Raw genomic sequence first — 144179 nt, 5'->3', positions numbered from 1 at the left:
CCAGAGCCAGAGATTGAACTCGCCGTTTCCTGCATCTCCTGCACTGGCAGGTGGATTCTTTAGCACTGAGCCACTTGGAAAGCCCCTTTTATATTGCTGTGTGCTGTGCTTAGTGGCTGAGTCGTATTCAACTCTTGGCAACCTCATGGACTGTAGCCCACCAGGCTCCTCTGTCCATGGGGGTTCTCTGGGCAAGAGTACTGGAGTGGGTTGCCATGCCCTCCTCCAGGAGATCTTCCCAACCCAGGGATCAAACCCAGGTGTTCCACTCAGCCATACATATACATGTATCTATTCTCCCCGCTCTCTATCCCCCCTCCCCCGCCATCCAGGCTGCCACATAACATTGAGCAGTATACCTGTGTTCTACAGTAGGTCCATTTTAAACACAGCAGTGTGTACATGTCCATCCCAAACTCTCTTGGGAGGGATTTCGTATAGATGAACAGCTGACCTGCTGGCCATAAGGACCACCTCACTGGGGGAAGCACAGAAGCTGGCACAGGCTGCAGAGCAGCTGTCAGAACTCTCACCTGTGGAGCTCTGGGCCTGTGTACCATGCAAAGAAAGCAGGGCTGATGCAGCATAGCAGACATCTGGAGGCATGATGGGATCAATAGATGCTCGGGGGAAAGACAATAAACTCTTGAGAGTGATTGTGATTGATCACCAATCACAATTAATTGATCACCAATTAAAGTGTAATTGTGCAAGTTGGGGGCCTCCTTAAGCTATATTCAGACTCTCATCTTTCACAACCAGAAGGCAAGAAAAATTTAGGATCCAATCCAGAACTTAATTTAAGAGTAGGAAAGCCCCGGGAGAGGCTGTATTCTCAACATGTAGCCATTCAGTACTCCAAAGTCAGGGCTCTGACTGATTCTGATGGACTGGGAATGTAAGATAGGGGGTGGTGATATCTAAGTTAAAACATTAAAAATCTTAAATTCTAAGACTTCCCCAAGACATCTGGGCCTGCATAAGTGGTTCACTCCTCCTTGTTAAAGGCTAGTGTCAATGCAAATAGTTACTAAACAATCTATGATAAGGAATAGAAGAAAGTTTTATTTGAGCCAAGGACTTTAGCCCAGGAGACAGAGATTCAAGAAGCACTTAAATTGTGTTCCACTGGACTACAAAATGGAAGAGACTTACACAGGCAAAAACTGCAAAATCTCATAAACTGTTTGTCAAGAGCTGGCTAGGAGTAAGGATGCTTGTTAAACTAGCATTGGTCACACAGTAATGAGGGGAGACCTCAAGACAGACCATAAGGTTGCAGCTGGTAGCAGATAATTGTTTTGAGAATGGCTGCTGGTGTCCTTGAATTTGAAACAGTTCAGAAAATTCAAGTTCTCATTGATGCAGAAATAAGTCTGAAACCATATCCATAATGGCCATATCTATCCATGGCTCTATTTTGGATGCCTGAGCCACAGTTTATCCATTTGATTTTTAAATGATTTTAAATACATCATCAGTAGTAACAGACCTCCTTTTCTCCCTTTCCACACACACACACATACACACACACACACACACACAGCATTCCTGATCTATTCCAACTTCCTGCCCACCAGACAAGGACTAAGGACTAATTAGGACCAAATCAAAATAAAATCCTAATAAGTATAGGATCTTCTAACAAGCAAAGAGATAAAACCTTAATATTGCCACAAGACCCCATGATGTACCAGTGGAAACTGGAGGAGTACAATGGAATTCTGGGTACCACATCAATAGGAGCAGGACATACACCTGGACAAAGAGTTTCTATGATGGCAGGAGCCTTCTGTGACAGAGCACTTCACCCCTGCCAAGACCTGCAGAGACAATACTAATCCATAGCTAGGCTGGCCTTGGGAAGAAAGTGACAGCCCTCACTGAATGAACAGAAACATTGCAGCTACCATGGTTAATAGTAAAGAAGAGTCAAAAGACTCAGAGACATGAGCAAGCTAGAGTGGAATAAATAGATGGTAAAAGTGAATGAGTAAATGATAAATCTCTTCCCTTTCCTTGGAAAGATACATTTACATATGGATGCCAGAATTTTCTTTCTAAAACTCAAATCTGATCACATGACTCCTCCTTCTCACATACCAAATAAAATGCAATCTCATTGTTTCAAATGTATTATTATTTTTTAATTACATGTGCCTGGCAGGTATTTGCCATATCAAAAAACATTTGTGACATAAATGAATGGACATAGTAGGCTCACAAGGCTCAGTTCCTCCCACTACCTTCCCTTCTAAATACCTCTCATTTGAAAGGACACAATGACTTCCTTGCCATTCCCCAAATATGACAGCCATTCACAGTCTGTGCCTTTGAATAAACTGATTACTCTGCCTCAAATGCTATCTCAACCTTCTTTCATCCATTCACTCAACAAATATTTATTGAGTGCTACACACAACACTCCCTGCCAACTCCAATTCACTCTTTACGGCATCTTCTCTAAGAAGGGGTTCCAGTCTTCCCCAAGATAAGTGGGGCCCTTTGGGCATGGCACCTTGAACCTTTCCCTCTAGACACCTCCTCTTTGAACTGCTATTTGTTGGTTTACATGTCTTTCCAGTTCACTGAGTACAATCAGAGCAGAAAGACGACCCTGTAGATCAGACCCCAGTAAACAGGAAGCTGTGTTGCAGATACTATTTCTTTTGTTTGCCTAGTCTCACCTTCAACATTCTTGCAGCAACACTCCTGCTTCTTCAGGGAATGACTGCACAGGCTGTGAATGGCTGTCATATTTGGGGGATGGTGAGAAAGCCATCGTGTCTGTCCTTTCACATGAGAGGTATTTAAAAGGGAACATAGTGGGAGGAACTGTCTTGTGAGCTTAATCGGTCCATTCATTTATGTAACAAATATTTTTTGATATGGCAAATACCTGCCAGGCATATATAGTAAAAAAATAAATAAATCTATAAAAACATAAATAAATTCTCTCCCTGCTCCCCACTCTGTGTGGCTCCAGCTGCTAATCACAGTTCATTAGTCACAGATATCACATACACCTTGAGTCACAGAAGTGGGCATGTAACCCAGCTCTTGCCAGCGATGAGGCTCCTTGGACATCATGCTTTGTCCAAGAATGGACACGTGACCCAACCCAGGCCAATAAGAGTTCTTCTCTGGGATACTGTATATGGCCGCTGGCATAGGGAGGTGCTCCCTCTTCCCATGGGGGTCACGAACCTAAGACAGCCTGTGGCCATGACCTCCTGCTGTCACCAAACAAAGGAAGCACATCTGTAAGAGGGAGAATGCGGCCAATGAACAGAGACAAGCAGAGCAACAAGAGCAGACCCAACATCCTTTTAGTCTCTGAAGTCCTGGAGGCCAGACACAGCCCTAGTCATTCAGGTAAATCATCCCCCAAAACTGTTTCTTTTTTTTGAAATGAAGTTTTTATTTTTTTTTACTTTATTTTGCTTTAACAATCTGTATTGGTTTTGCCATACATTGACATGAATCAGCCATGGGTGTACATGAGTTCCCAATCATGAACCTTTTTTTATTTTTTTACTTCACAATACTGTATTGGTTTTGCCATACATTGACATGAATCCACCACAAGTGTACATGAGTTCCCAACCCTGAACCCCCCTCCCACCACCCTCCCCATATCATCTCTCTGGGTCATCCCAGTGCACCAGCCCCAAGCATCCTGTATCCTTAGAAAGATGGTAATGATAACCCTGTATGCGAGACAGCAAAAGAGACACAGATGTAAAGAACAGACTTTTGGACTCTGTGGGAGAGGGAGAGGGTGGGATGATTTGGGAGAATGGCATTGAAACACGTATACTATCGTGTAAGAAACGAATTGCTAATCTAGGTTCGATACAGGATACAGGATGCTTGGGGCTGGTGCACTGGGATGACCCCCCAAAACCGTTGAATGAACACAAATGGAATTTTAAGAACTCCTTTCAAAACAGTATTCATTATCAAAACTCCATTCAAACATATTAAGTCATTCCATAAATTACTATTCAGCCTCTCCTATGGGCTGGATGTTCTTTTAGATGTTAGGTTGTCACAGAAAACACTTTGAAAGTGAAAGTTGCTCAGTCATGTCCAACTCTTTGTGACTCCATGGACCATACAGTCCATGGAATTTTCCAGGCCAGAATACTGGAGTGGATAGCCTTTTTCCCTTCTCCAGGGGCTCTTCCCAACCCAGGGATTGAACCCAGGTCTCCCACATTGCAGGTGGATTCTTTACCAGCTGAGCCACCATTATACTGCCATTTGAAATTAGCGCTTATCTCAAAAAAAAAAATAAATAAACAAGCCCTTAGAATTTTATTAAATGTTTGTATTTTAGAGTGATAAGCCCAATCTTTTATTGCATTTATACTCATGTTTATTGGGATAATTTATACTCTAATGTGAAAACAGATAATATTCCTTCAAAATGGTATAGATATTGGATCAGTCATGCAAAAGTCAGCTAAAGATAATATATCAAATGAGGTCAGGAATAAAAACGTATACTATATATGTGTGCTCAGTCGTGTCTGACTCTTTGCGATCCCATGGACTGCAGCCCACCAGGCTCATCTGTTCAGCAGATTTTCCAGACAAGTATACTGGGGTGGGTAGCCATTCCCTCCTCCGGGGGATCTTACCAACCCACAGATTGAATCCGAGTCTCCTGCATTTCCTGAATTGCCAGGCAGATTCTTTATGTTCCCCACATTGGCAGGCAGACTCAACCACTGAAGAACCAGGGAAGTCCCAGAACCATAGCTTTTTAAAACTACAGCTCTTTGGGTACTTACCTACCTGTCAGATTCTGAATCAACAGACCTAAAGTTTGAGACTCAGTATCTTTTTTTTCTCAGTTCCCAAGATCAGAGCCATGCAAAGCCAGATTTGAGATCTAGAAAACAGACCAGCACTCCTATCTGAATCAATCTTTCTTTTTCTCTACCAGTCATCACACACACTCAACTTTTGTTATGTTTATTAAATGAAATATAAAATTGCAGCTAATATTGATGAGATGGTAGCTTATATCATAAAGCTACACTTTAGGAAACATGATGTATTTCCATATTCAAGAATTGGGGAAATCATGAAGATCTTAGAACAACACCCTCCTGGGGACATGTGTATACCTGGGACTGATTCATGTTGATGTATGGCAGAAACCAGCACAATATTATAAAGCAATTATCCTCCAATTAAAAAATAAGAAAGTCGACTACATCACTGGTTCACTTGTACAGCAGAACCTAACACACCATTGTAAAGCAATTATACACCAAAAATTTTAAAAAGAGCACCATATCTTATAAATTTTAAGACTGTAGTGGGAGCCACATGATATTTAAAATCTTGAAGTTTAGAACTCACATAGACTTGGGAATGCATTCAGTTTAACTCCTTCACTTTGTAGAAGAGAAATCAGAACTAATGATTTCATTCAGATGGCAAATGAACTCTGAAATGTAATGTTTTAGTGTAAAATTTTCAAATCCTGCTTTGGCCAGCACAAACAGCAATCTCCCAAATCACAAAAGCTCTTCCAAAATACTGAAACCAATCCCTGGAGTTCATTGTGTTCTTGGGTCAGTAAATTGGGAGCTGATTCCAGTCGGCAACTGTGGCTTCCTTCCACCTGTTAAAATTGTCAGTTGACCTGATCATTCATGTCCCTAATTTGAAAAACAAGGAAGATTCAAGAGCTCAAACTGAAAAAAAAAAAAAAGTTGACAGATTATGGTGCTGTGTTCTAAGATGGAGCATATTCTAAAAGAGGGTGGATCATAACATAGGTTGGATCAAACATAGGTGATTCAGATTTACTTTCAGGAAACACTCAAGGTTTCTTGAGTGTGTTTAGTGCATCTAGGCAGAACATGTAACTTTCTAATTGTAACAAACATGACATTCAAAAAGAATTCTACTTGCTGGTTTTCAAGAGAATTCTACCTCAAGTGAAACTGCTATAACATTCTTTGTAGACATGCACAAATTGGTTCATGTTCATATACAGCGCCAATTTTTATAACATTGAGAATAAATACACTGCAAAGTTCTTAAAAGTTATCCTTAAATGTTTAATGCCTAACTGAAGACACTTGTGGCTTTAGGTGACTTACAGTATGTCTCCATTTTACATAGAAACATTCTAAAGAGATCTGTTTAGACTAAATTTGTACAAGGCAAGACTCAGTATAAAACCTATCTCCAATCACTTTAGACATTTTTAGCATACATATGAAGCTGATCAGAGACAGAATACCCACACCAGATCTACCACAAGTCTGTAGGGTTGTAGTTTGATTATAAAACCTGAAAGTCACATTCAGGTAGCTTAAGTCGTTGGTCAACTATGCTTCAGACTATAAGGGAAATATTCCTGAGAATATTATAATCAGGTGAAATTATAATTTGTAATGAACAAAAATGTAAGACCAAGCCTGGAGACTTCCCTAGAAGTCCAGTGATTGAGGCTCCCTGCTTCCGTTGCAGGAGGCATAGGTCCAATCCCTGGTCATGGAAATAAGAGCCCACATACCACACAGCACAGCCAAAAAAAAAAAAAAAAAAAAAACCAGATGATATCTACATTTTTTAAAAAAAGAAGAACCAGGCCTGAAAGTCAGAGTTTTTAAGATTTTAAGATTATTTCTTTTGTTCATTAATTCCTTTAGGCAATAATCCCAAATTAAGCATATTCATTAAAAATATAAACCAGCAACTTAGATCTGGAGTTTTCCATCAATAAATTAATTGGTTATATAGTATAACCTTGTCATTTTGAGATTTACTGAACTGGAGAAAGAAAGTTTACTAGCTCAGTCTGAAAACTTGGAGAAAGAAAAATATATATTCTCAGCTAGTTATTCATACTGTAGAAATTATTCAAACTATTATTTAGAAACTATAGCAAGACTGTGCCCTGAGATTTTCTAAATAAGGAAAATAAATTCTCACTTGAGTGAGACCACTTGAGTAAAACCAGTAAGTTTAAGTGCAAAGTCAACAAGTAATGCCATCCCATCTATGAAGATGTCTTTAAATGTGACATAATACAATGTGCATACTTCCTAGTACTTATTTAGTAATTTCATCTTAACACGTTTGAAATTTTAAGAAATAGTAATATTTTCCCATGTCATCAAGTTTACTGGTTATTAATCCATGAATAATATGAGAGGTAATAAACACTACATTTAGGAAAAACAATATCACATGCTATACCAGGAGTTTTTAAAAGAAAAGAATGGTTTGGAAAAAATAGAATCCAATGTTACATTAAAGAAATTTTTATTCTAAATACATTAGAGGAAATATTTGGAGCAAATGTGCTAATTTCTAGTTCAGAACTTCCTATCAACTCTTTTTACTCAGTTAACAACTTTCTCATACTTCAAACACCTCCAACCTCTCCAAGGCTGTATAATTTTTCTAAAAGCACTCAGTTATCAAAATGCCCTAGTTGAGAAAAAAAGGGCCAGAGGCAAAGAAAAACTTAATCTTTATTTGAATTTCTCTTTTTTCCTATCTAAGAATGAGAAATATTTCAAAGTAAAAGGTTAGTGACATGTAGAAAAATCTATGTGCCATATTGCATAATATGGAAAATACTTAGGACATTTGCAATACCATATTGTGTTACTTTAAAATATTTTAAAGTCCTTCATCTCTCTCAAAAATAAAAAAAAAAAGCTTGAAAGAACAACAGTAAAAGACATCTTCACAATGATTAAGAAATGAAATTATGAAATAAAAACTAATTATTGAGGAAGATGCAAATATTCCAAAACTATAACTGAGAGTGAAATTCATCTGTGACATCCTGAGAGGTAGGGCTAAAACAGGAAACACAATCACCTACGTCAATTCTTTGAACACAGAAGTGGGAGCACATCAGTGGCTTGACTAAACTAATAAACATTAATAATATCACCTAGTATTGTTATATACATATTTGTATATAAAGCTCTTGACAACAGTTTTTCAACAAATACAGAAGTCCTCTTTAATGACTCTTTGCTTATATAATCTTTGCTTTCCAGAGAACACATCCTGGAGATAAAAATAGGATCATGAGAATTCTCCAATTCTATGCCACTTGAGAAAGTGCAACCCATTTTATTTTTTTATTTTGGGGGGCTGACTAGTCATGTATGGATGTGAGAGTTGGACTATGAAGAAGGCTGAGCATCGAAGAATTGATGCTTTTGAACTCTGGTGTTGGAGAAGACTCTTGAGAGTCCCTTGGACTGCAAGGAGATCCAACCAGTCCATTCTGAAGGAGATCAGCCCTGGGATTTCTTTGGAAGGAATGATGCTAAAGCTGAAGCTCCAGTACTTTGGCCACCTCATGCGAAGAGTTGACTCATTGGGAAAGACTCTGATACTGGGAGGGATTGGGGGCAGGAGGAGAAGGAGACGACCGAGGATGAGATGGCTGGATGGCATCACGGACTCGATGAACGCAAGTCTGAGTGAACTCCGGGAGTTGGTGATGAACAGGGAGGCCTGGCGTGCTGCGATTCATGGGGTCGCAGAGAGTCGGACACGACTGAGCGACTGAACTGAACTGAACAGAACTGAGCTGAGTCTTCATTGCACCTCACGGGCTTCTCTACTTAGGACGCACAGGCTTAGTTGATTCCTGGCACGTGGAAACTTAGTTCCCCCAATCAGGGTTTTGATTCTGTGTCCCCTGAATTGAAAGGTGGATTCTTAACCACTGGACCACCAGGAAAGTCTCAGCACAACCCATTTTAAATTCCTCAGCAAAAGAAAAGTCCCAAGAATGGCTACAATTTGGCATCCACCACTTTCTTGCTCTCCTGTTCTGCTGTGACAGCTCCTGTCACTGCTGAGGCCAAAATGGCAGCTCCGCACCCCGAGTTCACAGAAGCGGCCATCAGCAGCAGGTTAGTAAGGATGCTGATGCTGCTGCTGAGCGCTGATGTCTGTCCTGAGACCACCATCTTCCATCGAATGCACCAAACTCAACTTTACCTTAGCACCTGGCCTGAGCTATTCCTCTGCCTAGGGAGGCTTTTCCTCGAGTCTTTACATGGACAACTCCCTCTGAAATCCATTTCTCTCCTCAGATGGCCTACATTCCCCCGAACACACTACCTATCCTCATCCTCTAGTCTCTCTCCATCCCATAAACCTGCTTTATTTTGGACTTGGACCAAATCACCAAAACCACCAATCACTCCTTTCTTATTCTTCCTAAAATGACCGAAATATAAAACCAATCAAGTCAAAATAAACAAACAACAAAAACACTTAGGCAGGTTAATGGGCAGATAGCAGAACGAAAGCTACAAAGCCACGAAGCATCAAGTAAATGAAGAGCAGACAGTGCTCTCCTATCTGGTCATGAAGTTCATGTTTACTTCTGATAGATTCTGACTGGACCTGTTGCAGCAATAAAGCAAAATATTAAAATGTGGCAAATACATTTCAGGATATTTTCCCCAAATTAAATATCTGCACAAATTAATGAGGTTAAGGTATTACTAACCTCAAACTTTCCATTTGTCCCCAAAGTACAATCAATTAAACATATTTTTTAAAAAAGAGAAAAAATACTGATTCCTAAAATAGAGATGTTGGCATATATGATGCAAAAAAGAATAATTTGAACTGAAACAAGTACATCTCTAAGAAACAGCACTCTAAATCTTAGAGCAGTCAGAAATCAAGAAAATTCAGTTAGCTATGGAGGGAAGTTCTTTACTTCATGGCAAGTCAGAGCATGCAAAGATGGCAGAACTCTTTCACAAGATTGCACAGTGGCTCCTTACAAACTGAAAGGACTATTTAGCCATAATCTAAGTACTTTCCAAAACAATGACACTGTGATTACAGCATATGCTCCACGCTGATAAGAATATTTTTATTACTCACCAAGTTGACTTTGAAAACATTCAGGCTTCATTTGCAGAATTTAACACAGGATTTATACAAGCAAATAAGTATTTATTTATGTTGTCCTTTTGGAATGTTGGCACGGGGTGAGGCTGGTTACAAAATGTTAATATGCCAACTGCAATGGTGTTCCCAGGTGGCACGAGTGGGAAAGAACCCACCTGCCCGTACAAGAGACCTAAGAGACACAGGTTCAATTCCTGGGTCAGGAAGATCCCCTGGAGAAAGGAATGGCAACCTATTCCAGTATTCTTGCCTGGAGAAGCCCATGGACAGAGAAACCTGGCAGGCTACAGTCGATAGGGTCACAAAGAGTGGAACATGACTGAAGTGACTTAGCACAGCACAGCACAATAGTGTTAGCTGAACTGGATGACCTGGCATTGCTATTGAAGTCTCAAGGCCGAAACAAGATATATTAAACTTTGGGAATTACAGCCACAGGACTCACTAGCAGAACTTGCAAAATACCGCTGTGAGATCGCAAGGACTGTTTAGTTAGAATTCAGAGTTTATGTTTCCCAGCCAAGTGTCTTAAGACAAAAAACAAACTTGGCATTGCTAAAACTCTTCTACCTGGTCAGATTTTCAGGACCAAGTATTCACAGGACTTAATGACAGTAAAATTTATGACAGACTTCATGCCTGTTAGAATGGATATTATCAAAAGACAATAAATAAGGTGTTGGTGAAGATGTGGAGAAAAAGGAACACTTTTACGCTTTCGATGTGAAAGTAAGTTGATGCAATCACTGTGGAAAAGAGTGTGGAGTTTCCTTAAAAAATTCTACTTCTGGGTATTTATCTGAAGAAATTGAAAACACTAAAGCATATTAAAAAGATATATGCATCCTTATGTTTATTGCAGCATTATTTACAATAGCCACGATAAAGAGCCTAAGTGTCTATCCAAGCTGCTGCTGCTGCTGCTGCTAAGTCGCTTCAGTCGTGTCTGACTCTGTGCGACCCCATAGACGGCAGCCCACCAGGCTCCCTAGTCCCCGGGATCCTCCAGGCAAGAACACTGGAGTGGGTTGCCATTTCCTTCTCCAATGCATGAAAGTAAAAAGTGAAAGTGAAGTCGTTCAGTCACGTCCAACTCTTCAAGACCCCATGGACTGCAGCCCACCAGGCTCCTCCACCCATGGGATTTTCCAGGCAAGAGTACTGGGGTGGGGTGCCATCGCCTTCTCCAGTCTATCCATGGATAATTGTATAAATAAAATCTGAGATATAGATATACATCACACACACACACACACACACACACACACACACACAGTAGAATATTATTCAATCATACAAAATAAGGAAATCTTGCCATTTACAACAACATAGATAAACCTGAAGGGCATTATACTAAGTGAAATAAGTCCATCAGAAAATAGAAATACCAGATGTCTTATATGTATAATCTAAAAAACAAAACAAATAAAAAATATAGAAAAAAAAAACAAACAAACACATAGATGCGAAGAATACATTGATGGTGGCCAGAGCAGGAACAGGGGATGGGGAATGGGAGAAATGGGGGAAGGAAGGGGTCATTAAGCAAAAGAAAAAAAAAAATGTAGCATTCTTGGAATAAGCTGCATACTCAGAAGTAGAGAGATAAAAACATTAGGTAAACTTATTCATCATGTGATGTGATGTAAAATGGTTTATGGAAAATGTTTTTGAGACATCATACCTATGGTGGTAAGGAACTAATTGTGGATCTGGGCTTGTGCTGTGTGCTTAGTCGCTCAGTCGTGTCTGACTCTTTGTGATCCAGTGGACTGTAGCCCACCAGGCTCCTCTATCTATGGGGATTCTCCAGGCAAGAATACTGGAATGAGTTGCCACGCCCTCCTCCAGGGGATGTTCCCAATCCAGGGACTGAACCCAGGTCTCCCACATTGCAGGTGGATTCTTTACTATCTGAGCAACCAGGGAAACCCATCTTTAAAAAAAGACTATAATCCAAGTTAGAGCTATAATAAATAAATAACTTTAAATCAAAAAAATTTTAAACTGAGTATGAAACTTCACCTTACAGAAAAGATAACTAGAGATTTTATGGACGTGGATGGTTAAACATATATGTAGGCCACTGAATATTTAGTTGATATAAAAAAACTTGCAGAAAGTATTTCCTTATATGTATTTGTCCATAGTAGAGAAAGCTTTTAACCTGCAATCTGTCTAGTAATCAGAGAGATAATATTTAAGGAGAAAAATAAGAAAAGTAAGATGCCCAAAACAAACTGAGAATAAAATTTATAATTCATGTGAAAAAAAGTATAATTTCTCTAATACAAGGAGCTTCTAAATATCTGTATAAAGACCAACAAAATGTAAGCAAAGTTTAGAAACAGTAAGTCACTGAAGAGTAAATACAAATATCTCCTAAAAATATGGAAAAATCTTCAATAAAGAATAATTTTAACATGCTAGTTAAGCTATACTGAAATTCTATTTTTCACCCACCAGATTAGCAAAGTTTAAAAAGTTTTATGATGTATAGTGATTCAAGTGTACAGTGAATCAGGAATTAAGTTGTTCCTGGTGGTGTGTAAATGAATCCAAATTTCATGGAAAGCAATGGCAATATCTATCGAAATGTACATGCACATACTTATGGAAACTCCACCTCCAGGAATTCATCCAATGGAAAGAACTATGTGTGTGCAAAAAGAGATCTACATAAAGACCATCAGGGCAACAACAACAAATTAGCAAAAGTTTGGAAATTGCAATCAGTTAAGACATCGCTTAAATAAGTGACAAGTTATCTCAACAATGGCAGCATTCTTGTTTACCTATCCAGTGATTACTGCCCAACATCTATTCTGGTATGTGTGTGTACGCGTGCTCAACTGTGTCCAACTCTTTCGCGACCCCATGGACTGTAGCCCACCAGGCTCCTCTGTCCATGAGATTTTCCAAGCAAGAATACTGGAGTGGGTTGCCATTTCCTACTCCAGGGGATCTTCCCAACATAGAGGTGGAAGCCGTGTCTCTTGCGTCTCCTACATTGGCAGGTGGATTCTTCATTACTGGCACCACTTACTGTGCTAACAGTCCATATTTCGCTAATTCTCTCCCCAGCACTAGGATATATTAGTCTTGAAGAGTGTAACTCAATCACGGTCATTCCATTCTCCCTGTTGGAATACAATAAAATCTCCAGACCACTATTTCTGGAGGAAACCAGTGGTTGAGGAATGGGGACTGAAAAGAGATTTACTTTTCTCTAAAAGCATCTTTGAACTCTAAATTTTTCAATAAGAACAAGCATGTATAGAAAAAAAGCTATATAAAATTTGTAAATAACATCATCCTCCATTTTTTATTAAGAAACTGAAGCCTAAAAATTAAAATTTTAAAGGTTTTGAAAGCAGTAGCAGAAATGAAGCTTCAGTCTATGTTATCTAGCTATGAAGTGAGTCCCAGCAAGGTCCAGCTTACCTGGATACAAGGTTTGCTGTTATTTGCTTTAATATCATCTCTTCTCTCCCCTGATGAATATGCAGCATGGTTTGAAAACTAATAACCATAAAGTCAGGCAGAAAGTTCAAATTCTGTCTCTGCCACTCCTTGAGAGCTCTGTGAATTTAAGCAGGTAATGTATTTTCGAACCTCAGCTTATTCATTATCAAACAAAATAATAATGAAACATCAGGGTTGTGAGAATTCAATTTCAATTGACCCTTGAACAACACAGGTTTGAACTGCAAGAGTCCATTCATATTCAGATTTTTTTTTCAGTAAATACAGTACCACTCTCCCCTCCCTTGGATGAATCTGTGGGTGCAGAATCCTGGATGCAGAGGGCCCACCTTGGAACTTGAGTATAGAGTATCGATGGCTTTTCATATCCACCTCGGGTCCTGGAATCAATACCCCATGGTAACAAGGGAGCACGGTAGTTTAAATTAGATACATTAGAAAAAGCCGTTAGTCTTATGCTGGGCCTTAATGAGTGTTCTAATAGATGCTGGCTTCCCTGGTGGCTCAGACAGTAAAGACTTTGCCTGCAGTGCAGGAGACCAGGGTTCAATCCCTAAATTGGGAAGATCCGCTGGAGAAGAAAATGGCAACCCATTCGAATGTTTTTGCCTGCTGAAGAATTCCATGGACAGATGATCCTGGTGGGCTACAGTCCATGGGGTCAAAAAGAGTCAGACATGACTGAGCACATTAGTGGATGAGTTGTTCTAGATTTTAGATAGCTGCACTTCTAATCCCTGTTAGTAGTCATGTCCTAATACAGCTAAAAGACTGTGTGCCTGCAGTGCAGGAGAACACAGTGGGTTGCCCCAGGGACTGCATCCCAAAATGGGGAATGGAAAATGTGACAGTGTGTCCGAACCCCATGGACTTTTCTGTCCTGCTGCAAGAATGGCCATGGATGCCAGATGGCTGGATCCTGGGGCACTGGTGCCTGAATACTAGGGAGTAACCAGGAGTTTTCTAAACTCTTGATGCCTGAGTCCCACCTTCAGCAACTCTGAACATATGGCATAGATTCTTCATAAATCATCTGTTCTTAATTAACTTAGACCTATTCTAATCATGTCGGTAGAGGTTTTGAAAGCTTGTATATTTCCTTTAAAGATTAGCAGCTTCTTTGGGACCAGAATTATCTCTTTATTTCTAATTGTTTTTTAACCTCTGCCTTCTAGCTTTCCTTTCATCTCATTAAGGGCCCAGTTGAATCTCTATCTTCTGTTGACTGATTGGCTCTTAAAGACTGAAAACTCTGACAGCAGCTGGAAGCCTCTCTCTTTTAGCGTTTTCTGCCTCAGGTGATAACCTGCTAGGTGAGAACCAGCTCTAGGAGGTGGGGTACACAGCTGTACTGCCACGGCTCCTTCAACAGGCAAATGTTGCAGAAATGGATTCCATTCCCAGCCAAAGCAGTATTTTACCACTTGTTTTTCCTTTCCTCCCATTTGTTTCAACTTTTGCTGAATTAAATCATGATGCGGGCTTCCCTGATGGCTCAGTGGTAAATAATCACCCTGCCAATTCAGGGGACACAGGTTTGATTCCTGGTCCAGGAAGAGCCCATATCCCGCTGAGGAACCCAGCCCATGCACTGTTGCTCACTAAGCCCAGCTTACTGAGCTGTGCTCTAGAGCCCAGAAACTACAACTGCAGAGCCCACGTGCCACAGCTGCTGAAGCCCACTTGCCCCAGAGCCTGTGCTGCACAAGAGGAGCCACTGCAAGGAAAAGCCCATGCACCACAACTAGAGAATAGCCCTGCTTGTCGCAGCTAGAGAAAAGACCTCCCAGCAACGAAGACCCAGCACAGTTCAGTTCAGTCGCTCAGTCGTGTCTGACTCTGAGACCCCATGAACTGCAGCATGCCAGGCCTCCCTGTCCATCACCAACTCCTGAGTTCACTCAGACTCATATCCATCGAGTCAGTGATGCCATCCAGCCATCTCATCCTCGGTCGTCCCCTTCTCCTCCTGTCCTCCCAGCATCAGAGTCTTTTCCAGTGAGTCAACTCTTCGCATGAGGTGGCCAAAGTACTGGAGTTTCAGCTTTAGCATCATTCCTTCCAAAGAAATCACAGGGTTGATCTCCTTCAGAATGGACTGGTTGGATCTCCTTGCAGTCCAAGGGACTCTCAGGAGTCTTGTCCAACACCACAGTTCAAAACCATCAATTCTTCGGTGCTCAGCCTTCTTCATAGTCCAACTCTCACATCCATACATGACCGCAGGAAAAACCATAGCCTTGACTAGACGGACCTTAGTCAGCAAAGTAATGTCTCTGCTTTTGAATATGCTATCTAGGTTGGTCATAACTTTTCTTCCAAGGAGTAAGCGTCTTTTAATTTCATGGCTGCAGTCACCATCTGCAGTGATTTTGGAGACAAAAAAAATAAAGTCTGACCCTGTTTCTACTGTTTCCCATCTATTTCCCATGAAGTGATAGGACCAGATGCCATGATCTTCGTTTTCTGAATGTTGAGCTTTAAGCCAACTTTTTCGCTCCCCTCTTTCACTTTCATCAAGAGGCTTTTTAGCTCCTCTTCAAATTATTTTAAAAATACAATAATGATGCATGTGAAACCATTCTCAGAAGTAACCAACTACTTTGATTTTCATTTCAGATGTTTAGGGAAGAAGAACAGATAGCAGAAGAACTCCGGATCTGAAGGCAGGATGTGGGTGTAAGCCCTGGTCTACCGCCTATGCTGGACAGTCACTTTGCTTCATTGCCTGCTAAGTCCTTTCAGAGTCCTTTCCGTCACTCTGCAATGCTATGGACTGTAGCCTGCCAGGATCCTCTGTCCATGGGGTTCTCCAGGCAAGAGTACTGGAGTGGGTTGCCATGTCCTTCTCCAGGAAATCTTCCCAACCCAGGGATCGAACCCATCTCTCTTTGTGAGGCCTCAATTTCCTAATGCAGGAGCTGAGTAATAATGATATAGGGTTGTTAGGATAATGGGATTAGGGGTCTGAAAAGCACTTTATAAAATATAAAGCATGTTTGAAATATTAATTATTATGATTGTGAAAGGAATAAGTAAAAACCTAAAGCAAATGATTAAATCGATTTTATATAACAATCATTTAGCATCCCTCTTTTAGATTAGAAATAATTTCCCTTAAGCCTTTCCTTGTTTGCCAGAATCGATCAGATCTCACATCTCTGTCTAAAATTTAATTTGGTTACCATTATTCTGTATAGTCAAAGCTATGGTTTTCCCAGTAGTCATGTATGGATATGAGAGTTGGACCATAAAGAAAGCTGAGTGCTGAAAAACTGATGCATTCAAATTGTGGTGCTGGAGAAGACTCTTGAGAGTTCCTTGGACTGCAAGAAGTTAAAAACAATCAATCCTAAGGGAAATCAACCCTGAATATTCATTTGAAGGACTGATGCTGAAGCTCCAATATTTGGCCACCAGATGTGGAAAGCCAACTCTCATTGGAAAAGATCCTGATGCTGGGAAAGATTGGGGAATGGAGAAGGGAGCAATAGAGGATGAGATGGTTGGATGGCATCATTGAGTCAATGGACCTGAGTTTGAGCAAACTCCAGGATATAGTGAAGGACAGGGAAGCCTGACATGCTGCAGTCCATGGGGTCACAGTCAGACACAACTGAGCAACTGAACAATAACAAACCATTATTCCAAACATGGTAACATTTGTCATCTAAACACAAAGCAGGTATGCCATTGTGGAGACATTCCTTTCCCCAGTGAACTCTTGAAGGAAGATATGATGTAAAAAGCAAAAGGAAGGAAGCTATTAGGTATTAGCTCATTCATTCATTCTCCAGGTATGTACTAAGAATCTGCCAGCTTCTTGCGAGCCTGCTGGGTGGCAAGGGCCATATGAGGAACTGTGGTTGGAGTACCGACCAGGACCAGCAGGGAAATGTGATAAATGTTACAACTGAGAAAGATGGTGATCAGTGGCAGGAGATCTCGCAGAGTCAAAATTTATAGAAGCAAAGCTTGAATTGGCCGCTCAAGGTGGGCTGGGCAGGATCGGTGCCTGGGCATGGAGAGCAGGAAGGTCTGGGTGAGAGAGCACGGTTCATTAGAATAACTGAAAGAAGTTCAGTGTACCTGGAGCATGTGAGAGAGAAGGTGGTGAGAGAAGAAGCTGGAAAGGCAAACAGGAACTCTAAACCTTGGAACACCTGTCAAAGGATTTGGATTATATCCTGGGGGCATTGGGAAATCATTAAAAGATTTGAAACGAGAGTGATAGCATCGGATTTCTAGGGCTTGTGCTTGTCAGTTTTTCTCTGTTTGTTTGGTTACAGTGTGTAGCAAGCTTTTTGAGAGGAGAAAGACTAGATGTGATACTCCATGGGAGAAATGCTTGGGATCTAGTCTTGTGACAGAAGGAATCAGAGAAAGGAAGGGAGCATTCTTTGTAAAACTCCAATCTGATGATGTCATTCTCACACTTGAGACTCTTCAAACATTTCCCATTATTCTCAGGATAAAATTTCCAAAACTTTTAACATGGCTTATTAAAGGACCCTTCATGTTCTGGATGCCTCTTTCTGCCCTCTTATGCACTGACCCTCTCTGTTCCTTGTACCGTTTGAAATATTTGAAAGAGTTTACCCATCTACTTCTCTAATTCTTTGGACATTGAGGTCAAACACACATAACCTGCCTAGAAACTTCATACAAGTCATAACTGTTTCACTGAGGAATAAATGAATGACCTGAATGATTTGTATGTATCAATAAGACACGCAGTTCATCAAACTTGGAGGGGAAAAGAATCCTAAGGATGAAACAAATGTTTCTGGCTTGAGTCACTGGTTGGTTTACAGAAACTTTGGAAAGGAAGCAGAGAAGATGGTTCAATCTGACTTACACGAGTTTGAGGTAGTTGCAATTTATCTAAGAGGAGATGCTAAATAGGCAATTGGATCTAAGTATAAACATATGCCAGATTCTGTGCCAGGCACTTTCACACATATTATGTCACATAATTAACTAAAGCCAAATGTAGATTTAAAAAATTAACTATATGATTTAATTTTAAAGTAGGCACTACACTAATTGTGTTAATCCAGGCTATGAGTAGGCCACATATATTCATCTGGGGAAATGAGCAATTTATCCCTGGAGGAGTTAAGTCTAGCGATTTCAATCGTTTCATTTCCAGAGTACTTGCATGGCACCATTATGGGAAGACTTAAAAACAAAAACAAGTATAGATGGGTGAATGAATAATGTTATTCCCATGAAGGAGTTTTAGCCTGTCCCAGTCTCTGGCATGAGTAATCATGGGGCCCAGCTCATTTTAAATAAGCCCAAGAGAGAAAAAAAGGAAAATGCCCGACCACAGTCAGCTCAACCAATACTTGGCAACCTGTTTATCCTTGACGCCTATCCCTGTAAGGGTTCTCCTTTCCTACTTTTGACATTGTATTAAAAGCCAGACCTGTGAAATATTTCCTCCACCTAATTCACATATTTTATGCATCTCTGTTGCATCTCTAGCTATATTAGCATTCCAGAAAACATTTCCATTGCATCCTTCAAACCTTCAGACTGTAAGTTTCCCAGCAATAGAAGTAAGCTATTTTACATACGGTAGTGAATATATATGTCAATCCAATCTCCCCAATTCACCCCACCCCTCTCTTCCCCTCCCCCACGTCCACATGGTCATTCTCTACATCTGTGTCTGTATTTCTGCCCTGAAAATAGGTTCACCTGTACCATCTTTCTAGATTGCACATATATGCATTAATATATGATTTTCTCTTTTATCACATCTCTTTGTGATATTTGTTTTTCTCTTTCTGAATTATTTTACTCTATGGGAACCTGCTGTAAAGCCCAGAGAGCTCAGCTCAGTGCTGTGATGACCTAGATGGGTGGATGAGGGAGAGTGGGGGAAAGAAGTCCAAAAGGGAGAGGGTATACGTGTACATACGGCTGATTCACTTCGCTGTACCACAGAAACTAATACAACATTGTAAGGCAATTCTACATCAGTAAAATTAAAACAATTAAAAAAAGAAGAACTAAGCCCTTTGCTCCATAAGGTTTTAAAATAAGGTTTCTCAAAGTATGATCTGAGGCCAGCAAACTGGAATCAACAGGGCTGCTTGCTTAAAATACGGACTTGGGTCCTTATCTCCAGGTCTACTAAGTCAGCGTTTCTCAAGATGGGATCCAGGAATCTACATTTGGAAAAGGTTGCCCAGGTGCTATCTGTCACACTAAAGTTGGAGGATTTGGATCCTTTTTCTTAAGTAAGGGAGACAATTCTCACTATACATCTTGCTGTCAGAAATAGCTATGCTATGCCTTCTCGTGGAGAAGTAACGGATCAGAACAATAGACACATCCAATAAATTTTTGAATTCACAAGTAAAAACAAGAGGCTGAACACTGAATTGGGTTCCTTGAAAAAAGATTTTAAAAGATTTTACCCACCTACTGTTGCCACTAGAGTAATTGCTGGAGAACAAATATTTTACACAGAACTACTAAACACCAGGTAAGTGTTCACTGATTACAAAAAAGTAAGCTAATTAAAGGGAGTGCTTTATAATTAAGGTATCTTATTGACAGCAGCGAAGATCCATGTTACAGAGTAACTCCTAGGTTATGAGAATTTTGTTTTTAGATTTTGCTTTCATTTTGTTCATATTTGTTTGTTTTTTTTATTAGGACTTTTCAAAGAAGTTTTCTAAAGTGGCAGAATTGACTCACTGAATTAAACTCTTAGTTATTGCCCACAAACCTTCATTCAACATCTGTATAATTCTCAGAGAAAGATTGTATGTGTGTGTTATATATATATATATTTAATATTCAACCTAAATATGGATATTTCAGTGTGTTTAAAACTCTTTTGTTTTCCGAAACAAATAGACTGTTATTTGAGAGATGCTGGACAAATAAAGATATGTGAGACCTGATCTCTGCTTTTCTCTGCATTTCTTAAGTTTGAAAAAGAGAAGGAAAAATCTTTTTTTTTTGCAAACATTTTCATTCACAAAGCTTAGTCTTTTTTTTAAATTATTCAGACACTGAAAAGTTAATTTTTAAGTACTTTTCTTTGGCAAAGTAAATATAAAATTCTATTACCCATCAATTAAACATAGGTAAGAAGTAACAGAGTTTGAACAGAGGAGGGGTGCATATTATGCAAGCAAGGAAAATTAAAACTTGAGATCTTATAGCGGGATGCGTGTCCTTTGATGTACGAAAGAACCACTGCTGTGTGGGACAAAACCTCCCCAGTATAGAAAGAGATAAAAAGGAGGGAGTTTCCAGCTGATCAAGGTCAACTGAGATCTATGAATAACATAAATGCTATTAACCTAGTACTGAATGAATCACAGGAGTACAGCGGGGTATGGTTTTGTGGCAGAGTTCGTGGCAGGAGTGTTTTATGTCACTTTGTATTAGATAATGAGCATATCCATCCAGACTCCTAAATACAATCCAAACTGGTGCAGAAGAAGCCTTAAGGAGCTGGAGAGAACAAATCGAAGAGCTAGATCTGAAGTTCAGAAAGGTAATAGCGATGTTTAAACCGTGCTGCAAGTTGAGATGTTTGCAGGCTACCATACAATCTCACCCCTCAGAAACAGCATGAGAAAGGATTTCATAGTTGGATGGCGAGCAGCTTGTTATGTGTAATGTCACCTCCCTCTTTATGTCCTAGTTTAATAGAAGAGATGCAGACAGTAATGCCTTAAAAGACTGGATGCCGGAAAACATGGAATTCTTTTCCTCTGATGACTAATTTAAAATACAAACTGAGCTACTTCTTTCTTCAGAGAAACATTATAAACTCGGTAAGTAAATATCATTCTTTTTTCAAGGTTGAGTCTATCTAAATGTTTGAGAGTCCTTTTATCTAAGTCTTACTGAAATATATATTTATTTTAAATATGTTTGTTTATGTATTGATTTACATTCCAGATTCATTTTTTCTTATTTTTTGCTCTTTATTGGAGTAGGTTGATTTACAATATTGTGTTAGCTTCAGTTGTACAGGAAAGTGAATCAGCCATGTATATACCTACATTCACTCTTTTCTAGATTCTCTCCCTATATAAGTCATCATGGGCTTCCCAGGTGGAACTAGTGGTAAAGAATCTGCCTTCAATACAGGAGACATGGGTTCAATCCCTAGGTCAGGAAGATCCCCTGGAGTAGAGCATGGCAACCCACTCCAGTATTCTTTTTTTTTTTTTTCCACGTCAATATTCTTGCCTGCAGAATCCCCACAGAGGAGCCTGGCAGGCTACAGTTCATAGGGTCGCACAAAGTTGGACATGACTGAAGTGACTTAGCACTCACACACACACACGCATCTATAAGGCAAAGAAAGTCCACAGTTGCCAGCAGCTCCAAGAACCTAAGAAAGCAGCACAGGACTCCTCCCTCAGCCTCTGGAGGAAACCAACCCTGCTGACAGCTTGATTCCAGATTTCCTGGCCTTCAATTGGCAAGAGAATGAATTTCTTAATACACTGGTGTTTTAAGCCACCCAATTTGTAGTCCTTTGTGATGGTAACCCTAAGAAACTTAGTGATGCACAGAATTCATGCAAATGTCAAAACCCAGACTACAGTACCAATGAGCAGCTGGAGGAAACAAAAATGTGCTGTTTTTAACAAAATCCTCGATAAAGGGATCAAAGAATGAAGGTGGGCTCACCATCAGAAGGGATTTTTGAGATCATCTAGTGTCATCCTGGAGCTTCCCTTTTGGCTAAGCTGGTAAAGAATGTGCCTGCAATGCGGGAGACCCAGGTTTGATCCCTGGGTTGGGAAGATCCCCTGGAGAAGGGAAAGGCTACCCACTCCAGTAGTCTCATCTGGAAAATTTCATGGACAGAGGAGCCTGGTGGGCTACCATCCATGGGGTCGCAAAGAGCTGGACATAACTGAATGACTAACACACACACAGTGTCATCCTATTCATTTCACAGCTGAAGAAACCGAAGGAATCTATCCTTGGCTTCCTTTCTCCTTTGTCTCAAGTGAGATACAGATGGTCTGTTCTCACTCAGGCAGGAAATCTCTGTCTGGCTGAAACCCCAGATGATTCATCTGGATTCCCAGAGAGTGAGAAGTTCTCACCAGTAAGATGGTAGCTATAAAATGCATTTACTCTACAGTACCAACCCTGTAGGGGTTCTGTGCTTAGTCGCTCAGTCATGTCCATTCTTGCAACCCCGTGGACTGTAGCCCACGGAGATTTCTCTAGGCAAGAATACTGGAGTGGGTTGCAAGCCCTCCTCCAGGGGATCTTTCCAACCCAGGGATCGAACTCAGGTATCCCACAGTGCAGGCAGATTCTTTACCACCTAGCCACCAGGGAAGCCCAGGTCACAATGGGAGAAGCTGGAAATATGAACCCCTGTCTTTTAAAACACATCCACAACCCCAAATATGAGACCTGTTATGTTGAAGCTGTAAACAAAATCAAACAAGTATATTTTTATTTCCTCAGGTTAAAACCAATGGCTCAGAACAAGGCAGAAGAAAGGTAAACTGTAGACTATTTCCATCTATGACATTTAAAACAAGGGCAGGATGTTGCTACCTGGCTGATAGCTGACCAATTGTATAAAACCAGAAAAGAAGGACAACACACACACATTATTTAATGATGCTGAAGGACTGTAAAAACAGTCAAAAGCTTGAGAAGGTCAAGATCCTTGGCAGAAGAAAATTAATTGAGGGGCTGGAGAGAAAGTGGCTGCTGAGATGCAGAAAAATTGAGCTCAACCAGTAAGACCAGCAGCTTCCCTGTTAGCTCAATTGTTAAAGAATCTGCCTGCAACGTAGGAGACCCTGGTTCAACTCCTGGGTCAGGAAGATCCACTGGTGAAGGGATAGGCTACCCACTCCAGTATTCTTGGGCTTCCTTTGTGGTTCAACTGGTAAAGAATCCACCCACTGTGTGAGAGATCTGGGTTTGATCCCTGTGTTGAGAAGATCCCCTGGAGGAGGAAACAGCTACTCACTCTAGTATTCTGGTCTGGAGAATTCCATTGACTGTATAGTCCATGGGGTCGCAAAGAGTCAGACATGACTGAGTGACTTTCACATACATGCAGTGAGACCAGTGAGCAGTCTCTTGCATCAGGATCATCAGGAGACCCAAGATGCAAGAAGCTAAGAGCCTAGATGGCTTCCTCTGTGTCTCAACGGTAAAGAATCTGCCTGCAAAGCAGGAGACTTGAGTTCAGTTCCTGCGTTGGGAAGATGCCCTGGAGGAGGGCACGGCAACCCACTCCAGTATTCTTGCTTGGAAAATCCCATGGACAGAGGAGCCTTGTGGGCTACAGTTCATAGGGTTGCATAGAGTCAGACACCACTGAATCGACTTAGCATGCACACACACACAAGAGAGAAGGGAAACGCAGGAAAATAAGTCACTTTTGCCCTCGAGTTATTCATCCATTTGTCTGTGGTGCAGGCCAAGAGATGGGGAAGCAAATCCAAAAAGTGCTTTTTTCTGCTAAGCTAAGGAGGGCTATTGGCGGTCTCACTGTGCTGGGAGATTTAAAAAAAAAAAAAAAAAAGTATAGCAGCTGCCAATGTGGAGATGCCCAGGCAGTCATTTCAGGGTTTCATGTGAGATGTCCTATACTTTTGAAGTAAAAGCAAAGCTCAAGTAAAGAAGCCATAAAGATTGGAACTTGGGCTCAAATCAGCTTGTCCCCTAGCTGGACTAAGGGGATCTGCTCCTCTAACTGCCTTCCAGAAGTTAAAGAAACTCTCTGGAGAAAGAGAATATCTTCAAGACCTTCTGCAGTTTTTCATACATGAGCTCCAGGCTTCCCTGGAAGATGGTCAGATACATTTGAGAGAAAGGACTAGGAGGTAAAAAAAATCCATCATGGAACCAGACCCAGTTGCGATTCGGATATCAAAGTGATCAGGCTCAAGCTTTAAGACCTGAGCAGATGTCTACCTTCCTTCACCACAGACAGTTCATAAAGGATCACAGACAAACTTCTAGTGAGTGAAACTAGAATGGGGCCTGGCTAAGCATCTTGGTGACTCAGAAACAGGCTTTTCCTCTGAAGACAGTAGATCTGTATGGAGAGGATTTGAGGGAAGAGGAGGGAATGCTGACTATTGCCCCAGAGACTCAGTCCTTTTACCCCTGAGGGGTTACTCACATGAAGCCAGTATTTTCCAAAATGCCTGGAGTCCTGAATTAGGACACAGCACTAGAATTTTTAAATAGTAAAGCTGAACTGGATGAGAGGATAGGAGAGGATGGACTGCCTTCATGGGCAAGCGAAGAACAGGAACTCAGAATAGCAGTGATGAGTTTCCTGTGAGTGGCAGTGAGGCTCAAACCTTGACACAGGCTGTGAGAAGAAAGAAAATGAAGTTCCCCTGGACTTCGCTGGCAGTCCAGTGGTTAAGAATCTGTGCTTCCAATGCAGGGGCACAGGTTCAATTCCTGGTCAGGAAACCAAGATTCCACATCCCATGCCGTATGGCCAAAAACTAAATAAATAATAAACAAAACAAAAATGAAAAAGAGTTCCTACGTAGAATTAATTATTATCCCTTTATCTTTATTCATCAGATGCTGGGAGAAAGTGGGATAAGGGTCTTTGAGAATTTTAGTTCCCCTTTCTATCTCATACTGCCCCCACACTTGTGAAGTTGCAAATTAAAGAATTAATAAAATTAAGACAAATCTCTCCACTACTTGTGTGTGTGCTAAGGTGCTTCAATCATATCCGACTCTTTGGGACCCTGTGAACTATAACCTGCCAGGCTCCTCTGTCCATGGGATTCTCCAGGCAAGAATACTAGAGTGGGTTGCCATGCCCTCCTCCAGGGGATCTTTCTGACTCAGGGATCAAACCTGTGTCTTACATCTCCTGGGTTGGCAGGCGGGTTCTTTACCACTAGTACCACCTGGGAAGCCTCCATTACCTAACTCAGTATAATTTCTTTGTTCTTTTCTGTCTTGCTTCTTCTTCCTGAGTTCCTTCCTTGCATATTGCATTTTATCCTCTCTCCTTAAGGTGCCTAAAAAGCTATGTGGCTACCCCAAAACTTACTCCACAGTCCTGGTACAGGGTTAGCCCTGAGGAACACTTCCGGGACCACAGCAAGAAGGTGGAAAAGTAAGTGAGGGGGCACTGACTTTCCCCACTTGCAGCATCAGGCAAGCTCAGAACAGAGGCAAGGCTCTGATGCTGACCAGTGCCCACCTGGGAGGGAACCACTGGCTCCATGGTGCCAGGACACTCAACAGGCTCTGCTCTGGTCCCGTCTGTGCTCTGGTGTCTGCAGGCTTTAAACCAAGGACAGGGGTTTTGCCTTCTCTTTCCCTTCTGGCTCAGATGGTAAAGAATCCACCACCAATGCAGGAGATGCAAGAGACAAGGGTTCAATGCCTGGGTGAGGAAGATCCCCTGGAGCAGGAAATGGCAACCCACTCCAGTATTCTTGCCTGGAAAATTCCATGAACAGAGGAGCCTGCTGGGCTATAGTCCAGGGGGTCGCAAAGAGTCAGCCACGACTGAGCGCACGCACACACTCACAATCCCTTCCCGTAATGACTCTTAGTGGTGAAGCAGTTTAGGCAGGATTCCTCCTCTTGGCTGGAACTTCGCATTTTTTGTTGGCACTGTCTCATCCCTGGAGACAATAGCAGCTTGTGTGTGGTGTTCGCAGAGGGATCTTGTCCTGGCAGGCAGGCTTCCAGTCAACACGCTTAACATCCTCTGCAGAGACCGTGCCTTGTTCCAACCTGACTTTCTAGTGTCTTTTATAAAGACAATCGTTCCAATCACAACGGGCAACCGTGTGAGGAACTTGCACAAAACTGAAAGCAAAAATCCTCCTAAGAGAGTCTCAGGGAGGAGCAGAGAAAAGGAGGATGCTCAAAAGAGGAGCGGAGGCAGCCTCAACTGAAATCCTGGGACCCAGATGCTCCTGACACCCTGTCTGTCCCCAGATTAGAAAAAGCCCTTCTCTTCCTCATACCTCTGACCCGGTTCACAGTCCTGAAAAGGCTTGCTGTTGACTAATCTTAACCACAGCCATCACCCAGGTGAGGGGCTTTCCTGGCAGGAAGGTGAAGAATTTCAAGCCGTGCAGAACTTCCAACCAGGGCCTGAGGGTCTGGGTCCCCAACCAGCAGCCACGCCCTGAAACCACAGACCCTCCTCCTCTGTCGGCTGGTCCACTGTCCCCTCACCCCTCCCACCGCCGGAGGTGAGGCAGAGCACCACGCAGATAACCTCCAGGAAAGACTGCCTCAGGGGACAAGAAATCTGAACTAAGAGAAACAACCATAGAGTCACAGTTCGTAAAGCACAAAGCATTCTAGACTTCCATGTCTCAAAAATTGATGTGGAAGACAGATTTTAAAGATAAGGAGACGGGGAGGGAGGTGGGAGGGGGGTTCAGGATGGGGGACACATGTAGACCCATGGCTGATTCATGTAAATGTATGGCAAAAACCACCACAATACTATAAAGTAGTTAGCCTCTGATTAAATAAATTAATTAATATAAAAAAATAAAATAAAGATAAGGAGACAAATTCACCAAGGTTAAGCAGCTCACCAGAGGTCACATGGCTTGCAAATGACCCAACTGGTTATGAACATGAACTTTCTAGGGGAGAAAAGACAAATTCGTCTTGCAGAAAAATTCCAGATAATTTATGGAGATGCCCAAGGGAGGTGGAAGAGAACTGCCCACTCTGTATGTGTGGGCAGTATGTGGTGACGACCTTCCAGGAGGATGGCATGGGAGCATGGGGGTAACTGCACTGTGGAGAAACTGACAGAGCCTCAGCCACTAGCTGGTCAAGGTCAATGTCAACTGAGATATGTCATGTAGACAGTATGTACCTTTTTTTGGTGGGGGAAGGGGAGGAAAGAAGCAGGGTCCTTCGTAAGGGTCTAGCAGATATAGTGGAGGTGGAGGTGAAGTCCTAGGCCTAGGCCTAGGCCAAGGCAGAGGTGAGGCAGAGGTCTCCGGGCCAGAGGCCAGGCCTCCCTGACTCCACCAGGCAAGCCCTCTCCTACCTCAGCTCCTCACTCCAGCCTCCACCTGCCTCTGGGGACACAGAGCAGCCAGAACTGCCAGGCAGGACCCTCCAGGGTCCCCACTTGGAGCAGAGCACAGGGTCCAGGACGCTCCCTCCCCACTGTGGGAGATCAGGGGGAGCTGGGTGTCCTGCTCTCCACCAGGATGAAGTGGAGAAGCTCTCTGTCCTCCAGGAGAACAAACTCTTGTTCTCTGTGATGAGGGGAGAGAGAGTGGGGCTTGGCCTCTAAGCAGAACCTAGAAAGAGGCCCAAGGTGGTGCCCCCAGAGGAGATTCTCAGATGCCACTTTCACACTTGCAGTATCTCTCTTCCCATTGACTCTAGGGAGCAGCTCAGAGTCTGGGCCAGAGTGAGTGATGGGAAGAGGGGATCTGCTCCAAAGACATCTGTGGATTTCAGAGCGGGAGTTTCCCTGACACCAAATTCATCTCTATATACACAGGGCAGTAGTCATGTATGGTTGTGAGAACTGGATCATAAAGAAGGCTGAGCACTGAAAATTTGATGTTTTTGAATTGTGGTGTTGGAAAAGACTCTTGAGAGACCCTTGGACTGCAAGGATATCACACCAGTTAATCCTAAAGGAAATCAACCCTGAATGTTCATCTGAAGGACTGATGCTAAAGCTCTAATACTTTGGCCACCTGATGCTAAGAGCCAACTCATTAGAATAAGACCTTGATGCTGGGAAAGACTGAAGGCAGGAGGAAAAAGGGACAACAAAGGATGGGATGGTTGGATGGCATCACTGACTCAATGGATATGAGTTTGAGCAAGCTCCGGGGGATGGTGAAGGACAGGGAAGCGTGGTGTGCTACCATTCATGGGGTCACAAAGAGTCAGACATGACTGAGCGACTGAACAACAACATATATACGCAGGGCAGCACCCTGGTGGCAGGGGAGCAGCTTCAAAGGGACTAGAAAGAGTAGCCACCCTTGGGGCTAAAGAACTGGCCAGGGCCAGCCAGTTCTGGGAGGTTGGGCAGTATGTACCCTTGATTGGATGTGATGACAGTGGCATTTACCTCTGTGGTCTGCCTGCCAAAAACCCATCACCCCAGTCTAATCATGAGAAAAACAGACAAATTCCAACTGAGGGACATTCTACAAACACTTGACCAGCACTCTGCAAAACTGTCGAGGTCAGCAAAGACAGGGAAATCTAAGAAACCATCTCAGCCTAGAGGAGCCTAAGGAGACACGATGATTAAAGTTACTGTGGTGTTCTAGATGGAATCTGGATGGAAAAGGTCATGAGGTGAAAGCTACAGAAATCTGAAGAAATTGTGGACTTCGGCGTTGTGGTACACATGTGCAATGGAGTAAACCGGAATACGTTTGGGTCAGTTCTAACGAGGTAGATGAACCCAGAGCCTACCCTAGAGTTAAGTAAGCAGAAAGAGAAAAACATAAACACATATATATGGTGTTGGAGAAGACTCTTGAGAGTCCCTTGGACTGCAAGGAGATCCAACCAGTCCATCCTCAAGGAGATCGGTCCTGGGTATTCACTGGAAGGACTGATGCTGAAGCTGAAACTTCAGTACTTTGGCCACCTCATGCGAAGAGTTGACTCATTGGAAAAGACCCTGATGCTGGGAGGGATTAGGGGGCAGGAAGAGAAGGGGACAACCCAGGATGAGATGGCTGGATGGCATCACCAACACGATGGACATGAGTCTGGGTAAACTCCAGGAGTTGGTGATGGACAGGGAGGCCTGGTGTGCTGCAGTTCATGGGATTGCAAAGAGTCGGACATGACTGAGCGACTGAACTGAACTGATGGAATCTAGAAAGATGGTACTGATGAACCTCTTTGCAGGGCAGCAACGGAGATACAGATATTGAGAACAGACTTATGGACATGGGCAGGTGGAAGAAGGAGAGGGTGGGACAGATAGAGAGGAGCATGGAAACATACACACTACCATATGTAAAATAGATAGCCAATGGGAATTTGCCATATGACTCAGGGAACTCAAACTGGGGCTCTGTAACAACTTAGAGAGGTGGGAAGGGGCAGGAGGTGGGAGAAAGTTTCAAAAAGGAGGGGACATATGTATACCTGTGACTGATTCATGCTGATGTATGGCAGAAACCTATACAATATTGTAAAGCAACTATCTTTCAATTAAAAATAAATACATTAAAATAAATAAATAAATAAATGATGGACTTTAACTGATAATGTATCAACAATGGTGCATGAACTGTAACAAATATACCATGGGAATATAAGATGTTAGTAACAGGAGAAACTGTGTACCCAGTATACAAGAATGAATGCTTGGTAGTGTCTTCTCAATTTTTCTGTAAATCTAAAACTGTCCAAAAGTTAAAGTTTCATTTGACTAAAATGCCCAACATCTCTGCATAACATCTTTCTATAATAACACACAGTTCTGTGTCTTATTAATCAAGCATTTTCTTGGTATGTAACTCAGTTGATTAAGTCTAGCTCTCTGACCAGACACTAGATTCTGAGAAGGCAGGGATCATGCCTGTTTACTGGGCATCAGATCTCTGCAACTTGGCACAGTGCCTAGCACATAATAGGAGTTCAATAATGCTAAATGAATGATACTAGTTCCAAGGGTATTTAGAGCAGCTTTCTCTAAACACATCAAATTCAGACATTCAAGCCCAGGTCAGGAAAAATGCTAAAATATTTAAAATATCAAAACAAGAAAATAGGATCCCAGTAATTTCACTTAAGATGTAAATTCTGAAGATACGAGATTAACATGGACATTTAAGAACAAAGCACAAACTATATGATCCAGCAATGTGACTCCTGGGCATACATACTGAAAAGATGAAAACTCTAATTCAAAAAGACACACGTACGCCAATGTTTATAGTAGCACTGTTCATCATAGCCAATACATGAAAGCAACTCAAGTGCGCACTGACAGATGATTGGTTTAGGATGTGGTGGATATATTTATACGATGGAATACTACTCAGTCATAAAAATGAATGAAATACTGGCATTTGCAGCAACATGGATAGACCTAGAGAATATCGTACTGAGTAAACCAGAAAGACAAATATGATATTACTTACCTATCAGTTCAGTCGCTCAGTCGTGTCCAACTCTTTGGGACCACATGAATCGCAGCACGCCAGGCCTCCCTGTCCATCACCATCTACCGGAGTTCACTCAGACTCACGTCCATCGAGTCCGTGATGCCATCCAGCCATCTTATCCTCGGTCATCCCCTTCTCCTCCTGCCCCCAATCCCTCCCAGCATCAGGGTCTTTTCCAATGAGTCAACTCTTCGCATGAGGTGGCCAAAGTACTGGAGCTTCAGCTTTAGCATCATTCCTTCCAAAGAAATCCCAGGGTTGATCTCCTTCAGAATGGACTGGTTGGATCTCCTTGCAGTCCAAGGGACTCTCAAGAGTCTTCTCCAACACCACAGTTCAAAAGCATCAATTCTTCGGCGCTCAGCCTTCTTCACAGTCCAACTCTCACATCCATACATGACCACAGGAAAAACCATAGCCTTGGCTAGACGGACCTTAGTCGGCAAAGTAATGTCTCTGCCTTTGAATATACTGTCTAGATTGGTCATAACTTTCCTTCCAAGGAGTAAGCGTCTTTTAATTTCATGGCTGCAGTCACCATCTGCAGTGATTTTGGAGACAAAAAAAATAAAGTCTGACACTGTTTCTACTGTTTCCCCATCTATTTCCCATGAAGTGATGGGACCAGATGCCATGATCTTCATTTTCTGAATGTTGAGCTTTAAGCCAATTTTTTCACTCTCCTCTTTCACTTTCATCAAGAGGCTTTTTAGTTCCTCTTCACTTTCTGCCATAAGGGTGGTGTCATCTGCATATCTGAGGTTATTGACATTTCTCCTGGCAATCTTGATTCCAGCTTGTGTTTCTTCCAGTCCAGCGTTTCTCATGATGTACTCTGCATAGAACTTAAATAAGCAGGGTGACAATATACAGCCTTGATGTACTCCTTTTCCTATTTGGAACCAGTCTGTTGTTCCATGTCCAGTTCTAACTGTTGCTTCCTGACCTGCATACAGATTTCTCAAGAGGCAGATTACATGGTCTGGTATTCCCATCTCTTGAAGAATTTTCCACAGTTTATTGTGATCCACACAGTCAAAGGCTTTGGCATAGTCAATAAAGCAGAAATAGATGTTTTTCTGGAACTCTCTTGCTTTTTCCATGATCCAGCGGATGTTGGCAATTTGATCTCTGGTTCCTCTGCCTTTTCTAAAACCAGCTTGAACATCAGGGAGTTCACGATTCACATATTGCTGGAGTCTGGCTTGGAGAATTTTGAGCATTACTTTACTAGCATGTGAGATGAGTGCAATTGTGCAGTAGTTTGAGCATTCTTTGGCGTTGCCTTTCTTTGGGATTGGAATGAAAACTGACCTTTTCCAGTCCTGTGGCCACTGCTGAGTTTTCCACATTTGCTGGCATATTGAGTGCAGCACTTTCACAGCATCATCTTTCAGGATTTGAAACAGCTCAACTGGAATTCCATCACCTCCACTACCTTTGTTCGTAGTGATGCTTTCTAAGGCCCACTTGACTTCCCATTTCAGGATGTCTGGCTCTAGGTGAGTGATCATATCATCATGATTATCTGGGTCATGAAGGTGTTTTTTGTACAGTTCTTCTGAGTATTCTTGCCACCTCTTCTTAATATCTTCTGTTTCTGTTAGGTCCATACCATTTCTGTCCTTTATCGAGCCCATCTTTGCATGAAATGTTCCCTTGGTATCTCTAATCTTCTTGAAGAGATCTCTAGTCTTTCCCATTCTGTTGTTTTCCTCTATTTCTTTGCATTGATTGCTGAAGAAGGCTTTCTTATCTCTCCTTGCTATTCTTTGGAACTGTGCATTCAGATGCTTATATCTTTCCTTTTCTCCTTTGCTTTTTCTTCTCTTCTTTTCACAGCTATTTGTAAGGCCTCCCCAGACAGCCATTTTGCTTTTTTGCATTTCTTTCCCATGGAGATGGTCTTGATCCCTGTCTCCTGTACAATGTCACGAACTTCATTCCATAGTTCATCAGGCACTCTATCTATCAGATCTAGGCCCTTAAATCTATTTCTCACTTCCACTGTATAATCATAAGGGATTTGATTTAGGTCATACCCGAATGGTCTAGCAGTTTTCCCTACTTTCTTCAATTTATATATATGGAACCTAAATAATACAAATGAAATTATATATAAAACAGAAATAGACTCACAGAAATAGAAAACAAATCTGTTGATTACCAAAGGAGAAAGAATTGGCAAGGGGAAGGGATAAACCAGGAGGATGTGATTAAAACACACAAATTACTGTATGCAAAGTAGATACACTACGAGGATTTACCATATAGCATAAGGAACTATATTCAATGCCTTGTAATAACCTATAATGGAAAATAACCTGAAAATATATATATATATAACTGAATCACTTTGCTATATTCATGAAACTAACACAATATTGTGAACCAACTCTATTTCAATAAAAACAAAAAACTTTTTTAAAAGAACAAAGCACAAACTAGAGCAAGGTTACAAACATGAATTGGGAGCTACATTACAAAGAAGAGGAATCAAAATCAACAAACTTCAGTATAAGTACAAACAACACGGTATCACATGAAAAGCCAGTATTATCAGTGTATACTCACAGAAATACAGCATTTGTAGGCCTGCAAGCTATCCCTTCACTTTCTTAGCTTCTTGACTTTATCCAAAATTCTGTGTACAGTTTGAATTTCCCTACAGGAAGAAGACAAAATATTTAAATGTTTAAAAATAGATAATTAACCCTTAAGGAAAAGTTAAAAGTTGAGAAAAATTAGCCAGAAAAGTAAAGAGCTAACAAGTGATCAATAATAACTACTTAATGTGTAACCAATGTTTGTGAAGAGAGACCTGAATACTTTTGTGGCTTCACAGAAAACTAGACAAAAGATAAATGAGCTTAAATTGCCATAAACCTTTATCATCAGGAACTTTCTCTCTTATCCCCTGGATAGTTTTAAAATCAGAATGGTCAGCCACTACTTGGTTGCCACGGCCCTACCAAGAAAGAAGGGTGGCCTTCGTGAAAGTCATATCGATCTATGACTCTATTATTCGACTCTGTGAGGAATCTACGCATAAATAAAATAATGGTCACAAGGCTTTCTCCCACCACCAACCAGTCCACCTGGGTAGAAACCAATTCTGTTCTGTTCAACTCTCTCCTCAGCATCTAACTTAGCATCTAGTTGTTGGTGCTCAAATCAAGAATTGCTGAACCAGCACATTAACAAGTAAATCAACTTTGAATCATGAAAAAGACAGCCAGTTATATTCTGCTTTTTTGACATTTATGGGAATGGCACCCCACTCCAGTATTCTTGCCTGGCAAATCCCATGGATGGAGGAACCTGGTGGGCTGCAGTCCACGGGGTCTCTGAGGGTCGGACACACTGAGTAACTTCACTTTCACTTTTCACTGTCATGCATTAGAGAAGGAAATGGCAACCCACTCCAGTGTTCTTGCCTGGAGAATCCCAGGGATGGGGGAGCCTGGTGGGCTGCCGTCTATGGGGTCGCACAGAGTGGGACACGAATGAAATGACTTAGCATAGCATAGCAAAGTAGAAGAACGGAGCAAAAAATGTTGCTATCGTTGACTTCTGAACTAAAGAAACTGAAGTAGATATTCTAAAGGGAAGGAGCATTAACACAGTATCTGACCCATTATAGATTCTGTGCCGTTTGTGCCATGCTTAGTCCCTCAGTCGTGTCCCACCCTCTGCAACCCTATGGACTGTGCCCTGCCAGGCTCCTCGATCTATGGCGATTCTCTAGGAACGAACACTGGAGTGGGCTGCCATACCCTCCTCCAGAGGATCTTCCCAACCCAAGGATCAAACCCAGCTCTCCACACTGTGGGCAGATTCTTTACCGTCTGAGCCACTGTGGCGTACCCATCTCCCACGCTCTTCTACAAAGTGACATTGACATGCCTCTGACATTCCCTTTCTTTGAACACAGACACACCTTATAACTAGCCTAAATGTTACAAAAATGATGTAGTGTGATTTCTGAGGGTAAGTTATAGAAGGCTTTCTCTCTCTCTTAGAATACTTACCCTCAAAACCCAGCTACCATGTTGGCAAGAAGCCCAGGCCACATGGAAAGGCCACGTGTGGTGACCCACAGTCAAGCACTAGACACGTGAACAAATGAACCTTCGGACAATTCCAGCCTCTGAGCCTGCCCTTGGGGCCCCCAGTCATTATGAAGCCATTTCTCCTATGCTATGCCTAAAATTTGGACTCATCAAAATTGTAAAATATGATAAGTGATTATTTTTACTTTAAACCATTGAGTTTCAGGTAGTTTTCAACATAGCAATAGATAACTAATAGAGGTGTAACTAAATGTTAAGTTGTTTTAATTGGCTTGAATATCTCCAGCTGAAAAAAATTTGCTGAACACCTACTCCTATGTGTCTGGCACCGTGTTAAGGGCTAGGAATGTGTGCGTGTTAGTTGCTCAGTCGTGTCTGACTCTTTGCAACCGCATGGACCCCACCAGGCTCCTCTGTCCATGGACTTCTCCAAGCAAGAATACTGGAGTGGGTTGCCATGCCCTCCTGCCGGGGATCATCCTATTCCAGGGATCGAAGCCGGGTCTTCCACATTTCTGGCAGATTCTTTACCATCTGAGCCACCAGAGAAGCCCAGAGGCTAGGAATACACACACTTGAATCAATGCCCTCCCTTCTACTAGCTTCCTTTAAGAGGAATAAACACTAAACAGTTAATTTCAGAATAATATGATCTAACTTTTTTATTACACTGGTGAGTCCTTCTGTAACTCAGCAGGACCCTATGAGGCCTTCCCGGAATAGACCCTCCCACCCATGATCTCCACCTGCCTTTTGTATGCAGAAAAACTTTGCTCATATAACAAACTTAATCAGAGAAGTTAGAAAGTGCAGAACGAAAGGAAAATAGTCAAGCAAGACAAACAATAATAATTCAGCCATTAAACAAACTCAAGGGCTTCCCTAGTGGCTCAGTTGGTAAAGAATCTGCCTGCAATGCAGGAAACCTGGGTCTGACCCCTGAGTCGGGAAGATCCCCTGAAGAAGGGAATGGCAACCGTCTCCAGTATTGTTGCCTGGGGAAATCCCATGGGCAGAGGAGCCTGGCGGGCTACAGTCCATGGGGTCACAAAGAGTCGGACACAACTGTGCAACTTTCGCTTTCAAGGTCTCTAGATAATATTCTGAGCCATGTCCTTTGAGCTCTTTTGCATATACTGAAGCCCCCACCAGGTGGAAGAAATTAACTGTATGCTGTCCATGAGCACATAGACCCCAGACCAGCTGGAACCAGTACGTTGATGATGGTTACTCTCAATTACCTCACCGCCAACCAATCAGAAGAATGTCCATGAGCTGATAACATACCCCCAACCACCCTTCCTCACCCTATCTTTAAAAAAAGTTTCCCTGAAAGCCTTTGGGAGAGTTCAAGTCTTTTAAGCACTAGCTACTCTGGACTTCCTGCTTGGCAATAAAGCTATTTGGGGAACTTCCCTGGCAGTCTAGTAGTTAAGACTCTGTGCTGCCAATGCAGGTGCACTAGTTCAATCCCTGATTGGAGAAGATCCCACATGCCACTTGGAGTGGCCCAAAAAGAGTTTTTTTAATAACGCTATTCTTTACTATTTCACCCAAAGCTCTGTCTCCAAGATTTGAACCCACACCTGTATACACAGGTCAAATTTCAGCAACAATTGCTGTCTCAGGCTTGGATCCTGAAATGGGGAGCTGGTGACTGCTGTGAGCACCTCTTAGAACTTATTGACATGTAGTCTCGTGGCTTTTCTTGCAATGGTGGGACAGAAAAGTACCTAAAGTGGAGGCAGGGGTTTTATTTTCAGTGGACGGATGCTCCTGAGCATAGAAAGTGATACAGAATGAAGGTTGGCATTTGTAACACACCCCGGGCCTGATTTTGAGTCCCTCTGAGAGAGAAGTCAATTGAATAATGGACTTCAGTTCCTGAAGGAGCTTATGAAACCCTCAGAGGGATCAGGGCTGTTTCAGGGGGGCCAGATGTTAAAAACATCAAGCCCTGTGTTACTGTATTGGTTATTTCTCATTGAACGAATACATTCATGGCCTTGAGTATTTATTATGATAAAATATATGTAACATACAATCTGCCATTTTAACCATTTTTAAGTGTGCAGTTCAACGGCATTACCTCTGTTTTCAATATCATATAACCATCACCATTTACCTCCAGAACTTTTTCATCATCCCAAACTGCAACTCCATCCCAAATAACTCCCCATCTGCACCCCCTGGCCCTGGTAACTTCTATTCTACTTTCTGTCTCTGCAAACTTTACTATTCTAGATGTTGGTTCACGAACTCGGCATCCCAGAGATATCCAAAATGGGCATGCAAGTACAGAGAGAGACCCAAGAAGCAGGCAGCCCACCCCAGGTGGGTAGGTAGCAGTTTTCTAAAGCAAGGGAACTTACGAGGCTTGTCTTCAGCAGCCACAAGATGGGTGTCTGTCCACACTAGCCAAGCATCTTAACAGTTTATACAGAAGCCTTAAGGGGGCTCAGTTATGTGTGCATCCAGACAGTCTCAGCAACACACTGCTCTCTCTGGAGTCTGTGTCCTTGAAAATGGTTCCCAGCGTGGGAATGGCAGGTGAAATGTACATTCACGGGACTCAGGCAGAAGGAGGGGAAGAGCCTTCCCATCCAGATTCAGCTCAAGGGTGAACCAGCAATCACACCAACCCACAACCGGCTCTTACAATTTTACACGCCCCCTTTATCCCCCCCCCACAATTTTCACCTGAGCGGTCATCAAGGGGTTTCACTAATTTGGTGACTCTCTGGCTGCACAGGAGGCAGTAACAATACAGGCAGATGCAGGAGGAAACACAGGTTAAGATAATGATTCCCAAAGTAAGTAACATGCTTTCCTATTAAAAGTCTCATCAGGGCTTCTCCGGCAGTCCAGTGATTCAGACTTCGGCTTTCAATGCAGGAGGTGGGGCTGGTTCGATCCCTGGCCAGAGAGCTAAGATCTCACATGCCTCGAGGCCAGAAAAAACAAACAAACAAACATAAAACAGAGCAATGTTGTAACAAATTCAATGAAGACTTTAAAAAAAAAAAAGGCTCATCATCCAAACTACTGGTTTTTTAAGCCCCCTAGGCCAGGTTTCCGCTCATTTGGAACATTCGCTTGTGCTCTCCTGTGACTTAATAAAGATGACACATTAACAGACTCATTGGGTGTGAACACACAACAGTCTGTCTGGATCCTGACACAGGTGCCTCCTTCGGGGCTGTATAATGTCCAAGTCCATCCTTTTTGGGAGGACAGCTTTTCTCATTAGAGATTTCAGTATTCGGTAATTTCCAGGTCTCATTTGAATCTTGCTCCAGGCCAGCAGAAGGGACAAAGACTGTGGCCAAATGATCGTACTCGTGGTAAACAAAACATGCTCATCTGGCCTCAAGGAGAGGGAGGTTGGCAGTGCTTGTTACTATGGGGTGGGTTCTGTCCTGTGCCCAGGGAAAACCCAAGCTGGAACTAGTATGCTTAATTCATCTGATGTGACAGAATGATTTAAAGGTTCCAGTGATATTCATCCCCTATTCCTCATACAATTAGGTTGGTCATTTTTATAGCATGATTGTTCCATCCCCAACATAGGGGTGCCCACGGGCTCAAATGCCTATTACCTGGATGACGGACATGAACGCCCCCAATCTGTGTAGCTACCCACGGCACTGGTGGTGGTATTTTTAGGACTCTGTTGGTCAGCCATCTGATGGGCTGCCTGTGTAGTTTGACGGACAGAAAATGAATACCCAGACATAGTGATTGCATGTGTCACAGGCCAGGTGTCCAGATCAGCATGGGCAATACCAGAGGAATTAAGCATGCGAGTTCCAGCTTGTTCTTCCCTTATGTGCTTTAATGCTTTCCAGTCCCCTTCCTGGAAGGGTGACACCCACCATCCTGACCAGCGAGAGGGGGCACAGCTGCCCACACACCCAATAGATGGATCAATTCCTTTGCCAGGCATACAAGTGGGCCCCCTGTAGAAAGGCATTTCCATCCTTGACCCATTCCATGACCAAACACCATAAGAGGAGCAGAAGTCTAATGCTGAAAAGACAGATCAGTAACTTGTACGGGAAGGTCTTCCACTTCTATAAGAATTACACATGTGTGGGCTTCCCTGGTGGCTCGGGGGTAAAAAAAAATCTGCCTGCCAATGCAGGAGTCACAGGTTCAATCCCTGGTCTGGGAGGATCCCACAAGCCACGGATCAACTAATCCCATGGGCCACAACTACTGAGCCTGTGCTATAGAGCCCAGGATCCACAACTACTGAGCCCTTTTGCCACAAATTCTGTAATCCCTGTGCCCTAGAGCCTGTGCTCTAGGGAGAGAAGCCACTGCAGGGAGAAATCTGCACACTGCAAGCAAGAGTAGCTCCCACTCACCCCAACTAGAGGAAAGCCTGTGCAGCAACAAAGACACAGCATAGCCAAAAATAAAATTAATTCTCTCTGTATGTGGCCTGATCCTTAGATGTGAATGGGACTGCAGATTTAGAAACCTACCCGGTTGTACAGACCCTCCATGTTGGCTGGGAAGGCAGCACTGTGAGGGGATGCACTGGGGGTGGGGAGGCCAGAGGAGGTCCCCCACCTTCTCTCAGTGGTGCAACGTGCCATTCCAGCATCTCAGCAGGTCCTGTTTGCAACAAGACAAAAGGATCCCCATAAAGACTGAGTGCTTCCCCCTCACCCGAGGGTGCAAATTAACCCATCCATCCCAGTGGGCCATCCCATCAAACATTCTAGTGGATTAACGCCTTTCCCAGCGCAATGGGACATGATGTTCTCAGCATATAGACAGTGATCCACGGTAAGAATCAGAAGAGTGGTTTTTTCTTTTCTTTGAAGGAGGTGGAACCACTTCAACGTCATATTCTTTTACCCAGTCTTTCCTATCATGAGTTTTGAAATGTGACCCTTGATCATCATCAGTTTGATAAGGAGATTCGTACATGGTGGGTTTTCCAGGTGGCTCAGTGGTAAAGCATCTGCCTGCCAATGAAGGAGACTCAGAAGTTTCAACCCCTGGGTTGGGAAGAACCCCTGGAGATGGGCATGGCAACCCTCTCCAGTATTCTTGTCTGGAGAATCCCATGGATAGAGACTGGTGGGCTACAGTCCATGGGGTTGCAAACAGTTGGACACAACTGAGCAACTAAGCACACAGCACAGCATCCTATGAGCCAGGGCAAGGAAGAGGGCGAGAGTGTCTTTCCACACATTCTGAGCCCACAAGGGCTTATTCACGATCATCTGTCCCTTGGCTTCCCACTATCCTAGCCACAGGGTTAATCCCTTCAAAATAGCCCAGCTATCAGTGCTAACGGCTAGGGCCAGGACTCCCGAGTGAGCACCACCCAGACCACTCAGTTCAGCCCATGGGCTGCTATGGGTCGTCCTCTTTCCATCCAGATGGTGTCACTGTTGGGCTAATAAAGTGCAGTCCACGGAAGACGGATTGCCCCACTAGATCATCACACACCAGACATCAGCAGGAACGTCCCCAACCCCCATGGGCTGCAGGGGAATGGGGGGAAAGCATCTGGAGAATCTGCATCCAACACAGGACCTAGGAGCACCCCCCATTTCTAGAGACAATGGGCTGGCCGACAGGGCACTCTGGTACTACAAAGTGTTAGTTGCTCAGTCGTGTCTGACTCTGCAACCCCATAGAGTGTAGCCTGCTAGGCTCCTCTGTCCATGGGATTCTCCAGGCAACAGTATTGGAGTGGGTTGCCATGCCCTCCTCCAGGGGGTCTTCCCAACCCAGGGATCAAGCCCAGGTCTCCCGCATCGTGGGTAGATTCTTTACCGTCCAAGCCACTAGGGAAGCGTGCTACAAAGGGGCATGTCATTCAGTCAGTGTGGGAGCTTGAGCCATGAGAGAGAAGGGGCAGCAGAACATATCTTTAACCCACACCTTGATAGCCGCAGTGTCAATCAGAGCTGTCACCTTTAGTTTATTTCTAGGGGACAGGGAATAGTGACCTCAACATGAGGTCTTCTGTGGCTCCAATGGCCCTCGGATGGAGGTGAGCTTGGCCTGCATCCTAAACCCTGGGTGCGGAGGGTACCCACCCTGACTAGGACTGTATCCCTGAGGCCTCTGATGGAGCGGGTGGGGCGTCGGAGGTGGGCAGGGCAGTGGGTAGGTCTGCACTGTCCAGGTTTTCACAGGAGACCAACACTGCATTCCAGGTGGGTCCTGGCAGCCATGAGGTCAAACGACATTTGCTTTCAGGTTATTAATACTTTTACCAGATCCTCAAAAGCTATTTGGGATAGCTTTTGAAGCTCCCTTTCTGTCTTCGGTTTTTCCAAAGCCCCTACCCATTCCCAGGATATGTCAGTTTCCCCAGATCAGCAGTGGGTCACCCCCAGGTCATAAATGTCTGGCCCACCACGGAGTTTGACATGGGTATCAGCATCCTATGCCAGGGCTGGCTGTATTTCAGTCTCCGTTCCTGCAGAGAATGTGGTCCAATCGGGGCCTTCCAAGACAGGGGCTGGTTGGTCTATCTCACCACCATCTCCCTAAGAAGCAGTGGCACCTCCTCTGTGAGATTCCCAAGGTCAGGCATGCGCAGCAAGGCCTCCCCTCATTAGGCCAAGCCTCCCCACAGGCTAGACTAGTCCAACCTGTAAGGAAGTGAGAACAAAGGGTGAACCCCACCCCCCAGGGCACTGCAGGGGCATAGGGTGTGGGGTGATGTTCCTCATTTCCTCTGCTTCCTGGTGGGTCATAAAAATGCCACTATGCCCTGGTTGTTCAGTCACTAAGTCTTGTCCAACTCTTTGTGACCCCATGGATGCCAGTCTTTCCTGTCCTTCACTATTTCCCGGAGTTTGTTCAAACTCATGTCCATTGAGTCAGTGATGCCATCCAACCATCTCATGCTCTGTCATCCCCTTCTCCTTCTGCCTTCAATCTTTCCCAGCATCAGGGTCTTTTCAAATGAGTCGGCTCTTTGCAACAGGTGGCCAAAGTATGGGAGCTTTAGCATCAGTCCTTCCAATGAACATTCAGGGTTGATTTCCTGTAGGATTGACTGGTTTGATCTCCTTGCCGTCCAAGGGACTCTCAAGAGTCTACTTGAGCACCACATTTCAAAAGCAGCTCAGGCTTCTTTATGGTCCAGCTCTCACACCCACACATGACTAGTGGAAAAATCATAGCTTTAACTATACAGATCTTTGTTAGCAAAGTAAATGTCTCTGCTTTTTAATATGCTGTCTAGGTTTGTCATAGCTTTTCTTCCAAGGAGCAAATGTCTCTTAATTTCATGGCTTTCATCACCGTGATTTTAGAGTGCAATGATTTTGGAGACCAAGAAAATGAAGTTTGTCACTGTTTCCCCATCTATTTGCCATGAAGTGATGGGATTAGATATCAATAACCTCAGATGTGCAGATGACACCACCCTTATGGCAGAAAGTGAAGAGGAACTCAAAAGCCTCTTGATAAAAGTGAAGAAGAGAGTGAAAAAGTTGGCTTAAAGCTCAACATTGAGAAAACTAAGATCATGGCATCTGGTCCCATCACTTCATGGCAAATAGATGGGGAACCAGTGGAAACAGTGTCAGACTTTATTTTGGGTGGCTCCAAAATCACTGCAGATGGTGATTGCAGCCATGAAATTAAAAGATTCTTACTGCTTGGAAGGAAAGTTATGATCAACTTAGATAGCATATTTAAAAGCAGAGACATTACTTTGTCAACAAAGGTCTGTCTAGTCAAGGCTATGGTTTTTCCAGTAGTTGTGTATGGATGTGAGATTTGGACTATAAAGAAAGCTGAGTGCCAAAGAACTGATGCTTTTGAACTGTGGTGTTGGAGAAGACTCTTGAGAGCCCCTTGGACTGCAAGAAGATCCAATCAGTCCATCCTAAAGGAGATCAGTCCTGGGTATTCATTTGAAGGACTGATGTTGAAGCTGAAACTCCAATACTTTGGCCACCTCATGTGAAGAGTTGACTCATTGGAAAAGACCCTGATGCTGGGAAGGATTGGAGGCAGGAGGAGAAGGGGATGGAAGAGGATGAGATGGCTGGATGGCATCACTGCCTTGATGGACATGGCTTTAGGTAGACTCCGAGGGTTGGTGATGGATAGGGAGGCCTGGTGTGCTGCGGTTCATGGGTTATTTTTATTCTTGCTACAGCCCCCCGTAAATCCCATATTCCACTGGATTCTGGACAGCGGTTATTAGATGAAGGACATTTCAAATGTCAGCTTTTCATAGAACATCTCTGCTGCTGCTGCTGCTGCTGCTGCTAAGTTGCTTCAGTCGTGTCCAACTCTGTACGACCCCATACATGGCAGCCCACCAGGCTCCTCTGTCCCTGGGATTCTCCAGGCAAGAATTCCTGCCATTTCCTTCTCTAATGCATGCATGCATGCTAAGTCACTTCAGTCGTTTCCAACTCTACAAAAAGATTAATCATTTCAATGTTGTTCACAATTATCCTTGAAACTTGATAAGCTAGTAGTTAGAAAATGTCCCATATTTTATGCTTCAACGTGCTCAACCTATAATATCTTACATTTTTTTGTTCTTTCACGTATCTCACATCATCTAAATCATAATCCTGCTTGTGTGGCAAGTGCCCTCTTTCCTATTCCACTTCCTTCTGGGAGATACTTACCTTAATCTGCATTTTGGGAAGCATGTGCTGCAAGGGAAGGTGGATAATTCTGCCGTCTTGTTAGCTCAGCTGTGATGATGAGTTTGCCTTTGCCGGTGACTAGTTTGGAAATAACAAAGAAATATGAGGAGACATCTCTGAGGGACCGCCAGAATGGTTTAAAGCCACCAGGGAATCGAGAAATATGGTACAGATGAACCTATTCGCAAGGTAGGAATAGAGATACAGACAGAGAATGGACACGGTGGAGGAAGGAGAGGGTGGGACGAATCGATAGAGCAGCATTGCCATATATCCGCGACCATGTGTAAAATAGCTAGTGGGAAGCTGCTGGGTAACCCAGGGAACTCAGCTCTGAGCTCTGTGACGACCTCGATGGGTGGGATGGGGTGGGGAGGCTCAAGAGAGAGGGGGTATATGTATATTTACAGCTGGTTCACTTGGTCGTAAAGCAGAAACAAACACAGCGATGTAAAGCAATTATATTCCAATAATAACATTTTACAAATGAATGAAGCACGCCAGGGGAAACTCTCCCTTTTCCTGCCCCTGAATATTGTAGCCATAGAAGAAGAAATGAGCCCATGAGAGATGGTGGGTCCAAAACCCAGGCGTTAAAGGGAGTAGATGGGAGGGAGGAAGCAAAAGGACTAAACACTTAAAAATAATAGACAATATATATGTGTAAAATAAATATATATGCAGCATATAAAAAATGTACAAAACTTGCTGACATAGATCCTTAAGGCTGCAGCCAAAACTACAAAGCAACAGCACATCTCAACAGAAAAGCTGAAGCAAAAAACGCCAAGGAATAAATGACAACTATGTGCATCCCTTCACCACAGCTGTCTTATCTACTCTTTATCCCCCCAACCGTGGCAAGTGGATCTAGTCTCGAGGGTGAGGAGTTACCTGGATCTGTCCAATATTCTTCTGTGCCTCTTATTTGTGGCATGTGTGTTTGTGTGTGCTCCGTTGCGTCCAACTTTGCGACCACACAAGCAGTAGCCCGCCAGGTTCCTCTGTCCATGGGATTCTCCAGGCAAGAATACTGGAGTGGATTCCATTTCCTCCAACAGGGGATCTTCCCAACCCAGTGATGGAATTTGTGTCTCTTCCATCTCCTGCATTGGCAGCTGGATTCTTGACCACTGTGCCACCTGGGAAGCTCATATTGTAATTACAGTTGGGCTCTTCAGAATTCTGATTTTTGGCACTAATTTTCTTCCAATGAAAACTCTTATCTTCAACTACTGCCTCTGCCATGAATGTCATATATGCATTTGAGAACACGAAACTAAAAATTGCCTGTTTGTTATAAGTCAAGGCCCCTACTTGACAGTCCTGGCATTGCTGTGACACTGAGACCTGTAGTGGGCTTCCCTTGTGGCTCAGCTGGTAAAGATTCCACCTGCAATGAAGGAGGCCTGGGTTCGATCCCTGGGTTGGGGAGATCTCCTGGAGAAGGGAAAGGCTACCCACTCCACTATTCTGGCCTGGAGAATTCCATGGACTACAGTCCAGAGTGCAACACGACCGAGCAACTTTCACTTTCACTTTTTGGGGCTTCCCTGTGGTTCAGATGGTAAAAAAAATCTGCTGGCGAGACCCTTAGTATTACCTTCCCTGTTGCCTGACTGGAGAACATGTAGTATGACTCATGAGGCAGCCAAGAAGAGAAGTATAGGTTAATATTTTAGGTTATTGCCTCATTATACCAAAGAAAATTCTGCAGCTGTTTTTCAATTGATAAAGTTTTTGTTTTTATTGTTTTTGTTTTTATTGTGGGATCTTATTTCCTTAACCAGGGATCAAACTAGTGCCCTTGCATTGGAATCACAGAATCTTAACAACTAGACCACCTGGGGGAGTCCCTGCAATTATTTTTTGTCATTTCATTTCAAAAGAAGTATGGTAAAATAAATATGGTCAAATGTATGAGATTTTCTTTTAACTTATCCTAAATAAGTGAAATGGAACATTTATTAATGTGAACTGATAAGCAGCAAATCTATTCATGAAAACCCTGATTTATTTTCATTTTCAGTTTAATTTTGACATAATGTGCGGGTTCTTTGTTAAAGATGGGGGTGTGAACATTTCTTAGGTATATTTCCAATAGGACAACCATATGCAACAAAGACCCAAAGTGCCAGTTTGTCTAGCCAATCCAATGGATGTAGGTCAGAACTGCAAGGGTTCCATGAGCGTCAGTCACAAGCCTGGCTCTTTCTATCAAAGAACATTTACAGTTTGCACAGGGAGCTGGAAATGCGACCTCTATGAGACCAGCCTCACCAGGCTGCCTGCGTCCAAGGTTCAGTGCAGTTTAGCCCAGTTCGTCTGCCCTCTTTTCCTATCAAGTTACTTTCTCCTAGTTTGGATTCCAGAGCCAGGTGACTGGGGTCAGCTCCACACAATCGTGCTTCCTTAAGGGAGAGCTTGATGGGAAAGAACAATGCCTACAACTTGTCAACTCATCTCTGCCTGTGGCACTGCCAAATTTGGGGGAGTGTTTCACTTCTGTTTTGCTCTCAATGCCAATGAATAGTTGGGCCATCCCTGGGGCTCCCTTATTCATGAGTCTTCTCCTCCCATTCTGTCAGTCAAGTGAATTTTTTGTTCAAGACATAACACAGAAGGCACTGCTGTAAGACTATTCAGGCCACTGTGACAATCAGCTTGACCATCAGGGTCCCAGGAGCTGACCAAAGAGCCACAATCAGAACCTTGATCCTTTTGGCTACTGTTGAAAAAAGCTCTGATGTCATACTCTGTGCAGTTTATAGGCCATGCTTTATCACTGCTCAACAGTGATCACAGTCATCATTTTATTACCACCTATAAGGCTACCATGAACTCTTTATAAATAATTTTTTTCTTCACTTGAATGTTTTCCATATGATAAATTCCCATAAATGAAATTATTAAAACTATCACAAATAATAATTATGACAACTGTAGAGAATTCAAATTTAGGGTAAACTATCATTAAGAAAAAAAAATAATCCTTTTTTCATATTTTGGTCTTCATTCATCCAGATTTGAATTTAGTTTACATCTTGTACATAAATTCCAGAGGAAAGACAAATGAGAAGGAAATAACATGGAGAGTTAAGTGGCCTTGCTTTGTATGGACAAGTAATAAATATTTCTGCCATTTGTAAAATTGCCTTTTAAAAATGGATAATAGCATTAACGGTTCTAGTTGCTTACTTTAAATCAATATTTAGGTCTTTATTCCTTTTGCTTCTAAGTATCATCATGTATTACTTTGTCCTTCCTTCAACAATTAGGTAAGCTCTAGTATTGAATAGAAAGTTTTTGTTTTATCTAAAATGCCTATTTAGGTTAAAGCAGATACTATATTTCAATGCCAATGTGCCTAATTAATTTCATTCAGAAAAATCACAGTACAAAAACGCTGTAGATGGCTGCTGTGAATCCTGGGGAGTCATTTTTGGAGGGAGGGGTTGTGTGTTTGGTTTGGGTTTGGTTTGGGTTTTTGCTTAAGAGTTTAACACCATTGTATGGGGGGGTGGGGTGGGGTGTGAGAGACAGAGAAAGATTCCTACCTTGGTAAAGTTCAGATGGGAGAAATACAAGAGAAAAGTTATAAGGTAAAAGTTTCTATCAGCTTGTATTTGCTAATCCGGAAGAGAGTTTTGCAAATAGGTCACTCATTAAAAGTTTATGTGGTTGAAAAAAAAAGTTTATGCGGTAAATTCAGGAAGGCTCATCACTAGAACAAGAGTGAAGGTTTTATAGAGCATTCTGGGTGGGCAGAAGCATCTGCAGAACTGAAAGCTTACATAAACTGTTGCTCTTCTTTTAAATTCAGATCTCAGCTTTTACTATTTTAACTTTTATTGGAGTCTAGTTGCTTTACAATGTGTCAGTTTCTGCTGTACAGCAAAGTGAATCTGCTAAATGTGTACATATATCCACTCTTTTTTGGATTTCCTCCCTTTTAGGTCACCACAGAGCACTAAGTAGAGTTTCCTGTGAGATACAGTAGGTTCTCATTAGTTATCTATTTCATACATTAATGCGTGCTAAGTCGCTTCGATCGTGTCTGACTCTGCAATCTTATGTACTGTAGCCCACGAGGCTCCTCTGTTCATGGGATTCTCCAGGCAAGAATACTGAAGCAGGTCAACCCAGGGATCAAACCCGGGTCTCCTGCATTGCAGGTGGATTTTTTACTGTCTGAGCCACTGCTGCTGCTGCTGCTGCTAAGTCGCCTCAGTTGTATCCGACTCTGTGCGACCCCATAGACGGCAGCCTCCCAGGCTCCCCCGTCCCTGGGATTCTCCAGGCAAGAACACTGGAGTGGTTTGCCATTTCATTCTCCAATGCATGGAAGTGAAAAGTAAAAGTGAAAGCGCTCAGTCGTGTCCGAGTCTGTGCGACCCCATAGACGGCAGCCCACCAGGCTCCCCCGTCCATGGGATTTTCCAGGCAAGAGCACTGGAGGGGAGTGCCATTGCCTTCTCCGGTCTGAGCCACTAGGGAAGCCCTATTTTGTGCATAGCAGTGTATGCATGTCAACCCATTGCTCTTTCAAATACTCTTCCAGCCCTTCAATGAGCATTCAGTTACTCCTTCCCCTTAAGTAAGCACATCTAATTGCTGTTTTCCTTCTCAGGAAATCCAAGGGAGACAAACTCAGTTATACAACTAAACATGTTATCCGTTTCTCATGCACCTTTTTACTGATACAAGAATGCTAAAGAGTGCTGGACCTGGGGGAGAGGAGTGAATTATTTAAGGAATTAGTGGTACTCTTTTATTTCTTTACTGAAGAATGTCATTGTTTCCATCTTTAAAGATTTTCAAAAGTCACCCCCAAATCTGTGGCATCATTAGCAACAATATATACTAGAGATAGAAATGTTTAAGGTTTTTTAAAGAGTTTTAAATTTTTATGCACATGAGCAACTATTACTATGTAATCTACTTCCTTCTCCAATAAAAGCTAAGAACTATTCCTAGCTCCAAGAATCTTGCTAGCTTTATTTTCCAGATATTTCTGGAAAAATTTCAGCATTTGCAGGCCCCATTGTATACCTGGACTCTTTAGTCTCACGATTTAAGGTTACTGCTTTATGGTTCTCTGGGTAACATGTCCCTTTCATTCTCTTTCCAAGCTCCCATCACCAGGGCTCTGTTTCACACAGCATCAAGTTCAAGGCTTAATAATCATAAAGCTTTACCTGCTTCTATTAGCATTCTTGAAACACAATGAAATAAATAACCACTGACTATAACTGGTATGGTTTTTCTCCTACCTAAATGACTTATAGGATTTAAGTACTTACTTGAACAGTCACATGAAAATTTCTTGACATTTTTTTTCCTGGTTTAGATTTTAGTAACTGCACAGCTGAAATCCTTGTTATATGGCAAGAGATTTTGAATGAAACCTGCACCTTTCATGCTAAACTACGAGCCTCTGGATCTTGATGAATACCTTCTGTTTTCTCTGGCTTTCTCTAGCCAGGATAAGGAGTTGTGGCCTTGGTATTGAAGGCAGAGTAGAAACCCAGATCCTCCACTTGGACTGCTCTGATGCTCAAGAAGGGGACCTCCTCATTACCACTGAGGAAGGAAGTGTATTCCAGCTCCTCACGTGGTGTCCACTCACCCTGAGGAAGGGTGGCCTTGTTATCACTGTTGGTGAAAGTCCTAACTCCCACTAGACATCTCCTGCTTTTCATTTTTACTGATTTATTTATAGAGTTATTTGGCTGCCCCAGGTCTTAGTTGCAGTATGTGGGATCTAGTTCCCTGACCAGGCATTGAATCTCGAACCCCTGCCTTGGGAGTATGGAGTCTTAACCACTGGACCACCACGGAAGTCCCAGCCATAAACATTTAAAAAAATAAATAAATCCAAGACGAAGAACCCATCATTTGTAAGAGGAAGCTGGTGAAATAACCTATCCGAGAATCAGAGTCAAGCTGCCCACCAACCTACTTTCTGATCACTTCCCAACCGTGACTGCAGTGCACTGGCTCCCTGAGCAAAAGCCACAAGTCACCAATGTTTAAGTAACAGCATCTCATCGTGAAATTCTAAGGGACTGGCCTGCAGGCTTCCAAGCTTCACCCGAGAGACATGTGCACGCTTCCTCTGCCCCTACCAGCCGGAGCACCTCACAGCTTGGCACACAGGTACCTCCCTTCCACTCTGTGTGTGATTACACCTCTTAAAATTAATGGTCACCTAAGCAACATTTGCTTGAATTCCCACTTGCTTCAGAGAAGATACAAGGAGCCAGTACTGGGTCCACATGATCCTGCTGTGATCACTCTTGTCAGAGGGTCTGGCAGATCAAATGCCCACACCAGGCAGGGCCCTGCTTCAAGTCCTGGAGACATCAGCTAACACTAATTGGCAGCCTGGTCAGCAAACACACAATATAATGTCTACTTCTTTCGCATAAACCTCACGTAATCCTCAGATACATACACACTGTGCTTCCCAACAAACAGGTGAGGAAACTGAGATGTTGGTTAAAGAAACTGCCTGAGCTGGCATTGAGTGCTGATATTTGAGTCCAGGTTTAGCCTGGCTCCAAAACTCTGTCTTTCTGTTACATAAAGCCACCTCCCTTAATCAGCCACAGGCTCTTCAGGGATAGAGAAGGGAAGATACAAGTGAGAAAAAATTACTTTTTTTAAAGCAAAAAAAAAAAATCAACTTTTTTTGAAGCAAAAAAAAAAGAGATCAGTCCAATTCTGCTCGTGTTCCAGAAGATGGAGAAAGAAACTGTCTTCTCAGCACAAACAGTTCTATTCTGTCCTAAGGCTCCCACATGACCCTGGAGACACAGCCTTGCAGACAGCCATGTGGGGTGTTTAAAGGCAGGAAAATCAGAAGGCTCTCAGTGGGAGAGGTCAAAAAACTACTCTAGAAGTGCTCATTAATGTTTTAAGATCTGTTTTATGTACCTTTCCCTTGCCCGGGAAAAGTCTGACTGACGTGTTGATCCTGACACTTGTAACTTTCTATCCTTAGTACACAAGGAGCTAGATACAGAGAGGGACACCTGATAAGAGAGGAATCAGCAGTACTGCTAGACCGAACTCCCACCACTTCAAACTATGGCAAGAAGACATGCAGTCATGGAGCAGACGTATTGCATTGGAACCTCTGGAAATTGAGGCTGAGGTGTTAACTTGCCCCAAATTCTGTGTTGATTATAATGCACTGTACTGAATAATGGAATTCCCTGGTGGCTCAGATGATAAAGAATCTGCCTGTAATGCAGGAGTCCCAGGTTCGATCCCTGGGTTGGGAAGATTCCCCTGGAAAAGGGCATAGCAATCCAATCTAGTATTCTTGCCTTGAGAATCCCATGGACAGAGGAGCCTGGCAGGCTAGTCTATGCAGTCGCAAAGAGTTAGACACAACTGAGTGATTAACACACATACTGAACAACAATCACAGCTCTAAAGGAAGGTTCCAAGAATCATTCCATCAGGAATTCATCCCTGGACATCCTGTAGAATCAGGGAAATTTATGACTCAGCTGTCTCTCAAAAGTTTGTAACTCTCAGCTGAAGATATAAGGTGAGGGTTTTTGCCATTTTGGCAACTTTCTGTTTTTCTGGGTCTCTCCCATGTTTACATATTAAACTTTTGTTCGATTTTATCCAGTTTGGGAAGGGGGGGAGTTCATTAATTAGGTGAACTGATGCTTTCCATAGTAATCAGCATTTTAAAAGCCTGGATTTAAGCAGTGATATTTTACTTCCTCTATCACCACCTATCATATTAGGATGAGTGGTCAATGCTTGTTAGCAATTAATGGTTTTCAGGTCTTCTCTCTGAATGAATAAAACGGGAATTAAAATTTTAGAGCCCAAATGCCACAGTTAGCAAAACCAAATTACTATGCAGGAATTTAGATAGCTGAGAAGCTAAGTTTGATGGAAAAGAAACAACGTATTTCTACACTAGGGATTCCTGCACAAGTACAGTTCTTATACCTCCACAGAAGAGTTCATACTTTCCAACAGGGTAATTTGTTGCTTTTCACATTCTGAGAGCAGAGGCTGCCCTCCAGGTTTCTTCTGAGCTCTGAACAAATTTTGGTCTTACTTGTGGATCCCATGATGCTCTGGTAAAGCTACAAGATGACACAGCTTTAAGGAAGGATAACCAGTGTCACTAAAGGTAAAACACTGATTCAAACACGAAAGAAGTAGCAATGTAATTAAAAAATGGGTTTGTTTTGGAAGCTTGAGAGAGGAAAACTGCCTCCAGGGTTCTGTGAACCAGGAGCTTCCCTCCTACCAATGCAGGAGACACGGGTTCAATCCCTCATCTGGGAAGATCTCACATGTCGCAGAGCAGCTAAACCCGTGCACCATGGCTATTGAGACTGTGCTCTAGCCCTCGGGAGGCGCAACTACTGAAGCTCATGTGCCCTAGAGCCCCTAACTCAACAAGAGAAGCCATGGGAATGAAAAGCCCACGTACCACAACCAGAGAGCAGCCCACACAGGAACAAAGACCCAGCACAGCCAAAAACAAATAAAATTATTATATCTATAAAAGGTTTTGTGAACCAGTATGGGATTTGGGTGTGCTATAACCTCAGCTATTAAAGGGCAGTAACTCTATCTCCTCCTTATCTGCGCCTTCCCTGGTGGCTCAGTGGTAAAGAATCCACCTGCCAATGCAGGAGGCGCATATTAGATCCCTGGGTCAGAAGATCCCCTGGAGAAGGAAATGGCAACCCACTCTTCTTGCCTGGAAAAATCCCACAGACAGAGGAGCCTGAGAGTTACAGTCCATGGAGTCGCAAGAGTCAGATATAACTTAGCAACTAAACAACTTCCTTATTTAGCTGCTGGACTTTTCACTGGTTTCCATGAAAACCAAATGGGGTTTTTAAAAGCATATAGCTCAACCTCTCAAAATCAAACAAAAATTGAAAGCTAAGTTAAAAACATCAAGAAAAATGAAAACAAGAAAACATACTGAGCTCTAAATAAACATTTTCCTTTTAACTTTTATGAAGTAGGGAATGAGTTTTTTCTTTTTTTCTAACTAACTACAGGGTAGGTTGCATTTTAGGTTGTATGCTCCTAGTGGCTTAGAAGGTAAAGTGTCTGCCTGCAATGTGGGAGACCTGGGTTTGATCCCTGGGTCAGAAAGATCCCCTGAAGAAGGTAATGGCAACCCACTCCAGTACTCTTGCCTGGAAAATCCCATGGACAGAGGAGCCTGGTAGGCTACAGTCCATGGGGCCGCAAAGAGTCAGACACAACTGAGCGACTTCACTTTCCTTTCCTTTCTTTCCCTAATGAGTATATACCCATAGGCAGGTCTGATCTATAGTGACCACTAATCTTTTGCAAAGTAGAAATAAACATGTTATTTGCATTTATTAAAATTAAACTGCAACCTATCTCCAAACATACAAATTACTCTCCAACCTAATTCCATGCCAGTTGTTTTCCACTTAACATAAGTTCAAGCATATGAACATTTTGTGGGGCCAAGGTGTTGCTAATATATTGTCAATCACACTGATTTTCAAAAGGATGCATGACAGGTTCACAGTTCCACATTTACTGAACTTTATTAACAAGTAAAGCACATATTAACATGTTCTATATATGTGAAAGGACATTCAATAATAAATGGCACATTATCATCTAACAGTTGAACTTTATCAAGAATGAAGTTTTAAAAAATAATACACATATTTCATGACTATCTGAAGAATTAACAAAAAATTTAACAGCAGTTTAAACATATAAAAGCTCACTATTTACTATCTATCATAAGTGGAATCATTTCAATACTTCTATTTAAAAAAAAAAAAACAGAAAAAGGAAAAATATATATATGTACTGTATCTTCTACAGGCCTAACAGGTGTCTTGGCAAGGCTGTGACAACAGTAATTGACTCCTGCCCTAATACTGCAGTTCCCTCTCTCAAGGCAGTAGATTTAGGCAGTCACTTCTCAATACAGTAGAGAGTTATATGCAGGGTGATCATACAAATTCTCCTCCAAATTAGGACACTTATGAGAAAGGAGGCACGACTTAAGCTCAGGAAATAGTAATAACCAGGTCTGTTATGAGCAAATCAGGATATATGTCACTCTAGTTAAATACAGGTACCAGATGCACTATCATTACCTTTGTGCTTCATGTCGATAGACCAGTTGGAAAAAAACTGTGGTAAATTAACAAACCCTGAATTCTTCTCCAACTAGACCCTTGGAACTCCACTTTTCCTGTCATTAGAGGTTTTGTTTGAAATATTAGTGATTATTGTCTTAGGTTAACATTTATGATCTTCAAAGGCATGGGATATAGCTTACAGACTCAAAATAAAAGGCTAGCATTAGTATTTTTTTTCCTATTAAAAAGAGGTTTTCATTTTAACGAAGTATAATAGAATCTGCATTTTAAATTCCTAAAATGTATCCTGGACATACTGTATAGAAAATGTATTTTTACTTTAAATTCAGGCTTTTTTTTTTTTTTTTTCATGAAAACATAAAGATGGATTTTTCTGGTCATAATGAGCTATTTCAAATATAACAGAAATAATGTAATACTTTTTTATTGTATTAGCTTCCAACCTTCAATTCACATTCATTCAAAAATTGTTCACAGGTACCCTAACAAGGATTTTGATTTTCAATTTATTTAAGGCAGAGTACAAAGGCGGTTAAGTGTCTCTAAAACACAGCAGCAGCTACGCTGTCCAAGCTCACAGGAAATGAAGGGAAGTGTGTAGGATTTGATAAATCCAGGAGAGAGTGCTGTTTTCTAAAAGAATATTCTGAGTCTCCTCATTGGATGATGAGATTTAAGACTAAAAATGAACTCTACCAATTAAAGAGGATTAAGTAACAACACACTTGAATCTTACAGATTTGTGGGGGTAAAAATCAAAACAAAAAGTGAAGTTCTGATGTCGGGTCAACATCTATATGCATAAACCAAGCATTAAGATCACAAAAACAAAAATAAAAATTTAATAAATTGATGTATGATAGATGATCTAGTAATTTTAACTTACTCTGTATCATTTAAAAACTATTACAAACTACAAGTTTATAGGAAATTAATACACAATAAAAAAATTCTAACATGAGCTCACATTTCTCATAAATAAATTCTAATTTTAATTAATTTTCAATACAGGCAACTAAATCAAATATTTTGTTTTCTTTATCCCCGGCTATTGTTAAAGGGTACCTTAATCAATAATCAAGGATTCAAGATATTTTAATCAATAATAAAAAGGTTATGCAGGGGAGGAGAATAAATGATGGAAACAAAAAATAGGAGGCTCAATCAGAAAAACAAAATGGCATGTTTAGTTTACTAAAGACAATGAAGTAAATGAGAAAACACAGAGATATACAAAAAAGTTATAAAGCATAATAAATTTTATTTTTTCAGAAGTGGAAAATGACCCTGAATAGTTTTAAATGTATCTCTTAGTAGTTGGTGTCTAATAATAAACAAGCAATCAATTTTAAATGTTCTATATAGTTGTATTAACTGATTTTTAAGTTCAAAAGGTAATTTTTAATGTTGGCATTCAAAAGCAAAGATATAACTGAAAAGAAGACAGATGAACCATAAAATGATTTGCAAAATGTAGTAGCTTATGAATGCAAAATAGATTCCAGTTGTAATAACACATATTCACATACACTTTCGCAACACAGTCACACCCCCATATTCCACAGACACATTTCCATAACTTGAAAACAAATATTTCATGTATCTCGATTCAGGAAATGATTTTTACAAGTTAACCTTACAATCAGAAAGCAAGAAGATATTAAAAGTTTTTACTTGCTAAGCTAAACATCTAAAGGGAAAAAATATTACAACGATACTGAAAGATATTTTTATTGGTTTTTTAAAAGATAAAATGCAAATGAGAATATCTTATTCAGAAAATTAACTTTCAAAAAGTCTTAAATGAAATAAATATAATATCTAATACAATCTCTTCCTCTAAGAATCTATAAGATGGACAATGCTAAAAACCAAGCTTCTCATTTGAGAATCCCCAAAGTTGGCATGTCCTTTTAAAAAAAAGAAAAAAAGATTTTCTTATAAAGGAAATGTGGCATACCCACGTTTTCAAAAATTTGTCCTAAAACTATCTTTAACATCCAAATTTTCTAAATATATTAAGTCCACTTAAATTAAGGAAAAGATACCTAGATACAATTTCTAAGAAAACAATGCAGAAAGTAATTTATGCATGGTTTGCATGGTTATTTACAGAAAGTTTTACTAAACAATGATATAACTATCATGTTCAAAAGTCTGACAAATCCTTTCTAATAATCAGCACTGCAGGTTTCAAAAAAAACTTTATATATAACAAAGAATGTTTCCTGTGTAGAGTTACTAGATAAATCTGAGAGCCAGAAACTAAAGCATTTGACATGGTGAGTAATTTCATTTTTATTATACTAAATGTCAGGTCAGAAGTCAATGGCATTTACATGCTGGAAGACTGTTTATCACTCAACTCTTTCAATTATATCAAACACTGATTAATCAAATGTGACTGGACTTGACTGCGACAACTGCACGGTTTCTTTCAGGTCTATGCAACTCTTTTAAATGGGCACATATGCAACTATGCAAAACCAATGAAACATAAATATTTAAAAGAATGAACAGAAATGGCTTTTAGGCATAAACCACTCTGCCATTCAATTCTGAAACTCTTATCTTTTCTTCACAAATTTGTCTTCTGTGTTTAATAGTCTTCTATCCCATTAAAGTTGCAGGTTTACAGATGATCTGGAAATTTCACCTTGATGTAAGAAAGGAATGTCTGGTCGATGCAGTCTAGGGACAGAGAAAGAATTAGTCTTAAAGTGTATTAAGTTGCAATTATCCAAATGATAGTACAATGCAAACCCATTTGATAGTATGACATCAAGAATATAATAGCCTTCTGGTAAGAATGACATAAGTAGCACAGATCAAAATATATTCTAAAGTAAACTTCTAAAGGTGAGCATCTAAAAAATATTTACATTATATTTTACACTCCTGAAAAGGAAAACAAGATAATCACACTGAATATTCACAGAATATCATTTAAATTAATAAAATTACAAACTCTTCAGGTCACTGTAGACAAGTTAAAGAGAAAATGTGACATCTTCAAGGGGAAGGAAGAAACCTTAATGGAACATTTAAAATAATACTTAAATACAATCCAGAAATGCAACTGCAATCATCTTCAGCAGAATTAAGTAAATTATGTTAGCTTAGGTAACAGTCACATAAGCATAAAATTTAAGCAACCAAATCACAAACCATATAATTTACGTATACTTAGTCATAGCAACCTTGAAACATCTTGTACTTGGAGACCCATCAGGAAGTTAAGTGTTTCAGTAGACCTTTGGCTAACGCAGTTCAAATACTTGAAAAGTTCAAAACAATGAAGTGTATAGTACTTGCTTTTAAAGTACTGCAGTGAGGTATGAGGTCTCTTCACTGACGATCTACTAGCCGCACAATAAATAAATGCCTGTACTATACACACAGCCTCCAGAAACTTACTTGATAACTAGTAAGACAATCTGTGCTCGTTTCTTTATTCTCCCATTTATTCAAGTTGTAGCCTCCATTGTTGATATAAACTGGTACATGTTAAGAGAACAGTAACAGTGCTCCCATTTTCTTCGCACAACCTTTACTCCTTGATCCAGTTTGTTAAGATCAGTGCATGGCACTGCTTACAGTAGCCAAAACATGGAAGCAACCTAAATGTCCACTCAAAGAGGAATGGGTGAAGAAGTGGTACATATACACAATGGAGTATTGCTCAGCCACTAAAAAGAAGGAAATGAAGCCATCTGCAGCAACATGGATGGATGCAGAGACTGTCATACTGAGTGGAGTAAGTCAGAGAAGGAGAAATAGCATATGACATCTCTTATATGGCTGCCAGGGGGAAGGGACAGTTAAGGAGTTTGGGATGGACAGGCACACACTGCTATATTTAAAATGGATGATCAACAAGGACCTACTGTGTAACACAGGGAACTCTGCTCAATGTTATGTAGCAGCCTGGATGGGAGGGGAGATTGCGGGATAATGGATACATGTATATGCATGGCTGAGTCCCTTAGCTGTTCACCTGAAATTATCACAAAATTGTTAATCAGCTAAACCTCAATAAATCATAAACATTAAAAAAAAAAAAAAAAGATCAGTGCATAGCACATTGCTTTTCAGTCACGGATTTGGTTTTTTGTTTGTCTGTTTTAGCCTGCAGATATCTCTGTGAAATTCACAGTGATACAAAATGCTCATTCTTTCTGTGTAAGTGCTTTGTCTTATTGTTTTTCAAGCCTTTAGATGCTGTGCTGGTGGTTACTTCGTATACAACCTATAGCCAAGTTTTAAACAGAAATTTAAAGGTCTGATTTAAAGTTTTAGTTTACTCATAATGTATTTTTTAAAACTAAAATGTAATGAAATTCAATTTTTTAAATGGAAGTTATCTTAAAAGTTTGTAATTTTTAAAATTTCAATACTGCTAACAGTATTAAAAATCTACTAAAAATGCTAAATTTGAGTAAACAACATGAATACACATTAAGCATTTAATATGCATGAGGTGAAGGGCTTCCTTGGTGGCTCAGTGGTAAAGTAATCTGCTTGCCAATGCAAGAGACAAGGGTTTGATCCCTGGGTTGGGAAGATCCCCTGGAGGAGGAAATGACAACTCATTCCAGTATTTTTATCTGCAAAATCTCATGGACAGAGGAGCCTGGCGATCTATAGTCCATGGGGTCTCAAAAGAGTCAGACACAATTTAGTGACTAAACAACAAATGCATGGGGTGAATTTGAATACAAAGGGAATAAACAGTTAATATATTAATATTTCTTACCTCTATAATAAGAAGAAATACCTTGTTCTAAGAGCAGCTGCCATACTTTCAGACATGTTTCTGACTTTTAGATAATTAACAAATCCTCTGAAGAAAAGAAGCAGGCCTGAGGAGGTTGAAATATATGGATATATTATACTCTTAAAAAGAAAGGGGACATGATAAATTTGAAATAGACAATTACAAACAAGGTCCTCTTGGTCAAAGGAATTTAATGTGTAGGATTCCATTCATTCCACATTTTACACTATAATGATAGCTCTATTGTAAGGAAATGTAATACAACTTTACTGCTACCTCCAAACTCTTTCAATCTGTTAAGCCTAGAAGTATCTAAAGTAAAGCAAGGGTAGCCATGAAAGTCCTAACTTACACACAAAAACACACACTTATTAAAGTATCTTTTTAGCAAGGAAACTACCTAATGTGTTTAGACTGATTCAACTCACAGATACCTCACTGTACATGAAACTTTTAAATCACTATAATGACTAAGCAAACTAAGACATATTTACTGATATAAAGCATTCAAGAGAGAACACATGCAGCATACGTAATTGCTAACAGTTGTAGGGTAAAACCAGTAATAAGCCTGTCTAGCCAGACCGGGTGCCTGTCATCTGCAAAATACATATTTAGAGATATGTGAATTATGTAAATAATTAAATTATTAGTTCTTATTTCCAAGTAATAACAGTAGATTAATTTATAATTAAAAATTTGAGAAAAATCAAGACAGGAGACTTTGGAAGTAGCCACTCTAGTGAGTTCTTGAATGATCTGAGATACATCTTCTATTTCAGTGTTCTCCTCTGTAAAACAGTATTTAAATAATAACCATTTACATCACAAGTATCTTTAGTAATCAATAAAACAAAGCCTGTGAAATGTATCAAAGTTTCAGATGAAAAATATTAGCTAAGTGTCAAAAAGCATTACCATTATTAGTGAAGTCTTTGATATACTTAAGCATACAATTCTAAGGGAAATATTTATTAACTCTGGTAAATTTTTAACCAGGTAATAAGGGGGTGAGGTGGAGTTGGGACAAGAAGCAGATGATATGTATGCAGGGAACTTTCCTCACCAGGAGGACGAGCCTGTCAATTTAAATTCAAAGTCTCAAATGAAATCTGTAACCCAATTCTAAGACAATAATCGAAGCCCTAAAATAAGAATCATGGTTACAATAAATTAGAGACAGAAGACAGAAGAGAGGCACAAATAATGACTTAAAACAAGCGGTATAAATTTCACCTAAATCTGATCCCATCTGCTTCCCATATCCTCTTTTCCATGTGTGACTCCCACTCTGAATTCCACCCTTATGCCCTTCCAGACGCTGTTCAAAGATAACGACATTGTGATCCAAACATAAAAGGATTACTGAAAAATGTAAACCAAAATTATTTGTGAAATCCCTTCTTTAGTCTATGAAGCTGCTGTTGCTAAGACCTATTTTGCTCTGCTCAGGCTCTTCCAAAATTAGCCAATTCCCACCTAGAAACCAATCAAGCAGCAGCTATGGTTTCTCAGCGTTCCGGGGTGTATGCAACATTCTTCTGGGTACGTGACAGCAACATTCCCATCACGGATTAAGCTTTCACATTCCCCTAAATGCTAGATTATGGCTCTGATGAGGAACTGGGGCTGTGCCTGCATTCTACTGTGTTCCACGGTTGTCTTCATAAGACTCTTCAATCCCCTAATAATATTTATAAGCAAGAATCTCACTCAATGTGCTTAAACACCTAAAAGACATTATAAATTTTTTTCACTTTTGAGTAAGAAACTCAGTCAAGCACAGAATCGGTCAGAAAACAAGTAACAAGACAAAAAAACTAGTTAAACTTCTGTCCAATCTGACACCCCAACAAAATCACAAGAGATATACAAATAATTGGAATAATTTCACTATAATTATCAGAAAAAGAATCTAGGCTCTTTAGTGACCTTCGCTGACCACTAAGATTTTGTTTCCTGAAAGATCCTACAGATGCAACAGCAGGACTAAATAAGAATGCCAGGAGAACACTGCCACCTACTGAAGTGCTGTTTTCCGGTACAAATAATTTACTACAGAAATGTGGGCTCCTAAACCTAAAGAGGAACAACCTGTATTTTTCATGCTGGTAAATAAATTTGAAATGTGGATTACAAGTATAATGTGATTTTAAGATTAACTTAATTATCATACATCTAAAGAGGAAAACACAAGAAAACACAGATTGGAAATCCATAAAATTCATCAATATTAATAAACGACACGCCTGGTAAGAAGAAAACGCAACAGAAGCACTGTGATCATTAAGCATGAAGCCTTCCCTTACGCCTGACTGATTAATGATTAATGCAGAGTGCACTTCAAAAGTGTAAAGAATGTTTCAATGATCCAAAAATAAAAGAATAGGTAGGATATCCAATTAGCCTCCTCTCAACATTTCCTAGATCATTAAAAGAAACTCACGCATGTCTATGTTCCAAAATAAATGCTGAAGGCAATTATTTTTTAATCATCTTATGATTTTCAAGTTTTGCAGTATTCAGTTCATTCAACCACTGATTCTTTATATTGTTGACAGGCTCTGAATTTTAAATCAGAAACCAGAATGTTATGTAGAACTATCTGGATAGCCAAGATGACATGTGTTTGGATATGAGAATTTTTCAATAGAAAATTTTTCTTTCACTTAAATAACACAGTATATTTACATCTTACAATTTTAGGAAATACCAAAGTTAAACTAAATGCAAATTAGTCATACTGAAATGCATTAAGAATAAACTTACCAAGTACAAGAAATATCCACCAAAGCCAGTACTGTCCATTGAAATATCCAGTAAAATAATCAGAAAACTATGGAATGAACATAAATATATTTACTGTATTTATGGACCTAAATTTGAAAATCATAATTAACCTCAGTTTCGGAATGATTTAATTCAAATAATCGTCAGCACATAAAACAGCACAAAAAGAAAAAGAGAAAAGAAAAATATTACACATAAAATTATTTGAGGAAAAAAAACTTTTAGAAGTTTTTTATCAGCAAACAAACTTATGCAAAATATTTAAGAAATAAAAATGTTTCAAACTGCCTGTAAGGAAGAAAGGTAAGTGTTATGTATCCGAATCTAACATTTTTCTCATTAAAGAGTTCACATGTCAGTTCTTTTCTCATAATCTCTCAAAGCCACAACTACCATCCCAAACACACTACAGCAACCCGCTGCTTTAGATATTAACACCAAAAGCCACATTAGTTTAATCTTATCAGATGGGGATGTTCTGCTGACCTCTAAAAAGAAGAGCTTTTGACCTTCTGCACACCCCCTACTGTTAATCACTGCCAAGAATACTAGGCACATAAAGACCCCCAACTCATTAGAGTCTTTTTTATTTTCAAACTAGATGCTCCAGGATTCATTTCCCAACAGTGAGCTGAGAACAGCTAAATGAACCTTGAAGTGGCATTTCAACAGTTCCTATTAGTGGCCGTGGTAGACAGTTTATAAATTCTCTGTGAAATGAGAATGTGAACAGACAGATGGAAGGTAGGGTTTGATGACACTGAACACAGGTATCTATTCCTTGATTTGACTATGGACATGATGATTTATTATTTTTAAAAAGTTTTCTTTTTAGATCTATCTCATTTTCCTGTTCGTTTTATCTACTCTGTTTCTACCAGTCTCCAACCTGAATTTAACTAAAAATGAGTTTGTTAAAAGCATGTTTGTCCTCAGATGTATCTATTTCCAAATTTGTACATAACTATTTCCAACTTTTCACTGGTAATTTCCACAAAAGATTAAAAAAAAAAAATCTTACAAGTTTGGTAAGAATAAAAACGCTTACAAACTGTAAATAATGTTACTGTGTGGGAAAGCACATCCACTGAAGGGTATCTAAATGTTTCTTAAAGCTTTTAAAGTAATTTCCCAGGAAGTATTTATAATACATGAACCATGATCTAAGTTCTCAGCTTTGAGTCTGAGAAATTTCAAAGAATAGAGATTTCAAAGTACCATTATAGATACAAGGCCCATGTATTCCTATACCTTTAAAATATGTACAATGAAAGAAGAATTGGAAAACTGTGAAAATATAGCTTGTAAAGTAGGACAGCTGCATTACTTTTTAATCAAATGATTAATAAGAAACAAACGGCTTTCATATAGGTTTTAGAGATTATAAGAACAAAAGGAGTAAAGAACTAAAACCACACATTTTTACCTTTCTAATTCTTAAAATATATTTAATGTACAATATCCACAACAAGAGGCAACCAGAAAAGAACACTGTAATTCTTCACCAGAAGTACCGACCTGCAGCTGTTCTTTATCTGTTCCCAAGTAAAGAATACAATTATCTTCATTTTGAAGTCAAAGGGAAAAACTCACTACATGAAAAGAATAAACTAATAAGCTTTGGGGCTCATTAGTAAGTTATCAAACGTGTTTCAAAATACTAAAAAATCAGAGGGCTCAGTCAAGTTGTGTTTTGGGTTTCTTAATAACTCATATTTAGTAGTCAACCACAGGCTGCAAGAAATCAAACTTTGGAAAATAAATTAACGAACAATAAGAATTTATCTGACTTAAATTTTTGAAATAATTATGATTTTATTTTGTTAATATGACAGCAGTATTTTTTTGTTTACCTCCTGTCTACTTTTAAAAGGAACTGTCAGCTTTTACTAAAATATATATGCAATTTTAAATAATAAAAACATTAAAAGCCTTGGAGAGAATCTTGGGCTAAACATATTTACACTAAATGTGAGGCTCACAGCAATTCAGAAACAAAAAGAAAAGCAGCAATGTGATTTATAAATTACTTATTATCTAATAAAAGGAAATGCCAGGCTTTTAGGAAAAAACCTTTCCCTCAGCACTGAACTCCAAGGAGAATTTATTGCTTGGAGTATTGTAACAAAAGCCAAAGTACAGTCAAAGTTACAGAGGCAGTACAAAATTAGGGAAACAGGCACTGAACAGAAGTCAAGCTAGATTCTAATCCATAAACTGTGGGACACTCAGCAAGCTATTAGGCTTTTTATTCTGTTTCATCATCAATAAAAGGGCTAGCTTGTCTCCAGCATCATTGATGGATGACACAGGATTATTCGGTGTTTATAATGAGTCATACCTGGAACACAGTAAGTGCTCACTGAATGACAACTATTATTTTAAAACAGACCATTCCTTAAAATCCTTTTTTTATATCAATTCTCAATATACACTGAAGGTATAACATTAACCTTAACTCAGTAAAGGTATTTTAAAGGGAAACAGTCCCAAGGATTAAACTTCATGCTATTAAATTCCTTACAAAACTTTGAGAAACTCCAGTCTTTGAATTTAAGGTCCCATCTTATCACACTGACTGGAGTTGATGAGGAGACAATCTAACTTCTTCACAACCTGGGGTTCTACGAGAGAATTAGGCCTTAATATACTAGAGTCAAACATTGCATATAATGCACTGATCTATTTTTATGTTCTAGAATGATACTGAAAGTGAAGTCGCTCAGTCATGTCCAACTCTTTGCAACCGCATGGACTGTAGCCCACCAGGCTCCTCCGTCCATGGGATTCTCCAGGCAGAGTACTGGAGTTGGTTGCCAATGATACTAGCAATTCAATAACCTTAGGAAAACTGAGAAAGTCAAATCGTTTTCCATGTTCTGTGACTCAGACCAGAAATCCCATTTGAATAAGAGTCATTAATTCTATTACTAACATAACCAGGGTTGGACTAGATTATCTAGTTCCAACTCTTGAGTTTTTCCTACTAGTAACTTCTGCAGGGGCAGGGACTGTCTCTTTATCTCTGCATGCCTCATAACACCTAACAGATTTATGCTTGTGGTGAGAACCTACTTTACATTTTTCAAATAAAATTAAAACAAGGAACTGCCAGGGGGCAGTTCTTACAATGGCCAGGTTTTAATCACCTTAAAAGAAGCCAGTTTGCAGGTCCCACCAAGAATCTGGGACTGTTTAATAACCACAGCCTATAATCTGGTCTGAACAGAGACACGGTCTGACAAGATTACTGAAACCCTGGGAAGTAATAAAATAAGTTTAAAATTAATGAAAAAACACATAAAATTCAGTTTTAGTATTTTTGTAATGGGTGATTTTCTTAAGATATTTGATAACGTAGGTACGTAAATAAAGTGTCTGAAGCACTGAAGCTGACATATTAGTATGTGGTTCTACTGAAAATTTCAGGACTTGACTCATTCAATTAGAAGTCATTGTTTAAATACACATGATTTGTGGAAAGTATATATTTTATTAATTGTATATAGCATTTAAATGTGTGGGTTACTTTTAATAAGAGTAACTAACAAAGCCCTTTCCTAGCTGAAGAAACCAGGGGAAAATCCTTGTAAAAAGGAACCAAAGGGGCCTTCAAGAGGCAAAAGGAAAGAGCTGAGGGAAGATTATGCTAACAATAGTACTACCTGTGCAATGGTTACAAAAATTTTATTTTTTTGATGAGATGGGACAAAGGAAAGAACTTACTGTTATCTCCCTATACTTCATTTTGTAAATGACATGAGGGAGACAGAGGGTGATTTCCAGAACAACTGGAAAATGAGAAGAAAGGCTTAGAAGGAACATAAGGGTTGAACCCAGGTCTCCCACATTGCAGGCAGATTCTTTACCAGCTGAGCCACAAGGGAAGCCCAAGAATACTGGAGTGGGTAATATATCCCTTCTCCAGGGGATCTTTACAACCCAGGAATTGAACCGGGGTCCCCTGCACTGCAGCAGATTCTTTAACAACTAGGCTATCAGGGAAGCCGATAAAGGAAAAGATGAGTTCTAATAACTACCTTAAAGGCGTGTACTTTTACTTTTGGGGGGCCTCCCCAGTGGCTCAGTAAGAGAATATTTAAATCCATGATAATTTCACTAGCCAATGGAAATGTTTATGTCTTAACTAATTCCAAGCAGACCTATGCTTTATCACAACAGTGGCAGCCATGATTCACTGAGCACATATACTTGTGCAGTAACTGGGCAAGGTACTCAAAATATGTCCTGTTCTTAACTCACAAAAATACTGAAAGGCACCTATTATCTATTATGAAGAAACTAACGCTCTGAACGATTTAAAAACTTAAAAGTCAGAACAATGATATAAAAATGATGAGATTCAAACTCAAATTTATCTGATTCCAAAGTTCTTTCCACATACTAACGAGTTCTCATACAATACGGTCAGAAAATGTTCACACCACAGAGATCACTATAATAATTAAGGATAGAAGTTAAGAATAAGTCTCAAAATAATTGAACTCATATACACAAAATATACAAAATGAACATTTACAAATCACACAGGAAATTTCATGTACTTTAATTTTAGCGATTAAAGTGGTAGAGGCTATCAAGACACTCACCCTGACAATAAGGATCCATTTGATCAATGAAAGGCCAAATCCACAGATTGCACCATACCTTCCAGCGATGGTGTTGGTAATACAGAAGGATAAACAAAATCCAAGCCAGTTGAAAATAAATGCCACTGAAAGCAAGAGAAATAATTCTTTTAAAAGACCACACACTGGAAACAAATAAACAGAGATCTAATTCAGAAGACCTGAGTTTGATCCCTTGGTTGGGAAGATCCCTTGGAGAAAGGCATGGCAACGCACTCCAGTATTCTTGCCTGGAATTCCATGTACAGAGAAGCCTAGCAGGCTACAATTCATCATGTCTCAAAGAGTAGGACATGACTGAGCGACTAACACCACTACTACTTCATGGAATATAAATAATACTTCACTGCTCAATGGAAATAGCAGTTCTCTTTCTTTTAACTCTGTACTAATTAAGTCGTCCTTACAGACTGTAGTCTACCTTTTTCAAATGTCTTTAGTTGTTTACTATCCATTAACAAATGGGTAAGCTTGGTTTCTTGTCAGTTTGGTCAAGAATCAATACCTTAGAGCTTATAATCCAAAAGGTGAAACTGTAATTTTAAACCAGTTAAAAATTAAGTCACAAAGTGGCTGCCATGCAATCCTACCCAAAAAGTCTAGTCTAAGACACCAGCCGACCAAATCAGCTTTTTAAAAAAGCAGTATTAAAGATGAGCTGAATAAATTATGTATTTTAATAATATATAAATTATACTAATGTTCCAGGAGCAAATACTGTTCACAGCCTCCTCCTACCTAACAAAACCTGTGGTTCCCCTTCCCAGGAACCCATCCACTTCTAGAGCCTGTATTAAAGGGGTGGCTGGACTCCGTACTTGGCCCCCAAAGGTGAGTCCTCAGCAGTCCGGGAAAAATCACAGGAGGCCCAAATCCCCTGCCAGTGATTTTATTTTGTAAATAGGACTTCTGAAAAACATTCTTAAAAACACAGCAAGGACATAGAGGATGGAATTTAGGATAAATGACAGTAACTCTAAATTGATCCTTGTTGAAGCTGGGTGATGGATATGCAGATGCTTTGTTTTTTTAAATTGAAATAGACTTGATTTACAATGTTGTGTGTGCTTAAATTTTTGGCCACATCCTAGAGCATGTGGGATCTTAGTTCTCCAACCAGGGATCAAACCCTGCACCCCCTTGCACTGGAAGACTGAGTCTTAACCACTAGACCACCAAGGAAATCCTACAGAGATGTTTAATATACTCTCATCCAGCTTGAGAATTTCTACAATAAAAGCTTTAAAAAAAGAAAGAAGAAGAAAAAGAAGAGGCCTTCTTCTTCCAGTGGATGTCACATTTAATCCTCATACCTGAAACTGCTGCCATGATCCTGCTATCAGCCTGAGAACTAAACCACCATCCTAAGTCTGCTGGGGTGGATTGTGGAGGGGCGGATGGGTAGATGGTGGGTGGGAGGGTTTGTGTGCACGTGAGCGTGTGTGTGTGTGTTGTTTTCGGGAAGAAGAAAGTAAAGCAGAGCCACAGCACTGACACAGTCTGTGCCTGACGTCTGCCTATCCAGAGACTTCTGCTTTTATGGGACAGTCTCCTAACTGTTTACAACAGCTGAGTAAGGGTTTCCTACTATTTGTAGCATAAACCATTCCCAGGTCCCTGAGATATAATCAGAGTGCCATATTTATGTTCAAGATACCAATAATATCACAATTATAATAGCAATAATAAAACTAAAGACCAACTTGAACATAAGTCTTGTTCACTGCTCATCCTCTCACCCTAAATATCTCCAACCAAGCCCCAGGGAGAATAAAGTAAATTACCTAGAGAAATTCTGGTTTTTCAAAATTCTAAAGACCTAGAGGAAATGTTTTAAGATAAGTTCAAATGAAATGGCTATTTCTTTGAAGCAATGCCCCTACTATTATCATTTTTTTCCTTCCTAAAACTTTCTAGATGCAGCCTTTTCGATCATTAATGGGAAGCTATAATACATGATGATACAATAGCCAGAAAAATGAATTTTTAAATAAGAGACTTGTGTGTTGAGTCACAACTCACTCACTGGATATACAGCCTTGGACTCACTGCTGACCTCTGCTGAGCCACAGTTCTCTTATCTTTAAGCACTGACTTCATGAGATTGATAAGAGGATTAAGTGAGAATGTAAAAAGCTTAGCACAGCACCTGGCACATGGTGGTTGCTAAAAAATGTCTGCCACCATCCCTATACATACAAAACGATCTCTCCACATTAGAGTAGGTCCCATCTTTCCTGCCAAAAACATTTCAGGAGACACTACTATAAATAAAGTGTGTAGAAGTGTGGAAGTCACTCAGTGGTGTCCAACTCTGCTACCCCATGGACTGTAGTCCTCCAGGCTTCTCTGTCCATGGGATTCTCCAAGTAAGAATACTAGAGTGGGTTGCCATGTCCTCCTCCAGGGATGTTCCTGACCCAGGGATCGAACCTGGGCCTCCTGCACTGCAGGCAGACTCTTTACATCTGAGCCACCAGGGACACTACACTATATAAAGCTTGTTTATTCTCTAATTTTAGCTGCCATACTGGACAACAGAGATAGAACATTTCCATTGTTCTAGAATAATCTATTGCATATAGCAGCTCTCTATCTAACTGGCTGATATTTGCGTTAACTGTGGGGAAAGCAGATAACAAAACCAGTTTTATATCTATTTAAAGAACTGACATTACCAAACAGCAGCGGAGATTACCAATTGGTTGCTACATATGTGCTAATGACAAGCTGAGGTATTTCTCTCCTCAAATCTTAGGGCAGGCAGGAGAGGTCTGGGGCAGAGGACAGACACCGCCAGTCCTAAGCACCCCATCCCAGTGTGCTATGAACATTCTATCATATTGCAAGTATCTCACGTCACAGGTATCTTCCCTACATTAAAACACAGGAAGCACTGACAGAGAAATCCAAAACAGTAAAATATTTCAAAAGTGTTATTTTTTTTGTACCACTGAGCATGTACATGTTTAGCTTTGGGGGAAAAAAAAGCATTTAAACACTGTCCAGTTTCTTCAAAATCAGACTTACCACCATCTACTAGACACATCACTGTGCCTTAAAGAGGAACAAGATTCAAAAGGACGAAAAAGTACTTAATGAGGTGTCATGTTTTCTTTAGGGGCTCCACCAGCGGTATGAATTCCTATCAACTGTGCTCACGTGATATAATTTGTTATTGACTGAACTGCATCCTCCTTGAAACTTGTAGATTAAAGTCCTAAGCCCCCCGTGTGACTTACGTAGAGACAGGGCCTTTAAGGAGGGAGTCACAGGTACCTGAGGTTATAAGGGTAAAGGTATAATACAACAGCACTGGAGTCCCTAGAGGAAGAGGCAGAGACGGCAGAGAGTTCTCTGTGCACACACGCAGAGGAGAGGCCATGTGAGGACACCGCAAGAAGACAGCCATCTGTAAGCCAGGAGGACCCTCACCAGAAACCAAAGTTTCTGGCTCTCTGATCTCAGACTTCTAGCTTCCAGAACCGTGAGAAAATAAATTTTCATTGTTTAAGCCACCCAGTCTGTGATATTTTGTTACAGCAGCCTGAACAGAAAAACATGTAACTTAATCACCTTTAACTGCTCTCACATACACATGCACTAGTGAAACAGAGAAGCTGTGACGACTGAAGCATAGATAGATCCACTTTTTATGCCCTTTGGCCTGTAAGACAGAAAGTAAAGCTGAGTAAGTCTTTAAGGTAGAGAAAGGGCAGAGCATTCCATTCTGGATCCTCACCGGGTCCCGAGCCTCTGGGATCTAATGCCTGAAGATCTGAGGTAGAGCTGATGTAACAGTTGAAATAAAATACACAATAAATGCAATGCACATGAACCATCCCAAAACCATCCCCCCTCCTCCCTGGTCTGTGGAAAAATTATCTTCCATGAAACTGGTCCCTGGTGCCAAAACGTTGAGTACTGCTAAGACATGTCTGAATCGTCAGGAAAAGGATTTAATAAACATACACTAAACCTTAGGTATGGCAAATCCATAAAAGAATGTGTAGTGGAGACAGGTAAACAGATATCAATACATGCCTAAGAGAGAAGACATGAATACTTTTCTTTCAGCTCCACCTTCATTTATGCATTTTCCGCTAGAGAGCTAGAACAAAATAAGGAAGCTTAAAAGGTGTATGGAAGGGACTTTCCTGCTGGTCAAGTGGCTTTGACTCCACACTCCCAATCAGAAGTCTGAGATCAATGAGTCAGAAAATTCTGTTTCTGGTGAGGGTTCTCTTCCTGGCTTGCAGACGGCTGGTCAGGGAACTAGATCCCATGTATCAAAATTAAAAATCCACATGCCACAGTTGAAAAGATCTCACAGACAGCAGTGAAAACTGAAGATCCTGCATGTCGCAACTAAGACCTGGCATAGCAAAATAAATCAAATTTTTTTTTTAAAAAAAAGGTGGCGGTCACCTATTCCCAACATAGCAAGGCCCAAGATGGAACCCAGAGAAGCAACAGGTTCCTATAAGCTATACTCCTGTGGAAAAGTAAGATTTGGGGGAGTAAATAACAGGGAAATAGGAAAATTAGCACAGGAAAGTTGGTAAAGTATGCTTAGTGTTGCTCCAATTACAATTCTCCGCTTGCGGTCCTTTTTTTTCCCTAAGAGCAAATAAGGCAGGTTCAGACAGGTGAATGGCATCTGAAAGAAGGCTGCCAACCAAATGACTTACAGGAACTGAGAGGTGAAGTCTCAGTTAAGCATGAGGAAGGAGAACACCACCTGCACTTAACAGCACTCATAATTCATGGCATTTCACTATATTAACTCATTTGATCCTTACATTAGCCTTTTAAGAAGGATGAGATAAAAACTGATTCCCTTTCACAGAAGGGCAAATGAAAACTCAGAACAGTCAGGCTCTACACACAAAGTCACAAGGTAAGAAGCATTGTAGGTAGGACTGTGGCCCCCAAGTCTTTTTCTTTTTTTGCAACCAAGTCTTTTACACTTGCATACACTGATCATTTTGTATATATACCTCCCACCTACCCAAAGAATTTGTCGGGTAATCAGAAAGCAGTAGTATATACTATAGTTTATCCATTAACTTAGTATGGCTACACTTTAAAATTTTCAATAGCCACAAGATATGTATTAATAATAAAGGGGAAAAGAGTAACTCCACAGTGAAGAAAGCTGAGGGACACTACCTTATCCTGATGAGAGTTAACATCACTAGTAATAAGATACCTAGTAACAAGATACCCAGTAATAAGGTATCTAGATCATTGCCTTCTGATATGACACACTGAAAACACAGCATTTCTGCGGTATTCTTGGTGGTGGAGGGGGCGGTGCGAAGGGGGGGCAGAATGTACTACCTGAATCTAATAACTGGGAAACACTAGCTAAATCCAAATTGAAAGACATTCTACAAAATAACTGACCAGGACTCTACAGAAGAATCAAAATTGTTACAAAACAAAAACAGACTAAGAAACTGTTCTGGATTGAGGCAGATGATGGAAACACAGAGGCTAATGACTTCCCTGGTAGCTCAGACGGTCTGCCTACAATGCGGGAGACCTGGGTTCAATCCCTGGGTCGGGAAGGTCTCCTGGAGAAGGAAATGGCAACCCATTCCAGGATTCTTGCCTGGAAAATCCCATGGACAGAGCAGCCTGGTAGGCTACAGTCCATGGGGTTGCAAAGAGTCGGACACAACTGAGCAACTTCACTTCACAATACAATGCGTAATCCCAAAACAGATGCTAGACCAAGAAAAAGACATCCGTGGGACAGCTGGGAAAATCTGAAAAAGGTCTACAAACTAGTCAGTGTTATTTCATGATGTTAATTTAACTTCTCAGCGTTGATCACTAAAGTTATGTATGTTAACACTTGGAAAAGCTGGATGAAAGCTATATGCCAATTGTACTGTTTCTGCATTTTTCTTCCTAAATTTGAAATTATTTCAAAAATGAAAAGTTTAAAATGTTTAAATTTTAAACAATTTGATACTTGCTCTAAAAACAAGTGAATATTACAAATGAATGAACACCAATATAATACTGACATTAAGCACTTACTAATTTTATCAAAGAAAAATCCTCATTATATATAAATGCACCACATTTCAAATACAGTAAATTCCCAAAGAATAATCGATTTTACTATACTTGATTCTGAACTGCATAAAGGCAAATTTCTGTCTTATCCTCATGCAATTCTCTTTATTTAAACTATCAACAGTTGAGAAAAACATGAAGCTAACAACGTATTAATTTTCAGCCATTTCCATTAAACTACAAGCAACGAAATGACCAAAAAATTATTTTCCTTATAAACAGAATAAATTCAATAAAATTTAATACTTCACAAATATTATGAGTTTCTTAAGGTACAGTTACAACTCTTAGATATCTCCCTTTTCTGGATACAATTACAATACGTGAGCCCAAAGCTATATAAAAACCTAGCTCTATATGAAGAGTAAGTCACTGATGCCTAACAAGGCAATCAATGCGTGGTACCAAGATAACCTCTCTAAGAACTGTCGCCTATATGACTCATCCATGGTAGGTACTTGAAAGTACTTACTGAATAAAGATGTTCAATATCACTAATCATTGGGGAAATGCAAATTAGACCACAACTAGATACCACCACACAACTATTAAATTTCTAAAATTTTTTAAACTCTTCAGTACCCCCTGGTGGTGCAGAGGTTAAAGCGTCTGCCTGCAATGTGGGAGACCTGGGTTCAATCCCTGGGTCAGGAAGATACCCTGGAGAAGGAAATAGCAACCCACTCCAGTATTCTTGCCTGGAGAATCCCATGGACAGAGGAGCATGGTGGGCTACAGTCCATGGGTCGCAAAGAGTCAGACATGACTGAGCAACTTCACTTCACTTCACCAAATGCTGATGAGGATGGAGCAATAGGAACACTCATTCACCGCTGGCGGGAATGCAGAATGGAACTGGAAGAATTTCTTACAAATCAGAATTCACATTTCAAAACACCTTTCTAATTCTTTTTAAACTTACTTGAAAGTGAAAGTGAAGTAGCCCAGCCGTGTGCGACTCTTTGCAATCCCATAGACGGTAGCTTGCCAGGCTCCTCCATCCATGGGATTTTCCAGGCAAGGATACTGGAGTGGGTTGCCATTTCCTTCTCCAGGGGATCCTCATGATCCAGTGGTTGAACCCGGGTCTCCAGCACTGCAGGCAGACTCTTTACCGTCTGAGCCACCAGGGAAGCCCAAATTACGAACAACCTAGTATCTCTTTAACCATGTTTCCCTCAAGTCTAAAATGGGAATAATGCAAGTGATTAATTATTATGACAGCATGCTGATATGAAGACTCACACATGGTACAAAAGGATAAACCTCAGAAGAGTTTTCTAAGCAGAATACAGATTATGTTTTTAAGCACTAGAGTTCAAGGTAATTTCCACAGAATGTCACTTATCCAATGAACCAAACTTTAATTTCTAGCTTTTAACTAACAGAAGTATACCTGACTTCTATTTCATTCCCTTTGAGAGAAAGTCTGTTAAAAATCGGCTCAGACATAAGGAATAGTGAAGTCGCTCAGTCGTGTCAGACTCTTTGAGACCCCATGGACTGTATATAGCCTACCAGGCTTCTCCATCCATGGGACTCTCCAGGCAAAAATACTAGAGTGGGTTACCATTTCCTTCTCCAGGGGATCTTCCTGACCCAGGGATCGAACTCAGGTCTCCCGCATTGGAGGCAGACGCTTTAACCTCTGAGCCACCAGGGAAGCCCCGGTGACACAAGGAGATAAGGCATATATAAGGCATTTTGGAGGATGCCTTATATAATCCTTCAAAGGATTTACAAGAAGCAAAGCATCATCAGGGGATATACACATTTCTTTCTTTACATTTTCTGAACATGAGCAAGCAACTATCTTACCAAATTTATGTGTAAACTTTAAGGTAACATGTAGGAAGAGACTGAATTGTGGATGGTGAAAACAGAGAAAGTAAAATTAAACCAACAAAAGGTTTAAATTGAAATATTCTTACTGAAAATCACTACAGTTTTATTTGTACAACTTATATAATCTGAAATGTTTAAATTATAAACCATGTTAAAGAAAATCTATTTCCAGACCTTAGACAGCAGAAGAGAATCTAAACAACAGCTTGTTGCTGTTTAGTCGCTAAGTCATGCTCAACTAGCTGCTGCTGCTGCTGCTAAGTCGCTTCAGTGGTGTCCGACTCTGTGCGACCCCATAGACGGCAGCCTACCAGGCTCCTCTGTCCCTGGGATTCTCCAGGCAAGAATACTGGAGTGGGTTGTCATGTTCTTTTCCAGTGCATGAAAGTGAAAAGTGAAAGTAAAGTTGCTCAGTCATGTCTGACTCTTCGCGACCTCAGGGACTGTAGCCTACTAGGCACCTCTGTCTGTGGGATATTCCAGGCAAGAGTACTGGAGTGGGGTAATGGAATACCCGAGTAGCTAGCCCTTGCATGGCTACTGTATTGCTTACTACGTGGAAAATGTAGCACGTTGCAATTTGTAGATAGCCACTAGATGGCAGTGACTACAAATAAATCTGAAGCACTGGCCTATAGCCTTTACCCAAAGAAATGTATCCCTAAATGAAGGTGACAATTTATATAATCTTACTCTTATAATATCAGTGCAATATTTGTCTACAAAGGTTCCTATTCTAATAGGAAGCATAAAGATATAAATTGTAGAAACTTAATTTAATAAAACTGTAATAATAAGCAGATAATTCACATTAACACATTAAATGTAAACATTTACATTCATATCAATTAATATACCACCACTGACCAAAAACAGAGGCAACCAAGTGCCTAGATTACTGTGCATTTACAACACTGGTGTATCAGTAAAATGCTTTCAGACGTAAAAACACAGATTGAGAAGAAGATAGCACAGTTAAGTGAAATACAGAAACGCAGAGATGATAACTAAGCTAGAGTCAAATAATTAGATGGTGTCAAATAACATGTTTTTATTTCTAAGAAAGAGGTATTTATACTACAAATAACTACAATAAATTTAAATTCTTCCTTTACCAATTAAGATTTCTTAAAAGACAACCATGAAAGGAATTAATGTTTACGCTACTCTTTTTGTAAAGAAAATATGTGGGAATCCTGTTATTAATATAAAGAATTACCAGTTGAACTAAGAAAAAAGTTAAGGTTTATAGTACAATAGTACTAATAGACTAATAGAACAAAGAAGAATTATTTTGCAGCCAAAGTGTGACTTTCCTTTTCATCATATAAGCATGTGTGCATTAGCCACTCAGTCGCGTCCAACTCTTTGCAGCCCATGGACTGTAGTCCACCAGGCTCCTCTGTCCATGAAAGTCTCCAGGCAAGAATACTGGAGTGGGGCAGCTGTTCCCTTCCAGGGGATCTTCCCAACCCAGGGATCAAACCCAGGGCTCCTGTATCGCAGGCAGATTCTTTACCGTTTGAGCCACCAGGGAAGTCCCTTACTTAACATATCTAATGACAAATTGTAACGAAAACCACAAGATATAAATATTACATACACATTATCTGATTGCCAACCTGCATATAATTTAGTAAATTTGAAGAGGAAAATATAACTGCCTGCATATCCATCCACATACTTCTGATACTTCTATTCTTCAGCAGATGAAATGAAAGAAAGAAAAGAAGCAAGAAACCATTTCAAAATGGAGGAAAAGGTAACTGAATTTTTAGACTCAGAAGTAACTCAACTCGGGAAGTATGTATTTTCTATACTGCCTATTATTAAAGTTGAATGTGGTACTTTAAGTAAAACAATTCCTCAGTTTTATTATCAAAATTAACTATACAGTTGAAATACATTAAGTCAATATGCTATCAAAGAAGGTATGAAAGCTTGATCACTTAACTAGTTGAGGGCAAAAATTAACCCTATCATAATCTTGATAAATTTACTTACTTGAATACTGGGTTTCTAAGAATTACTTTAGCAATTTAAACAGTTTGAGTGTCACATTATTATTTACTGAGTGTACTATGTGCCAATCCCTGAGTTAGGAATTGAAATAATGAAGACTATACCGAAGTCTTCTTAAAGCATAATCTACTTTATAAAGTCCAATGCTAAATTAAGAATGTTGCAAAACGTTAAAATAACTATTCCTCAGGTTTCTGGTCTTCTAGTGATTCACCATTCTCCACAAATAGGACAAACTCCTATTTCTGTGTCTCAAATCACATTGTCCCATTTGCCCAGATTACCTCCTGTTTAAAGACACTCAAGTGGATGTTCTCTGCTCCAAAAACAGAATTTACCATTTCATTATACATATTCCTATGGCCCCAAATGGACATGTAGAATTTCACATACAAAAACATATCTAGCTTTCAATATGCTTATATGTATCTCTATACAGTAAGCATCTAGCATCATAACTGCAATATAAAGTTACCTGGTAGGTGCTGAACAAACTCAAGGACTTGCATCATAACATATGATCACAGTTAGTTCAATATCAAGAGCAATTTACATTTTAAACAATGTCACACACACTGACAATACTTGTCTTCCTTCACTGTCCACTTTACTTTAAATACACACACAACTAACACCTGCAAGAAAAAGGTCTGGAGATGAAATATTACTTACTGAAAAATGCCAGCATGAAAATCCCATCATTACCCACTCTGAGCTGGTCTGCGTCATTGAAGTCATCTCTTGGTGGACACTCTTCCTCTTGAATCTGTAAAAAATTCATCATTAGAATAGTTCACTAAACTAATTACAACTTTATTATCTTAAGTGAAAAGGCAAAAATTTAAATAAAGTCTAATGTCCTCAATGTAATATATAAGCAAAAGGGTTGAGATGATACGACCTCTGGCATGTAATAAGTACTCAAAAAATGTCAGTAATTCTTAGTTTCCATGGGCACCCTTAAAAAGAGAAACTTTGAAAGAGAACACAAAATGGATAAAAACTGAGTAACACTGAATCAATGAAAATGGTACCACAAAAGAAAGATATGACACTGCTACCTTAGTGCAAAGTGAGAAAGGATTTTTCATAATCAACAGTGAACTCTGATACAAACTCCAGGGTTGGCAGTCTGGCAACATCTATCAAAAATTAAAATGTATACATCCTTTGACACAGTAACTCCAGCTCTTGAAAATCACCTGTAAGAAATGATGTATTGAAGACAATTCACTGCAGCAATGTTAATAAGGGTAAAAAATTAGACACAATATAAATGCCCATCAGTAGTGGGCTACTGTCAGGAGACAATTATCTGTGTCTTCGGCGTTTCTACATCTTCCAGGTAGAGGCACTGGCTGTGTATTATCTTTTCAAGGATGTTTATATAGTACACAGCTTTGAGAGAGACAAACAGTATCCCCCTCTAGAGCAGGGATCCCTGAAAGCTCAGCTGGTAAATAATCTGCATGCAATGCAGGAGACCCCAGTTCCATTCCAGAGTCTGGAAGATCCCCTGGGGAAGGGATAGGCTACCCACTCCAGTATTCCTGGGCTTCCCTGGTGGCTCAGCTGGTGAAGAATCCACCTGCAATGCAGGAGACCTGGGTTCGATCCCTGGGTGCGATCCCTGGGTTGGGAAGATCCCCTGGAAAGGGAAAGGCTACCCACTCCAGTATTCTGGCCTGGAGAATTCCTGGACTATACAGTCCATGGGGTCACAAAGAGTCAGATGTGACTGAGTGACTTTCACCAGAGCAGACAGGTAGCTGTGCTTATTGACCATTAGAAAATATTGGGTTCCCCTAAACTCAGGGTTCCACACTACAAGTAGAGGCATCGCTGGCCTTGTTTGAGCTGCCCTGTGGGACCTGAAGCTCAGGAAACTGGCATGAGCAAATGATAATACTCTGACTACTACTTCTGCTGCTGTGAATAATAAAGTTTCTGTCTGATGTCTTCTGTGAGCATCCACAAAACAGTGACAAGCTAATCAGACAGCTTGCAAGTAGGGTAAAATCTCAGACCATTGATAATTCTGAGACCAGTGAAATAAATTATTGTATATTGAAAGCAATGAAATTCAAACAGCAAATATTTAAAAATAAATGTCAATTTCCAAAATATACTAAGTGAAAGTCATTTGTACAGTACAATGCTTTTGTGTACAAAAATTATACAAACACATTAATGTAGTTGCTTGTAAATGTTGAGAAAGTTCTCTGAACGTACATACAAAGTCTGTTATCACTAATTGCCTCTAATATTCAACAAACATTGAGTATTTTTGTTGACAGAACACCCATTCTACATAAGACTTCACTTCCTGGTACTTGGGATACATGAACGTACGTAAAACCAAGATGTCTGTCTTTCTGAAGCCTATTTCCCAGTGAGGGGAACCAGACAACAAATAAAGACATAACACACAAGTTACTTATAAAATTATTAAAAGGTGTAAATGTTCCACAAAAAAAAGGGGGGGGGAGGATGTTTAGAATGTTAAGTAAGGATTACTGTTTTAAACATGGAGGTTGCACTGGCCTCATTAAGGCAACACTGAGCAAAGACTTAAAGGAGAGGAAAGGTACCGTGGCTATACAGATATCTCACAGAGGAGTGTTTCGGGCAGAGGGACAGGCCAGTGCCAAGGACCTAAGATAGAATCAGACCTGGCATGTTACAGAAATAGCAAGGAAGCTGACATGGTTGAAACCACTGAAAGCAAACAGGAAGAAATGTCAGAGAGTCCACGAAAGGACCCCGAGTTTTACTGAGTGAACTAGGAGGTCTTACAGAATTTTTAACAAATAAGTGACATGACCTGATCTACAAATATATTATCTCCATGTTACATACACGTACTCTCTCTGGGTGTTTTGTTGCAACTTTGTGTTGGTACAGACAGAGCTCAGAAAAGCTAAGTACCCTGCCCAAGATCATATAATTAGCTAGGTCACGGCAGGACTTGAACCCAGGACACCAATGTTCTTTCTATCCAAGCACGGCTGTCTCACTACATATATTGTTTTCCTGAAGGAAAAAGATTTTCAAAACCATACTGCTCATTATTTAGGCAAAAAGATCCCTTAAACTCTGCAATCCTATATCCAAGGCAACCTTTTGATGGTCAGTGTAATCACTAGCAATGATTAAATATATATTAATAAATTTTTGTATCATTTTAAGCTAATTCAAGAAATAAACACTAAAGCATAGTAGGAGCTCCAAGTAAATACTGTCAATATAATGGCAAGCATATAAATATTTCATATTCTTCTGAAACACCAGTCCAGTCCAAGAGATTTTACCATAGGGACATCATTTTTACAAAGACAGGTGACATATACACAAAGATATCCTTTATAACACTAACACTGGAAACACACTCTTGAAAAGATTCTAACTGTTCACTAGAGAGGAATGGCCCCTATATTAGAGTATACTGATTCCATGGGATCTCACTCAATCATTAACATAACAGAAAATACATAAAATGCTTAAAAAAATAAAAGATGGTAGCCACACAATAATTTCAATTACATTAAACATTGACTTAGAAGCCCTTTAAGAAAAAATTTACAACAAACAGCTGTCTTAGGACAACAATAGTATTTTTTCTAAATTCCCACACTGGCTATTTTAAAGTAAGCATCCATTAACTTAACTAACTTATTTACGAAACACCAAGGATGTGCTAGGTAATAGCTAGGTATTAGAAATAGTTTTGGGGTTGTGCATAATTTATCAAGTGCTAGCTTTTGTGTCAAAATTGTACTCAAAATTTTAAACAAGGTACAAAAAAATGAATCCTATCTACTATATGCTTATAAGATGAGACTAAGTGGCAAGCCATGTTTAAAAGTTTTATAAAGTGAATTATGTGAAATTCAAATATTTTTCATCAGTTCAGTTCAGTTCAGTCGCTCAGTCATGTCCGACTCTTTGTAACTCCAGGAACCACAGCACACCAGGCCTCCCTCTCCATCACCAACTCCCAGAGTCCACCCAAACCTATGTCCATTGAGTCGGTGATGCCATCCAATCATCTCATCCTCTGTCATCCCCTTCTCCTGCCCTTAATCTTTCCCAGCATCAGGATCTTTTCCAATAAGTCAGCTCTTCGCATCAGGTGGCCAAAATACTGGAGTTTCAGCTTCAACATCAGTCCTACCAATGAACACCCAGGACTGATTTCCTTTAGGATGGACTGACTGGATCTCCTTGCAGTCCAAGGGACTCTCAAGAGTCTTCTCCGACACCACAGTTCAAAAGCATCAATTCTTCAGCACTCAGCTTTCTTCACAGTCCAACTTTCACATTCATACATGACTACTAGAAAACCATAGCCTTGACTAGATGGACCTTCGTTGACAAAGTAATGTCTCTGCTTTTTTAATATGCTGTCTAGGTTGGTCGTAACTTTCCTTTCAAGGAGTAAGCGTCTTTTAATTTCATGGCTGCAATCACCATCTGCAGTGATTTTGGAGCTCAGAAAATAAAGTCAGCCACTGTTTCCACTGTTTCCCCATCTATCTGCCATGAAGTGATGGGACCGGATGCCATGATCTTCATTTTCTGAATGTCGAGCTTTAAGCCAATTTTTTCACTCTCCTCTTTCACTTTCATCAAGAGGCTCTTTGGTTCTATTTTTTATAGAAATATTAAAAATGGGTAATGCATTTTAGTAAATCTACTGAGTCATCACATAATCATACCTGCAACCCTACACAATAAAAATAAGAAACAGTAGAAAACAGTATTGTTTCCAAGTGTCCTGACTACCTATATTCCCCCAATGAAACTGGGTTTAAGAAATAAACTTTCAGTTAATCCAGTTGAGATTTATTTACAACTGAAGTACTCAAGTGCTAATCAGATCAGTTTTTTATCCAAATCAGGTAGAGAAACTCATACTTGACGATAATCTGCAGAAAGAGGGGGACAGAAACAGACAAATTTGAAAGATATTTTACAAGGGTCAAAGTTAGTTTCTTTGTACAACTCTGTTTCTATTTTCCACAATCTTCACAAGCTCTTAGAGTTAAAATGGTCTCAGAAACAAGTAAAAACAGAAAACTTTTCTTTATGGGCATATTCCAATTCAGGCAGAGAATCACATTACTTTCTAAAACAAGACACTGGAAATGACGACAGTGAGAGGTTCTAACAGTAACACTTCAGTTTTCTCTCCAAAAGGTAAAATCACTTCTATCTCAAGACACAGAGAACAAGACTTAATGATTCTTACTTTCTCTTTAGTTTTGATCCAATAGAGTGGAAGTTAGGGCAACAGAGGACATAAGGTCCTTACCATCCTTTACTGGAGTGGGTACCCATTCCTTTCTCTAGGGCATCTTCCCAACCCAGAGATCGAACCTGGGTCTCCTGCCCCGCAGACAGATTCTTTACCATCTGAGCCACCAGGAAAGCCCTAAAGACCTTTACCATTTCCAAAGTCCCCAGGGAGACATTCCCTGAGAAAAGGAGCTCCCGTCCCACGCCACCAAGAGAGTGTGTGAATGTATATCCAAACACGTACATAAACACACATGCACTAATAAAACCTCCACACCTTACAGATCTGTCCTCCTGCTCCATAACTCTCCCCTCCCAACATCAAAAATCCTTACTGACTGAGCTATATTTATATCATGGTCTTAACAGAAACTTATTTAACTCTCAGATGGAAAATGCATCAATAATAAATTTGCGGTTTACTATCTTATGTGCCCCAAACTAATTATGATGATGTTTAACTCTGTGTGTGCTGGAGGACGGGAGTGGGAGAAGGTGTGGAGACGGTTGTGGCTGATGAAAGAAACCTGACCCGCTCACCCATCAGACAATCTACTCGTTGGGCGCTGGCCTGTTGGTGGCAGGGTAAGAATGCTGCACGTACAAACACGCTCCTCCCCACCTTGGCCCCTCACCTCATTCACGCTTTCCTCCATGACATATGTTGTGTTCTTTTCCTGAACAAAATGGGGATGAATCCAAGATTTGAAATGACATCTCTAAATTCTAAGGCAAGAAAAAAAGGTAACAAACTCTAGTCCTGCTTGCAGCCACAGTAAAATGTACGTAATTCCCCACTTTTTACATGACTGAAGAATAACAGCATACATACAGCTCACTCCCTTTTATCGAGAGAGCCACTCCTTTACCAGAACAGGAAGTAACATATGCATCTATCACTAACTCGATTACCAAGACAGGGAAGATGGGGGAGAAGGGGTGGTGGAATCTTTGACCATCATTCCCAAATCCTGGGGTGGCATGTGTTCAAACGACAGAAAAAGAAAAAAAAAGTGAACTGACAAACAAGTTTGTAGGCCTGGTAAATTCTTTCTTTGTGTTTTAACCTCAGTTCAGTTCAGTTCAGGTCAATCGCTCAGTTGTGTCCAGTTCTTTTCGACCCCACAGACTGCAGCACACCAGGCGTCCATGGTCCATCACCAACTCCCGGAGCTTACTCAAACTCATGTCCATTGAGTCAGTGAGGCCATCCAACCATCTCATCCTCTATCATCCCCTTCTCCTCCTGCCTTCAATCTTTCCCCAACATCAGGGTCTTTTCAAACGAGTAAGTTCTTCACATCAGGTGGCCAAAGTACTGGAGTTTCAGCTTCAGCATCAGTCCTTCCAATGAATATTCAGGACTGATCTCCTTCAGAATGGACTGGCTCGATCTCCTTGCTGTCCAAGGGACTCTCAAGCATCTTCTCTAGCACCACAGTTCGAAAGAATCAATTCTTTGGCACTCAGCTTTTTTTATACTCCAACTCTCACATCCATAAATGGCTACTGGTAAAACCATAGCTTTGACTGGACAGACTTTTGTTGGCAAAGTCATATCTCTGTTCTTTAATATGCTGTCTAGGTTTATCATAGTTTTCTTCCAAGGAGCAAGTGTCTTTTAATTTCACGGCTGCAGTCACCATCTGCAGTGATTTTGGAGACCCAAAAAAATAGTCTCTCACTGTTTCCCCATCTATTTGCCATGAAGTGATGGGACTGGATGCCATGATCTTATTTTTCTGAATGCTGAGTCTTAAGTCAACTTTTTCACTCTCCTCTTTCACTTTCATCAAGAGGCTCTTTACTTCTTCATCTTCTGCCGTAAGGGTGGTATCATCTGTGTATCTGAGGTTATTGATATTTCTCCCAGCAATTTTGATTCCAGCTTGTGCTTCAGCCTGGCATTCTCATGATGTACTCTGCATGTTAAGTTAAATAAGCAGGGTGACAACAAACAGCCTTAATGTACTTCTTTTCCTGATTTGGAGCCAGTCTGTTGTTCCATGTCCAGTTCTAACTGTTGCTTCTTGACCTGCATACACATGTCTCAGGGGGCAGATAAAGTGATCTGGTATTCCCATCTTTTGAAGAATTTCCCACAGTTTATTGTGATCCACACAGTCAAAGGCTTTGGCATTGTCAATAAAGCAGAAGTAGATGTTTTTCTGGAACTCTGTTGTTTTCTTGATGATCCAATGGATGTTGGCAATTTGATCTCTGGTTCCTCTGCCTTTTCTAAATCCAGTTTGAACATCTGCAAGTTCACGGTTCATGTATTCTTGAAGCCTAGATTGGAGAATTTTGAGCATAACTTTGCTAGCATGTGAGATGAGTGCAACTGTGCAGTAATTTGAGCATTCTTTGGCATTGCCTTTCTTTGGGATTGGAATGAAAACTGACCTTTTCCAGTCCTATGGCCACTGCTGAGTTTTCCAAATTTGCTGGCATATTGAGCGCAGCACTTTCACAGCATCATCTTTTAGGATTTGAAATAGCTCAACTGGAACTCCATCACCTACACTAGCTTTGTTCCTAGTGATGCTTCCTAAGGCCCACTTGACTTCCCATTTCAGGATGTCTGGCTCTAGGTGAGTTATCACACCATTGTGGTTATCTGGGTCATGAGGATCTTTTTTGTATAGTTATTCTGTGTATTCTTGCCACCTCTTCTTAGTATCTTCTGCTTCTGTTAGGTCCACACCATTTCTGTCCTTTATTGTGCCCATCTTTGCATGAAACGTTCCCCTGGTATCTCTAAATTTTCTTGACGAGATCTCTGGTCTTTCCCTTTCTATTGTTTTCCTCTATTTCTTTGCACTGACCACAGAGGAAGGCTTTCTTAGCTCTCCTTGCTATTCTTTGGAACTCTGCATTCAAATGAGTATATCTTTCCTTTTCTCCTTTGTCTTTAGCTTCTCTTCTTTTCTCAGCTATTTGTAAGGCCTCCTCAGACACCAAAGAGAGATACCTCATGTCAAAGGGCAAAGGAGAAGCCCCAGCAAGATGGTAGGAGAGGCAAAATCATGTTTAGAATGAAACTCCATACCTGCCAGAGACGCTCAGAGGGCTCAAACAAAACCTTGTCCTCACCAGAAGACCCCACAGAGACTGAGCCAGACCTGCTTTTGAGTGTTTGAATGTCTCCTGCGGAGGTACGGGTCAGCAGTGGCCTGCTGCGGGGGCAGGGGCTCTGGGTGCAGCAGACCTGGGTATAGCTAAACCCTCTTGGAGGAGGTTGCCATTAACCCCACCACAGAGCTGCCAGAACTTACACAGGACTGGTGAAACAGACTCTTAGAGGTTACAAACAAAACCTTGTGCACACCAGGACCCAGGAGAAAGGAGCAGTGAGCCCACAAGAGACTGACCCAGACTTGCCTGTGAATGTTTTAACCTACTGCAAGTACACTCATAGAGTCACTGGACTGGCTGTGCTAATGTATAAAAAATGAATAGAAAATAATGATTTATAATTATAGTTATGGACCACAGAATCTAAGCTACATAAGAAAGAAAGACAAGACACTAAAGGTACTTCATTAACAGTGAAGATGTCAACAGGGTGGGGGTAACTTGCATGAGGAAGTCAGAGGGATGGCAGGGGGAAGGGTGGGAGGGATGAGTCTTAGTGCAGGAGATGCCTGAAATCAAGTTTAGAAAATGATACATTAATGGTAAAAAGAACACCTAGATGACCACAGTCTGAGACAGGGTGCAGGAAAAGACCAACAGAAACAACAATGAGGGGGGTCAAGGAATGCAGAAGGTATATTTCACTCAGAGAGTGCCAAAACACAATGACACAAATGAGCAGCAGTATAGAAAATACTAAAAAAAAAAAAAAAATGCATGCAGAGAGAACTATCTTGGATATTATTCTCAAAAGGAAACAACAGCACTGTCTTACTCTTTGAGATGTTTCTGCTGCTGCAGCTGCCATTGCAGCAGCCTTGGCCTTTTCAGCTTCATCGTACGTGGGAAGAGAGGTAGCAACACTGTAAGGAGGCGGCACAGGATAAAATTCACTGTAAACTTCTGTATCTGAAGGAAAGGGTTTTAAAAAAAGATAACCATTAAAACAAACTAGTGACATTTTTACAGCCATAATACATTTAACAAGTTACAGAATACCACTGAGGATGATCACTGCCATTTGTAGTCCTACATTATAAGCTGTATAACATATAAATTTTTACTACATCATATTCTTGGAGTCCTATATTGAGAAAGGACTGATAAATATCATCCAGAGACTGATACACGAAACAAGGGCATCAAGAAAGAGACTCTGAAAGTGTGTGCAACACTAACGAGGTAAGAAACTCACCATATGTGAACGTGCTCTGTGCACCCACTTGCTGTGCTCAGAGAAGTTATCTGCCCATAATCTCACAGTCAAAAAAAGTAAAAACAGCAGGAATAATAGTTAAAAAAGAAAAACCAAAACACTGAAATAGCACTCGCCACCTCCTATACCACTTCTAAATACATTAACCCCAGCAACCCTGAGGCTCAGAAAAGTTAGGTGATTTGCCCAGGATCACACAATCAAGAAGTGGCAGTACCCAGAAATTTCCAGACTCCAAAGACTCTGTTCTGCTAATATATGACATTAATTTTTCTACATGGGGCAATTTTAGCAACTCCTAAGCAAACTCAGTATTTCTCTTTGCTAAAAGATTAATGCTTTTAACTCTTTTTTACTCTTATCCCTTCTCCCATTTTCTCTGCATCTACCTAGCTCTTTAGATTTTCTTTTTTTGGAAGAGTTTGTCCCTCCGCAATTTTTAAGCTATTTTTGAAATATGATCTCCAGAAGTATATTACAATAAACTATTTTTTTTAAGCTGCAACATTTATTACCAACTTGCGTATAAGTAAAATCATACACATAGGTCAATCAGTCGACTAAGATGTGCTAGAATTACTGACATAAGCAACAGGCAGATTCTAAAAGTAGTTCATACCACAGTGTTTAACACTACTTCTGTGATTTCCTCTATTATAATGACAGTATTTTCACATTTTCTATATTGTTTATAATTTTACCTATCTTTATCAGACTTTCTTGCATTTTCAACATGAAAACACACTACACTCCAGCAAAATTTTTCCTATTGTATTTTAAGGTCTATAGGTTTTAAAAATAAGTATTTTTAATGCTATCAATAAGAGCTAAGGGTCTGAAGTTAGGCAATTTCTAACTTAGTAACAGGAAGTGGTGAGCGGCAGCATAATACTGAATGTTATCCAACAAAAGGCACAAGAGTCACAAAGTCTTAGAAAAGACTTATGATTAGGATGTAAAAACACTGCACACAGTCAAGTAAATAGATTTCTTTAGTTCTGAAGACCAAAGTAGAAGCAAAACTTCAGTAAAAACAATGATTATGAAGTTTAAGGCAATAACATTAAAATTATAAACTTTTAAAACTGAAACAATGGTGGCTTCCCTGGTGGTCTAGTGGTTAAGAATCCACCTTGTACTGCAGAGGACACAAGTTCAATCCCTGGTCCAGAAAGATCCAACATGCCTCGGGCCAACTAAGCCTATGTACCACAACTACTGCAGCCCAAGCACCCTAGAGCCTGATCTTGCAGCGAGAGGCGACACGACAATGAGAAGCCCACACACCACTCTGAAGAGTAGCCCCTGCTCACTGTAACTGGAGAAAACCCGCACGCAGCAATGAAGAGTCAGCACAGTCAAAAATAAGATAAATAAATATTTATGTAAAAACCTCAAACACTGGCATATATATTATACAAGGTAATGAGATCCTTTACCTTAAAACTAGATGTGAAACACTGTAAAGCAATTATTCTCCAATTAAAAATATATATATATATGTAAGTTATTAAAAACTTTAAACCCCCACAATAGAAAAAATACCTCTGCCAATAACAGGTAAAAGTTGAGATGACGAATCTTTAATTTTCACTTGTCAATTTTACTTCCTTTTCTTCTCCCCTTTAAGGCAAAGGTTGGTTCTCAACCACAGAATGTTAAGTCTGGGGAGTTCCAACCCTAGCCCTCCTTCTTGGAAGTTGTGTAACCTCAAGCACATCACTTAAGTCTTATGAAATTCTCCTTTCTCATCTATGAAGCCGACCCAGCGATGTATTACTTGCTATTATGGGATAAAACAGAACAGTATTCAAGAGGACTCTGTAAAAAGTGAAGCATTATATACAAATGTCACCTTTTATAACTGATGTTGCTCAGATCTATAAAAACAGTCATAAAAGGACCTACTGAAGAACATAATCTCCACAGAAAACAGGTGCTGTCCATACCAAAAATTTAACATTGACCAAAAAGCTAAAGAAAAATAGTATAATAGCTTTCATTAAGCAAAGACCCCAAATTCTAGAATTACTCAGTTCTTACTCTCCATTAGTCAGGAATGGCCTCTTAGCAGAGGTGAAAAAATTTAAACGACCAGGAATCACAAAGGAGATGGTGAGAATAACTGAACATCTAGGTACCAGGCTTCACTTGTTTCACAGCTGAAATCCGCCTAACCTTTAAAAATATCATGGCATTGAAACATGTATACTATCATGTAAGAAACGAAGCACCAGTCTATGTTCGATACAAGATACAGAATGCTTGGGGCTGGTGAACAGGGATGATCCAGAGAGATGATATGGGGTGGGAGGTGGGAGGGGGATTCAGGATTGGGCGCTCGTATACACCTGTGGCAGATTCATGTCAATGTATGGCAAAACCAATACAGTATTATAAAGTAAAATAAAGTAAAAATAAAATTTAAAAAAATAATAATTATATATGTTTAATGTTCAATTATATGTTTAATTATAAAATAAAAATGAGGAAATATTTGCAATAAAAAAAATATCATGCTACTTTATCAAAACCACTATACATCATAGAAAAATGAGAAGCTTCTCAAGTCATTTTATGTTGCTTTCAAAAAATTTTGCTTTCAACTTTGCTTTCCAACAGTTTGCTTTTTCCAAACCAAAAAGACAGTACATAAAGTTACAGATCACATCAAAAAAGCTGCAAAAACACTAAAATATTAATGAATTCAAATCCAGGAAACACTGGAACACGATGACAAAAAGACCAAGCATATAGGGATGGATTAGCTTCAAGAAGAAATGTTAATAAAATATTTCATGACAACAAAAACTGAAGGAGAAAAACCACATGATTTTATAATAGGATACCAAAAAGCTGACTCCCAGTTTCTGGCCTGCTAGAGCCATTTACTGAAATAGGGGAGACGGTCAAAGGAGCAGGCCTGGTTGCGAAGAGGCTGAGGCTGTATACAGCTGTGGTGGTTTTAAACCACAGTCTATTCTTTGAAACACTTCCATGAAGAGGCAGAGACTAATTCTTCAATAATCCTGAAGAGAGACTAAACTGACTCACTTCTAACAACCTGCACTGTGACTTTTGAGGCAATGTAACCCATTCTATCTGCGTTTCCCTCAGAACACTTCTTCTTAGAAGTCAGCTTGCATTCAGAGAGGAGCCCAGACCACAAGATGAGGCCACCAATAACTGTTCTGGCCAAAAGCCTCAGCTGAGACCCCAGTTTAAACCTGCCTCAACCAGTAAATAAATGTGTGAATAAGTAAGCCTGCAATTGCCTGTATCAGACAACAATCACAGGAGACTCTAGCAGAGAACTTCATCATGGAGCCAAGCTCACGCTCCAAATTCTGAGAATTGATAATAATGACTGTTATTTTACTCCATGAGGTTTGAGGTGGTCTGTTAAACAAATAGTAGCTACAACAGAGGGACATTCAGCAAAGGGACTTTCACTCTTAGCATCTTCCATCACAGAATGATTAACTTAGCATTACTGGGAAAATATAAATTGTGGCCAGAGAAACAGATGAGGGTATTCTTGAGAATGACCTGAAAGGATGAGATGAATAGTAGCAAGTGAGAATCACTGCCTTATATTCAAGAAATATTACCATGTGCAGGGGGGAACATTATGTACACCCTTCACCTCCATTCACATATGCAAACCACATTCCCACTCACGTTCATCATGAATAATACCTGGTTTTATGACTATACAAATAAACACACACATGTATGGGTATGTTAATACATGCATGTCTGTAGGCATTATATGTGTGCATGAATCTATAGGTATGTATTATTTCTTCCAAAAGTTATATAGGTTAGTCCACTGGAAATGGATTCTAGCAAGCATAAGAAAGCTTGACAAGCTACAATTTTAAATTAATTTTTAAAATGTGAGACACATAGGGCACAGAGTAAATTATTTTATAAACTACCTTTAGAAAAATTTGTTTTAGAGAAGCCCATTAACAGACTTGATAATTATACAAAACCATACTGGTTAAAAAAAAAAAATTAAGTTATTAAAAACATTACTAGCAGTTCCCTACTAAGAGCAACAGTACCTGAAGTTGTAGGTACTTCCACGGTAATACTACTGTAAGGAGGAGGAGAAGAGTCAGTCTCATGTCCAGATGCTGAAGAAGCAGCCTGCATGGTGTGTGGTGCTGAGTTTGAAGTAGATGGCTGCTCTACAGCAGACGATTCTGAATTATCCTCTTCATTGTGAAGCTGAGAGAGCAAACAAAAATGAAAACATTAATGTAAAGCACATTTTCTTTAAATTTTTAAAGATTATTTCAGGCAAAGAATCGTTTTTATTTTTCTTTTTTAGCTAAAAACAAGCTAAAATAGCATTTAAAAAGATGAATAAAATTTTTGAGAGACATAATCAGTCATTAAGTTTAGAATTTTTATAATTTATAAGAAGAATAAAGGTCAAATTTTTAGGAATTTATAGGAAAAAGAGGTAATGATAACAAACAGATTCAAGTTCGCTCAATCCTGCAATACATATTGTCTACCACGTATTAATCACTGTATACAGCAAGAAAAGTAAAACTCCTAATACAACCATACCATATCTATTATACTGGTATCTTATATAAATGAATTAATGAAATATAATAACAATTTATAAACATTCTAAAAATGTGGAATACTCTGAAGTTCTCCTAAGTTCTAAAAGAATTACTTATAAAGCAAAATAAGTCACTGTGCATATAAAACTTTGAAAACTATTCTTCATTACAACCAATTTACTGAAAGTTCAATAAGATTAGATAATATACTAAGATCTTTATGGTTTAACTCATTTAATCCTCACAACCAACAAGAGACTGTTATCCCCATTTGACAGGCTAAAAGAAAAAAGGAAAAGAAAACCAAACCAACCAAACCAAAACCACCTTGGACATGAAGACTTAAGAGTAATTTGCCAAACATCACAATAGGTAGGAAGGCTAAGCCATGAATCAAATCCAAGCAATGTGGCTGCACACCTCCTGCTTTATAGTAAAAAAAAAAAAAAAAAAAAAAGTGTGTCAAGAGAATTAATCTGCATGCTGTGATATAATGCATTTTTAATTTTAGAACATGAAAATTATTACTCCACTTTTTATAAGCTTTACTAAACTTACTTTCTCTGTACCTTAGTGACTCCACATGTAAATTCTAAATGAAACGAAAATCCTCACAGAACTGTAAAGTAATATTTAAAAATCAACTAGCATAATGCCAAACACACAAAAGGCATTTGGCAAATACTAGTTCTACCCTTCTTCTCGTTTAATATACTTTACTTTATAAACTCAAAAACAGAAATTATGTAGTGCTTCAGTCTAATAAGTAGTCACTAAAGAATTTTTTTAAATATGTGAAGTAAAACAGGAGGTCAATTTGCTTCATTGCTGTTTGGATGTGTCTTGGGGTAAGAGATTACACTAGCAAAACACTTTTTAAAGTTCATAAATGAATTATAATTTTTAACAAAACAAATCAACCTAAAATCATCTCAAAAAGACAACCTTTTTCATAACACTGTGGAAAAACGTTGCCTGTCATTCCAGCAAGCAATGAAGGTTGCCCACCATCAAGCTACCAACAAACACCGCCAACCACATTCACTGTACCCTGAGAGGAACTCAGGATGGTGAAAGAGAGGATACAGGCCCTGGGTAGTTAAGAAGCACATATGAAGAATAATTTCAACAAGCCCAGACTTTACTATCTTCTGCACAAAGGGCCTCCCAGGTGGCACAGTGGTAAAGAATCCACCTGCCAATGCAGGAGACACAGGAGGGACTGGTTCAATCCCTGGGTCAGGAAGATCCCCTGGAGGAGGAAATAGCAACCCACTCCAGTATTCTTGCCTGTAAAATCTCATGGAGAAAAGAGCCTGGCAGATTACAGTCCATGCAATCACAAAGAACCGGCCATAAGTGAGCAACTGAGCACATGTGCACACATAGCTGCTGCTGCTGCTGCTAAGTCGCTTCAGTCGTGTCCAACTCTGTGCGACCCCATAGATGGCAGCCCACCAGGCTCTCCCGTCCCTGGGATTCTCCAGGCAAGAACACTGGAGTGGGTTGCCATTTCCTTCTCCAGTGCATGGAAGTGAAAAGTGAAAGTGAAGTCGCTCAGTCGTAGAAAAGAACTAAAATCATTAACTTTTAACTTCAGACGTCTGTTTTTTGTGATTAACAGTATTCTTTTCATGTTCTACTATTCCCCTGGCCTTCCCCCAGAAAAAAACTCCTACGAATCCTGGCTTCTGCCTAACCTCTTCAGAACAGTTCCTCAGACCTACCTGAGAGGTTGTCTCCTGGGCTACAGTCCTCACTAAGGTCCCCAAATAAAACATAACTTGCAACTTTTAGGTTATGTGTTTTTCTTCCGTTGACAGCATCAAAATTTATGTAACAAAATTCATTCACAGAAAGTGAATTCAAATAAGCACAAAGTCAACTCTATGAGCTTTTACATTTATTTACTTGCAGGGCTTTTCTAAGTAGGCACTAAATGAGCAACCTCTTGACTAGCAACACTCTGCTCTAGGGTCATGAAGCATATTCCATGTTTCCCATTACAAGGCACTCAGGAGAGCTCCCAATGCATTCAGTCACCTTTGACCACATTTTTAAGACCAAAAATGTCACATGAACAAATCAAGTCAAACAAAATACAGATATATACTTAGAAATAGCTTGTATTTAGTAATTTAGCCTATATGAGTATATTTAGTATATATAGAAGTTAGTGTTACTAAATAAATAATTGGAGAAGGCAATGGCACCCCACTCCAGTACTCTTGCCTGGAAAATCCCATGGACCGAGGAGCCTGGAAGGCTGCAGTCCATGGGGTTGCTAAGAGTCAGACATGACTGAGCGACTTCACTTTCACTTTTCCTTTCATGCACTGGAGAAGGAAATGGCAACCCACTCCAGTGTTCTTGCCTGCAGAATCCCAGGGATGGGGGAGCCTGGTGGGCTGCCATCTATGGGGCTGCACAGAGTCAGAAACGAATGAAGCAACTTAGCAGTAGCAGTAGCAAACAAATAATAGTGAAGGTGTCTAAATTTAAAAAAAAAAGGGGAAAACCATTTTCCATATCTACTATTAATACTGCAAATGGAGATGAACTGTATTAAAAAGAAAACCCTGTATGACAAACAGCTCTGCCCTAATTCCTCACAGGAAACACCCCTACCACATCGAATATGCTCCCCAGAATGACCAACTCTCTTCTTCAACCTATCAAAACACATTCACATAACTACAATAAAAACAGTTACTACAGACATTTTTACATATGATCTCAGAAATAAAGTTTTGGAACTTACACAACACACCAATTAATTTCAACCGCCCTACTAACACCTTCAGTTTCATTTTTACAAAATTATAGTATACGGTGAACAGTTGCTCTGTGTCAACAGTAAAACCCAATAATTCAGTCAACAGTCTCTGTCCACTGTGGCACAGAACTTCCAACTCACTTTAAATGTAACACTGTAATTTTTTATATATCTTTGGTGTCTCTACAGATTAACCTATAATGTGATAAAACAAACTTATTTTTAAGGCAGGACAAGAAAAATTTCAGCATAAACATTTTTCTGCTGTTTTGAGTCACCACTCCTTCCCTTCTCCTGTGCATTGTGCATTCACTATTGACTAGACTGGATCCCCTTAGAAGACAAAGGAATGCCTGCTCACCCCCAAGATGCAGCTTCCATCTCGTGCCAGCAAGGTAACTCCTCAGGAGGTAACACTGCTTTCTCGGTCCTGTAAGGAGTCACAGTGACCCCACTACCTACCTTGTTGGACTATGTAAAGCATCAATATGTTGTTTAGTTACTAAGTCATGTCCAACTCTTTCAAGATCCCATGGACTGTTGCCTGCCAGGCTCCTCTGTCCGTGCGATTTTCCAGACAAGAATACCAGAGTGGGTTGCCATTTCCTCCTCCTTCAGGGGATCTTCCCAACCCAGTTACTTTGATGTATAACTTTTTGTCTCAAAAACTTACACATTTGTGCTTTTACTTTTAACAGCAATCAGAACTTTCTGAAAGACTGTCTCCAGCGTTACAATCCTCAGATTGGCTCCAAGAAGAATCTCCACTCCTTTCTCAGATGGACTATTGTTTAATTTTTTTGACATCTGACTGCCTTTCCTCTAAATTCACACAAGGGTTCAAACTAAGCAATACAATTATCAAGTTAGACAATGCCATTCGTAGAAATTTTTCCCTAATCATGCTGTTATGCTGTTCAATGGTTCTATTTTACATTCTATATCAACTTCCTAAACAGCAGAAAAAGAGGGGAAGAATGGAATGGGACCCACATATATACAGTAATGAACCAGGCTCTGTGTCTCATCCATACATCACCTCAAAAGTTATCCTCCTACCTTGTCCTATTTATGGGCCTCCTGGGGAAAAAAAAAAAAATGGGCAATAGCACATGAAAATTAAAGTTATCTTTAACCCAGTGACCAGAGTGATGAAAAGCTGTACAGGAAAACCCAATTTTTTAGTCTGAAGGATATATCTGTAGCTAGTATTATACATGTACATTAAGTATTTTTAATGATGAGAAAACTGTAAGCATTATGATTAGCTAGCTGGAGGTCTAGCCTTCCTGTGTATAAACTACTGTTTCTTTAACTAGAATCGGCATGCCTCCTACACATATTCCTTCATTCTATCTTAAGCTGATAAAACACTGAGATCATAACTGGAAAGTCTGCTTTTGAGAAGCTAGAGATCTCACTGAAAGTCTTCTAAACATACGAAGATAACAATTATGGATGTGCTGTAAAATGTTGTTTAGTGAACTCTACCCAGTACCAGGGCTTGGTGGGTTAGTCAACAGCATGGTCTTTTCTTTGTTTTCTCTAGCACAGAAACTGAATTACAGGGAAGAACTGTAAGACTGAAGGGCACGGGGGACTGCAGGGGTAAGGGGGAACTATTTTTTTGTTGTTGTTTTTTTTTTTTAATTTCTAAAGAGCTAATATATTTTGTTTACTGCCATATACTGACTACATTTAGTACCAGAGGGCAAAAGCTGGAAAGAAGAGTTAGTAGTTCCAAGCAGACAAACTTTAGCTCAATTTAAAATTTTTTAGTTAGTACCTTTTAATTTTTAGAATACTAGCTTTTCTGTGGGGCAACAAATCCTTTCAGGCAGATTCTGAATGACTATCTGGCAAGACTTGTATAACTAGGATGACCATACAGCTGTTTTCCCCAGGACACTTTATGCCTGTTGCACCAGGGCCCCACTCATTTCAGACTTTTCTTCATCTCTTTCATTCTCAAAAGAAATAGCAGGGTCAGTCAACCAACGTCTAATGGGATTCTTATCCTTCATACAAAAGTAGGAGATGATAAGGGTTTCTTCTAGCCCTAACGTAACAAGACTGTAGGAAAAAAACTCCGGTAATCTGTCAGTCAATGTTGCCTTACCCAACACCTGATTTAGAGAAGCAAACAGATAAGGGCTACAATAAAATCACTCTGTAGCTGTAGCCTACTGAGTTTAGTCACCCAAGAAGAAAGTAAGCTCCTGTATCTATACTGCTAGGGGTAAGGTAATAGCCGGTGCTAGGAAATTTCTACAAACAACCCAAGTGTTAGAACCAGTAGCTCAGAGGACAGTCACACAAAACACTGATGCTTAGCAAATGGAACTAGATTTTCGTACCAATAAAAGTGAATCTCAGCAGTCTTCCTCATGCACACATATACCATTAAACAAATTAACAGAATCTTAAGTTTATTTCCCCACCAAATTTTTTCCACTAAACTTCTGCAGTGTCTGCATACCTTTCCGTTAATGAGAGAGAACTTATAATAAAGCAGTGATCAGGAAATGATACAAATGATTAGAAAAGAGTACATAAGCAACAAGTAAGTATTAATGGGAAAATATGCCTAATTTTTAGCTTCTTCTTTTGAAAATACAAAAGTTTGGTTGCAGTTTTATATTTCATAATATAATACAGACATATTTCTGCTGGTCAAAACCTTTCTTGCTCATACGAGAGAATACCATTATTTCATGATGCTCCACAAATAACACCATGGGCTTCAGAGTCCCCATGACCTGAAGGAGTCTGTGAAACAAATGTTTAAAGCCAAGGATCAACAGACATTTTATCAAGACACAATTGTCTTTTAAATAAACAGGGCTTTTACTTTATTTGTAAACTGCTACTGTCTGCTCATGATATGTCAACTGAAAGAAAGGTATAAAAAATTATGTACAGTATAACTGAATTTTTTAAATAAGAAGAAATACAACATCACAAGTCAACTGTACATCAACAAAATATTTTTAAAAGCTATTTCCTACAAACTTCCCCTCCCCCTAAAGAAGAGAAAAAGATTATCTGTGTAAAATATATAGGCAATCAAGATTTCTGGAAAGATACAGAAGAAACTACAAAGAGCTGCAGGCAGGGAAGAAATTTCATCATCCTCTACTATTTGACTTTTCACCCTAAACATAAATTAATTTGAATTTTTAAATGTTTAGTAAGTAAAACCAAAATGCAAAAATCCTCTAATTTCTGGTTTGGCGTGTCTCAGAAGCAACAATGTTAAGGTAAACACAATATCCTAGGATAAAAAAGGTTTTTCCACATAAAATACCATCATAATATTATAATAGTTCTCCTTTTGGTTTATGTATGTACAATCTTCTGCTGAAAATGACACAATCTGAAACTGTAACCACAGAAAAAATATATCTGAAGAACAAATGAGCAACTGTACCTGTTCTTTGAAAAGAAAAGAGGGAGAGGCATAATCAACAGCAACAGAGTGACTAAAGAAAACAAGGCTAATTTTATACCGCCACACTGGGCAGTTCTGGGCTGCCGACCTAAGTATCCACTCATTAAATTCACTTCTCAAAATTAAGCCTAATCACATACTACAAAGGGGTTCTACATTAGTCGCTCAGTTGTGTCCAACTCTGTGACCCTACAGACTATAGCCTGCCAGGCTCCTCTGTCCTTCGGATTTCTTTTCAGGCAAGAATACTGGACTAGATTGCCATTTTCCTCCTCCAGGGGATCTTCCCGACCCAGGGATCGAACCAGCATCTCCTGTGTCTCCTCAATTGCAGGCAGATTCTTGACCTGCTGAGCCATCAGCGAAGGCCAAATAGGGGCTCTAGGCTCTGTTAAATAACACACATACTGCACTGCCTAGTTGACTTTTACACACTGTTCAGATCTTAGCTTAAAATCGAGTTCACAAGAAAATCTTTCCTACCTCTCAAAAGTAGATGAGGACTCTAACACAATCTTTTAAGCCAGCTTTTTCACTCTCCTCTTTTACCTTCATCAAGAGGTTCTTTAGTCCTCTTCACTTTTTGCCATTAGGGTGATGTCATCTGTATATCTGAAGTTACTGATATATCTCCCGGCAATCTTGATTCCAGCTTGTGATTCAAAAAACTAAGACTATGGGATCCGGTCCTATCACTTCATGGCAAATAGATGGGGAAAAACTGGAAACAGTGACAGACTTCATTTTCTTGGGCTCCAAAATCACTGCAGATGGTGACTGCAGCCATGAAACTGAAAGACATTTGCTTCTTGGAAGAAAAGCTATGATAAAAGTAGGCAGCATATTAAAGAACAGAGACATCACTTTGCCGACAAAGGGTCAGTATAGTCAAAGCTGTGGTTTTTCCAGTAGTCATGTATGGATGCAAGAGTTGGACCATAAAGAAGGCTGAGCACCAAAGAGTTGATGCTTTTGAATTGTGCTGGAGAAGACTCTTGAGAATCCCTTGGACTGCAAGATCAAACCAGTCAATCTTAAAGGAAATCAGTCCCAAATGTTCATTGGAAGGACTGATGCTGAAGCTGAAACTCCAAAGCTTTGGCCTCCTTTTGGCCATGTGAAGAGCCGACTCATTGGAAAAGACCCTGATGCTGGGAAATACTGAAGGCAGGAGGAGAAGGGGATGACAGAGGATGAGATGGCTGCATGGCATCACTGACTCAATGGACATGAGTTTGAACAAACTCTGGAGACGGTGAAGGACAAGGAAGTCTGGCATGCTGCAGACCATGAGGTCACAGAGCTGGACATGACTTCCAACTGAACAACAACAAAACAACACAATCTTAAAGCACCCTGTTCTTCTCAGCTCTTATCACAATAGAAAGTATTTGTGTAATCATTCACTTATAGTCTGTTTTCCCAGATAAAGTAAGAGCTCTACAAAACTGGATGTTATGTCTGTCTTGCTGAACACTATGAAACTAAGCTCCAAAGTATTTGGAATCAGCCTTGGTTAAAATGAAAAGAAAATGCAATGTAAGTCACTCGGCACAACAGTATAAAATGCAAAGACTGGAGAAATAACCTTGCTATAACCCAAGTACTCTGAAGTCTCTGAGAGAGTGAAGTCACTCAGTCATGTCCAACTCTGCGACCCCATAGACTGTAGCCTGCCAGGCTCCTCTTTCCATAGGATTTTCCAGGCAAGAATACTGGAGTGGGTTGTAATTTCCTTCTCCAGAGGATTTTCTTGACCCAGGAATTGAACCCAGGTCTCCCACACTGCAGGCAGACTCTTTACCATCTGAGCCACCAGGGAAGCTGAAATCCAGGCTGCAATCGTAGGCTCAGGAACTGATCCTGAAGTCTCTAATAGCTAGTTACTGCATTAAGAAGTTAAAGCAGAAAGAGTATATTTACATCCCAAAGACCTCCAAGGAACAAAGAAACCAAACAGATGGGATAAAGATCTTATATAAATTTCTATTTTTAAAAGAATTTAGGCTCCCATTAAATTCCTTTTTATATGCTAAAACTGAAACCTAAATATGCTAGATTCTAAGATTATTCTCTTTGAATACAAAATGCTCTATATACTACACTCATTATTCGTGTTCGTAATCCTTTAATTAATGGGTCTGTAGCCTGCCAGGCTCTTCAGTCCAAGGATTCTCCAGGCAAGAATATTGGAGACAGCAGTCATTCCCTTCTCCAGGGAATCTTCGTAACCCAGGGATAAATCCCTGGTTTCCAGCATTGCAGGCAGATTCTTCACCATCTGAGCCACCAGGGAAGTTCAAATGACAAGTACCTGACTTTATTCTTAAATGTTTATGTCAACAGAAAAATAGTTTTCTCAAAATTCTATTTGGCTTTCTCAGACCTTACCTAAGAAAACACGTATTTACAAATCTGCCCTATAATTATGCCTCTTTAGCAGCAGATAGATATGATCTTAACACAGATTATCAACAGATTATCATAGACCAAGGGGGAAAAAGAGAGAAAAGACAAAAAGAAAAGAGAAAAAAATCTGTGTACCAACTGGACTGGTAGCTTCTCATACTTTGTTACATCTAAAGTTGTCTGTCTACATAGCACTGCTGCCTCTCAGCCTTCATGTACCTTCTCAGTCTCCCCATAATCTCTCAATCTAGCTCACATTAACTCAGCATGAAAAGACCACAAATGTCTATATATTTCATCACAGGAAGATGGTAGTTTCAGGCCTGCCTGCCATGGTTTTGTACCAAAATACGTGTTATATAACACAAAATATGTTTAAGTTGACTTTAAAAAAAAAACACCTCATTTTTCAAACCTGGTCGCTAACTTGGGTTTTTGTCTCTCTACAATTCAAGCAGCATTTTGAGGTATACTTATTAATGACTATGCTGTGGTCTTAAGCAATTAGGTTATCTATGGCAGACATGGGACTGTCCCCCTAAAATCCTGTCCATCACTCTTTCATTACAGATACCTTACAATACCTTGGGTGAGGCTGAAGCCACCATATTCCAAGACTATACCCGGAGACTCTACATCAGTCAGGGTACATCAACTCCTTGGGCACAGCAACTGTTTCCCAACCAACCTCACCCTCCTCCTGGGCAGGGTGCCTGGGTCAAAGGTGGGCAGTAAAATAAGCAAAGATTATCCACTTAGAGAACACAGAAAACTGCTGTGGAAATAATAATATAGAGCAATTTCAGGCTTTACGATTCCCTTAAGTAGTTTGAGGACCATAATTTAGAAACTCCAATGGAGAAAGTACTGCTACACATATTTTATAAGCAGAAGAAATTTTTAATGATGATGTTTAAACTTATAAATCTATTCAAATTCGGAGCTTTCAAAATAGCTCCAAGCTTTGATTTTTACAAGCTAACGTATCAGTATTTGTAAAGAAATGAATGTGGCCTGTCATTCCAGTTCTACAAGGATCAAACCATTAGCTACTGTGGTGGCCCAAGGGCGGTGTACTCTGAGGGTAATTCAGGATGGTGAAAGATGAGGAACTTTCTGTGCTTTGGATGTATAGCCCTCAGACAGTGAAGATACACATCTAAGAAAACATTTCAAATGATCTCAGAATCTTATGTCTTCCTATCCACAGAAAAGTACTAAAATCACTCACTTCAGATGTCTGATTTTGTGATGAGTTCAGTTCAGTTCAGTTCAGTCCAGTCCAGTTCAGTCGCTCAGTCGTGCCTGACTCTTTGCGACCCCATGAATCACAGCACACCAGGCCTCCCTGTCCCTCACCAACTCCCAGAGTTCACTCAGACTCACGTCCATTGAGTCAGTGATGCCATCCAGCCATCTCATCCTCTGTTGTCCCCTTCTCCTCCTGCCCCCAATCCCTCCCAGCATCAGTCTTTTCCAATGAGTCAACTCTTCAGTAATCTTTTTATGCTTCACTATAGCGTCTTTTAATTTCATGGCTGCAGTCACCATCTACAGTGATTTGGGGAAACAACAGAATGGGAAAGACTAGAGATCTCTTTAAGAAAATTAGAGATACCAAAGAACATTTCACGCAAAGATGGGCTCGATAAAGGACAGAAATGGTCTGGACCTAACAGAAGCAAAAGATATTAAGAAGAGGTGGCAAGAATACTCAGAAGAACTGTACAAAAAAGATCTTCACGACCCAGATAATCATGATGATGTGATCACTAATCTAGAGCCAGACATCTTGGAATGTGAAGTCAAGTGGGCCTTAGAAAGCATCACTAAAAACAAAGTTAGTGGAGGTGATGGAATTCCAGTTGAGCTGTTTCAAATCCTGAAAGATGATGCTGTGAAAGTGCTGCACTCAATATGCCAGCAAATTTGGAAAACTCAGCAGTGGCCACAGGACGGGAAAAAGTCAGTTTTCATTCCAATTCCAAAGAAAGGCAATGCCAAAGAAAGGCAATGCCAAAGAATGCTCAAACTACCGCACAATTGCACTCATCTCACATGCTAGTAAAGTAATGCTCAAAATTCTCCAAGCCAGGCTTCAGCAATTCGTGAACCGTGAACTCCCTGATGTCCAAGCTGGTTTTAGAAAAGGCAGAGGAACCAGAGATCAAATTGCCAACATCCGCTGGATCATGGAAAAAGCAAGAGAGTTCCAGAAAAACATCTATTTCTGCTTTATTGACTATGCCAAAGACTTTGACTGTGTGGATCACAATAAACTGTGGAAAATTCTGAGAGAGATGGGAATACCAGACCACCTAACCTGCCTCTTGAGAAATCTGTATGCAGGCCAGGAAGCAACAGTTAGAACTGGACATGGAACAACAGACTGGTTCCAAATAGGAAAAGGAGTACATCAAGGCTGTATATTGTCACCCTGCTTATTTAACTTCTATGCAGAGTACATCATGAGAAACGCTGGACTGGAAGAAACACAAGCTGGAATCAAGATTGCCGGGAGAAATATCAATAACCTCAGATATGCAGATGATACCACCCTTATGGCAGAAAGTGAAGAGGAGCTAAAAAGCCTCTTGATGAAAGTGAAAGAGGAGAGTGAAAAAGTTGGCTTAAAGCTCAACATTCAGAAAACGAAGGTCATGGCATCCGGTCCCATCACTTCATGGCAAATAGATGGGGAAACAGTGGAAACAGTGTCAGACTATTTTTTTTGGCTCCAAAATCACTGCAGATGGTGACTGCAGCCATGAAATTAAAAGATGCTTACTCCTTGGAAGAAAAGTTATCTAGAATTCAGCAGTTCTTTAAAGATTTCTTTCCTTGCCATTAAAGTCAAACAAAATTGTATTTCATACTCTCCTTTTAAAAAAACAGTATGATCTCTTTCTTATTACATTATTCCTGTCTATAAGCACAAATGGAAAGACGTCCACCAAATGTAAACATAAGGTATTTCTGGCTAGTAAGATTTGGGTGCCTAACTTGCTTCTTTTTCTGTACTTATGCTGCCTGTATTTTTAAAAACAGTTATGTATCCCTTTTTATGAAAATTAAAAAATTATTATAAAAACATACTTTAGCCCAGTGATTGACTGGGAAAGTTTTAAGACTACACTTTAAGACTACATCCAAAGAAACTAATCAGAAACAAGATTAGCTTCATAAAGCTGTTCAACACAGTGTTATAATAATGGAAAACTGGAAACATCCTATTCATCCAAAATAGAATAAACACTGTTATCAACATAATAGAATACAGCCATTTAAGATGGTGCTTCGAAAGGGACTTCCCAGGTGGTGCAGTGTTAAAGAACCCGCCTGCCAACGCAGGAGACACAAGAGACCCAGGTTCAATCTCTGGGTCAGGAAGATCCCCTGATGGAGGAAATGGCAACCCGTGGCACTATTCTTGCCTGGAAAATCTCATGAGGCTACGAAGAATCAGACAGGACTGAGAGGCCAAAGGATACTTGATGAAACAGGAAACGTTCATGATACAGTGTTAAAGAATTAACAAGATTGTGTGTGTGTGTGTGTGTGTGTGTAAATCATATATTCTTCATCTTATTTGAAGTAAGATGAAATGTTAGCGGTTTCAAAATGACTGTTAACAGACAAATGGCTAGCATGGGTGCTTGCAAACGATTCTCTTGGGGTTTTTTTTTAAAAACTTTTCTGTATTTTTTCTAAGTTCTCTAGAACAGAGATCAAAGAAAGTATGAAACAATCTTTTTTTTTGTTCTTAATGTAGGACAGCATGTGATAACTTAAAAAGGTTTCCATCTACACTTTAAAGGAACAAGTTTCTACAAGTCAGAAAACCAACATTTGTAAAACTTCTCAATAATACTATAAAGAAAATCACCACAGTCTCTGCATCCACTCAGTAACCTTTTATAACTACTACCCCATTACTGTATTTACAAGAAAAGAAAGTCATGTACATAAACCCAGATACTATGATGTTTGTTATTTTCCATCAACCAGTTAATGGTACTACACATAAAGCAGTATCAGCATGTATCCATTTGAATGTGATGATATTCTATTCTTTTTCTTTAATTGGAGGCTAATTACTTTGCAGTATTGTAGTGGTTTTTGCCATACATTGACATGAATCATCCATGGGTTTACATGTGTTCCTCATCCTGAACCTTCCTCCCATCTCCCTCCCCATCCCATAAATGTGATGATATTCTAAAGAAACCCATTCTAGAGGTCAAACTGATTCATGAAGCTTTTTCTTTGTCTCTTTCCCACCTATAACAAGTGTATTCTCCAGGGTGCTCTCTGGCCTTAAATAGTTGTTAATCACATTATGTATTTGTCTACATAATCTGTGTGTGTCATGTCCAACTCTATATGACCCTATGGACTGTAGTCTACCAGGCTCCTCTGTCCATGGAATTCTCCAGGCAAGAACACTGGAGTGGGTTGCCATTATCTTCTCCCGGGGATCTTCCCAACCAAGGGATGGAACCCGGGTCTCCCGCACTGCAGGCAGATTCTTTACCATCTGAGCCACAGTAATACTATCCAGTCCTCAGAGCTTCAGTGAGGATGGCCCTAGCACTGTCAGCAGCACAACACCAATGTTCCAACTGCTTTACTCTATGGCCTAGCTGAAAAAAAAAAAAAACTAAAACTCCACAAACTTTCCACCAACAACTCAGAAAATGCTCATCAAGCACCCAGCACACCAGCAGTAAACTACAGCGGCAACAATGGTTGTCAGTCACTGCTCTTCCACTGCAGGCCTACGTGGAAGTGCAGACGGTGCTTCCCCCATCCAAACTGAACTGCAGAAATCAGACATGTTCACATCATCTAACTGCTGGACGGCAGGAAAGTGCAAAAATGATGAGGACTTGTCACAAGCACGTAAGAACAGATGGTCAACTCTGAGATCATCTGAGTCTCAAAACGATGGTAGTGTGAGAGTATAATCAACCAAGTTAAAATCCATGAATTCGTACTAACTGAGATGAGTAAGTAAACTGTAGGCTACAAATGTTCTTCCTTACAGAATTCTACAGAATAAATGCAGAAGAAAGGACAGAATTCAGAAATCGCCATGTGACAACCATCACTGTAAATCTTTCAGATAATAATAACCAGGGAGTTCTAAAAATCAATGCATCAAAGTATAATTAAAGGTCCCTTGTAGGGTATACTATAAAATACTTCATATGAATCTTTCCAAAACATTAATCTAATCGGTAACAAAGAAGATTAAAGAATTGTTCCAGATTAAGGGAGACAAAAAGACACAATAACTAAGAACAATAGCTGATCAGGGACTAAGATCCTAATCTAAAAATAAGTTGCTGTGTGTTTTTTTTTTTTCCACAATAAAAGACATTAATAGAGAAGCTGGTAAAATACATTTATAGATTACAGTACCGCATTCATGTCACTGACTTTGGTAACTGCACATTGCCTTGTAAAAGAATGTGTGTGGTTTTTTTTTTTTTTAGAAAATATACACTGAAATATTTAGACATAAACAGGTAACATATCTGCCATTTACTTTCAAGTGTTTCAGAAAAATATAGCCTGTGTGTATATATACACATATATACAAACAAAATATCACAAGGCATATGTAATAAAATATCAACATTTGAGGAAATAATATGAATGGTATACAGGAATCCTTTCTACTAATTTCCAATACTTATAAAGTATAAAATTATTTTAAACTAAAGTTAAAAATCAAAATGCAACAGGACAAGAAAACAGAAAAAAATACATTGCATAAACAGATTAATTTAAAACTCTACAATCCCAGCTTCTAATTTCCACTCTATCACTAGAAACCTATATGATCATTAAAAACCTGAACACTGTACAGACTGGTCACTTTTCAAAATGATTTCTCCATATTTCATCAAAACCCTATTTTCCCTGAATGGCATTACAATACATCTCTCAAAAGCCTCTCAAACAAGAATGTTAATCCTCACCCCACTCTCCCTTATCTGGAAACAAGAAGACAAAGAAAATGTTCTTGGATACAGCCAATACAAGATCAAGCGTCTTTCCTGAAGCTCACAATTCCACACAGTCCTCCAGACTTCTTTCTCTAATCCTGTTCTTATATAATTCCACAGGGAGTTAAACTTACACGCCAGCCCTCTACACCTCCAATACCGTCCCCTCTACCTTAATTCCTACTACAACATAAGATGTATGCACATTTACGTCAGTCATGTTCAACTCTTTGCGACCCCACAGACTGTAGCCCACCAAAATCCTCTGTCCGTGGAATTCTCCAGGCAAGAATACTGGAGAGGGTTGTCATTCCCTTCTCTAGGGTATCTTCATGACCCAGGGGTTGAATCCAGGTCTCCTGCATTGCAGGCAGATTCTTTCCTGTCTGAGCCACCAGCTAAACCAACTTAACACTTGAGCTGTGAAACAGGAAGTAATAATATTCAAAGTTGAGTGGTCTAGTAACTCCATCAGTTCTCTACTTCCCAGACCTCACAATCATCTAAAATGCTTCTACTAGAAAACACTAGATTTCTACATCTTAATTACTGGTCACAACCTCCTCATCTTTACCTTTTTCACTCCCTTACTTCCATTAAGTTTCTTCCTTGGGCCCTCCACTCATTGTCACCTGGTTTCGCTCTCTATCCTACACGAAGCAGCCTGGACTTTCAAGTGAAAAACTCGAATGACACTCACCCTCAATTTCCTAGCTCCCGTATCCTCTGCCACATCTACCCCACTGAGACTCAATTTGAGGGGAGTCTGTCTACTATCTCCTGGTAGAAGGAGGGAAGCAAATCCCATAACTGTATAGATGGGTCCCGTAAAAATTTGGTTTCCAATTCCAGCAAGGCCGTCAGAACTCGTCACCACCATGGCAGGTGTTTCAGCTCTCCACTCTTCTAGCCCCACTTCCAACCATGGAACTCTCGGTCAAAATTTTTGCTTCCTACTTCACAAAGGAAAACAGGATTTCAAGCAAAAACTCCTTCAATTTCTCTCCCATGCAGCTCTAAATTTAGCATATGGCTTCCGTTGATATTCTTTAATCCTAAATGCGAGATAACCACACAGAAAAGATCCTGCCTCCCAAAGGATTGGGTTGTTTGTTTTTTTTATACATTATGTCTCTTCTTTCTTTTCTCCACTAACTTCCTTCTCTCTGCCCACATGTATATTCTATTCACACCATACTTAGGAAAAAAACCTGTTCCCAGCTAAAATTTAAATTTCTATCTCATGCTTTTTGAGCTACTTCCGTCTTATACTTCTTTTCCTTTAATGACAAACATCCTATAAGAAAAACAAAAAGTCGGTGCACTTCTAATTCTCATTTCCTCCTGAATCCATTACCATCTGGCTTTTGCTCAAATAGTTCTTGCTAAGAACAATGACCTTTTTCCTAATTGTAAGGTCCAAAAACCCACTCATTCTATCAAAAATCTTGAATGCAATTGTCCCTGGATAACCTGGTATTCTAGGATCCTCACTCCCAGAGTGCAGATACTCAAATCCTATATAAAATGGCATAATGAGAGTCCAGCCTCTATATCTGCGGATTTCAGAACCGAAGAACACAGAGGGGGTACTATGTACATTCAACACAGTTGACTGTAGTTCTAATTGGTTTCTTTGGCTTCCAGAGAAATATTTCCTCTGGTTGGCCTCCTATCTTTGCCTATTCACTGCTTCTTTCCTAAGGGTCCTTATTTTCTTCTGCCAACTTTAAAGAGTCTTAGCAAAAACTGAATCCAGAGCCGTGGATACTGCCTATTACACACTGAGGACGATAGTCTGATGGGAAAAAATCTAAATTTAAGATACAGATTTACCACCTCCTGTATAATCCTGACTGGGCTTTTTAGCCTCTTTTTCTTTCTGTGAATTCATTCATTTTCACTCAGTTATTAGTCATTCAACCAGTAGTTACTAAATGCCTACTACAGTATGTCTGAGATCCTAAACTGGATGCAGGAAATATGTGCGAATCCCAACCCATCAGTGCCTAGAACTTCTAACAACTAGGAGTTCTGACGCAAGGGCATAATTCAACACGACCAGAGCAGCCACATGGGGCATTAAAATAAAAAGTCTGCGTATTCTACCACAGGTAAATTAGGGAGCCAAGATCAGCAAGGACCAGGCCTGAAATACCAGCCTTCTTCAGAGCAAGTTTCAGTCTTTCCTCAACTGAAACAGAGAAGCTAACAGCAGAACTCTCAGGCAAAGCTAAATACAGTAATATCAATTACCTGGACATGCTGCTGGTGGTGAGTCATCCAGGAAGCAGAGCAAACGCCAAGATGCCACCGCCAGAGAGAGCTAAAAGGACTCATCCATTAAAGCGTTACATGCCAAAGCAAAGCCTCCAAAGCCGGTTGATAAATATGAATATGTGATCTGAATAACTTCATGCTATCAAAAGCCAAACACATACACACACACTCTCTCTCTCAAAAAGTTGGTAATTATGTGCCCCTGAACTGATTTACCTTATATAATTCCTAATTTGTGTAAATGATACTTACTCTCTATTACAATGATTATTATAATGCTACAACTCTAAGGTATTTATCAATTTAAAAAAAAAGAAACTATTTCAACAAGATTTTCCACAACACTGACATTTTCTAGTAAAAATTTACACATACATGAATTCATTACTGCAAAGATGCACAAGACCAAAATACGTTATAAATTGTGCCTCTGAAAACACCAGAGCAAAAATCCTATCCCAAGAGGAACTGGATAGGTGATTCTTTATGGCACACAAATTCTGTCAGCAAAGCCATCTCAGCACACACAAAAAAACAAACTTACCATATAGTTTTGGAGAGGAAAACCTCTGGTAAACTAAAATTTTAACTTTACCTTTTGAAAGACTAGATTTTGCTTTAAAGAGAAACCTGAGTTAGCATAAGGAAAACATTGATAAAGATGGGCCTAAAATATTTCATTAGACACTACAGTAATTTTGCTTTCAATTAATAAGTCAATAAAAATTACTGTGTAGGACAATATCATGTACCAAAAAGCAAATTGGGACAAACAGTTCTAAGCCTGTCCTCAACCACCTACACTGGGCTAAGGATATGAAACATACTGGTTAAGTACAAAGGCTTCGGAAACAACTTTTTAAGACTCAAACCTAGGCTCTGACACTTACCAACTCTGTGACCTACTTAGGCATTTTTATCATCTACAAAATGGGAGTCTATTTCTCTTACAGGGCTTTCATAAGGATTACAAAAGTTAATACCTGTAAACACTTAAAATAAACCCTGACATAGTAAAGGTCCAATAAATGTTACTTTTTAAAAAACAGAACAAAACAAAGGCACTTTACTTATAGCATCTACCCTACTTCCTACAACACCCCTCTGAGATGAGTATACTGGAACAAGCTTTAAACAACTGAACGGACACACCTCGTTGGGGCAAAAACAAGATTCAGATGCAGGTTTTACTGTCTCTAAATTCAGATTCTCTATTTCAAAATGCCTCAAATAAAAACTCACAGGTAGTAATCTACTCTGCCACAGCATTACCCTCATGAGTACTTCTGATTCTAATTCAAGCACACACACACACACACTCCATCACTACCACACCACACACATCTTTGAATCCACCCATCTACTTCTCTTCAGAGCTACTAATTATCTAATTACCTAATCCAAACTACCAGGATTGCCTACCTAAACTACTGCCATAGCTTCCTAACTAAATGGCAGACTCTGACACTTGGGAGGCCCCCCAGTGAAAAGGCTGGCTCACCAAGAAATGACACAATCCTGGAAGAACAAGTCAAGAAACACAAACACAGCTTATAGAATATAAATAAGCAAAGAAAGAGCACCCAAATTTAAAGAAAACCTCTCACATGAAAGAAAAACAAGCAAAAATAATAGGAATAAAGTTAATGCAGGGAGTAGAAAAACAAAAACCTCACAAATCTATAGTTGGCTCAAGTTCCAGCATGGCAGGCCCCCTACAGTACAGCCCTGCCCCAGACAGCCACTACAAACTTGAAGTATAAAAAAGAACTATCTGAACATTCTGAAATTTAAGGAAAATAGGGATTTGAAGGGAAATTAAACCTTGGAGAAGCAACCTGCACAAAGGAGAGTGTTCCCTTTCTGGTCATTTTGCAGCCTTGCTGTGAGGCAGAACCATAGTTGTGGCGAGGCACCTTGGCTGGGGCTACCAAACCCCCAATGGAACCCTTGCTATTTCCAACCAGAGGAAGTGAGGAGCAAACGGAGCCCAGGCAGGCCAGGAAGTGAGGGGAAATCACCACTCTTCGAACCATGCATGTGCAGGACTGAAACTAAAATAGATGAATGAGGGCCTAAGGAATTAAGCTTAGATCTGAACCACTACACACAGCATGGGAGACAGTACTTAAAATCTGAAGCTGAACTGACTGCTTCTAAAACAAAATACATATGTTTTCCAGAGGACCATAGCAAAACACTCAGAAGATCCAGGATAAAATCCAAAGTTACTAGAAATACAAAATACTAAGGAATATATATCACTCTCCAGGGAAAAGGCAATCAAGAGATGCCAATCCCAGGATGATTGAGATTATAGTTACTATGTGCATGCATGCTAAGTCACTTCAGTTGTGTCCAACTCTGTGCGACCCTATGGACTGCAGCCCACCAGGCTCCTCTGTCCACAGGGATTCTCCAGGCGAGAATACTGAAGTGGGTTACCATGCCCTCCTCTCCAGGGGATCTTCCTGACCCAGGGATCGAAGCTGCATCTCTTATGTCTAACCTACGTTGGCAGGTGGGTTCTTTACCACTAGCACCACATACAAAGATTTTAAAGCTGGTATTACAACTATATTTTGGGAAATAAAGCAATATCACCTTGAAACCAATAAAATGAGAGGGAATCTCAGAAGGTTCTATTTCTGCTTTATTGACTATGCCAAAGCCTTTGACTGTGTGGATCACAATAAACTGTGGAAAATTCTGAGAGAGATGGGAATACCAGACCTGGCTCCTGAGAAACCTATACGCAGGTCAGGAAGCAACAGTTAGAACTGGACATGGAACAACAGACTGGCTCCAAATAGGAAAAGGAGTACATCAAGGCTATATATTGTCACCCTGCTTATTTAACTTAGATGCAGAGTACATCATGAGAAACGCTGGGCTGGAAGAAGCACAAGCTGGAATCAAGATTGCCGGAAAAAATATCAATAACCTCAGATATGCAGATGACACCACCCTTATGGCAGAAAGTGAAGAGGAATTAAAAAGCCTCTTGATGAACGTGAAAGAGGAGAGTGAAAAAGTTGGCCTAAAGCTCAACATTCAGAAAAATAAGATCCTGGCATCTGGTCCCATCACTTCATGGCAAATAGATGGGGAAACAGTGGAAACAGTGGCTGACTTTATTTTTCTGGGCTCCAAAATCACTGCAGAAATTAAAAGACGCTTACTCCTTGGAAGGAAAGTTATGACCAACCTAGACAGCATAGTTAAAAGCAGAGGCATAAAAAAAAAAAAAAAAAAAAAAGCAGAGGCATTACTTTGCCAACAAAGGTCCATCTAGTCAAGGCTATGGTTTTCCCAGTGGTCTTGTATGAATGTGAGAGTTGGACTATATAAAGAAGGCTGAGCGCCGAAGAATTGATGCTTTTGAACTGTGGTGTTGGAGAAGACTCTTGAGAGTCCCTTGGACTGTGAGGAGATCCAACCAGTCCATCCTAAAGGAGATCAGTCCTTCATTGGAAGGACTGGAAACTCCAATACTTTGGCCACCTGATGCGAAGAGCTGACTCATTGGAAAAGACCCCGATGCTGGGAAAGATTGAGGACAGGAGGAGAAGGGAATGATAGAAGATGAGATGGCAGGATGGCATCACCGACTCAATGGATATGGGTTTGGGTAAACTCTGGGAGTTGGTGATGGACAGGGAGGCCTGGTGTGCTGCAGTTCATGGGGTCACAAAGAGTCAGATACAATTGAGCAACTGAACTGAACTCAGAAGGTAAATAGAAAACAAAAAACTGAACGAAATAAAAACTTTAGACTGGAAAAATTAAATACATGAAACAAAAAATTCACTGGATGGGATCCACAGCACAAAGAGTGAATTTAAATCAATTTAGAGAATTCATCCATTCTAAAGAACAGAAAAGAAAAAGAATAGAAAAAACAAATATGCTAACAAACAGAGCCACAAGAACTCTAAACCTTTAAAAGACGTAGAAAACAAGCAACTTGAAACTCACAGAAAAACAGGAAAAAGAAATTGAAGAAATAATGTCCATAACTCATCAAAGTAATGAAAGGAGTAAATTAACAAATTCAACTTCAGTGAGGCTAAAGCAGAACAGATTCAAAGAAAATTACACCTAGAAAGATCATAACAGAACTTCTAAAAATCAAAGATAGGGACTTTCCTGGCAGTCCAGTGGTTAAGACTCTCCATTTCCAATGCAGGGGGCAAGGGTGCCATCCCTGGTCAGGGAACTAATACCCTACGTGCTGCAAGGTAGAGCCAAAATAGAAAAAAATAAATAAAAATCAAAGATGAAAGTTAATGGAGCAGGCTGAAAAACAACATATTAGATACAGAGAAACAAGGATTCAAATAACTACAGGTTTGTCATCAGAAACCACGAATCATCGCAAGAAAATGGAACAAAATCTCAAACGGCTGAAAGAAAACAAACTCAGTCAGGAATTTTCTGTTCCCAAAACATGTATGTATAGGGAGTCCCCTGGTGGCCTAGTGGCTGGGAGCGCACACTTTCACTGCCCTGGCCTGGGTTCAAATTCTGGTTAGGAGGCTGAGATCCCACAAGCTGAGACCTGACATTTATACAACACTGTACCCAACAACTGAAGAATATACATTCTTTTCAAGTGCACACAATACATCACCAAGGTAATACACTAGGCCATAAAACAAGTCTCAATAAATTTAAAAGAAATCAGACCACAGTGAATGTGGTCTCTTACCACCAAAAGAAAAAAAAAAATTAGAAAATTTTATAAAGACATATAAGAAAATCCCAAATAAATGGAAATCAAATGGAATTCAAAATATAGAGGATCCAACATAGCAAAGTGATGAAGGAAAGTCTCGGTATGGCAGCTGTGTGCCAGGCCTAAAGAACAAATATTAATAGTTAGAAACAGCAGGATGGAAGGCTCTAGGAAGAATGTCTTCAAAGAACAAATTAAAGGAACTAATACCTATCCAATCCATGTGATCAAGCCAAAAACACAGCTGAAAAGCAAATTCTGAAAAATGACAGAAGATCTGTAAAGAATTAACCACAGATACACAAAGGGGTGGGGGTAAGGGATAAATTAGAGGAGGTTGGGATTAACACATACACACCACTATGCATAAAATAGGTAAACAGCAAGGACCTGTTGCATAGCACAAGGAACTATACTCAATATCCTGAATGGAGTTATATACATAACTGAATCACTTTGTTGTATACTTAAAACTAGCGCAGTATTGTAAATTAACTATGCCTCAATAAAAATAAAGAAACAATGAAGAAATAAAAACTAGGCAACCCTATGAAAAATTTTAAAAGTTATACAAAACACACCACTTTGACTCACTAGTGAACAATGCTTTCATAGTCATAAAATATAAACACTACTTATCGACTTAACCAAACGTTAGGAGCCTTTCACACATTTGCTCTTCCCAATAATTCCATCTATTAGCAGTAAGGCAAGTACCTACACTATATCCTTACTTTACAGGTGAGGAAGCGATGGCACAGAGGAGTCACGTAATCAGCCCAAGGGTTACGGTGCTTTCAGTGAGAAGCCAAGATGCGAACCTATGAGGTGAGACTACAGAGATGATCTGGGAAGGAAAATTAGGTCATGGAAGAATCCAAAGCAAAACAAACAAATCAAGTAGTAGCTTAATATCATTACATTTAAAATACAAAGTTAAATAACCAAAGCAGGTAAAACAGTTAAAGACTGTGTTCTTTTGAGGAGAAAGCTTGGAGGACCAAGCCTGGGAAAGGAGGACTGATGTTTCTCATTGTCTTTTTCGACTCTAACTTTCGAAACTGTATACTTGTATTGTTTTGATTTTAAAAAAACATATGCTGGTCAAAGAAAACTCACTTCCAAGCTGAATCCAGCCCACTGAAAGATTACACAGTTTTGGGTTCTCGACAATCAGCTGGCCAGTGACTACCAGGTTCTTCCTATACTGGTCAAGCCTGGCAGTATCACCATGTCTGGTATTGCCATCAATAAAAGGAAGGTAACCAAAATGACGGAGAAGGCAATGGCACCCCACTCCAGTACTCTTGCCTGGAAAATCCCATGGACAGAGGAGTCTGGTGGGCTGCAGTCCATGGGGTCGCTAAGAGTCGGACACGACTGAGTGACTTCACTTTCCCTTTTCACTTTCATGCATCGGAGAAGGAAATGGCAACCTACTCCAGTGCTCTTGCCTGGAGAATCCCACGGACGGGGGAGCTTGGTAGGCTGCCATCCACAGGGTTGCACAGAGTCGGACACGACTAAAGTGACTTAGCAGCAGCAGCAACCAAAATCAAAGTTCTGTTTCCCAGCTTTTAACTCAGCTAATAATGCTTATACGTAAGAGAAAAAAAATCTGTCCTCCAAGCTTTGCTGAAAAACCCCTGAACAGATCCTCCCTCGGGCAGTGTTCTGTAAAATGAGATGGCTGAAGAAAGTGATCCCTGCTTTCACAATATCTGGAAACAGTTTCCTTCTGTCCATAAGTAAACCAAATAACCTAACCACGGTTAATTATTTGCAAATGCAAGTCACCAGTCAGATGAGGAATTATGTAAAACTACCAGAATCCATCTAAAGAGATTTCTCTGCACTATTCTAAAAGCAAAGTACATACTCTAATTATGGACATCCAAAATATCACTGTATGGGCTGCGCAATATAATGTCACTTTTACAAAAAAATACTCTGGAAATCTATCCACTTTATAAATATATCAGTAATCTCATGGATATACTTGAATTCATTCAGAAATAGCATGTTTATTTCTTCAGTAAGCATTTACAATGCACTATATGATGGGCCCAGACCTACACTACGTACTATTATAGATAAGACAGACCTAAGCCCTAATTCGCATTGAGTTTACAAAATGCATACCATGGAGCAAAGACTATGATAAGGGCACAGTATTAAAAGCATACAGCGAACTTGGTAGGAAAGGGAGGAAATGGAGTTGGGGAGGCAGAGGATGAGGGGAGGTTTTCTGGAGAAAAGAACATCTAAACAGATTTGGATAAAGAATAGAAATTCATCCTGGAGGAAGAAGAATGAAAAGAGAAAAGGGCAATAGTATGTTCCAAAGCCAGAAGGCAAGGGAGAGCATGGTGTGGGGTGGTGGCTGGCAAGGTGCAAGGTAAGAAAACAAAAAGATTACCATTCAAAACATGCACCCGTGCAGTGCAGTAACAAAGCAGAGTGAAGTTAGCAGGGACTCAGACTGAGCTCTAAGCTCTAATTTTTGACAAACAAAAATTTAAAAGGGTCAAGTATTATTTCAAGTGCTCATCCTTCCCCTTTTGAGGAAATCACACAAAAAGTCACCCTGATATAAATGAACACTGTACCCAAATGAAAACAAATGTTCTTTGAAACTACTGGGTTTCTTCAGTCTAGCATCCAACAGGTCACAAGTCCCAAGAGCCTCAAAATTTGTAAAGAAGTAAAACTATCCAGTTTATTTCCTTATTCTCAAAGCCTCTGCCAAACAGCCCAATTTCTTTATATAATGTAATGGGTAACTCAGGAGAAACACCACAGAGAACCTAAACCACAGCACATTCCTAAACTTTTAAAAATTAAAGTACTGATGTTCAAATCTTAAAAGTACACAAGTCAAAACCCTGAAATAATCTGATAGTAAACCTCAGACTACTGCAGCATTTCCCAACTTGCACTTGGCATGTCTTTAACAAGAATCTTACCCACACCTTAATTCCAGCTAAGTGACCAAACTTTTGGAAGAAACCATAACATGAAAACACAGACGATGCTCTTTTGAGTAAATTTACATTTAATAAGGTCAGCAGAATGTATTCCATAGTTATTTAAGCTTAAGTCAGGCCTCTGCACGTAGAATATATATAAACTTTTAAAATAATACATTATTAACACACATATAATCAGTGTTTTAGCATGTAGATGTGACATTAAAGAAAGAATAAAAAGAAAATACCCTGTAAGTAGTCAATATAAAACAGACGAGGAAAATAAAAACAGGACCCACAGCTCCACAGTCAATGAAGGTACTAAGTAGAGCCACTGCACATGGCTCTGTGAGTTCCCTACTGAACAACCCTATGGGGCCAATCGCGTGCGTCTGCATGCGTGCGTGTGGAGAACAAGTGGGGGAAGGGAGAGGAAAAGACACACTTAACACTAGGCAGCATATGTTAAGCCAGAAGGTAATGCAAAACACACACACACAACCTGAGAGAGTCCAAGTCTCGGTAGCAGGAAAAAAACAAAAGAATTCTTATAAAAATGAGAATTAGAATAAAAAAACAGACACAAGGTTTTGAATCTATGGAACTGGTCTTGAGCTGACACCAATCACTCATTCTTATCAAATACTTCCTAAGTGCCTACCATATACCACATATTGACAGATATCAATCAGTCAGGTCAGTCACGTCCAACTCTTTGCGACCCCATGGACTGCAGCACGCCAGGCCTCCCTGTCCTTCACCAATTCCCGGAGCTTACTCATGGCCATGAGTCAGTGATGCCAGACATGTCAGTGAACAAAACAGATCTGTCCTTGTGAAGCTTACACACGGGGGGGGGGGGGGGGGGGGGAGGGCAGAAATTAAACAAAAATTTGAAAATATCAGGTGGTGACAAGTACCATGGAAAAAAATGAAACAGAAAATCGGAGTACTGTGAAGGGGGTACTGTGTTTTAAATGGCCTCAGTGATGTGACCATTCTAACAGAATGAAGATTCTATGAGATATGAAAAACTTAGTCTCTGCTTTTTTCACAGGAAATGTTATATTGTAATTGGAGTCTCCACACCAATTCTAGTGATAGACCACGTGCCTGCCTGATTACCAGTTACAAGAAGTAAGCGATGCGAAACAACTTTACCACAGTTCCTAAGGGTTTAGTTCAAGACTGAATGAAATAAACATCTGTCAGAAGCATCCTGTAACATGCCCAAACTTAAGGCCTTTACGAGGTACATTCCTCTTTCACCTACATCTGCTGCTGCTGCTGCTGCTAAGTCACTTCAGTCGTGTCCGACTCTGTGCAACCCCAGAGATGGCAGCCCACCAGGCTCCCCCGTCCCTGGGATTCTCCAGGCAAGAACACTGGAGTGGGTTGCCATTTCCTTCTCCAATGCATGAAAGTGAAAGTGAAAGTGAACATCGAGGGTGGGCAAATTACAGCTAGCAGGCCAAATGCAGTCTACCATCTGTTTTTGTAAATAGCTTTCTTAGAACACAGCCATGTTAACTTGCTTATACATTACGCTGGATACTTTTGCACTGAGACAACCCAATTGTGACAGAAACCACATGACCTGGAAAGCCTAAAATTCTTACTATCTGGTCCTTTACAAGGACGTGTGCTGACCTCTAGCCCAGACCACCACTGCCACTACCCTCACAGTAAAACGCCTTTCAGGGGTCTCTTTAGGAGCACATAACCAGGGCAGTCACATGGACCCAGCCACTGGAGAGCCTCATGCTTGGGGCTTAATGCTCCATGGTCACCTTGAGATTCTTTAAAAAAAAAAAAAAAAAAAAAAAAACCTCCTTCCCCTCATTCTTTATTCGGCTGCATTGGGAGCCTGTGTGCCACAACTACGGAAGCCCGAGTCCGTGAACCGCAACAGACGCTCCCACAGAAATCTGGGCTGGATTTATGGCTGCTTTAACCAACAGAAAGAAAGTGACAGTGAAGTCGCTCAGTCATGTCCGACTCTTTGCAACCCCACGGACTGCAGCCTACCAGGCTTCCCTGTCCATCGGATTTTCCAGGCAAGGGTACTGGAGTGGGTTGCCATTTCCTTCTCCAGGAGGTCTTCCTGACCCAGGGATTGAACCCAGGTCTCCTGCATTGTAGGCAGATGCTTTACCATCTGAGCCACCAGGGAAGTCTCTTAACCAATAGAATGCAGCACAAATGACATTCTGGAGTTCTAAGTCCAAGCCTTAAGAGGAATGGCAGCTTCGTTTTCCCTTCTATGATGTGAAAGGCCACAGTCACACTGGGAGGGCACATGAAGAGGACACAGGCAGAGGAGAACCGAAATGATCAATGGTCAAAGCTGAGCTTCCAGTCAATAGGCATCATCAACGGCTAGTGAAGGGAGTCAGTCATCTTGAATGTTCCAATCCAATCAAGTCCTCAAATGGCTGGAGCCCCAGTTAACAGCCCATGGAGCAGAAGCACCGGTCTACTGATCACAGCCAAACTGAACCACAATAAAATGCTTGTGTTTTGAGTAGTTTGTTATGAAACAATATAAAACTAAAGCATCAAGATTTGAATACCAGATCCATCACACCTGGATTCATACACATGCCTATTATTTAACCTCTTTATGTCTCATTTTTCTCCATCTGCAAAATGAGGATCATGACATTATCTATTTCACAGAACTGTTCTAAAAAATAAACGTGCTCTTAAGTGTAAAAGCACACAGCGGAGTTCTCAGCATATTCCTGCTATATAACAAAAAAAAATATTATTGTTCTACTATTGCTAGTTCATTATTGATAAAATGCATTATTTATTCCAGCATCCTGCTTCACTTTCTTTAAACCACCTATTACTATCTGAAATTATGCTTACTTATTTATCTGCCTTCCCTCCAACAAAGTATGAGCCATGAGACAAGAACTGTCTTGTTTACCAGTACCTAAAACAGAATTTGGCAGATAGAGATACTTTAAAATTAATATTGAATAAATGAGTTATAGGACCTTAGTTTCACAGTTAATCAATAATGATATCTAAAAACTGCTCCCATGCTTTATATTAAGTATAAATCTGACAAGAGGCACTCAAAACATACAGCATGCACATATGCTATCTATAATGTTATTTTTAGGACATAATCCCAATGCATTTACTTGTGACTGCACAAACACTACACCATTATTAGCTCATGGAATGCTCAAATACACGTAAGTGATGGCTAGCATCTGATTCAGCAATATTCAGGCATTCTAAGGTAGCTCACTTGTTTGCATAATTTTTTTAAACGAGTTGTACTCAAGCAAACTAATGACACACTCTTAGCCACTATTGCTACATGCACAGAAACAGCCAGAGAAACTTTAATGTGGGGTCCGTCCAAAAACAAACTACCCTGGCAACACAAATTAACATAATATTAATCTTTGAGCTATGGAAACCTGGTTTTAAACACACCCGAGTGTGCATTTCCTCAAAGTTTAAAATCTATATTAAAGAGGCAATAAAAATCAGACATTCCCAGAACCCCGAAGCACCTCTAGAAGGTACACAAAAAAGTACAAAAACACGATTCAGAATAACAAGTTCTCTGACACTGTGACTCTCAACTTTCCTTCTGCCGTGATGGAGAGATGACAGATCCATGAAACTCACCCTGCCTCCTCTTCCAATTATAATTTCGTAGGAGTTTTTACATTTAGGAACAGGATTTTATAAAGCAAAAGAAACCACAGGGTTGCGGCACGGAACTTTAGATGAGAAACAAACACATGTGAAGTCAGGGAAGCGCGAGAGAAGACGTTAGGGTCGACGCTGATAAGAAGCACGTCCTCCTGGACTTCAGTGGTTATTGCATAAAAATTAAGCGGGAGGGGGAGATTGCTAAGATGCGGCATTGTATAGGTATGCAAAGGGCCAGTCAAGGAATCTGCATGTTAAAAACCTAAATTTAGGGGCTTCCCTGGTGCATCAGTGGTAAAGAGTCTGCCTGCCAATGCAGGGGATACAGATTCGATTCCTGGTCTGGGAAGATCCCACATGCCACCGAGCAACTGAGCCCATGAGCTACAGCTACTGAAGCTCATGCGCCTACAGTCCGTTCTTCCCAAGGAGAGAAGCCACTGCAATGAGAAGCTGGAGCACCACAACTAGAGAAAAGTCCACATATTATCAAAGACCCTGCACAGCCAAAAATAAGCAATTTTTTTAAAAAGACATAAAAAAAGAATGAAAATTTATACTTCAAAATCCAGTAAGCCCACTGAAATGGCTGAAAGTATAAAGTCTGAAAATATCAAAATGTTGGCAAGGTGGTAAAGCAGCCAAAGCTTCTATACATTGGTGGTCTAAGTGTAAAATGGTACACGTGGAAATGGTACACAGACCTGGAAAAAAAGTCTGGTGATGTCTCATAAAATTAAGCATACATCTACCCTATTACCCAGTAATTTCACCGAAGAGAAATAAAAACATATAACCACAGAAAGATCTGCATTAGAATATTCCTAACCGCTTTATCTGTAATAGCCAAAAACTGGAAACAACCCAAACGTCTATCAACAGAGCAATGGATAAACAAACTGTCATACATCCATACAATAAAATACCATTAACAATAAAAAGGGATGCACTAATATATACAATAACATGGATCAATCTCCTAAACAGCATGCAGAGTGAAAGAAGCTTGGCAAACCATATGCTGTGTGATTCTAGAATTAGGTAAATCTAATTTGAAGTGAAAAACAAAAGAGCATAACAATCACCTGGTGGGTATGAATCAACAGGGAAGAGTCATGAGTGAACTTTCTATAATGACAGCAGTGTTCTGTCCCAACGGACAGTAAACTTCTTCCATAAAGGGCAGAAGGGCAAATATTTCAGGCTTTCTGGGCTCTACCTCAAAAGCCAATCTGCCACTGTAAATGAATGACATGGCTACACTACCATAACACTTTATTTACAAAACAAGAGTTAGAATGTAGTTTGCTGGTCCCTGCTCTATATATCAAAAGTGGTTTGGGTTACACTGATGTTATGTACTTGTCAAAACGCATCTAATAAGCCACGGAAGATCTGTGCATTTAGCTATACATCAATTTTACACAAAAACCAAAAAGCAACAGTTAACTCTAGGCTTATGATAAGCATGTGGTTTTCAGTGAGGTACACCGATATCTGCAACTTATTCTGAAAGCTCAAAAAATAAGATGGATACAGTAACACAAATACTAAATTGCCAACATCTGCTGAATCATCAAAAAAGCAGAAACATCTATTTCTGCTTTACTGACTACGCCAAAGCCTTTGACTGTGGATCACAATAAACTGTGGAAAATTCTGAGAGAGATGGGAATACAGACCACCTGACCTGCCTCTAGAGAAACCTACATGCAGGTCAGGAAGCAACAGTTAGAACTGGACATGGAACAACAGACTGGCTCCAAATAGGAAAAGGAGTACATCAAGGCTGTATATAGTCACCCTAGTTATTTAACTTATATGCAGAGTACATCATGAGAAACACTGGGCTGGAAGAAGCACAAGCTGAAATCAAGATTGCCGGGGAAAATATCAATAAGCTCAGATATGCAGATGACACCATCCTTATGGCAGAAAGTGAAGAGGAACTAAAAGCCTCTTGATGAAAGTGAAAGAGGAGAGTGAAAAAGTTGGCTTAAAGCTCAACATTCAGAAAAATAAGATCATGGCATCCAGTTCCATCACTTCATGGGAAATAGATGGGGAAACAGGTGAAACAGTGGAAACAGCGGCTGACTTTATTTTGGGGGGCTCCAAAATCACTGCAGATAGTGACTGCAGCCATGAAATTAAAAGACGCTTACTCCTTGGAAGGGAAGTTATGACCAACCTAGACAGCATATTAAAAAGCAGAGACATTACTTTGCCAACAAAGGTCCATCTAGTCAAGGCTATGGTTTTTCCTGTGGTCATGTACAGAAGTGAGAGTTGGGTTATAAAGAAGGCTGAGCGCCAAAGAATTGACGCTTTTGAACTGTGGTGTTGGAGAAGGCTCTTGAGAGTCCCTTGGACTGCAAGGAGATCCAACCAGTCAATCCTAAAGGAAATCAGTCCTGAATATTCATTGGAAGTACTGATGTTGAGGCTGAAACTCCAATACTCTGGCCACCTGATGCAAAGAGCTGACTCATTGGAAAAGACTCTGATGCTGGGAAAGATTGAGAGCAGGAGGAGAAGGGGACGACAGAGAATGAGGTGGTTGGACGGCATCACTGACTCAATGGACATGGGTTTGGGTGGCCTCTGGGAGTTGGTGATGGACAGGGAGGCCTGGTGTGCTGCAGTTCATGGTGTCACAAAGAGTTGAACACAGTTGAGCAACTGAACTGAACTGAACTGGGAAATGTAGGCCCAACAACTGGTATATGGTATATGGAAGTTACTGTACAATTCTTTCAACTTTTGAATATATTGGAAAGCTTTTGTTTTGTTTTTGGCCACATTGTGTGGTCTGTGGGATCTTAGTTCACTGACCAGACATCGAACCCATGCCCTTGGAAGTGGAATCACAGAGTCCTAACCAATAGACCACCAGGGAATTCCCTGAAAGTTTTAATATTAAACTGGGGGGTGGGGGAGATTCAATGAGGCCACGGAAGATTTTTAAGCAAGGAAGTGAAAATCAAATTTATATTCTACAATTCATGCAGTGCAAGCATATACCAAAGGATGATCAGATGAAGGAAGAAAGTTCTAAGCAGGCTGTTACAACAGTCCATGCTATAGCAAATATCAACATTTGAAGAGTAAGTACAAAGTGAGTTCATGGAGAGAAGAAAAATCAGGGCAGTCAGTGCTTAGCTGCTCAATCACATCCAACTCTTTGCGACCCCATGGACTGTGGCCCACCAGGCTCTTCTGTCCATGGGATTTTCCAGGCAAGAATATGGGTTACCATTTCCTCCTCCAGGGGATATTCCTGACCCAGGGATCAAACCTACATCTCCTCTGCCTCCTGCACCGCAGGCCGAGTAGAGAGCTCCTTCATTTCAGGAATGAGGAAAGAGTTTCAAGGAAAAGTTCACAATGTCAACATAAAAGAACTTAAGCATGAAAAGAACGAGAAGTACCTAGATTAAGCAATGGACCCTGATGATGTAAAAGAGGTGTGGGAAGAATGTAAATCAGATAAAGGATACTAATAAGTTCAAAGGAAACAAACAAGTGACAAGTAATCTGGCTGGGGTAAGAGAGGAAGGAAAAACTGAAACATAAAGTCAAAGACTGAAACATTTCTTTTAAATGTGAAACAAAAGTACATGACTGCACCTAAAAGTCACATCTCACCCAGAATCTGTACTCTTGGCTAAGGCAGCCAGCTGTGGGTCTGAGTGTCCCTGCACATTTTTACTGCATGTGACAGTCTGCAAAGCTTGTCCAATTCATGATACTGCGAGGATTCTTATAAGTCACACAGGCAACAAAGAAGGTCAAGGTGACCACAGCTGACAACTGCCTCTCAGGGAGAGGTAAACTAGCTTGTCTGTTGTTTGCTTTAATGCCTGCAGCTTGCTTAAAAAAAAAAGTGCTGGCCCCTTGGTCCCGAGTTCCTTAGCTGTGATCCACTATGTGCATCCATCTAGACCCATCATCCTCATGCGACCTGGTTACAAGGAAAGACAGCACAAACACCCTGACGTTCATGAGTGTGCAGTGCTGTGAGTAATAACATCACTTGTTTCTGACCTGGGAGTCTCCTGTTTGTCTGCCAGCAACCATGAAACATTAACAGACTAAGTGTCAGCTTGTAAATATGGCAAAATCAAATCTTGAGATTTTTCAGAGTTCTTGACATGGACCACAAAGAGCTAGTTGATTTTCATGTTGCTAAATAAGAGACAAAAACACAGACAGCAGCAAAAACTGCAATTTATGTAAAATTTTATAGTTTGTTTACCTTGCATTATTCATAATATTTATTATATATCCATCTCTACACTATATTTTATACATGTACTACATTATATAATTCTCATAATAATCCTAATGAGGTAGGTACTAACATGAGGAAACTGAGGCTTTAAGATGTTAGATAACTAAGGCAAGGTCTCACAAATTGTAATCAACACAACCTAAATATAGGCTCAAATGACGTTAAAAGATGTGAGGGTTTTGTTTAATCATTAATAGTCAACCTCCTTCCCAACTGGTTTATCAAGAGCAACTCCAATTCACCATATGTTAGAGCAAAGCAGCTATATCATCATAGTACGAATACTTCATTCTTATAGAAAACTAACATTTTGGAAATGTTAATAGAATCAAAGTTGTCTCTAATCAAAGTTGTCTCTAAAAATCTGTGGTTTAGGGAGAGCTAGGTTAAACAAATTCAAACCACTGTCTTCAGGGCAGAAGCTCTCACAGTTATAATATGCAACTATATGTTCTTCCAGGTGACGCTAATGGTAAAGAACCTGCCTGCCAATGCAGGAGATTTAAAAGGCCTAGGTTTGATCCCTGGGTTGGGGAAGATCCCATGGAGAAGGGAATGGCAACCTACTCCAAAACCCTTGCTTGGAGAATGCCACGGACAGAGGAGCCTCACAGGCTACAGTCCATAGGGTCACAAAGAGTCAGACATGACTGAAGCAACTTAGCACACACATATGCTAATATGTATTCTATTTCTTCTAAAACCATCTATTATCTTCATTCTGAATGCTCCAGTTTGGAAAACTACTGCTGCAATCAACAGTGCCAATTTAACTTGTACACAGAATACCTTTGAAAACTTAGCAGTCAGCTTGGTGGTTCAAGTACACAAGTCCTTTAAAATAGAGAACATCAAAGTCAGAACGTGGCATAACAGCTCCAAGCCAAGTCAACTACTTCATAGTCTGGCAACACTGCCCATTTCCTACCAAACAAAAGTCAGCTTCCCATGACACAATGGAACTACATCGTTTTTTCTGAAATTAGAAGGGTAACAAGGCAAGGTGTTTATATGTGTAGCTCTGTACATTGTAAACACTGTTTTACTGAACAAAATTTAGACACTTAAAGATGGAGCAGAGACCACAGAAAAAGTAGTTTTCACATAAAGCTTGAGAATTCATTAATGACAGTAAGTCATTCTGACGGTCCTAGGCATCACCATTAACTCATCTGTTCATGGGATTCTCCAAGCAAGAATACTGAAGTGGGTAGCCATTCCCTTTTCTAGGGGATCTTTCTGACCCAAGGATGGAACCTGAGTCTCCCAAATAGCAGGCAGATTCTTTACCATCTGAGCCACCAGGGAAGCCCCAACTTATCGATACGGAAAACTAAATTTTAACTCTATGAATAAGTGGAAAATTAACATCGTATATACCATTTCGCCACCGAGCATATTTTCCTGTCTTCTACTTAGTCATCTCTAAACATTCGACAACTGAAACTGCTCACTGCTCCGTTGTTATTAATCATTCCAGAGTTTTCAAAAAAGCCAGCCGCACAACAGTTGTGTTAGTCACGAAAGCCAGAGCTGTAGACTGGTCCCTAGCTTAATGCCAACCAAATCGGCTGCCCTTTTTTTTTTTTTCTTGCCCTCTGTTCTGAAGGAATACCTCCACCCATTCAAAGTCTACATAGGACATATCTCTAATGGGGGGTGCGGGGTCAGGGATGTGGGGAATATACCAAGATAAAGTTACTGATCAGGCCATTCTCAACAAAACCAAGAGCTATTCTAGACAGATGAAATTATCATGTAATTACACAGGAACTGGAATTTAAATCTAAATGTAAACTGTACTGAGATTCTCAAACACTTCACCTTACAAGGAAGGTGATATCCTACCTACTTGAATCGAGAAGTATCTTTAGAAGGGCAGATTTTTGCCCTCTGCTCTGAAAGATTGCCTCCACCCATTCAAAGTCTATGTGGGACACATATCCACCTAGGAAAAAAAAAAGAAGGGCAATAAAATATCATACTGTCCACTATTTTGAAAGGAGTTGTAGAGAAAAAGAAAGTATCTTAAAGGTCACAGAGCAATTTCCAACATTTTGGTTTTAGGAATTCTTAAAAATATACAATTAACCATAACTACTGAAAGCAAATGTGATATTATAATAAATCACTTTAAAGCATAGATACATCAGTTAATAATGTTTTGAATAGGGATCTGTATATGAGAACATGGTTGATTCTTATAAGCAAAACCCCAAAGAGAAAGAAGTTGAATCAGCTAACACTATTAAGGGAAACAAATAGGAAAAGGAAAGAAACGTGATTAGAGAAAAGAAATAAACCCACTGGTAACAATATTCAATATTTTATTTTTACTAACATCTGCAAAAATAGGAATATGCCTTAAAAAAATGAAAACAAACCATCAAAAGTGTATACACTAACAACTTGAAAAATGTCTTCCCATACTGGCAGCAATATTTTCCAAACCATTCTGTAAACACTGATAAATTTTTACAGAATTCAGATCAATAACTTTATCGTGGTATACCCCCACACCCCCATTTTGCAGAATTCAAAATTCCAAATGAACATACATCATTTGGAGGTTTTACCAGATGTAAACCAGATGAAACTGATGCATCATGAGCTTTTATTTAAAAAAAAAAAAAAATACCGCAAAACTACATAGGTTGGGATTTTAACTTTCAGTACCCTTCATATTTGTCAAAGTACACTTATTAATAGAAATTCTTAGTTCACAGTAAGTCTCACCTGTGTAAATAGATTTGAAGCATGAAATCTGCACTAACATATCTAGATTTGTAAATCTCACAAACAGTACTGTCAATTGTACCATCGGTGCTCCATAATCAACGTTTTTCTCCTTTCCCTCAGAAAATAGGCTTAACTAAATTACCACCTCAAAGTTTACAGAATAACATACTACCTAGCTGCAAGGAAATAGTCAACTATAGTTGAGTCCATTTTTAAACAGGGTTTACCTAGGACTCTCCAATGACACCATCAGAATTAGTATCAGAAGAAAAATATATATTAGAAAAACGGACACGGGAAAAACAGAGGAGCACTTTTCACTCATTTCAACTTACAAAGGATTTATATGGTTAAACTTGAAAACCTTGTATTTAAAGAAAATTTATTTTTCAAACACGATGAGCATTTTTAGGAAAACTTCCTGTTTCCCCTCCCACCAATTAAAAAAAAATAGGAAAAAAAAAAAGTCGCTTTTCTAATAAAAACAGAAAAGTCCAAAATGACAAGGTTAACTAGGACTAAGAAATAAGATCAGCCCCACGACTATTCTCTACGGTTGCGCAATTTTTAAACCCACACTTTTTTTTTTTAAACCAAATCCTCATCCCACCCCACGTAGTGCTTACCTCTCCCTCCTTCCCACCCACTCCATCTATGACGGCGATCACCTTCCCAGCAGGTATGTGAACTCATTTCCAGTATACAATCCACTGGAAAATCTCTGAAGTAACTGGGTCAGGGCATGACGAAATGATCGAGAAAGTGAGAAATAAAAGACATATAAGTTCTAAAAGGAGGGGTGGGGGGTGTCTTAACAGCGGAAGGATGAGGACCTAAAAGACGACCTGGGTCTAGAAAGAAGGGTCTCAAAGGACCCACAGGCAGCCTCCAATACGAGAGATGCGAAGGAAGCACAGTCCTGCCAGAAGAGCCAAAAACACATTAGCCAACATGCCCCACCGGGAATAACCCGTGGAAAGGGGCTCCGGAGTCCGCGGGGGGGTGGGGGACAATCCCGGGGTTCCGGGCGGCGCAGGAGGCCGGGGCTGGGGACAGAAACTCACCACCTGGTAGCGGCCAGTCCCCGCCTGGTGGTGATCCATCCTGCCCGGCTCGGGGTCCGGCTTCCGAGCGGGTGAGTCCCCTCGGCACTCAGCCCCCTCGGCCACCCCCTTCAACGACGTCGTCGCCTCAGCAACTCTTCCGCCTCTGTTTCTGCGGCCACGGTCGCCCGGCCCAGCCGCCTCACTTCCCGTCGCTGCCGCAGAAGCCGCGGAAACCTCCGCGTCGGCCGCAGCTGGGGGGCGAAGCTCCGGGGCGCCGCGCGCGCTACTGAGCATGCTCGGGATGGTCGCGCATGCTCGCTGGGTCCTCCGGCGTCCCATCCGCGTCGCGAGGGGGGGTTTCGCTGGGTGGGATGAGATGGAAAAGTCAGGCAAGTCCGGGGGAGCGATCTAGGTTGTCAGCCTGTCGGGAGTGGGTGGTGGCTAAAGGAGCGGAGAAAAAAAAAAAAAAAAAAAAAATCACCGTCCTTGATTGGTCTTTTCAGTCCGACGGGTTGCGTGCCGGCAGAGTCACATTGTCGAGGAGAAAAGAGACGCATTCCAGGAACACCTGAGGACAAGTCATCGTGTTTCCTCGCACTTCGTCTTGTTATCCACCCAGCCTAGAACAATGCTAGGACACTTATAAAAGACTTATTAAAAAACCATGAGTGAGTTAAGGGATATCTTTTTAGGTTGTTTTGTTTGTCCCCTTCTTGATAATGAGATTTAAGAGTCCAACAAGGAGTCTTCAGCCATACTCATGTATCTCGCAGAGGAAAGGAGCCCCTAGGAGCATTAGGTTACTGAAAGGATACACGAAGATAATGAAAATATAGGACTCTTCTAGGGTCATATTCAGATCAGTAATTTCAAAGGGTTTAGCAGTAAAGATTCGCTTTGTGTGCAGTAAGATGATCTCAATAACCGGTTAACCACACTTGACCTACCCTGTGTATCTGCCACCAAACACAAAGCATGTTTCTCTAGCAAGTAAAAGAATATGATGGGGCGGCGTACTGTTGAACCGAAAGAGTTTCTATACACTGAAAACTATGATCCCACGTGATCTGGCTCAGTTGTCTTTTCTATTTCACTTCCCTCCTGAATCCCCAAAAGAGAAATCCCCTGCAATGAAAAAGGCTACTGGATCCGCCTCATCACCTGGTTAAAAACAGCAAAAATACAATAAGGAGAGACATTCATTGAGAGAGCAACTGAAAAATGTAAGCCTTCCCCGTTGTTTTATTCAAAGCATTGATCAGTTCTTGGCATATCTGCCGTCTTGACACATCCAGTGGTGGAAAGTATTAATAGGCTGATACAATAAGAGGCAACGATAATGTCATACTTAAATGTCTTTAACCTTTCTTTGTGCTTAGTTGCTTAGTCGCTGAGTCCTGTCCCACTTATTGCGATCCCATGGACTTTTGCCCGCTGCTCTCCTGTCCATGGAATTTCCCAGGCAAGAATACTGGGAGTGGGTAACTATTTCCTCCTCCAGAATATCTTCCCTACCCAGGGATGAACCCAAGTTTCCCACATTGCAAGCAGATTCTTTACCATCTGAGCCACCAGGGAAGCCCAGGCTTTCTCCAGATATAACTTAATGCATTTTCGGTTCTGAGATAGTAAACATGACATTTCATTGTGTAGCTATGCAGGAACTTACTCTCACAATTTCACCCCAAATGGTATTACCTTTCAACAATCAAGACAACCACCAGTGTCAGCAAAATGAAATTAGAGCCCTACATCACTTATGGTCTATACTGTTCGTTTAGAACTTAATTTTATATGCAGCTGCACTTTCATTAATCATTTATATGTCCATTTGTCTTTCAAACAAGCTGCTGCACAGAAGGGAGGCCATTGTTTACACCTAGCACACCCAGAACAATGAGAACATAATGGTGAAAACCAGTGACCTGACCCAAAGTAAACATCCTAAATCTCATTAGAGTAATAGATCTTTCAGTTTTACTCTCCTCCCAAGTTTTGTGAATGGTTTGCTAACCTAGAGAACAGGCGAAAAAATTCAACAGGAAAGTGTCTTTTCAGTGAAGAGGAGGAAGAGAAAGAGGGGAAAGAGGAGAAGAAGAGCAGGTATGTGTTGACCCCTTCCCAAGCCAAGAACTGCATGAGCTACGTTATTTTGTCTTCACAGCATCTCCATGATGTAGGCACAATTGTCATCTGGGTTTAACAAATCAGGAAACTAAGGCACTGGGAGGTTCAGGAACTTTCCAAAGCCAATCGCTAACAAGTGGTGACAGATTCCAGAGCCTCCACTATGTTAAGCACCATGCTGTAATACACCCTTAAAATGAACCATCCAACCAGCGAATCAGCTCCTTTCTCTTTCTCTCCGCTGTTGCACTGTTGCATTTCCTTGTGAAATGGGCAGAAGGAGCTCAGAGTGGCTCTCCAGAGGACAATGAGAATCTGTGATCTCACACAGATCAAGGAGGTGGCATTTCAGGAAGCCAGATTGGATCTTTGATGCATCACAAGCAGAAGAGGCCCTGAGTTGTCCCATAGGAGCAACTTTTGGGGGAAGGCATGGGAGTAATGATATCCTGATCATTTTAGAGGCCTTAAGCAACATTTGATATTTTTCATCTTTAATCTTTTGGTGGTGACAAGTCTAGTTACCTAAAGTGGTGGTCTACCACCATAAATTCAAGTGGAATTTTATAAATATTTATTTATTTGTCTTATTATTTATTTGGCTGCATCAGATCTTAGGTGTGGCATGTGGGATCTTTGCTGTGTCACCTGGGATTTTTCATTGCAGTGCTTGGTGTCAGTATCTGCAACACACAGGCCCAGCTGCTCCGATTCATGTAGGATCCTACTTCCCTGAGCAGGGATTGAGCCCAGGTCCCCAACATTGCAAGGTGGACTCTCAACTGCTGAACCACCAGGGAAGTCCCTCAGGTGGAATTTTAGAATTAGAGTACACCTCACTAAGACCTCTTCATTACCAAATACACTGCCAGCAAAAATTTAATTAGTGTCCCACTGCGGTACTGGGGCAGATGTGGAGATAAGATGTCTGGATTCCCTGTCATGAAAGTACCCTCTGCCTAGAGCCATCCAGCTGTTAGTTTTGTTGGGTTTTCCTTCAGCTTTTTACTCTGAGGTCCCGCTATTTTAAAGGCAGGGGTACAGGTCTAACTGTTTTGCCTGGCACTGGACCCCTTTAAGGGGCCGTCTGCTCCAGAGTTCCCTGCTGAACTAGCAGAGATTTTTGTCAGCTCTGCAGTATGTTGTGACAGCTTTCCGCACCCAATCCTTTGTGCTTTCACAGATGTTAACTCTAATAAAGCTCCTGCACTCATAATTTCATAACAGTATCTGCTTCCTTGAGAGCCCAACCTAGACAAGTACCAAGATGGTCAGTCGAAAGAAAAAAACACACAAAATGGCTGTGAGTTGTTTTACCTGAGGATCTTTTGGAAGGCTGCAGCCCCGAAACAGCTTGTCAGATAGCTCTGAGGAGCTACTCGGAAAAGGGAAAGGAGGAGCTGGGATACCTATAAAGTTTTTTTGCTGGGAAAAAAAATATGTAGTCAAGCCTTAAAAGATTACTGCTAATCACAAAGAACAGATATCTCACATTAAAATTATCTTTAGTCTGCCTAACTGTGTATGGGAAAATGAAAGAGTCTGAGGTCCTTTGAAATTTTTCCTTAGATGTTCTTCTGAACTAAGGGCCAATATACCCAAAGCAAAGAATGTTTTCTGATGTTTTCCATCCTCAATTCCCTTCAGGTCACACTCTAAGATATGTGATGCCTAATGGCTAGATCCTTGTAGAACTGAAATGTTGTCGGCATTTTTTTATATAAGATAGAAAGTGATGGGTCATCCCTGGTGATCCAGCAGTTAAGAATCTGCCTGCCTCGATCCAAAAGTCTACAAGCAATAAATGCTGGAAAGGGTGTGGAGAAAAGGGAACCCGCTTACACTGATGGTGGGAATGCAAACTAGTACAGCCACTATGGAGAACAGTGTGGAGATTCCTTTAAAAATTGCAAATAGAACTGCCTTATGACCCAGCAATCCCACTGCTAGGCATACACACTGAGGAAACCAGAACTGAAAGAGACACGTGTACCCCAATGTTCATCACAGCACTGTTTATAATAGCCAGGACATGGAAACAACCTAGATGTCCATCAGCAGATGAATGGATAAGAAAGCTGTGGTACATATACACAATGGAGTATTACTCAGCCATTAAAAAGAATACATTTGAATCAGTTCTAATGAGGTGGAGAAACTGGAGCCTATTATACAGAGTGAAGTAAGCCAGAAAGAAAAACACCAATACAGTATACTAACACATATATATGGAATTTAGAAAGATGGTAATGATAACCCTGTATGCGAGACAGAAAAAGAGACACAGATGTTTAGAATGGACTTTTGGACTCTGTGGGAGAGGGAGAGGGTGGGATGATTTGGGAGAATGGCATTGAAACGTGTACTATCATGTAAGAAATGAATCACCAGTCTATGTTCGATACAGGATACAGGATGCTTGGGGCTGGTGCACGGGGATGATCCAGAGAGATGATATGGGGTGGGAGGTGGGAGGGGGGTTCAGGATGGGGAACTCATGTACATCCGTGGCTGATTCATGTCAATGTATGGCAAAGCCAATACAGTATTGTAAAGCAAAATAAAGTAAAAATAAAAATTAAAAAAAAAAAAAAGAATCTGCCTGCCAATGCAGGTGACAGGGGTTCAGTCCCTGGTCTGGGAAGATCCCACATGCAGCGGAGCAACTAAGCCCCTGAGCCACAACTACTGAAGCATGCACACCCAGAGCCCGTGCTCTGCAGCAAGGGAAGCCGTCGCACTGAGAAGGCCACACACCGCAGCCAGGGAGTAGCCCCTACTCGCTGAAACTAGAGAGAGCCTGCGCATAGCAACAAAAACCCAGCACAGCCAAAATTAAATGACGAAAATAGATATCAAAAAAAAATAAGTGATTGAACATTGTTATTATCAAAATTGTGTTAAATGACTGCAACTGTCCTTTCACTTAACTGATATTTCATCTCCAGAATAACCCTGAGTACCCTCCATTGTGATCATTTTCTCATGGGGATGTAATGTATCTATAACCTTCCTGTTAAGAATGACTTTGATTTTGTTCTTCAGAGTGATGCTGTCAGGCCAAGTCACAGGGCCCCTTTACCTGGACATATTTCCCACTGGGAATCCCTCTTATTCTTCCAGAAGCAGAGGAGTTCCCTCCAGAAGTCAACCCAGTTCTTATCCTCCTTGAAAGAAAGTGAAAGTGTTAGCCACTCAGTCATGTCTGACTCTTGGTGACCCCATGGACTGTAGCCCACCAGGCTCCTCTGCCCATGAAATTCTCCAGGCAAGAATACTGGAGTGGGTAGCCATTCCCTTCTCCAAAGGATCTTCCCAACTTAGGGATGGAACCCGGACCTCCTGCATTGTAAGCAGATTCTTTACAGTCTGAGCCACCAGGGAAGCCCTCCACATCCTCCTCTTATCTCTAACCAGGTATGCAGGATTTTTGTTGAGATTCCCATCTGTTAAAGAGCAGTAGACATGCCATTTCTTGCAGATGACCATCTACAGAGGCCTAAATCAAGGCAGGAAAAACTCCAAATTTTCTTTACTTCTTCAGTGATTTTTAGTTTTTTTATATCACTTCCTCTACAACATACAACATATTGGGTTGGAAAAATAGTTCGTTCAGGTTTTTCCATATGATGTTACAGAAAAATCCAGATGAACTTTTTGGCCAACTCAGTAGAACTACTCCTCAGTAGCTATTGATGGTTCGTGTGACCACAGCTTTATCTAGAGAATTATCAAAAAGAGGTAAAATCACATTCTCTATCTGGAGCACACATCTGCAGATTTCTATGTCTCTAATAAAAATTCATTAGCCATTATTTTCAGTACATGAATTCTAAAGTAGATTTTGGAAAACATAATCAACTGTTATCATTTAGTAAATAAAAATAAGCATACTTATTACTGCAGTTTTGTCTCTGTTACCATGTATGTGGATCTTTTAGGCAGTTTGTAGGCATGAACCTCAATTTGGCTTCACATAGTGTTCCTTATTTAACTGTTTCTGAGATTCCCGTCATCTGTTCAGCTCTGTAATTTTAGAGAGGATATCTTGTAAAATGAGCAACTTGACAATCAGGTATCTACTTCCTTTGCCTCTTTCTTCTCTTTCCAGTATGTTTGAAGAATCTAAAACACAGCTAATGTTCTTTATCAGTCAGCTCAACCAAAGAGATAGAACCAATAGAAGATGTACATAGAGGTTTATTGCAAGGAATTGTCTCACACTGTTTTAGGGGCTTGGCAGGCAAGTCCAAATCCATCGCACAGGCCACTGGAACTCTAGAAACTGCTGTCTACAGACAGAATTTCTTCTTCCTCTGAGAAGCCTCAATTCTGCTCTTAAAGCCTACCCAGATTATGGAAGATAATCCCCTTTACTTAAAATCAACTTATTTTGAAACTTGAAAGTGAAAGTCGCTCAGTCATGTCACTCAGTCGCTTTGCAACCCCATGGACTATACAGTCCATGGAATTCTCCAGGCCAGAATACTAGAGTGGGTAGCCTATCCCTTCTCCAGCAGATCTGCCCAACCCAGGAATCGAAACAGGGTCTCCTGCATTACAGATGGGTTCTTTACCAACTGAGCTATCAGGGAAGCCCCTTTTGAACTTTAATCATATCTGCAAGATAAGTTCACAGCATGCTTAGATTAGTATTTGATTGAATAGTTGGGACTATAGCATAACCAAGTTGACAAAGCAAACTATCGCAAGTTTTTTAAATACTACAAAAAGAAATTGTCTCTGTATAATCAAGGATAAAGGGAAGAGGGAGAACAGAAGAGAGAAAGGAAGTACCAGAGAATTAGCTTACAGATTTAAAATAAATTTTCATAGTAAGTATTTCCTCTCAGCTTTATTTTATACATGTATTGTTGGATATAGAGGGACCAACAGGTAACAATTAGAAAACATTTGATTTTTGATAAGCTACTTCTCAGGTAACAATATTTTTTATTAAAATTTTTATTTTTTCTTTGTTAGGTCATGAGCAACAAACCTAAGCAAATCAGCAGCCATTTGCCTTCAGGATTACATATATTTACATATATTTTAAGTTGGGCTAAGTTATAAGTTACTGGGGCTTCTTTGGTAGCTCAGACAGTGAAGAATCCACCTGCAATGCAGGAGAACCTGGTTAGATCCCTGGGTCAGGAAGATCCCCTGGAGATGGGAATCTAGTATTCTAGAGTACCCACTCTAGTATTCTTGCCTGGAGAATCCATTGGACAGAAGAGACTGGTGGGCTACCAATCCCAACCCCAGTTGGTGGGCTACCAATCCCAGTGGGGTCACAAAGAGCTGGACATGACTGAGCGACTAAGCACACAAGTTAAAAGTTATTAAAATGGTCATTGCTTTACCTTGAACATGGAAGACTATTCTTTAACCACACTAAAGCATGACTTTTTGTGTTGTTCTTTTTTTCTCTGAAAGCCTGATAATCACTTTCATCACAGAAGAGCAGGGCTGGCACTGAGAATATTGCCTATTCAGGTTTCTCTTGACTCACATTTGATTATCGTATAAGAAAAGAAGATAAACACTATTTGTATGTGGAGGGGAGGGGGAAGTGTAAAAATATAAGAAAGAAAAGTGTCTTCTACATATCGAAGTGTTCTTTACATTTTAAAGATAATGTGCTCACTTTCTTCATAGGAGGCACAGGCTTTATTTGTTAAGTGGCCTGCAGTCAATATGCTTCACTGTTAACAACATAATACAATATTAACAATAAGGTCACCATATAACAAAGTTGTCTCATTTCAGTACTGAGGGTAAAGGACATGGATAAAAAAAATCTGAAGGGACAAAATGATGTCAGTAATTAGACAGAGTGACTTATCACATGGAACTAGGGAAAAATTCATACCCATTACCCAGCCTTAAGATTCAACTGGGGAAGGACATCCTTGGTGGTCCAGCGACTGAGATTCTGAGTGTCCTATGCAGGGGCCCCAGATTCAATCCATGGTCAGGAAACTGAGATCCCACGTGCTGCAACTAAGAACTGGTGCAGGCAAATAAATCAAAAAAAAAAATTTTAAGAGATTCAAATAGGGGAAAAAAATACCTAAGGGCTTAACAGAGTCAATGTAAGCCCAGATAATGGGGAAAAAAGAGGTGGTGGTGGAATTCCCTTTATGTCTGGAAGTTTTATTCTAGAATAAGTAAAATATTTATAATGTATCCCAGTTTACCTGTCAATAATAAAGTTTCCATGAAATATGTATAAATTATGTTTATAGAGAATGATCATTGAGAAATCTGATGTTATTTCCCCAATAAGCATGAAGACATCAAGTTCAAATCCTCTTCTTTATCCAGTGTCTTAGTCTGTTTCGGTTGCTATGACAGATTACCACAGATTGGGTGGTTTATAAACAATGGATATTTATTTCTTGCAGTTTTGGGGGTTGGAAGTCCAAAATCAGAGTGCAGCATGGTCTGGTTTTCACCAGAGTCCCTTTCTAGGTTTCAGAGTGTGGAATTCTTGTTCCCACAGGGCAGAAGGGCCAGTGAGGGATCTCTCTAGGGACTTCTTTTATAGTTACTTTAGTCCCATTCATGAGAGCCCCATCTCTGGACTTAATCACCTCCTGAAGACCCACTTCTTAATGCCATCAACCTGGGCATTAGATTTTCAATAGCTGAATCTAGGGGAACACAAACATTCACACCATACCATCCAGATATTGACTTTTTAAAAGAAAAGCATCAATGTTACAAAAACACAAACACAGATACACATAGAGTAGAAAATTGAATGTAATTTATTCTTGGTTTGAATGAGGCAGGTGATTTGGTTCACTACAGGCCCTTGAAATTTCCTTAGAATCCATCTGTTTGGAAAAGAGAGGAATGTTTGTTTTCATGGAGCTATAAAAACTCTAGCACTTGAAGGGACTTTCCAGATCACCCACCCAGACACCTTGGTTTTGAAAATATGGAAACTGAGGCTCAGAGAGGTAACACAACCTTAAAGGGCTATCTGCAAAGCTACCACTCCACTTTCAGCTTGGTTCAAATGTGGTAACTCATAAAACAATCCAAAATACTCCGCTGACTGTTTCCACCACATCCAGCCAGAAATAACCCTCCAAAACAGTACAAATCAGAATAAACATTTAGAACTCTGACACATCAAGAACTCAACACGTCAAAATTTCTTTGGAAGAGATATTAGTCAAATGTTTTACCACAAAAGGATTAATTCTGAGATAGTTGCTAATCCTCTTAGGGGTTGCTGCTTTGGAACAAGTAAATAATCTTCAAAAATTCTTTTTAAAATAAAATGAATAGGTCCTTCAAAAATATAGTCTTTGAAAACAGAATAGGTACCTAACATTAGTTGTATGTGTATAAGCTTAAACATCAAACAATCCCAACCCCATACACACTTATATATCTGTTTATGTAAGGTTGAAGATGACCTAACCATATAAAATTAGCCCAGTTCCAACCCTGAGCATGGGACTTGACCTTGATTCCTGAAACAATATAACTACACATACATGCAATAGCCCCTAGCTACATGCAACCAGGATTCCCAGGTGGCTTACTGGTAAAGAATTCGCCTGCCAATATAGGAGGTGGAGGAGACTTGGATTCGATCCCTGGATCAGGAAGATCCCTTGGAGGAGGAAATGGCAACCCACTCCAATATTCTTTCTTGGAAAATCCTATGGACAGAGAAACCTGGCAGGCTACAGTCCATGGGGCCTCAAAGAGATGGACAAGACTTAGCAACTGAGCATGCAGGCACATGTGACAATATAAATTCAAATTAATAATATTAACATTTTACCTCCTCATTGACACTAGCCACAGGTGTTTAGTGGCTACCATATTGGGCAGTGCTGATAAAAAGCATTTGCATCTTCACTGAAGTTTCCATTGGACACCATTGCTCAAAAACTCTCTTACTATTCACCTTAAGTTAATCTCCTTCATTTACTTCCTGAATGAGCCACACAATTTTCTAATGGCTTGTGTCCCGACTATGCCATATCTTAGCAACGATGCTGCTGAGTAAGTCACTTAACCTGCTGAGCTTGTTTGTTCATCTTTAAAATCAGAATACTAAGTCCTTCCCTGTCTCACAGATTGTTTGGACGTTCACAGGAAATGTAACCATACAAACAAAGCAGGCAGTTGTTTCCGAAGGCCCTTTTCCCTTCTTTCCTTTTCTAGTGACTGCCAGAAAAAAAGTGATGTTTAACACCTTTCACACCTAACATGTGGAACAAATATCACAACATACTTGGTGGGGACTTCCTTGGTGATCCAGCGGCTAAGACTCCACACTCCCAATGCAGGGGAGCAAAGTTCCATTCCTGGCCAGGGTATTAGATCACACATGCTACAGCTAAGACACAGACAAATAAGACACAGACGCTACAGCTAAAGACACAGCACAGACAAATAAATAGCATAAATAAATATTTTTTAAAATATCACAATGTAGGGAAGATGAAGACTGAAAACACAGAAGCTGGTTAGGCCTCCCAGCCTTGTCACATGTTATTTTTTCTAGCCCAAGTGACTGGACTTATGCTCTACACAAGTCATTATAAAATAATAACTCCTGCTTTCGAATGGTGGTGCTGGAGAAGACGCATGATAGTCGCTTGCACTGCAAGGAGTTCAAATCAATCAGTCCTAAAGGAAATCAACATCAACCCTGAATACTTATTGGAAGGACTGCTGTTGAAGCTGAAGCTCCAATACTTTGACCACCTGTTGGCCAAAGTACTGGAGGAAGAGCCTACCCATTAGAAAAGACCCGGATGCTGGGAAAGATAGAAGGAAGGAGGAGAAGAGGGCAACAGAGGATGAGATGGTTGGATGGTATCACCGACTCAATGGACATGAAGTGTTTGCGCAGACTCTGGGAGACTGTGATGGTCAGAAAAGCCTGACATGCTGCAGTCCATGGGGACGTAAAGAATGGGACCTAACTTAATGACTGAACAGCAACCACAAACAGTGTGTATCAGTACACACTGTACACACTGTTCTATGACATATATAGAAAGTATGTCAGTTGTTGTTCAGTTCAGTTCAGTCGCTCAGTCGTGTCCGACTCTTTGTGACCCCATGAATCGCAGCACGCCAGGCCTCCCTGTCCATCACCATCTCCCGGAGTTCACTCAGAGTCACATCCACCAAGTCCGTGATGCCATCCAGCCATCTCATCCTCAGTCGTCCCCTTCTCCAACTATTCTGTAGTATATTGTTGGACTTTATAATTGTGGTGATAATGGATAACACTGTTGAAATTAGCTGCCAGTTTTACTAAGTGCTTTTACTTAGGGCTTCCCTAGTAGCTCAGGTGGTAAAGAACCTGCCTTCAATGTAGGAGACCTGGGTTTAATCCCTGGGTGGGGAAGAATCCTGGAGAAGGGAATGGCAACCCACTTCAGTGTTCTTGCCTAGAGAATTCCATGGACCGAAGAGCTTGGCGGGCTATAGTCCATGGGGTCACAAAGAGTCAGACAGGACTGAGCAACTTTCACGCACTCACTCATATATATCTCACTATATTTCACACCAAACACAGTTATTACATGTTGTTATTACAATTTTACGTATCAGGAAAGTGAGATATAGAATCTTAAGGAATTTACCACAGGTCACAAGTCAAGTGAGGGAAAGGGGATTTGCTGAGTTTTCTTTTTTTAACTTTAAACAATTTTTTTTAACTGAAACAACATATATACACAAAAGCATGAAATTCCTAAGTGAACAGCACAAAGAGTTTTCACAAACTGAGCCTCTGTGAACAGCAACCATATTAAGAACTAGGATATTTCCAGAATCCCAGGAAACCCCGTAGCCCACTCCCAGTCTCTACTCCCATACAAATATTAACCATAACCCTGACTTTTAATATTTGTATACGAACTTCTTACTTTATCTGCATGGAACTGTACCTTTTGTTCCCTGCAAGTCTGATTGTCTTGATTAACTTTATGTTTGTAAAATTTATTCATACTGTTTTTTTTTGTTTCTCTGTTTTGGGGTTTTGTTTTTGCTGTGACACACAGCTTATGGGATCTTATTTCCCCAACCAGAGATCAAACCCATGCCCCTTTCATTGGAAGCACAAAGTCTTAACCACTAAACCCCCAGAGAAGTCCTGATTTATTCATGTTGTTGGGGTAGTTGTAGTTAGTTCACTTTGCTGTTGTATAGGATTACATTGTGTGAATATACCATACGTTATTTAACTGTTTACTGAGTAGATTGGCATTCAGTGTGTTTCTAGTTTGGGACTTGTATTAGTTTCCCAGTGCTGTGCTAACAGAGAACCACAAATTGAGAGGCTAAAGCAACAAAAATTTATTTTCTCACTATTTTGGAGGCTAGAAGTCACAGATGAAATGTTGGCAGGATTGTTTCTTTGGAAGGATGTGAGGAAGAATCTACCCCATACTTCTCTCCTAGCTTCTAGTGGCTCACTGGCTCCTCTGTCCATGGAATTTTCCAGATAAGAATACTGGAGTGGGTTGCCATTTCCTCCTCCAGGGATCTTCCCAAGCCAGGGATTGAACCTGCATCTCTTATGTCTCCTGCGTTGGCAGGCAGGTTCTTTACCACCACGTCACCTGGGAAGCCCCTCTTCTCTTATGCTTGTGTTTAAAATACCAAAGGAGAGGGTGGGGGAAATCATGCTCCAAATTAGGGTCAAGAGGGACTTCCCTGAGTGCCCAGTGGCTAAGACTCAGCGCTCCCAATCTGGGGGTGGGGGCTGCGTTTGATCCCTGTTCAGGGAACTAAATCCCACATGCCACAGCTAAGTGTTTGCATGCCTCAACTAAAGATCCCAAAAGATCCCACGTGCTGCAACTAAGACGCAGCCAAATAAATAAATAATAAAATAGGGTTAGGAGGAATACATTGGTACAGAACTATCCATCAGCATCTCATCTATTTGAATATATTTTTAAATCTGACCTTTAGTTTCAGAGAGTGAAATTTGCTTGTCCACATGAGTATGAGACTGCCCATCTTAGTGTCTATTCCTTTTATTTATTTATTTTTTTACTTTATTTTACTTTACAATACTGTATTGGTTTTGCCATACACTGACATGAATCCACCATGGGTGTACATGCGATCCCAAACATGAACCCCCCTCCCACCTCCCTCCCCACAACATCCCTCTGGGTCATCCCCGTGCACCAGCCCCAAGCATGCTGTATTCCTTTCAACATCACCTTCAAAAGGCTTTAGCCATTTGGCCTGCTCACCTCTCTTTTTCACACCTTTTTATGAGACTTACTTCTCCTGCCTTCAGGCCCTACCTGCAGAGGATAGAATGTGTCTACTTTTAGTAACCGACACGGGACCTTGCATAAAGTAGGCCCTGATTATTGATTTATTGTCTGTAACTGATTGAAGCCTCCAATTCAGGGCTAGGCTCAGAAGGTAAAAAATCTGCCTGCATTGCAGGAGACCTGAATTTGATCCCTGGGTTGGGGAGATCCCTTGGAGGAGGAAATGGCAACCCACTCCAGTATTCTTGCCTAGAGAATCCCATGGACAGAGGAGCCTGGTGGGCTACAGTCCATAGGGTCAGAAAGAGTCATATACCACTTTGCGATTAATACTTTCTTCTTTCAATAGATGCATAGCATCCATTCTTAGGATGCGGTCTTATTTTTTAAAGAGTTTTTAATACCAACAAAGAAATACTCCAAAAGGAAAACAAAATATTATACTTTGTAAATGAGGTTTTGGAAATACCTAATTGTTCTCTATGAAGTTTTCGCTGGTTTATCCTAAATGTAAATAGAACTAGGTCTGGCCACTTAAACAACATCTCATTAATGATCTCCTTCCCACTTCCGTTTATTTTTATAGATTAGAGTCTCTTATGATCGTCAGTCTTGACTTGGTTCTATAATGGGCTAAAGTGAAAGTGAAGTCGCTCAGTTGTATCCGACTCTTTGCGGCCCTATGGACTGTGGTCTGCACCAGGCTCCTCCATCCATGGGATTTTCCGGGCAAGAGTACTGGAGTGTGTTGCCATTTCCTCCTCCAGGGGATCTTCCCGACTCAGGGATCGAACCCGTGTCTCCTACACTGCAGGCAGACGCTTTACCCTCTGAGACACCAGGGAAGCTCATAATGGGCTAGAACTCTACTAAAGTCTTCATGAGTTGCTACTTATTGTGGTAAAATATATATAATGTAAAATTTACCATTTGATTATTTTAACTGAGGCTTTCCAAGTGGCACTAGTGGTAAAGTGCCAATGCAGGAGATAATAAGAGACGTGTGTTTGATCCCTGGGTTGGGAAAATCCTCTGGAGGAGAGCATGGCAACCCATTCCAGTATTCTTGCCTGGAGAGTCCCATGGACAGAGGCGGCTGGTGGGCTACAGTCCATGGGGTCACAAAGAGTCGGACACCACTGAAGCAACTAAACACAGCACATTTTTACCTGAACAGTTCAGTGGCATTAGTACAATCATACTTTGTTGTGCCGTCATCACCACCATCCATTTCCAGAACTTCTTTATAATCCCAGGTGGAAACTGTACCCATTAAACCCTAATGCCCCTTTCCCTTCGCCCCCAGCCCCTAGCCACCATCATTCTACTTGCTGTCTCTATTTGACTATTTTGAGTACCTCAAACAAGTAGACTATACAATATTTGTCCTCTTGTGTCTGGCTTATTACACTTAGCATTATTTCCTCAGGTGCATCCATGTTGTAGTATATTTCAGAATTTCATTCCTTTTTAAAGACTGATTAATGATTCATTATATGTGTATACCGGGCTTCCACAGTAGCTCAGCTGGTAAAGAATCTGCCTGCAGTGCAGGAGACCCTGGTTTGATTCCTGGGTCAGGAAGATTCCCTACGGAAGAGATATGCTGCTCACTCCAGTATTCTTGGGCTTCCCTGGCGGCTCAGATGATAAAGAATCTGCCTGCAATGTGGGAGACCTGGGTTTGATCCCTGGGTTGGGAAGAGGAAGGCATGGCAACCGACTCCAGTATTCTTGCCTGGAGAATCCCCATGGACAGAGGAGCCTGGTGAGTTGCAGTCCATAGGGTCAGCCAGACTGAGCGACTAAGCACAGCACACAAATGTATATACCACACTTTGTTTATCCATTCATCCATCAATGGATGTTTGGGTTGTCTTCTCCTGGGCTCTTTTATTTAATCTTCAGAATTAATACCCATTGTAGAACTGTGTTTCAAAGTTGGCTCTGTCACTTATACAGAAACTGACTCAGCCACATTGAATTTCCCTTTTGCATATCAATTTTCTCATTTGTAAAATGGAAATGAAATTACTCATCTCACTGGACTAGAGTGCCTTCCAGACAGTCAGTGTTCAATACATGACAGCTAGAAACATAATGATTCATGTTGCTGGTCAGCAATTAAAAAATCTGTCTTATGAATTTCAGGAGAATTCCTGACTAACGTATGCAATGTAGTACCCCTTTATGAAAAAGTCATCTTAAGTCATGTACATATGGCATATCCAAAGGTATTTTTCACTTCTAAAATACTCAAATCAATAGTGAAAGACAAATCATTTGTGAAATATGTACTTTTTATTCTACCCACTATCTATTTGCCAGCCTCGGAGAGGTTAAAATGTCAATTCAAAGAGTTCCATTTTAAGGACTACCAAAGACTTGTCTCTTTAGGTTAAAAAAAATGTTTCATTTTGTTTAGCAGACAAATAAGTAAAATAATATCTTTAAGGAATGTGGACCTAATAACTTATTAGAAATAAAAGCATCTTCAGAGTCAACTAACACTAATTCTCAGAGTGAGCATCTAGGAAAATAAATAGCTAAAATTTTCAAGAGAAGTTTTAATAAGCTTTCCTATCAATCTCGATTTAGATTTCCTCTAATACCAAATATTAATATCGACCATAAAGAAGTTTTAAATATGCTTTATGATTTTAGTAACAAGTTTTTTCATAAACATTTTTCTTATTATAGAAAATTTGAACATACAAAAAAGACAAAATATTTATTTCTGGTCTTTTTCCCTAAGTATAGTTTTTTAGAGGGGCAAGGAGGAATAAACATAGTGAGTGATTCTCTGTATCCAATTTTACTTAAACTTATCATACAATACCTTACATAGGATTTTTCCTAAGATGAGAAACTATGAATGCATTTTTTTCTTTGAACATTTTTCTTCAAACTATGAACACATTAATTAGTGAACACACTACTTAATCATTCATTCTTACTCCTTTTCCAGCCAAATTATTTCAAAAGAGGAAAGATAGCAGAGCAATTAAGAATATTAACTTAAGCCAAATTTCTGGGTTCAAATCCCCAACCCCAGAAGTTGTTAGCATAAGCTTGAGTAAGTTACTGCTCTATTTCAGTTTCTTCGCTGAAAAATGGAAATATCAACATTGTACCTACCTGTTAAGGTTGGTATAAGGATTAAATTTGTTAATCTTTAATACGTTGAATACATATGAAATACATAAATAATGCCTCACATATGCTAATATTCTATAAATATTACCTATTTTAGCTATTAAAAATCTTTGATATCGTATAGTAAAAACTGAAATTGTAAAGCAAGATAAATGTAATTGACTAAATTTAAAATCTTGTAACATTATTTGTAGATAATACTTATAATGCTTTCTAAGCTTAAATTTTAACATCATCTATAAAGCAGTATTATTAGACTTCTCAGTCAGTTCAGTTCAGTTCAGTCGCTCAGTCGTGTCTGACTCTTTGCGACCCCATGAATCGCAGCACACCAGGCCTCCCCGTCCATCACCATCTCCCGGAGTTCACTCAGACTCACATCCATCAAGTCAGTGATGCCATCCAGCCATCTCATCCTGGGTTGTCCCCTTGTCCTCCTTTGTAATTGTTTTTTACTTGTCAAAGGGATATACATCTTCACTGAAAAATATGAGTTGTCAGATCTTCTAATGAAAAGCACTTAAAAGTACAAGTGAAAATCAATAGAATTTAAATTTTAATTCTACAGTTTCACTAGCCACTTGGTCATGCCAACCAGCTCAATAGCCATATGTATAGTGGCTACTATATTGGAAAGCACTGATATAGAACATTTCCATCATTGCAGAAAGTTCTCTTGGACAGAGCTGTGGTATATCTTTCAGCAAAAGTAGACTTTGCATTATGGGTCTGTTTATGAGTAATGTGCTTTTGCCTCAATTTTATTCAACTAATCAAGCAAATTTTAGTAATTAAAATGTTTTCTAATATTATACAAGCTTAATATCATTTGAGAACACCATCAGTCATCTATGCTGATAAAATGCAAGAAAAGCAATATGTGACTGTGATATACATGTTTTATTTCACTTTACCTTCTGCATTAAGTGAAAAGCTACTCTAACCATACTACCATACTTCTTTTAATATACTTAACTTACAGGATTAAACACAGCTTAAAAAAACACTTTATAAAAGAAACTATAATTTCCTCAGAAGATATGGCACCCCACTCCAGCACTCTTGCCTGGAAAATCCCATGGACGGAGAAGCCTGGAAGGCTGCAATCCATGGGGTCGCTGAGGGTCGGACACGACTGAGTGACTTCACTTTCCCTTTTCACTTTCATGCATTGGAGAAGGAAATGGCAACCCACTCCAGTGTTCTTGCCTGGAGAATCCCAGGGACAGGGGAGCCTGGTGGGCTGCCATCTATGGGGTCTCACAGAGTCGGACACGATTGAAGTGACTTAGCAGCAGCAGCAAAGACACTAATACAGCAAACCTCCCTGAATCTATCACTGAGCTTCAA

The 144179-nt window shown here is 40.3% G+C and overlaps 1 protein-coding gene across 2 annotated transcripts; it reads right to left on the bottom strand.

Annotated features, from left to right (window-relative positions):
• Positions 1-52860: 52860 nt before the first annotated feature.
• On the bottom strand, positions 52861-126707 carry NDFIP2 (Nedd4 family interacting protein 2). 2 transcript variants are annotated; one of them, XM_004012195.6, is made up of 8 exons: positions 126283-126707; positions 89352-89517; positions 84841-84974; positions 76305-76398; positions 65637-65761; positions 61006-61072; positions 58216-58321; positions 52861-56150 (listed from the first exon to the last, which is right to left on the bottom strand). In XM_004012195.6, the coding sequence occupies exons 1-7, from the start codon at positions 126601-126603 to the stop codon at positions 58218-58220; spliced, it is 1011 nt and encodes a 336-aa protein (XP_004012244.3). In that variant the 5' UTR covers positions 126604-126707; the 3' UTR covers positions 52861-56150; positions 58216-58217. The 2 variants fall into 2 exon arrangements, with proteins under 2 accessions (XP_004012244.3, XP_060250182.1); XM_060394199.1 differs by having other exon boundaries at positions 52861-58321.
• Positions 126708-144179: the final 17472 nt, after the last annotated feature.

The sequence above is a fragment of the Ovis aries genome, chromosome 10 (genome assembly GCF_016772045.2).
Source record: "Ovis aries strain OAR_USU_Benz2616 breed Rambouillet chromosome 10, ARS-UI_Ramb_v3.0, whole genome shotgun sequence".
Taxonomy (NCBI): domain Eukaryota; kingdom Metazoa; phylum Chordata; class Mammalia; order Artiodactyla; family Bovidae; genus Ovis; species Ovis aries.
The sequence above is the reverse complement of the archived record's forward strand: the minus strand, read 5'-3'. Positions and strand labels throughout refer to the sequence as shown.

Excerpts from the sequence above, each read along its gene's own strand:
- NDFIP2 (XM_060394199.1), bottom strand. The coding sequence starts at position 126,603 with ATGGGACGCCGGAGGACCCAGCGAGCATGCGCGACCATCCCGAGCATG. Across the intron at positions 65,762-76,304 it reads TTTCATGCTGGCATTTTTCA|TGGCATTTATTTTCAACTGG; the intron begins GTAAGTAATATT and ends TCTTGCTTTCAG. Across the intron at positions 61,073-65,636 it reads AATGGATCCTTATTGTCAGG|TTTTCTGATTATTTTACTGG; the intron begins GTGAGTGTCTTG and ends TTCATTCCATAG.